The sequence below is a fragment of the Procambarus clarkii genome, chromosome 12 (assembly GCF_040958095.1).
Source record: "Procambarus clarkii isolate CNS0578487 chromosome 12, FALCON_Pclarkii_2.0, whole genome shotgun sequence".
NCBI lineage: Eukaryota > Metazoa > Arthropoda > Malacostraca > Decapoda > Cambaridae > Procambarus > Procambarus clarkii.
In genome coordinates this window covers 37,237,185-37,381,363 of record NC_091161.1, presented here as the reverse complement: position 1 = coordinate 37,381,363, position 144,179 = coordinate 37,237,185, and the positions used below count along the sequence as shown (strand labels likewise).

Sequence of the window (144,179 nt, the reverse complement as noted above, 5' to 3'; positions counted from 1 at the left end):
ATAACACATACGCCTACCTGGACGATATCGTCGTAGCCTCCAACTCCTGGAGTGAACATCTGCTCCAGCTGCGACGTCTGTTCTCCAAGCTCCTGACAGCCGGCCTCACCATCAACCTGGGCAAGTCCACTTTCGCGAAAGGTAAAGTGCGTTATCTGGGTCATGTTATTGGGAGTGGCAGCATAGCTCCGTTAGACTCACACACTCAAGCCATCCTACAGTATCCTCAGCCTACCACCAGGAAGCAGCTCCTGCGCTTCCTTGGTCTTGCCTCTTACTACCGTAGGTTTGTGAGGAATTTCAGTACAGTCGCCACACCTCTAATTCTATTAACCAGTCCCAAGCAACGGTATAATTGGACCATGCAACAAACCGTTGCTTTCGAACAACTCAAATTCCTCCTCTGTTCTAACCCCATTCTCGCCTCTCCAGATATCACCAAGCCTTTCGTCCTTCATGTCGACGCCAGTGGTACCGGCGTTGGTGGTGTCCTGATGCAACAACGAGGCGAGGAAGTTCTACCTGTCAGCTACTACAGCTACAAACTGAAACCACACCAGAGGAACTACAGCACTATTGAAAAGGAGCTACTATCCATCGTCCTGAACCTCCAACACTTCGCTCCGTACCTACAAGGCGCCAGGTCTACCACCATCTTCTCAGACCACAACCCTCTCCGCTTCCTACATCAAGCCCAATTCACCAACCAGCGTCTTCTACGATGGGCTCTGTATTTACAAGACTTCAACCTGGAGATCCGCTATATCAAGGGTTCTGACAACACCATAGCCGATGCCCTCTCCAGAGTTTATGAAGTAGAAGCGACTCCATCCATTACTCCACCACATAACGACGTACTTCTTCCAGAACCGCAGGCTTCGGGGGAGAGTTGTGACGATAATCTCCTTCAAGAGATTGAGCCTGCTCTTCCCTCCATAATTACGTCTTCACAATTATATAAAAAGACTATGGAAGAAATGTCCAACAACGACAACAACACCAGCAAGGCTTGCCAGGGTGAGCAAAAACGTATGCAGCCAGCCACCTGTTCGGACCCAAATCACCAAACTACATGTTGATCGCTGCCGGCTGCGCTGATTGGTCGCCGGTCTGGCTGCACCTGCACTCGCCCCCCATACTACCTGATGTCTGGGGTCGCCCCAACATCAGTCCTCAGAATGTTCAGTGCTTTCGTGGCCATCACACCTCCCAGCTAGACTCTAGCGTGTACTGAGAGAGGTGGTGGCTTTAAGCCAATATTCCAGCACCTCCCACTTACCTTTGTGTTGCACTTCTTGTTATTTTGCCTTAACGTAACTTTTCATTGTGTCATTTAAGTATTCTTATTATTTTGATTGATTGATTTTATTATAAGAATTTGTTTGTGCATTATTTTCATGTTTTGATTTATTTAACGTAATTAAAATTTCATTGTTAAAGTTTACTTGTGTTTTGTGTGTCTTCTCCTTACCTTACCACAGACGAAGTTCCAGTTTTTCTATTTTTTTTTATAACTATGTGACGAGGCCATACCCCTAGCCTTAAACAGCCGAACACCAACGCGTTACCGTCACAATATATATATATATATATATATATATATATATATATATATATATATGTCGTACCTAGTAGCCAGAACTCACTTCTCAGCCTACTATTCAAGGCCCGATTTGCCTAATAAGCCAAGTTTTCCTGAATTAATATATTTACTATAATTTTTTTCTTATGAAATGATAAAGCAACCCTTTTCTCTATGTATGAGGTCAATTTTTTTTATTGGAGTTAAAATTAACGTAGATATATGACCGAACCTAACCAACCCTACCTAACCTAACCTAACCTATATTTATAGGTAAGGTTAGGTTAGGTAGCCAAAAAAAGCTAGGTTAGGTTAGGTTAGGTAGGTTAGGTAGACGAAAAAACATTAATTCATGAAAACTTGGCTTATTAGGCAAATCGGGCCTTGAATAGTAGGCTGAGAAGTGCGTTCTGGCTATTAGGTACGACATATATATATATATATATATATATATATATATATATATATATATATATATATATATATATATATATATATATATATATATATATGTCGTACCTAGTAGCCAGAACTCACTTTTCAGCCTACAATGCAAGGCCCGATTTGCCTAATAAGCCAAGTTTTCATGAATTAATATATTTTCTCTAATTTTTTTCTTATGAAATGATAAAGCTACCCATTTCATTATGTATTAGGTCAATTTTTTTTATTGGAGTTAAAATTAACGTAGATATATGACCGAACCTAACCAACCCTACCTAACCTAACCTAACCTATCTTTATAGCTTAGGTTTGGTTAGGTAGCCGAAAAAGTTAGGTTAGGTTAGGTTAGGTAGTCGAAAAGCAATTAATTCATGAAAACTTGGCTTATTAGGCAAATCGGGCCTTGCATAGTAGGCTCAGAAGTGAGTTCTGGCTACTAGGTACGACATATATATATATATATATATATATATATATATATATATATATATATATATATATATATATATATATATATATATATATATATATATATATGTCGTACCTAGTAGCCAGAACGCACTTCTCAGCCTACTATGCAAGGCCCGATTTGCTTAAGAAGCCAAGTTTTCCTGAATTAATATATTTTCTCTAAATTTTTTCTTATGAAATGATAAAGCTACCCATTTCATTATGTATGAGGTCAATTTTTTCTTATTGGAGTTAAAATTAACGTAGATATATGACCGAACCTAACCAACCCTACCTAACCTAACCTAACCTATCTTTATAGGTTAGGTTAGGTTAGGTAGCTGAAAAAGTTAGGTTAGGTTAGGTTAGGTAGGTTTGGTAGTCGAAAAACAATTAATTCATGAAAACTTGGCTTATAAGGCAAATCGGGCCTTGCATAGTAGGCTGAGAAGTGCGTTCTGGCTATTAGGTACGACATATATATATATAAATATATATATATATATATATATATATATATATATATATATATATATATATATATATATATGTCGTACCTAGTAGCCAGAACTCGCTTCTCAGCCTACTATGCAAGGCCCGATTTGGCTAATAAGCCTAGTTTTCATGAATTAATGTTTTTTCGACAACCTAACCTACCTAACCTAACCTAACCTAACGTTTTCGGCTACCTAACCTAACCTAACCTATAAAGATAGGTTAGGTTAGGTTAGGTAGGGTTGGTTAGGTTCGGTCATATATCTACGTTAATTTTAACTCCAATTAAAAAAAATGACCTCATACATAATGAAATGGGTAGCTTTATCATTTCATAAGAAAAAAATTAGAGAAAATATAATAATTCAGTAAAACTTGGCTTATTAGGCAAATCGGGCCTCGCATAGTAGGCTGAGAAGTGAGTTCTGGCTACTAGGTACGACATATATATATATATATAAATATTTATATATATATATAAATATTTATATATATATATATATATATATATATATATATATATATATATATATATATATATATATATATATAAATATATATATATATAAATATATATATATATAAATATATATATATATAAATATATATATATATAAATATATATATATATATATATATATATATATATATATATATATATATATATATATATATATATATATATATATATATATATATATATATATATATATATATATATATATGTCGTACCTAGTAGCCAGAACGCACTTCTCAGCCTACTATGCAAGGCCCAATTTGCCTAATAAGCCAAGTTTTCATGAATTAATGTTTTTTCGACTACCTAACCTACCTAACCTAACCTAACCTAACTTTTTCTGCTACCTAACCTAACCTAACCTATAAAGATAGGTTAGGTTAGGTTAGGTAGGGTTGGTTAGGTTCGGTCATATATCTATGTTAATTTTAACTCCATTAAAAAAAAATTGACCTCATAGATAATGAAATTTGTAGCTTTATCATTTCATAAGAAAAAAAATTAGAGAAACTATATTAATTCTGGAAAAATTGGCTTATTAGGCAAATCGGGCCTTGCATATTAGGCTGAGAAGTGCGTTCTGGCTACTAGGTACGACATATATATATATATATATATATATTTCATTGAATATGACCGCATATTCTGTATTTATTATTTTCTGGTTTAGGGCTTCTATCCCTCTAACTATTTTCTTAGCATCAGGGCTTAATTGAAATAGGAGTTCTCCAAAACTCATTTTCGTACTTTCAAGGTGAAGAAAAGAAGTGATTTACTATAGAGTGTATTACACTTATTTGTATAATTTGCACGACGTTTCGAACCTCCATGGTTCATTCTCAAGTGAACAGATCTTACAATACTAGTTGATTTTATACCCGCATTAGGTCAGGTGATAATACAATGAAGGTGAAAACATGGGGGGATACATAAGGGATAAACATAGGGGCTGCAGAAGGCTTATTGGCCCATACGAGGCATCTCCTATCTAAACACAAAGATTAATCCAGTGTATTTGGCCTGTTATGTTGGACATTGTCTTCTGTGTTGGCATCGATGTGTTCTTGTCTTGTCCTTACTACTGCAGCCCCTATGTTTATCCCTTATGTATCCCCCCATGTTTTCACCTTCATTGTATTATCACCTGACCTAATGCGGGTATAAAATCAACTAGTATTGTAAGATCTGTTCACTTGAGAATGAACCATGGAGGTTCGAAACGTCGTGCAAATTATACAAATAAGTGTAATACACACTATAGTAAATCACTTCTTTTCTTCACCTTAAAAGTACGAAAATGAGTTTTGGAGAACTCCTATTTCAATTATGCCCTGATGCTAAGAAAATAGTTAGAGGGATAGAAGCCCTAAACCAGAAAATAATAAATACCGAATATGCGGTCATATTCAATGAAACATGCTTGAAAGAAAACCTGCTGCCAGTATACACCAATATATATATATATATATATATATATATATATATATATATATATATATATATATATATATATATATATATATATATATATATATATAAATATATTTATATATATATATATGTGGCACCTAATAGCCAGAACTCACTTCTTGGCCTACTATGCAGGGCTCTCGTCTTACTTTGCTAAGTTAGCGAGGACTCTGTCGTTTCTGGCTAAGTGTTAACATTTTGGCCTATTATGCAAAAAATTATACTGGTTTTTTGGCCAAGAATGAAAACTGGCGATTGTTTGTTTGTTTATCACATGGTCACTGTAAAGTAAGATGTTGTCCATTGAATGTAGGAAGATATTTAGATAAAAATGTCAAATGGGGAAGATGTACAGATTAATAATGGCCTTAGGAATTGTTTGTACTAGAAATCAGTAGCAAGTGGAGAGATATGGTGCTTGAACACTTATCCGGCATACACTATTATTTAAAACAATTTTGTTTTTATGAGAGAGAACGAGAGAGATAGATGAGATCTTTACCATCTTTTAATTAATAGTTCTCAACTCCTTAAAACATACATAACTGAAACATGCTCATGTCTGAACATTTTGTCCTGCCTCAAGATCACATTGAACAAATAATGTCTTATCCCAGGTTGGACTGAAACTAATAGTTGCAATAGCGTGATGCATCATATGGGTGGGTCCAGGAGGCCGTGGTGGGGACCCAAACTCGCACACGGAGTGGTCCCAGATGCACCCAATCCATAGGGGCCTAAACCCCAGGGACTCGCTCACATGACGCACAGTGTGACGTCAGAGTACCATTTGCTCATAACACTTGTGGAAAACACACTTATCACCTCAAATTTAATTCGGGACAAGTCGATATATTAACATATTATTTCTATGCCAATTGATGGGCATGATGTGCTAGAGGTCACCGACAGTGATATGTTGGAGATCCTTGGTGCTGATGTTTTAGAGGTCCCCGGCTGTGTTGTGCTAAAGGTCACCGGTGGTGATGTGCTATAGGTCCCCGATGGTGATGTGCTATAGGTCCCCGGTGGTGATCTGTTTGGCAGTGAAGTGTTAGAGGTCCCTAGCAGTGATGTGTTAGAGGTCCTCGGTGGTGATGTGCTAGAGGTCACTGGCAGTGATGTGCTATATGTCCCTTGGTAGTGATGTGCTAAAGGTTCCTGGCAGTGATGTGTTAGATGTCTCCGGTGGTGATGTGCTAGATGTCCCCAGTGGTAATGTGCTAAAGGTCCTCGGTGGTGATGTGCTATAGGTCCTAAGCAGTAATGTTCCCAGCAGTGATGTGCTAGAGGTCCTCGGTGGTGATGTGCTAAAGGTCCTAAGCAGCAATGTCCCCAGCAGTGATGTGCTAGAGGTCCTCGGTGGTGATGTGCTAAAGGTCCTAAGCAGTAATGTCCCCAGCAGTGATGTGCTAGAGGTCCTCGGTGGTGATGTGCTAAAGGTCCTAAGCAGTAATGTCCCCAGCAGTGATGTGCTAAAGGTCCCCGATGGTGATGTGCTAAAGGTCCCCGGCAGTGATGTGCTTAAGGTCCCCAGCAGTGATGTGCTTAAGGTCCCCAGCAGTGATATGTTAAAGGTCCCTGGCAGTCATGTGCTTAAGGTCCTAAGCAGTGATGTCCCCAGCAGTGATGTTCACTAGTAGTGATGTGCTAAAGGTCATCAGCAGTGATGTGCTAAAGGTCATCAGCAGTGATGTGCTAAAGGTCATCAGCAGTGATGTGCTAAAGGTCATCAGCAGTGATGTGCTAAAGGTCATCAGCAGTGATGTGCTAAAGGTCATCAGCAGTGATGTGCTAAAGGTCATCAGCAGTGATGTCCCCAGCAGTGATGGTCTCTCTCTCTCTTTCTCATTCACTCTCTCTCTCTCTTTTTCTCATTCACTCTCTCTCTCTCTTGCTCATTCACTCTCTCTCTCTCTATCTCTCTCTCTCTTTCTCATTCTCTCTCTCTCTCTCTCTCTCTCTCTCTCTCTCTCTCTCTCTCTCTCTCTCTCCCTCTCTCTCTCTTTCTCATTCTCTCTCTCTCTCTCTTTCTCATTCTCTCTCTCTCTTTTTGTCATTCACTCTCTCTCTCTCTCCCTCTCTCTCTCTTTCTCATTCTCTCCCTCTCTCTCTCTTTCTCATTCTCTCTCTCTCTCTCTCTCTTTCTCATTCTCTCTCTCTCTCTCTCTCTCTCTCTCTCTCTCTCTCTCTCTCTCTCTCTCTCTCTCTCTCTCCCTCTTTTACGAACCCGGATCCAGGGTCCGAGCACGGAGCAGTGACCACAGCACCATCTGTGGGTCAGCTCCCGAAACCCCCGCCAAACGGACGACGACACCTGGTGAGGACAAGGTGTACCAGCCACAAGGGCCAGTTTCCAGTCCTGTGCAGCTCACAACACAGCCGCTCCTGACCTCTGGTGGAGTGGTGCTCCGACGACAGCGCCATCTATGGACTGGATACGTCAGGTGTTTGTACCCGAGCCCGTAAGTGAGGTGTTTTAGTGTCCCAGTTATTGATGATGTGTCTGCTTACAGAGCCGACCTGGGACTACTGTGATGGGAGTCGAGTCAGTCTACCCGAGGCAGCCAGTCTCCATACCTTGAACCTTGCTGCAGCTGTTGTGAAGTCGTCCCCCCGGAAGAACACTGTGGTGTGTTAGCCTGCCAGTGGAGTGGCAGTAAAAGGATTTACCCGGGACCGACTGTTGGAGACGATCATCCACTGGGGTACTGAAGACAGGAGAGTGATTTGTAGTGTCACACGAGGCTCCTGTCTAGGGCGTTCCCCTTTTATCGTTCGTGGAGTGGCCGTACCAGCCTTGTTGGCTCAGAACCTGCCAGCAGACCAGCTGGACGTGTGGTTGACGGCCTCCACGGCGGTGCCCCCAGTGGACCTGTGTTTTGGCTGACCTGTGGCCAGGGTAGGCTCAACTTCTTTGGAGAATTCGTTGTGAGGCCACGAAGAAAGCACCAAGGACTCGGCACCGAGAGTTATGGCACCAGCGTCTTCAGCAGAAGACATCAATTGTGGATTAATCCCCTTGTAAAGTGTTAATACCCCTCCCCCTTGTGCACTCTTTTATTTTATATATTTAATCGGTGATGGTGTTAATTATAATATTAAGTTCTTAGCTTTCTTTCCCTACTCCCTTTAAGTTACTTGCGTCACGGATCTTATCCCTTGATAGCCACTGCTGGCTTGGGAACGGATACATATATCTTCCTCTAACAACATCAGAGTAAGGACCCCGTTGCGTCCCGAGAGGGCCGTAACATAATTGGCATCCCCAGCGGGATCCGTCCCCTTGTTAAGTATGTTTGACAGGGGTGGTGAAGTGGCGTAATCCCTGTATATAATTCCCCCTGTGTGTGACGATTGTGACGTTATACGTCCTGTGTGGTGCTCAAGAGTGACTAAGTGCGATATTGTGTAGTGCGGTGCTCGCTGTGATTAAGCGATTAAGTGCAATATTGAGTAGTGCGGTGCTCAGTGATTCAGTGCAATATTGTAGAGCGAAGTGTTCGCTGTGATTCAGTGCAGTATTGGGTAGTGCGGTGCCCGAAGTAATTACGTGCAATGTTGGCAAGTGAGGCGCCAGGTGCGATAAAGTGCAATATTGGCGTAGAACTGTGCTCGGTGCGTTAAGTGTTAAAGTGTAAGCGGTGTGTCAAGTGCTAGTTAAGTGTTCCATCGGTGACAATGGCAGAAAAAGCTACCATCGATGATCTGGACGATGTTCAGGCTTTTCTGAACAGAGTGGACTGTCTTGCCAAATTAAAATATCTGAGCAAACCAGAGCTTGTACTAGTGAGCGCCTACCTGGAGATCAAGATCCGTGCCAGTGATTCCCGTGTGGAGATCTTGTCCAAGGTTCACCGGCACCTGAAGGCAGAAGAGAAACAGGAAGGCGAGACTCCTAGTACAAGGGAAGGTGAGGAGATAGCTTCCACGGAAAAGGAAGATAAGGGCAGCGACGTTGACAGTGATGCAGGTGAGCTTAATATCAGCTTCCTAACTGTCAAGATGCGTGCCTTGGAAATTAATCGAGAAATTGAATGGAAGAAATTAGAATTGGAACGAGAGAGACAAGATAAAGAATTAGAGATGAGACGTTTAGAATTAGAAGAAAGGAAGGCAGAAAGAGAAAGAGAAGAGAAACGAGAAAGAGAGAGAGAAGAACGAGAAAGAGAAGAAAAAGAAAGACAGAGACAACATGAACTAGAAGTATTACGATTAGGCGCTGGACAGAGACAAACTGGAGTAAGCGGTTTCGATCCGGTAAGGAATATCAAAATGGTCCCCAAATTCAACGAGATAGAAGTTTCGAAGTTCTTCGCAGCCTTCGAGAAAGTCGCTGCCTCTTTGGAGTGGCCAAGGGAGAATTGGGCCATCATGATACAGTCAGTCTTGACTGGGAAGGCCCAAATCGCCTACTCTACGTTATCCCTTGACGACTCCGGCGATTACGATATGGTGAAGAAAGTGGTGCTCATGGCGTACCAATTGGTACCTGCGGCATATAGGCAAAAGTTCAGAAACCTGAAGAAGACCTCAGAGCACACTTTCACCGAATTCGCCACCATCAAGGAGCGACTTTTTCAGGAATGGTGTGCCTCTCGCAAGGTGGAGACCAAGGAAGACCTCGAGCAGCTGATTCTGCTCGAGGACTTCAAGGATTGTTTGTCTGGAGACCTCAAGACGTACTTAGAGGAACAGCAGGTAGAGACCTTGAGTGCAGCAGCCACCATGGCTGAAGAGTACATCCTGACTCATAGGCCGTCTGCTAAGTACGTCCCAAGGAATTACCAGCGCCGGTTTGACAGACCTCATGACGAAGAGGAAAGACCCGTCCCACAAAGCGCTAAGAAGACGCCCCCAAGTAGCCCTCGAAGGACTAGTCCGAGCAGTCCTAAACACCGGAGCCCGAGGAGGAATATGGTGTGCTGGACTTGTGGGCAGAAAGGGCATATAGCTGCTAGGTGCCGAGGCAGAAGAGGTGGCAGCGCACGTAGGGAGGTGATGATGATGAGTTGTGTTACACCACCAGCAGGAAGCCAGTCGACGACGACGCAGGAAGGACCACGTTTGTTTTCCCCTCACACTTCAGGCGGGTATGTATCGAGTGATCATACTGGTACATCAGTTGTAGTGCTCAGAGATAGTGGAGCAGCCCAGTCCCTGATCGTGAAGAGCTCGTTACCCGAGGGAGTAAGTGTGGTTGGGAAACCAGAGGTTGTCCTGGTTGGGTTTCCTAGGACGCAGTACATCGCCCCCTTAGTGCCAGTACATCTTGACTCGCCTTATTTCAGCGGCACATGTGAGTTGGCAGTAGTCGATACCCTCCCTGTGGCTGGGATCGACGTGGTACTAGCCAACGACTTGGTGACCGATTGGAGCACCAATCATCCCAAGATAGCGGACGAGTCAGCCAGAACAGCAAGGTCTGAGGTAACGACGGGCCATGGTAATGTCCAGGTAAAGACAGACCCGGATGTAAACATATTTAATTTGTCCTCTCACCTGCAGATCGACTGTATTCTAGCAGAGTCTCCTGATTCTCTTGGCGAGGAACATGCGGTTACGATAGCGGAGGTAACTGAGCAGGAAGAGAGGCCTTGTGTGCAGGCACCCACGGATACCAACGAGTCTGGAGCGAAGGCTGAGGTGTGCTTGCGGTATAGCAAGTTACAGCGTGTAGTGGACCAGCCAGAGATTCCCCAGACGTCAGAGGTATGTGAGATGTGTGCAAAAGGTCTAGTGCCCTCTTCTGTCCAAGCCAGGCTAGTGGATGGTGCCAGCTATGGACATGACAAGCTCAGGAAACTTATCCCTCGACTTACCAAATGTTTCCTATCGGTATTTTGTTTGATTCTCGTGAGTGTTCTCGTTTGTGCTCTCAGTGAGGACCGGTGGACGACCCGACGAATGATGGCTCCCCTGAACATCGTGAAGAGGTCCCAGGGATTGGAGATTTGTACTGCAAGTGTTGCAGTTGAAGAAGGGACCTGGAAGGTAATGGTTGATACAGGAGGTACGAGAAATGATAATATGAGTGACTGTTTCCGACAGGTTGACACCCCCGCGTGACTGCTGAGCCTCAATGCAGCGTTATGTGGAACGTTGGTCGACCTGACAGTGGCAGAGCGAATGCCATCTGCGACGTACGAACAGCCCCGTTGGGACTAGGTGTGGACCTAGTAGAGTATGCTGTAAGTATTGTTTTACCCGCTGTCGCTATCACTCTGAATTATCAGACCCCTGTATTCCCGGTGCCCGTCTCCCTGAAGGACCACCGGACCGGTACTAGAAATACCATCTGGGATCAGCCATCATCGGTGCCACGACGCAGGGAAGTGTCGAGTCGCCCCAGATCGTGTCTACACCGATCCTTCCTGGAGAGATGTGAGATGATGCCCCTGCTTGCCATCGCAGTGGAGACGTGGAAGACGTGGAAGATTACGCCAGACAGGACATCGCCTTCAATCTTCAAGTTCCCGTTGTGCCGGAATTGCCCAGTAGGACAGTTCTGTGGACGAGACAGCCTCGCCGTGCCTGTTTACAGTAATGGTGAGTCCATTCGGAGTTGTGTCGCCATACTAATTTGGTTTGTGTTTCTTTTTATAGAACCCCAAACCAAATTCTTTTGGTGGGGAGGTGTTACGAACCCGGATCCAGCGTCCGAGCACGGAGCAGTGACCACAGCGCCATCTGTGGGTCAGCTCCCGAAACCCCCGCCAAACGGACGACGACACCTGGTGAGGACAAGGTGTACCAGCCACAAGGGCCAGTTTCCAGTCCTGTGCAGCTCACAACACAGCTGCTCCTGACCTCTGGTGAAGTGGTGCTCCGACGACAGCGCCATCTATGGACTGGATACGTCAGGTGTTTGTACCCGAGCCCGTAAGTGAGGTGTTTTAGTGTCCCAGTTATTGATGATGTGTCTGCTTACAGAGCCGACCTGGGACTACTGTGATGGGAGTCGAGTCAGTCTACCCGAGGCAGCCAGTCTCCATACCTTGAACCTTGCTGCAGCTGTTGTGAAGTCGTCCCCCCGGAAGAACACTGTGGTGTGTTAGCCTGCCAGTGGAGTGGCAGTAAAAGGATTTACCCGGGACCGACTGTTGGAGACGATCATCCACTGGGGTACTGAAGACAGGAGAGTGATTTGTAGTGTCACATGAGGCTCCTGTCTAGGGCGTTCCCCTTTTATCGTTCGTGGAGTGGCCGTACCAGCCTTGTTGGCTCAGAACCTGCCAGCAGACCAGCTGGACGTGTGGTTGACGGCCTCCACGGCGGTGCCCCCAGTGGACCTGTGTTTTGGCTGACCTGTGGCCAGGGTAGGCTCAACTTCTTTGGAGAATTCGTTGTGAGGCCACGAAGAAAGCACCAAGGACTCGGCACCGAGAGTTATGGCACCAGCGTCTTCAGCAGAAGACATCAATTGTGGATTAATCCCCTTGTAAAGTGTTAATACCCCTCCCCCTTGTGCACTCTTTTATTTTATATATTTAATCGGTGATGGTGTTAATTATAATATTAAGTTCTTAGCTTTCTTTCCCTACTCCCTTTAAGTTACTTGCGTCACGGATCTCATCCCTTGATAGCCACTGCTGGCTTGGGAACGGATACATATATCTTCCTCTAACAACATCAGAGTAAGGACCCCGTTGCATCCCGAGAGGGCCGTAACACCCTCTCTCTCTCTTTCTCATTCTCTCTCTCTCTCTCTCCCTTTCTCATTCTCTCTCTCTCTCTCTCTCTTTCTCATTCTCTCTCTCTCTCTCTCTCTTTCTCATTCTCTCTCTCTCTCTCTTTCTCATTCTCTCTCTCTCTCTCTCTCTCTCTCTCTCTCTCTCTCTCCCTCTTTCTCATTCTCTCTCTCTCTCTCTTTCTCATTCTCTCTCTCTCTCTCTCTCTCTCTCTCTCTCTCTCTCTCTCTCTCTCTCTCTCTTTCTCATTCACTCTCTCTCTCTCTCTCTCTCTCTCTCTCTCTCTCTCTCTTTCTCATTCTCTCTCTCTCTCTCTCTCTCTCTCTCTCTCTCTTTCTCATTCACTCTCTCTCTCTCTCTCTCTCTTTCTCATTCACTCTCTCTCTCTCTCTCTCTCTCTCTTTCTCATTCACTCTCTCTCTTTCTCATTCACTCTCTCTCTCTCTTTCTCATTCACTCTCTCTCTCTTTCTCATTCACTCTCTCTCTCTCTCTCTTTCTCATTCACTCTCTCTCTCTCTTTCTCATTCACTCTCTCTCTCTCTTTCTCATTCACTCTCTCTCTCTCTCTCTCTCTTTCTCATTCACTCTCTCTCTCTCTCTTTCTCATTCACTCTCTCTCTTTCTCATTCACTCTCTCTCTCTCTCTCTCTCTTTCTCATTCACTCTCTCTCTCTCTCTTTCTCATTCACTCTCTCTCTTTCTCATTCACTCTCTCTCTCTCTCTCTCTCTCTCTCTTTCTCATTCACTCTCTCTCTCTCTCTTTCTCATTCACTCTCTCTCTTTCTCATTCACTCTCTCTCTCTCTCTTTCTCATTCACTCTCTCTCTCTCTTTCTCATTCACTCTCTCTCTTTCTCATTCACTCTCTCTCTCTCTCTTTCTCATTCTCTCTCTCTCTCTCTCTCTCTCTCTCTCTCTCTCTCTCTCTCTCTCTCTCTCTCTCTCTCTCTCTCTCCTTTTCTCTCTCCAAGTGTAGATGACAGATAAGTAGGTGCGGCCGGTCTGCAGCGACCGACCAGATGGAACGCTCATCACTGGTCACTAGCTCTCTACATATGTAAATTACATAGCCTTGATAATGTACTAGTGGTCGATATTTGATATAACCAATCGGGCGTATATATACTGGACAGCATAGAGGTTGTGAGCACTACGCCGCCGCCTGCATTATTGTCAAGTTTGTTGCAGAATTCACCAAGCGTTGGTTTGTTCACCCACCAATAGGGAACGTGAGCTGGGCTTAGACCGTCGTGAGACAGGTTAGTTTTACCCTACTGTTAAACTGTGTCGTTGCGACAGCAGTCCTGCTCAGTACGAGAGGAACGGCAGGTCCGGACAAATGGTTCCGTTCTTGGTCGATCGGCCAGTTGTGGTGTGGCTTGGGTTGTGGTGTGGCTGGGGTTGTGGTGTGGCTGGGGTTGTGGTGTGGCTTGGGTTGTGGTGTGTCTGGGGTTGTGGTGTGGCTTGGGTTGTGGTGTGGCTTGGGTTGTGGTGTGGCTTGGGTTGTGGTGTGGCTTGGGTTGTGGTGTGGCTTGGGTTGTGGTGTAGCTGGGGTTGTGGTGTGGCTTGGGTTGTGGTGTAGCTGGGGTTGTGGTGTGGCTTGGGTTGTGGTGTGGCTGGGGTTGTGGTGTGGCTTGGGTTGTGGTGTGGCTTGGGTTGTGGTGTGGCTTGGGTTGTGGTGTGGCTTGGGTTGTGGTGTGTCTGGGGTTGTGGTGTGTCTGGGGTTGTGGTGTGGCTTGGGTTGTGGTGTGTCTGGGGTTGTGGTGTGTCTGGGGTTGTGGTGTGGCTGGGGTTGTGGTGTGGCTGGGGTTGTGGTGTGGCTGGGGTTGTGGTGTGGCTGGGGTTGTGGTGTGGCTTGGGTTGTGGTGTGGCTTGGGTTGTGGTGTGTCTGGGGTTGTGGTGTGGCTGGGGTTGTGGTGTGGCTTGGGTTGTGATGTGGCTGGGGTTGTGATGTGGCTGGGGTTGTGGTGTGGCTTGGGTTGTGGTGTGGCTTGGGTTGTGGTGTGGCTGGGGTTGTGGTGTAGCTGGGGTTGTGGTGTGGCTGGGGTTGTGGTGTGGCTGGGGTTGTGGTGTGGCTGGGGTTGTGGTGTGGCTGGGGTTGTGGTGTGGCTTGGGTTGTGGTGTGGCTTGGGTTGTGGTGTGGCTGGGGTTGTGGTGTGGCTGGGGTTGTGGTGTGGCTGGGGTTGTGGTGTGGCTGGGGTTGTGGTGTGGCTTGGGTTGTGGTGTGGCTGGGGTTGTGGTGTGGCTGGGGTTGTGGTGTGGCTGGGGTTGTGGTGTGGCTGGGGTTGTGGGATGGTATAGCTGGAGTGGGGTGGCTGGGGGTGGTAGTGTTGCTGGGGTGGTGTGGCTGGAGTGGGGTGGTAGTGAAACTGTGATGGTGTTAGGGGGTGTGGGTGTAGTGGATGTGGTGGAGTTTTGTGGGTATAGTGGGTGTGGTGGGTGTGATGGGGTGTTGTGGGTGGTGTGGGTGTAGAGGGTGTGGTGGGTGTGGTGTGGGTGTGGTTGGCTGGTGTGGGTGTTGTGGGTTGAGGGTTTGGTGTGGGTGGGGTTGGCTGGTGTGGGTGTGGTTGGCTTGTGGTAGGTTGGTGTGGGTGTAGTGGGTATGATTGGCTGTTGTGGGTGTGGTTGGCTGGAGTGGGTGTGGTAGGTTGGTGTGGGTGTAGTGTGTGTGATTGGCTGTTGTGGATGTGGTTGGCTGGAGTGGGTGTGGTAGGTTGGTGTGGTTGTAGTGGGTGTGATGTGGATGTGGGTGGTGGGTGTGGGTGTGGTTGGCTGGTGTGGGTGTGGTTGGCTGGTGTGGGTGTTGTGGGTTGAGGGTTTGGTGTGGGTGGGGTTGGCTGGTGTGGGTGTGGTTGGCTTGTGGTAGGTTGGTGTGGGTGTAGTGGGTGTGATTGGCTGGTGTGGATGTGGTTGGCTGGAGTGGGTGTGGTAGGTTGGTGTGGGTGTAGTGTGTGTGATGTGGGTGTGATGTGGGTGTGGGTGGTGGGTGTGTGTGTGGGTGTGGAGGTTTAATGCACTGGGTCCCAGAAGGATGCAGACTGAGAATGGATGAGCCTCCACATGCCTCTGGTGGTACCTCACTGTGTTCTGAATGCTTCAAATTATTATATACTTTTGAATTTTGTTAGATTTTCTACAAAGTTTATTAGTTTTGACATTTTGTTTATTCTGTCAAATAAAAGCAACATAGAACACTTTCAAAGGCGTTGACCCCCACCGACCATTGGTGACCCTCGCCCCACTGGCCGCATGACCAGCTACACACACCAGCTAAACCCACAAGCTGCACCCACCAGCCACACATACCAGCCACACACACAAGCCACACCCAACAGCTACACACACTAGCTACACCCACTAGCTACACCCAACAGCTAGCTACATACACTCGCTAAACACAACAGCCACACCCACCAGCCACACACACAAGCCACACCCAACAGCTACACACACTAGCTACACCCACTAGCTACACCCAACAGCTAGCTACATACACTAGCTAAACACAACAGCCACACCCACCAGCCACACACACAAGCCACACCCAACAGCTACACACACTAGCTACACCCACTAGCTACACCCAACAGCTAGCTACATACACTAGCTAAACACAACAGCCACACCCACCAGCCACACCCACCGACCACACCCACCGGCCACACCCACACTACCCACAACACCCCAGCCACTCTTCATTGTCTTCAAAATTTCATATTGTTTCCCCCAGGGAATGCGCCATACAATACCGAAATCGCCCTCGTCTATATATTGTCTCTGAGACAGGAGTTCATCAAAATTTACACTGATTATAAGAGTCTGATCCTTCATGCTTTATTATGTAATTAATGAATCTGACTAACAATTAAGCTACTCACTTGACTGAGTGTATGTTTTTGACTGACTAGATGGATTGATTAGGATTAGTCCACCAATGAGATGACACGAAATAAATTTTATTTAGTATTATGAGGTCGCAGCTATCATATATGGGGAATATTTCTTGTTCAGCTGTTGGACACTTTTTTTTTTTTTTTTTTTTAACCTGGACTTTGTGACTTCAAGGTGGTTACTGCAAGATTGGGAGGAGTACTCACACGTTGGTTGCTTCAGGTAGAAGATCCATTCTCTTCCGGCGGGGTTTACCAATCCCCCATTTTAATGAATGAATCTGTAACCATATTATATAACCAAACTGATATTTTCCCTATGGATTAATTCCTTTTGGGATTGCCGAGGGCAAACCTTCTGTTACTACTATCTCTGTTGTTGAATGAAAGATTCCGATGGTGATTTATTTCTACGTTGTTTTTCGTGTAGCTTTTGAGTCTGTTGTACTTTTAGTGACAGTACCTAACCAACCCTTCAATATTGAAATTGTTTCCAGTTTCCAATGGGATAATTATTATGAAAACACATTGATTTTTATAATTTGTATTAAAACAACATTTTTCGTTGATCTTATATTTTAAGCCTGATTTAGGACTCATTGTATTTATTTTGAGTTTACAAATACTAATTTTTATACCAAAAATATTACAATTAGTGAAAACAGGTTAAGTGATGGGACATACCAATAGACTATGTCTCTTCTTTCAAATACCTTGGAGTTTCTGTCCCTTGTACCTCAACTGCAGTCAATAAGTTACATCAACAATGTAGAGACAGACTCAAGGCTCTCAGAACTGTAGTGGGGTACAGCCCGAAATATGGTGTTAATATTAGAATAGCAAGAATGATGTATTTAGCGTATAAAGGTCTCTGATAGACTATCATGCACCAGCTTTGGTCCTGCAGAATGGCAAAAGTATTGATAGACTGGAAAAAATGCAAAATGAAGCGTCCTATAACTACCAAAGTTCTCAACATGCGGAAAGAATTAAATATACTTAGCATTCGAGATAGAATATATGAAATTAATCTTATGATGGGACTAAAGCTGCTGCGTGATAACAAAAAAAACATTGTGTCAGTTGCACTGTTAGAACACATACGAAATGGAACTAGAGAGTCTAAATGGATTCAAAGAAATGATGGGACTGCACGATGTATATACAGATGAAAGAGTACAGCACTTCCTTCCACCCTGGCAGATAGTACCTTTTGACATCCTGACCCCAGCATACCCCACCAAGAAACTAATCACAAGCAACCCTCATGCTCAGCTTGATGCTAAAGTAAGCACCATAGAACACATTCACAATATACAAGCTGAAAATAACATTGCACAGACCATATACACTGACGGATCACTCAATACAGCTACAGGGAGGGCAGGAAGTGCTGTTATTGCTCATCAGCCCGATGGCAGCACAATTGAAAGAAATATAAGAATTAGTAACTGGGCGTCCACAACGCAAGCCGAGTTGGTAGCAATGCTGGTAGCACTCGAAATTATTGAAAACACTGAAGTAGACAGCTTAATTATTTCTGACTCCCTATCTTCACTACGAGCAATAAACAGTTTGCAATCAAGTAATAACGTGCTTGTCTTGGAAGCTAGACGTAGATATATAAGAATACTTAGCAAGAGGGTAAATATAAAAATGTTGTGGATTCCTTCTCACATTGGCATGCAGGAATATGACAAAGTTGACGCCCTTGCTAAGGCTGTAGTAAATAAAGACAGTATTGAACGGAATCTTGAGTTATCAAATAGGTCCCTTAAAAGTGTCATTAGACGAGAACTCCTGGATGGACTTGAAGAAAGTAGAACAGTGCAAACTGGAACTAGCAGGTCCATTGTTCATCACAATGAAATGTGTGAAGTAAAACATGTGTATGGGACAAGTAACAAAGTCAGTAGACTAACAGATGTTGTCACAGCTCGTATAAGATTTGGCTACAAGTATCTCTAGCAGTTCGGCTTGTATAGGGATCTAGATGAAGTAAAGTGTAAAGTGTGTGGACATAGGCAGGGACACACACTCGAACACTATATCTTGGATTGTTGTAAAATTGAGCCTTTTAGAGATAAATCTAAGCGCACTCTGTATGATATGGCAACCTATCTTATTACCATGGATAAATTACCTGAAATCCTTGCACTGTACCCGCATTTTGCTTCCAGTAGATGAACGACATATGAGATTCAGAAACAAGTAGTGTATTGTGAGGACTAATAATAAACAGAAGCTCCCCACTTTCTGATGAGGTCTGATAAAGACCTTTTGTGACCTCTGTAATGCTTTTGCGCTACCGCTCACAGGATGAGTATGGGGTGCACAATAAACTAGCCGCCTTCGGCGGCAACAATCAAAATCAAATCACAATTTACCCAACATTGGACAGTGTATGTGTGTATGTCTATAATGGGAACCCCTGTAAGAGAACCTCTTGAAACACTTGTCACATTCAAAAGGCTTCTCCCCTGTATGTAGTCGACGGTGTTCTGTTAAGGCTTCTTTTCGCTTAAATGCTTTGGGGCAAATATCACATGTGAATCTTCGTTCGTCTGAATAATTGTATTTGTGTTGGGCAAGGAACGATTGTGGATTTAATACCCCAAAATGGCGAATCAGTGCCAACTTACATTCCAACTCTTCAATATATACAGAGGTTAGTTTTGGCGATGCTGATGGTTTAGATTTAAGGTAGAGATCGATCGGTTTTACATCATCAACCTCATTTCCATCTGCTCTCATTGCATGACCATTGTTAAGAGGAGGGTAGTAGGCTAAACAGGGGGGTGCCAACAGGGACGGGTAAAACGACGAGTCAATGCTTACAACCTTGGGATTAGCCTGAGTGTTGGATGGAGCTGACTGACCCTTACAATAGTCACTGAAACGTGGAGAACGAACCTTCTTTCCATTACTAGTGGTCTGGGCAGAATCTGCATCTCTTTCATCATCCCTACTCCCCAAAATGTTATGTTGAGGTGGTTGCTGTAGTTTTTGTTGTTGTTGATGGGATTGTTCATCTAACCAGGCAAGAGTGTGTTGATGTGGGCATCGCCAGGAGACGAGAGCCTCCCCCCCACCCCCCCACAGTGCCACATTCACACACTTTTTGTCCCTTCGTCTTGCCCATGGCCCCATCGTCCATGCCTTCGTGGCCTCCACCAGCAACATCTTTGATGCGCCCTTGACTATGTTGGGACTGAGAAATGTTATGTTGAGATGGTTGCTGTTGTCCATTGTCACTGCCTCGGGGCACAAACCCAGCCTCTAGACAACTGCCTGAGTGACAGTTTCTTTGTGGTGGGATTTTCTGGTCTGGGTTGGAAGAGGGCTGTGTGTCAGGTCCAACATGCGCCATGTTCAGATGATTGATGAGCCGCTTAGTACTGGGGTCCTGAAATTTTTTTAGGGATAAAGGTTGTTACATCAGACCATTATTAAATTAGTTTATAAACATCCAAACTATAAAAAAGAAAAAAATGAACCCTATGATCATTGAGAAACAATATTCATTGCTTGTAAATTTTACATTGTAATTTTTACATCCCTAGGCATTCCATAAAATTCAATTTTAGACAATTATTTATCACAAAAATTACAAAAATTACACACACAAAAAAAAAAAATTAATACTATAACCCTTAAGAAGGAACGACGAGAATACGACTTCACTCACTATACTGAATGGATTTCTTCAAGGGTTTAAACACATGTTGTCACTGGGTGTGAACTACGAGGTAGACTGAGGGAGTAAGGAGCTATCACATCCATTTTATTCTTTGAGGACAATCTAGTGGCCAGCGACGAAGAGCTCAGGTCTCGAAGCTGCGGCGAGTATTATGTAATCCGATACTCGTATATAATATTTGGCCCAATGGACTTCAGGGAGCCGTTGAGTTAACACACCATAACGCCAACACCAATATTTATGGGAAATGTCATTACTTACTTGATCAATGAGAGGAGCCCCCTGGCAATATTTGAAAGGTTAAAAATACTTTTGAATATTATCTTATAGACCTGATGCTTCATATCCTTCTTCTCCCTATCCTTCTGCCAATCCTTCTTCTGCCAATTCTTATTTCTTTTCTTGGAGGGTGGGTTAAGATCATTATCATCTGATGAGGTCTTTTTGATCAATGAGAGAAGCCCTTCATCAGAGGATTCCGAGGAGAAATCTTCAGATGAGTCTTCAGATGAATCTTCGTCGTCCCGGTTCACCACTCCAAACCTACTTCTGATGGCATTTTTTATTAACATCTTCATATCCTTCTTTGGCCAATCCTTCTTCTGCCAATTCTTCTTTCTTTTCTTGAAGGGTGGGTTAAGATCATTATCATCTGATGATGTCTTTTTGATGTTGAATTGAAAAAATGTATCAGTTTTGGAACTGTGAATGGGTTTACAAGATGGAGGGAAGGTGATTTTTTTTGGGAGGAAAGGTCTGGGGTAGATTGAGTTAAGGGAAACTCATCTGAGTCAATTTTGTTCAGAGTGAACAATGACATGCTAATTTGGGGAAGGGAATTATCCATACGGATACCATTCCATATGTTTAATATGTGAAGGGGATCGGGGTCTTTGCCACATACAGTTTTGACAAGCATGCATTCACCTTGTACAATGGAGGACATTTACTCACTAAAACCTTTCGGGTTAATAGAATTAAAAAGGGGAATGGGACTGGAAATCCTCTCGTTGGCTCCGCCCACTTCACCCGTGATTGGTGCTCCATCAAGCCAATCACAGCAGACCGGCCGCACAGCTACCACGACTCATACCAAACACTTAACTTTACTGTTTTAAAACAATTAACTCTTTTTTTAATACTTATTTAAAAAAGAAAGAATAGCTCGATGACAGAATTGATGATAAAAGAAATTGACCATGGTCTTCAGCCTTTTATTCACATCACCCAAAGTTTGGTTGATGAAAATAAATATTTTTTAAATACAAATAAGTATCTGACAGATTTGACAGAAAACATTAAATTGTCAAATCTTCATCACCCAGCCAAATCTTTTATTAATTCTATCAATGAAAACCTAAATTTTAAATCCCAAAATGATTTTAATTAAATTATGAAAAACATTTTGCATGGTGATGTAGAATCCCCTATTCTAAATATTATAGAAAACAAAGCTCTTAAACAACATATGTTAAAAAAATACCCATTTAAACTCTATGAAGAACACATTAACAATGTAAATAATTTTGCCCAAGATCTTGCGTTTGAAAACGAAACTCAATTTCTTGAATATTTAGAAAGTAATCCTTCACCAACTGATTCCAAATTAACTAAAATTTTTAACACTATGACCAAATGGGCTGGTAAACATAAAAGTTTGATATTGAAATCTGCGATATTATTAGGTGTAGGTGTTGCTTTTCTTGAATATTTGAACAAATACAATCGGAAGAACAGTGGTTGTTTTAGAAACCATGTTGGAAAAGGACATTCCCTAAAAAAAGAAGTATATATGACCAGATTTTGTAAATTCCCTATCAATCGGGTTGATTATATTAACTATGACATACTAAATGATAATGCTCATCCATTGTTCAATAAAAAAGTCTGGAACTGTCAATTTGACATTCCAAATTCTGCAGAAACCCAAAACATATTAAATTTGGGCTGTAAGGGAATATGTATTCCCCATAACTACAATTATCTTTCACAATTTGTCCAGGGTTATGAACCTATTTCTAATTTAGAAAATAAAGAAATATTTTATATATATAAATGTGAACAGGGAACAATTTTAAGAAATATTGCCGAAATTTTAGGAGATGGTATTGGCGAAGTGATTCAAGGCATTGGGCAATCTGATATATGGCAGTTTATATTGAAATCAATTAAAAATATTGGCTGGGTTATACTTTTAATTTTATTATTAATAATAATGTTAGGCCCATTGATAATGGTGATCAAATAGCAACATATGAGTGCACTAATGGGTGGTGTGGTGTATGGTGCATTGATGTAATAATATACAATATTTACTCACTGAGCTTATTTGCCAAGAAAATGTTTAACTACCATTGCAACATTCATTAACATATTTCATAAATAATTCTCGAGGTAACCCACCATATTCATATGCAATGTATAAGAAGGATATACCCCATGGGACCTCTGTTATATGTCCATCAATATTTCGTAAAATTTTCCATGATTTTAAATTTTATTTTTCCATTTCTAAATAGGAAATTTCATATTGAACTTCAACACTGGAATGGGAATACTTTTCTGATGATTGTGGTAGTGGTGGTTGTTGGGGTGGTGATGGTAGTGGTGGTGGCGGTGGTGGTGGTGGTAAGTAAGTAATTATCAAAAGAAGGCACCAAACCGGGAAGGCTATGTAGCACCATCAAATACGCCAAATAATCAGAGGGCGCTAAATATCACCAAGGATGCCAATACGAGAACAAAAACGCATAAGGCGAACGATATCAAAAGTATCCGAGTCACCAAGAATTCTATCGAGGGACAGGTGACCGCGAGGGGCGGTCGGAAAGCAAGACACACGCTCGTCCTGGAAGTCAGGACATTCAAGAAGGACATGCACGACCGTAAGAGGGACAATGCAACTAGGACAATAAGGAGCAGGGCGGCGCTCCATCAAGTGACCATGGGTTAAGCGAGTATGGCCAATACGCAACCTCGCTAGAGCTGTTTCCCACCGCCGGTTACGGTGGAAGGAGGACGGCCACGAGGAAACACAACATTTAAGAGTACGTAGCTTGTTACCAGTAACAGACAACCAAGAAGCCTGCCAACGGGTAAGGACTGAGGAATGGATAACCGGGTAAAAGTCGGAATACGGAATGCCTTTACGAGAGATGGGACAAGAGCGGACAGCTTCCTTAGCGGCAGCATCCGCACGCTCATTTAAAGACACGCCAATATGGCTGGGAACCCAACAAAACTCAACCGACTTAAATTTACTGTGAACGAGAAACAGCCAATGCTGGATCTCGACAACTACCGGATGAACTGGATTAAAGCACCCGAGAGCCATGAGGGCACTACGAGAGTCAACAACAACCACAAACGAAGACTGACAACGAGAAAGCAGGAGACGAAGAGCATAGAGAATAGCATAAAGTTCCGCTGTAAAGATGCTAGTCTCCGGAGGCAAGCGACACATATAAGTGCGATCAGGAAAAACAACAGAGTAGCCAACACCGTCCGCTGACTTAGACCCATCGGTGAAGACAGAAACGGAGCGGGAGTGAGAAGAAAAGTGCTCGAGGAAAAGGCGTTTTAGAACTGTAGGAGGGGTAAAAGCTTTAGTGATACGAGTCAAGGATGTACAAAACCGCGGAAGAGGGACCCTCCACGGGGGCAAAGAAGGAACAACACGAGGAGAAACATCAGAAATACGAACGGAAAGAGAATCCTGCAGGCGAGATAACCGGACAGAAAGAGGGAGGTGGTGAAGAGGAACAGGAACCGCAGGAGGGGTAAAAGTTAAAGCACGACAGAGACGAGAGGAAGGATGTTGCAAGGACCGCGCAAGATAGCGAAGACAGTAGCGATCACGGCGGTCCTGGAGAGACAGGAAGCCAGTGTCAACATACAAGCTAAGGACGGGAGTCGAACGAAAGGCACCAGAACTGAGGCGCAACCCAGTATGGTGCAAAGCATCAAGACGGCGAAGAGTAGAAGGAGAAGCAGACGAATAAGCAGGGCAACCATAATCGAGCTTAGACAGGACGAGAGAGGAATGTAAAGCAAGGAGAGTGCGCCTATCTGCCCCCCAAGAAGTATGGGACAAGACCCGAAGGAGGGTAAGGGACTTAGAGCACTCAACACGGAGGTAAGAGATATGGGGAGACCAAGACAAACGAGTGTCAAGGAATAACCCCAAAAGCTTCGCGGAATCTTTGTATTCAAGGGGATGACCATAAAGTGACAAAGAGGGACGAAGAACAACCCGTTTCCGCGTAAAAGTCATGGCACAAGTCTTAGAAGTAGAGAACTTGAAGCCATGACCTGTGGCCCAAGACGACACGGCATCAATCGCAAGTTGAAGCCGGCGTTGAAGGAGAGGCGAATCATCACCCTGACAACAAAGGGTAAGATCATCGACATAGAGAGCGGAGAAGACACCAGAAGGAAGAGAGGAAAGAAGACCATTGAGGGCAACCAGAAAAAGAGTAGTGCTCAGAACACTACCCTGGGGCACACCTTCGTATTGCTGAAAAGGGGGAGAGAGAGCGGTACCAAGGCGCACCCGAAAGGAACGACGAGAGAGGAAGCTGCGGAGAAAGAGAGGGAGATGACCACGAAGGCCAAAAGAATGAAGTTGAGATAGGATATGATAACGCCAAGTGGTGTCGTAAGCCTTTTCTAGGTCAAAAAGGAGGTGGTGGTGGTAATTGATAAAAATATTTTGAAGGAAAATCAGAAGCGTAACATGAAGAAGGTGGAATTACATAAATTGAATGTAGCACTGAAGTCATATAATAAGGTACAATCATATATTGATTTGTTTGCAATGGTATTTGTGGAATGGTTGGTTGATAATAATAATCATTTCGATGACACCCATATTCTTCACCACCACCACCACTATTCTAACTATCAGCATCACCATTTACTCCAGCTTCCACCATGATTCCTCTCAGCATTCTGGTAAATGAATCCTCAAATTTCTTTATTATATTGATCAATATTAAAAAAATAAATAAATACTCTTAACAATTTTATAATGAAAACTGTTACAGTCTCTGATATTGCAATTGCAACTTACATAGTACATCGTATATCACAACGAAAAACAATGGAGATTCTTCAACAAAGAAATGGAAGTAAGTATTTTAAAAATATTATCATTCAGAATATACCATGGAAAAATATTCCTCCCAATTTCCCCAAAGCTTTCTTAGATGAAAATCCTAACGACTTTGAAGTTAAATTCACAACACTAGGTTGCAACATGCTAAAATGTTATTATGATGTAAAAACTGCTTGTCAGCCCGGATCTGGATCAGCTATTTTAATAAACGAACGTGAATATGCCTGTAGTGAAGCATGTTATGCTGTTTATGATGAGCTCCTTGAATTTCTTCAAGAAAGATTTGGTAATGATTTAAAATCTATTCTAAACAATACAGAAACAATCATTATTTCTCGAAACCTATTCCCGTTGAAACTTGGTCGATTAATGTCAAGGAATCTAACGAAAATTATTGTGGTGTACAGTTGTCTGCCCTTAAAACATTGGCTCTAAGACCTTCAAGTCGATGGAGTCCTTCTAATGAAAACGATTTACAATCTTATCAAAAGAACCCCATTGCCTATGCTAAGAATACAAATACATATCAACTGAGAAAAACTGTTGCTGGCTTAATCGATGCTCCACCATTGACATGGAATATTCAGCAACAGAATATAAACTTTAACTCCATCTATTGCAAATTCTTTAATAAATACTATGATAGCCAGTCAGATCAATGCCATAGTCATGTCCACCGCCAGATATTAGGTTTTATATTTGGCAATCAAGTTATCAACCAATTAACCGATGGTGAATTAGTGGACTTACTTAATCCGGCAGCAGGAATGAGTATGATTCTTATGGATAAATTGAACAAACAAAATTATATGGATGTTGACTGAGGTTATATTGAAACAGTTGTTCCACAGTCAATACTCGAAAAAGAACAATTTGTAGACGAAGCGGATATAGTAGTATCCTCCGAAAATGTATCATTTATTGAGCAGTATACTACTACTACTACTAATTTCATAGATGTTATAATAACACGTTTAGAATCTGAGTTTTCCGATTTATTATCATTAATAAAAGATGAGGCTATTACTATAACCGAAATTGAAGTTACAACTCGAGTGCCTAAGATAATTTCAAGACTGTTAAAATATTTTTCCGAAAACATTCTCCATGATGCTCTTCAAGAATTATTATCTGTAATTATGGTAGAAGCTTCATCTCAACAAATGATTATTCAACTTTTGGCGATGATCATTCGATCATCTATGGTTGAAATGAGCATTCAATTTTCAATATGGCTTTTATCCGTTTTATCTTCGTCTTTATCCCTTGTTTTATCTGTGGGATTAGTGTTGTTACCATTAGAATTATATTTATCAATAGGTAATATTGGTGGGTACAATAATGAAATAACTCATGCTGCATTAGAAAACCTTCGCCATAAAATAATTAATCAATTGTTAGAACAAGATATAAACTTTGGACAATATATTAAATTGGGGCCTCCACAGTCTATAACCACACCACAAATAACACCAGATATGATATATTTATCTGCCATAAATGAAATAATATGCATTTATCCCCAATGTACAAACATAATTGGTATGGATGGAACTACCACAAATTCTTTAGAAGAGAACAAGATGATTTTAAGCCTGCTTAGTCAGTTTGATGTAAACAGCCTTGGTCAAGCAATTACTCACAAGATTAATTCTAAAACCTATGATAGAGATTCTAAAGTGATAGATATGAGTAATTATGTAATTAATGAAGCCAAATATAAACATTATCCCATTCAAACTGCAGATTTGGAATTACAAGAAGTAGAAAATTTAATTTCAAATTCTAAAAGGGATATATTAATTTTATGTTTAGCTTCGATATTTTTAATTGTCAGTCTGTTCCTCTTTCTCTTCAAGAAGCAACTTTATTCTTTTTATACACTAGGCATAAGTAATTGTTTTTATATATATTGGTCTCTTTCTACACCTTGGTTAAATTAAAGATCCATAATAAATATTGTATGTGTGTGCTGGTGAGTGTGAGCATGTGCACTCACCTATCTGTGTTTGTGGGGGCTGAGCCACAGCTCTTTGGTCCCGCTCTGAACGGTCAACCAACCGGTACATAGACTCATGATCACCGATCATCCCACTAGACTCCATCATATTCTCCCAGCCCGAAGCCGTGCACCCTGGTATGTTGAACAAATATATTCCTCCTCTTCCTCTCCATCATCATCAATCTCTTCCACTACCTCCTCCATCTCTTGATCCACTTGATCTTCCAACGCCTGATCCGCTTCATCCTCCAAACCTCCCTCCTCCATCTCAACCAACGCCTACCTCTTTTTAATAATAATACCATTTATATTAATATAATAATTTTTGTACTGATTGTTCCATATATATTTATTTCCGCTTTGTTGTGGAAGGTAAGCTATCACTTTAGTTATTTGATAATCAGGTAAAAGTTGTAAATTAAATTTTGCAAGTCTTGGTATTGATATAATATTTTTATTTTCTTAAATAATAGTAAATTCTTGCAATAACTCACAATGCATATGCCATGCAGTGGATAATGATATATGTTTTCTTTCTGACCAATTTTTATCTTTTTCAAAATATCTAATAAGATGCTCAATGATAAGCTCATCATATTTAATTACATCATCAATACAAATGTACATATCAATAGTTTTAAGAGTTTTTTTTTATTTGCTTTTAATGCTTTTTGATAATTTATACAATTATTAATAATATACTCCCTTAATGAACTGTTTTAAACTTTGGGTAATATCTCTTACCCCATCTAAAAGAAACAACATTAAATACACAACCTCGTTGATAAAAAGTATCATTTTGTTTTTTCTAATTTAAAAGGGGAATGAGTTCTAGAATAAACTGAAAGTGAAAAATCCTGATCATCGTCTTCATATACAATATTTTGATTATGAACTTGCGTGAAAAATCTTTCATACCAGACAAATTTACTATCAGCTGTTAGTCCTGACATGTCATAAATTTTATGATATATTGTCTTCTGCTAAAATTGTTTGGATAAGTAAAAGTAATATGAGAATCATCGATATTATTATTATAATATAATTTATCAGCTATAAATAATTGTCTTGTTAGATTAAATCTCAGGGGAAAATAATATAATCCAGGTTTTTTTTTAATGTTAAACTTCTCATTATTTATATGTTCGATTTATATGTTAATTGAAAGTTTATCCTTTTTATTCATCTTTTTTTTTATACAAAAACATATACACACACAAACTCACACTCAAACACAAAAACACACACCCAAAACACACAAACACACACACAAAGACACACACACATACACAAAGACACACACATACACAAAGACACACACACACAGACACACACACAAAGACACACACACACAAAGACACACACACTTACACACAAAGACACACACACACACACAAAGACACACACACACACACAAAGACACACACACACACACACACAGACACACACACACACACACACACACAAATACACATACACACAAAGACACACACACACAAAGATACACTTAAACACACACTTACACACACACCCAAAGACACTTACACACAAAGACACACACACAGAAGAGAAGCAGAGAAAAATTTTGAAAATGATATAGCAAACAAAGCCAAGACCGAACCAAAGCTACTCCACAGTCACATCAGAAGGAAAACAACAGTGAAAGAACAGGTATTGAAACTTAGAACAGGCGAGGACAGGTATACAGAGAATGACAGAGAGGTGTGTGAGGAACTCAACAAGAGGTTCCAGGAGGTCTTCACAATAGAACAGGGTGAGGTCACTGTGTTAGGAGAAAGGGAGGTAAACCAGGCGGCCTTGGAGGAGTTCGAAATTACGAAAGAGGAGGTCAAGAGACACCTGCTGGATCTGGATGTTAGAAAGGCTGTTGGTCCAGATGGGATCTCACCATGGGTACTGAAAGAGTGTGCAGAGGCACTTTGCCTGCCACTCTCCATAGTGTATAGTAAGTCACTAGAGACGGGAGACCTACCAGAAATATGGAAGACGGCGAATGTGGTCCCAATATACAAAAAGGGCGACAGACAAGAGGCACTGAACTACAGGCCAGTGTCCTTGACTTGTATACCATGCAAGGTGATGGAGAAGATCGTGAGAAAAAACCTGGTAACACATCTGGAGAGAAGGGACTTCGTGACAAATCGCCAACATGGATTCAGGGAGGGTAAATCTTGCCTTACAGGCTTGATAGAATTCTACGATCAGGTGACACAGATTAAGCAAGAAAGAGAGGGCTGGGCGGACTGCATTTTCTTGGATTGTCGGAAAGCCTTTGACACAGTACCGCATAAGAGGCTGGTACATAAGCTGGAGAGACAGGCAGGTGTAGCTGGTAAGGTGCTCCAGTGGATAAGGGAGTATCTAAGCAATAGGAAGCAGAGAGTTACGGTGAGGGGTGAGACCTCCGATTGGCGTGAAGTCACCAGTGGAGTCCCACAGGGCTCTGTACTCGGTCCTATCTTGTTTCTGATATATGTAAATGATCTCCCGGAGGGTATCGATTCATTTCTCTCAATGTTTGCGGACGATGCTAAAATTATGAGAAGGATTAAAACAGAAGAGGACTGTTTGAGGCTTCAAGAAGACCTAGACAAGCTGAAGGAATGGTCGAACAAATGGTTGTTAGAGTTTAACCCAACCAAATGTAATGTAATGAAGATAGGTGTAGGGAGCAGGAGGCCAGATACAAGGTATCATCTGGGAGAGGAAATTCTTCAGGAGTCAGAGAAGGAAAAAGACTTGGGGGTTGATATCACGCCAGACCTGTCTCCTGCAGCACATATCAAGCGGATAACATCAGCGGCATATGCCAGGCTGGCCAACATACGAACGGCATTCAGAAACTTGTGTAAAGAATCATTCAGAACTTTGTATACCACATATGTCAGGCCAATCCTGGAGTATGCAGCCCCAGCATGGAGTCCATATCTAGTCAACGATAAGACTAAACTGGAAAAGGTTCAAAGGTTTGCCACCAGACTAGTACCCGAGCTGAGAGGTATGAGCTACGAGGAGAGACTACGGGAATTAAACCTCACTTCGCTGGAAGACAGAAGAGTTAGGGGGGACATGATCACCACATTCAAGATTCTGAAGGGGATTGATAGGGTAGATAAAGACAGTCTATTTAACACAAGGGGCACACGTACTAGGGGACACAGGTGGAAACTGAGTGCCCAAATGAGCCACAGAGATATTAGAAAGAACTTTTTTAGTGTCAGAGTGGTTGACAAATGGAATGCATTAGGAAGTGATGTGGTGGAGGCTGACTCCATACACAGTTTCAAGTATAGATATGACAGAGCCCGATAGGCTCAGGAATCTGTACACCTGTTGATTGACGGTTGAGAGGCGGGACCAAAGAGCCAGAGCTCAACCCCCGCAAACACAACTAGGTGAGTACAACTAGGTGAGTACACACAGACACACACACAAAGACACACACACACAAAGACACACACACTTACACACAAAGACACACACACACACACACACAAAGACACACACACACACACAAAGACACACACACACACACACAAACACACACACACACACAAATACACATACACACAAAGACACACACACACAAAGACACACACACAAAGACACACACACACAAAGACACACACACTTACACACAAAGACACACACACACACACAAAGACACACACACTTACACACAAAGACACACACACACACACAAAGACACACACACACACACAAAGACACACACACACAAAGACACACACACACAAAGACACACACACACACACAGACACACACACACACAAAGACACACACATACACACAAAGACACACACACACAAAGACACACACACACAAAGACACACACACACAGACACACACACAAAGACACACACACACAAAGACACACACACTTACACACAAAGACACACACACACACACAAAGACACACACACTTACACACAAAGACACACACACACACACAAAGACACACACACACACAAAGACACACACACACACACAAAGACACACACACACACACACAGACACACACACACACACACACAAAGACACACACACACACACAAAGACACACACACACACACAAAGACACACACACACACAGACACACACACACACACACACAAATACACATACACACAAAGACACACACACACAAAGATACACTTAAACACACACACACACACACACAAAGAAACACACACAAAGACACACACACACAAAGACACGCACACAAGGACACACACACACACAAAGACACACACACAAAGACACACATACACACACATTCTGACACACAAAACGCATTCTCACACAGGAATCATACAGACATTGTCACAAACACACATACACAAAGACACACACACACATTCTGACACACAAAGACACACTTACACACAAAGACACACACACACAAAGACACACACACAAAGACACACTTACACACACACACAGACACACACACAAAGACACACTTACACACACACAAAGACACACTTACACACACACACACACACACACACACACACACACACAAAGACACACACACACACATTCTGACACACAAAATGCATTCTCACACAGGAATCACACACACACACACATATTCTGACACACAAAACGCATTCTCACACAGGAATCACACACACACTCACAAACACACATACAAAACACACACCAAAACACACAAACACACACACACACATTCTTACACACACACACACACACAAAGACACACACACACACACACACAGACACACACACACACACAGACACAGGAATCCCAAAAGTTCACCAAAACTATTATTATACTCTACATTTTTTCTTAAACTGGTTGGGAGAGGTACAGTTTTTGATATGATTGGGAAGGGCATTCAACATTAAGACCCTTGATTTGAAGAGCAGCATTTCTGGTTTAAGTCGAACTCTTGGGAACCGAATGATGTCTAGGGGCAGCGTTACTTATTGTTATAACAGCACATCATTCGTTTTTTTTTTTTTTATTAGAGATGGTATCTCATCCATAAAAAATATTTTGTGGAAAAAAATGGGGTTGACCACCAGCCCGTGGTCAGTGGGGACCCTGTGGTGGACCATCAGCCGGTGGTGGACCATTCATTTGCTTATTAGGCAAATCGGATCTTGAATAGTTTGCCAAATAAGACATCAAATTTTATTTATAACTCCAAATTTTGTATTGGTTATTTTTTAATTAAGGCAAAAAAAAATGAAGAGAATCAATTAATTCTTTATGGATTTATATATTTTACCAAATTTTATTAAAAAATAAAACTTATAAACATTCCTATATAATATAAAATTTTTGATGTTTAAGTTTTGTTAATTTTATAAACATAATTTTATTTATCACACATATTAAATATATAATATTGTTAATTTTATGTATAATTTTTTATTTATATTTAAAATAAAAAAAACAAAATACACATTTTGATTAAAATATTCATAGTTACTTTATAATTTGAGATAAAATTAAAGAAAACAGAAATAACATTTTCCCTTTTATAGTTAAATTCGATATTTTATATAAAAATAAAACAAACAAAAAGTCACTCAAAGCCATTTTATATATTATTTATTTATTTTATAAACATTTTAAATAAAATTAAAAAAACTGAAAAAAATATATATATTTTCTTTTTATTAAACAAATATTTCATCACTACTTTCATAATCACTACTTCCATATTCTTTGTAGTCGTTACTCGCCTCTGTATCATAATTATAATCTATATTATCACTATTTTCATCATTAATCCATTTGAAGAACGAACAATACATGCCAACTTCAAAATCCCTAAATACAAAATAATAATAATGACTTACAAATGCTAATAACATTATGGGCGTAATAACTTTGCGAATACCAATTTGGATATAATAATATTCATCGAATAATTTAAACCAAGAAGTTGGTAAAATGTTTCCATAAACATCTAAAAATTGTACTAGCATACAACATTTTTCCTGATCATAAAGAATATTCATTAAACCTCGTTCTTTGAAACATCGAAATTTTAAATTTGATATAACAATATGATATTGATTATTTTCCTTATTTGTTATGTTTAAAAAGTATGGTTTATCTCCATATATAAAATGAACTGCATCTTCAATTTTTTATTGTAACATCTCCTTAGGTTTGAAGCTTTTCTTCAGAACAGATAAAATATAATTCCATCGGTAATTTTCATTACAAAAACATTTCCCATATAAATTACATAAGGGATACTCATCATCACTTAATGCACAATAGAGATAGTAGGCAGCCGTTGCTACAAAATTATTACTTTTGCTTATACTCTGAAACAACTCACGTCCTGTATTATCAAAATATTGAACTGAGGGAGGATTGTTTGAAACTATTTTTAGCGATCCAGTATGGTAAGACGAAGGTATACCATCTCCTATTATTTCTTTCTTACATCTATTACAAAATTTCACATTTAAGATTCTCAAAACCATAACGGACTCTTCCAGTGTTGTTGTGTGTACTGACAGAGACCATATCGGGTGTTTTAAATTCTCTCTCCCATATATTCTTTCAAGAAAAGTGGTTACATTTCCTACTGTAAAAAAGGAAAATTTGAATTTTTGTTTAGTCATTTGTTCAAAATAATCCATTCGAAAATTTGCATTACAGAGACATTTAATGCCATAATTTTCAAAAGAAGTTGTAATGTTATCATATAACATTATTTTTTCTGTGAGGATTTGTATTTTGAAGACATAAATTCTTCCACTAGCTGAGTAATTTTATGAGTGTTGGATACAACTCGTAATATCCGTTTATGTAATGGCTCATCTTTTTTAATATCAGGGAAAAAGGAAAATTGGAATATTAATAAATAAAATGTTAATTTTACCACTCCCACTCCCATTTTCTAAGAACTGTGCAACATTATTTATATTGGGAGAGTAATCACAGACTGAATGGGAATCCAATTTCCTAATAAATTTCCTTTTCAATTTTATGAGTAAGTATTGTACGAATAATTGTAAATCTTCTACACTATTATTTTCAAAGGTAACATCATCATTCTTATCAACATTATTAATATTATGATGATGATAGTTGGTTAGCACAATTGTTCCTAAAGGTAAAGCAGGAGGATAAAAGTGTAATTTTTTGAAATAAGATAATGGGATTTCTATACTACCATCTGAGTTACATGCAAACATTATTTACTTTTGTTTTTAATATTGAGTGAATTCATAAATCGATTAAAAATTTTTTCGATATTTTCGTAATCAATCAAATCAGTCTTGGATACAAATTTTGCCTTTAAAATTACCTTTGCACATCCACGTTCAATATCTTCAAAATTTGAACATGGATATGTTCCTTTATGTATTTCAATATTATTTTTATCAATCTTACACTTCATCCAAATAGATAATTCTTGTTTTTCCTCATCAAAATGGGGATCCGGACACGCTGTACACGGAAAATGTTTATTGTCATGTAAGTTAGTATACATAGGACCGCAGTCACATAGACCATTAGAATAACCTGGAGCTGTAATTACACCAGAAGGTAAATGTACCAGACAAGGATTGCGGAAACAGGCTGAACGTGAGATATCTGGATTAGAAATATATCCAGGGGAACATCGACATATATATTTCTCTTGTTCTTTTAATGGTATAAAAAAGTCTTGGGGTGTCATTTGAGTAAGGTCCACTACTTCACCCTGCCCATTGGTAATTTTAACCAAAGTTCCTCCTGGTTCACATGCAGTTAATCTATTTGTAGTTGCGTTATAAAGACCTGGTAGGTAGGATTTACACTTCCATCGATCTTCTTCAAATGAATACTGTAAAAAACCCATACTGGGTCACAAAATTTTTCTTCTGGTTGTTTCCAAAGACAGTATGTGCATCCTGGTTTGAGGATTCCACCTCCATAATAATATTTTATATTGTTAGTAGATGATATAGGTATTACGACCTATTCTAAATAACGTCCACATTTACGGCCCCCAAGTTTTTGACAAATTTGATTGTCATGAGACTGAGAACTAGGTACTTTTAAAATCATTCCCTTACATTTATTGATTTTAATGTCATTGTTATTATCATATTCATTATAATTTAGCCAACCTTGTAGATCAATAAATTCGTGTCTTTCTTCAAATGCAATTTCTTCAGCTTCAAGTCCCTCTTTAATACTTTGACGTAAAAAACTATGAATGTAAAAACGATCAGTAATATAAAGAAAATTAAAAAATATAAAAAAAAGTACGAATATGATAACAGGAATTTGAAGAAAATACTGGTGTGTCGAAGAAATCATTTTTGGTTTTTATTTAAGAGAAAATTTAGGAGTTTCTTAGTTAAAACTTTTTTATTACAGTTTGTGGAATAACAGTGAAAACGATGACGATGAATATAAAGTCTACCTGAAGGTGTACGAGATTTACCACGAACTTCATGAAAAGGACAAAAAATATTACATTGCCATTTTTGGTTCATTGCTGAGAGTTCGTTATATGGCTCCTTACATAATAATTCAGCACATTGTGTAATTATCTCTTGGTTTTTTTTTTATATTTTTCAATTTTTGGTTGATGCAGCGATCGTTTTAAAACCAACCTAGGATGACTAATTACATTTCCTCCTCCTCCTCCTAAATTATTATTATTATTATTATTATTATTAATAATTATTTCAAAAATATTATTTCTAGTGGATAAGTGTCCCTGTTTAATTTCATTGATACTAGTAAATTCTATTGAAGTCTCAATACATCGATATATGAATGAAACACTCGCCATATTGGTACATGATCCTCATTACTAAACAATAGAGTGAGAGAAAAGCTTACAAGATAATATAAAGGATATTGTAGAATCAGAGAACCTAAGATACATATAGCTGTACTGTCAGAAGTAAAATATTTTTTTTAAGAAAAGTAATTAATTTTCTCACGGGACACACATATTCAAAGTAAGGGTTAGCAGGTGCTTGTTATCATGCAAATATGATCGGCGCACGACACTGAATTCTGCCAGGCCAACTACAACAGTATTTTCTTCAAATTCTTGTTACCAATTTTCATATTTTTTTTTAATATTCTATAATTTTCTTTATATTGCTGATCCTTTGTACATACATAAGTCTTGAAGAGGGACTGGAAGCTGAATCCTCCTATTATTATTATTATTGAAACTTGACATAATGGATGACGAGCCTTATTACCAAAAGAGAGTAAGACAAAAGTTTACAGATATTATAAAGTATATTGAAGAATCATTGAACTTAATTATAGCTGTACCATCAGAAGTAAAACAATTTGAAAAGCTGTTAAATTCTTGGGTATTATATTTACCTAATCTCCAAAATGTTGTGGTAAAGAGAGGAAATTGTAATAAGTGTTGGTACCAAAGTGAGAATAAAAAACACTCACTATTTTTAGGTCACCTTTCGAAATAATTATTAAGCAAAATGATATAAAAGTTAGCTCTTCGTTTCTTATGAAAGATGTAATATTATTATTAGTAGAAGCTATTCAAAAATAAAAGAGAAATATCAATGTATATTGGGATTAATTAATAACAAATATGAGAAATTTATATACATTTTTTATAAACATGAAATTTAATTTAAATTTCAAATAACATTAAGTATTATATCAAATTTTGGAATATAAAAACCATTAACTAATTTCAAATATATTTCATTGGAAAATATTTCACATTCATTATTATAGAATAAATTTAGAATATTGTTATATGTTACATTTGAATTTTTATGTTTATTTATAATATCCCAAACTTTTAAAATATGAAATTCCATCTTATCAATATATAACAGATCTATTTGTAGATAAAAATCAATTTCTTCAGTATTTTTGAGTAATTCACTCATTTTTTTAATATTTATTAAAAAAGACATGATCATTCAGTGCTATTCCAAGAAGTACAACTTCAACCAAATTAATGTGAAACATCAACCTCTTCAGGCTTGTGGACCTCATAACTGACTGAAACCACTCTCCTGACTGATCATCATTAGTTATAATATAAAAAAAAAACACTGCCTAAAATAATAGAAGTAGCACAAACAAACAAGAGATATTTAAATCAAATAAGGGGAACAAACTTAACTAAAATTTCAAATGATGTGAAGTGACTTACTTATATATATATTTATATATTAACATTCAGTGATTATTTAAGACACCAGCTAGCTCTAGTAGCCAATGTGATGAACCTATTGGCTTATAATGTCAGGTGTGAATAATTTCCTATAAAAATTTGTAAAAATACACTTATAAATGTCGATTGAAAAATTTGCTTTAAGGTTGCTAGAGAGGTTCAAAACCTCTTTATCCTCATAGGATGGGATAATCTTAAATATTTTGGCTAAGTTAACATTAGGGATAATATATAAAATTCTTTTGAAAATTTCAAAAAAATCATATGATGATCCCAAATATATCCTTACATTAGCAAAAGTAATAGTACTTTGCTTGGCTTGAAACTCAAAGTGCATATCTTTCTTTTCAAAAGGGTCAAAAGTTAAAAAAAAAGGTACATTTATTTTGACATGGCTTACTCCTTAAAATCCTTTCTTCAGGAGTCCTGTGAACGGTTGGTAGAGTGATACACAGCCTATCAGGTGGTTCCAGTTCCTTAATTGCTTCGCCATATCTCTGGGCATCTTCTTTTCTTATTTTTTTGTGTAGAAAGATAGGTCGACATAAATAACAACGGCGAGGGCGGCGTTGAGGAACTTTTGTCATCTACAAACGAAATGAAACAAATAACTAAGTTGTGTGTTTGTTAGTCATTATTTGTTTGAGGATTGAAGGGGCTAGGCCGGGTGAAGTCTTAGAGTTGTTGAGCCACAAAAAAATAGTTCCAATTGAAGCATATATCAGTTTTAAGTTATATTCACTCCTTCAAGCATATCATTATTTGTATTCACTCGTTGAAGCCTACTGTAAATTTGGAGTGGCGTAGTAATTGTAGAGGAAGATTGATGAGAACTAATTGGAGGTGGAATGTAAGTAGGAGATGGAATTTAGGAAGAGTAGGAAGAGGAAGAGGAGGAGGAGGAAGTGATTTGGAACTTTTTGAAAGAGTTATAGAAGAGGAGGAAGAGGAGAAGGAGGAGGAGAAGGAGAAGGATAAGGAGGAGGAGGAGGACGAGAAGGAGGAGGAGAAGGAGAAGGCGGAGGAGGAGAAGGACGAGAGGGAGGGAGAGAAGGAGGAGGAGGAGGAGGAGGAGGAGAAGGAGGGGATTGGGAACTTTTAAGTCATAGAAATTGTATTGGAAGATTTATCTAGAGAACTAATTGGAGGAGGAGGAGGAGAATGAGATGGTGGGTGTGTTGAGGCAAGGAAGGAAGATACACTAACTGAAGGGAAATCATAAGAGTAAGATTGATCTAGAGAAATTAGAGGAGGAGAGTAAGTAGGAGTCCAATTAAAATCTTCATCCCGCATTTTTTTTTCCATATTTTCCGCTTCCAGTAACTCGGAAAAGGACATGCTTCTTTTCCTTGTATCCTGAATTTCAGGATCTGGATCTATAAAAAAAAATAAAAAATAAATAAATAACAAGCTAGGGCTAGGAAAATCCTTTTGCTATGATTTTTCATTTTATAGTCACCACAGTAGTACATAAGAGTATTCTGTCCTGAGTTCCGGACAAGGAACTCGGCAGTTATACACTTGAATTGATCCTATGAAGTATGTATGATCATCACCATTCTGCATCGCAAAGACTACAAAGACTAAAGACTACGGCTAATAATATCCTTTATCTCTGGGAATGGCTTCCAGGGTCACGGCACCTTAAAAACAGAAAAGACTTGCAACTCACCTTTTACTTTACTGGAAAAATCTCTTGCTAAACCCTTAGAGAGGTGATCTATAGTAGGAACCCCATGGTCCATACTGTTGGGTGTAGCAGGGACACACTGATGTGTGTGGAAAACACTCAATACCTGAGTCCTTTAATATTTATACCCTGACAGGATGGGACTCTCCCGGATGGAGGCAGGGGGTGGGGGAACTCCGTTGAGATCACTCGAACGCACAGCACCACCCTGACACATCGAAATAATACTCTTACCTTTTAAAAAAATTAATACAATTTCACGAAAGATATTTCTTCTTGTTTTGTTATCAGTACGAGTAATAGTTAGTCACAATCCCCATTTATATACTAAATGTGCAGTCAACGAAAATGGAAAAAGATTAACAATATTTGAAGATTCAATTAAATTTTGGTTTGTAAGAAATAACCTCAATTTTATAATATCTATTTATTACGATAGAAAGTTTAATGAATTATTAGGATATTATAATACGGAACAACATAAATGGTTAAATGCAGAGTTAAAATTTGGGAATGTTTCACAACTATTTATATTAAATAAATTTCAATTACCAGCGAAAAGACGACTGAATCAAAACACAACAAGTAAATTAATAGGAAGAGTTGTAATATTTAGCCATATCAATATTCTTCTAGGTTGCCCTCAAGGCTGGCCATACAGAAAATTATCATCATCAATGAAATATGATTTACAAATTGCTGCCTCAGGTAACGAAGAAGAATATCTTATTCTGACGCACTTAGCAGATACCTATGTCAAGTTTTTAATAGATGGTCAAAGAAAGACACTATGTTTGGATCACAGTCATTCACAAATAAAGATTGTGAATAATGTTAATAAATTATCAGAAAGGTGTGATACCTTAAATAGGATGTCGTCTGTTGTTATCAAATTTGTGTACGATGAGAATAATATTAAAATATTAGATGAACAAGATAGCATTCTTGACAATATAACAACATATAATAATAAGACTCGTCCTATACTTAAAGTTCTTTGAGAAGATTTAAATGGGACACTCTATATAGCACAGTGTATTGGTAATTGTAAAAAAAGTATTGATTTGCATGCTATTACCTATATGGATCAATATTTATTTGTTTTGAGTATAATAATAATTATAATTTCAGTAAGTTTATTAATTATTTAATTATATTATACTACATGTGTTAAAAGTAAAAAAAAAAAAAAAAAGGACAGGAAAAAATAGGAGAGTATATTTCATACGAACTTCCCGAACCACTTTAAAATAAATTTGTGTTAATAAACATCAACAGCCCATCAAAAACTTACACTATTTCTTTATCAAAGTCTAATGTATCAAAAATGCCCCAAACCCAAAACCAAAAACAACCATTGGAATTTAAAACACAATTCTTGAGATAAATATCCAACATGATTTGATTGATGTGTATAGTTAATCTGGTATACTAATAACTGTGTTTCCTCTTGGAAAAGAAACGATCTAGTACTACTTACTATTGGATATATATAGCAAATATCTTCATTTTTGCTAAAAGTTCGGCTTGAAATGAAAGAATTCAACAATGTTAAGTTAATAGGAAGTGCACACTTGTTGTTTTCTACTTTACGTATTTGTACTCTACTTATTCCTTTAAAGAGTAGAATTTCTTTAGTATGTTGGATACCACGATTCAAATGACAAATTATTCTTCCCTCTAATGTTTCCAAAGGGTTATTTAATTTAATCTTAACTGTGGTCATTTTACATTCATATATTTTACATCCTATATAGTATTTATTAGGATCTGGAAAAGTTTCGTATAACAAGCGTCCCTTTGTTTCTTCATTTATATCTACATTGATGGTTAATTTTGGATATAAGAAATAAGAGTACGTATAACATGCACCACATGTTATAGAAAGTGAAATATTATAAACAGTTGGGATCATTACTATTTCTTTAAAGAATTTTGTTTTTGATTGTTGATGTCTTGTTTGCCATGTAGGATGGAATGGGTCATTTATAAATGTCATGTATGGACTTTTAATAGATAATGGAGCCCATGGAATTATAGAATGAGCAAAACAAACAGTAGTAATTTTTCTTACGGTCAATATTAATAATAATAATAATAATTGATTCCAATCCATTACCTTAATTTATAGGATTAATGACTTTGATTTTCTTGGTCGCACACTTCTTTATATATTTTGGTAGTATATTGCTCCTGTTCATGGAAGAAGCTACAAATTCCCGGAACTGTGGAAATTTTGGCTTGTTATGCAAATCGAACCTTGAAAAGTTGGCTTTATTAATGTGTGTTATTAAACCAAACCAACCGTATACCCCCAAAACGGAAAACAGCAAGTAATTATTATTATTATATAAAACAAGTAATTATTAAATATTATTATATACGTTTATGTTTTGGGGGCTTTGATGTTCTGCCGGCTCGATTTTAATGTTTTTAAAAGTATAACAAGGCTTGATTAAGTCCAGGTGGGGCATTCAGGGTTAAATAAACTTTTTCCCATTTGTTCAATCTCGTGTGGTCCTTTGCCTGGTTGGCACTGATGATAACATAGCTGTTAACAGTAGTGGATTTTTTTTTTATTTATTCATTATAAAAGGATATAGATATTTTTTATTAGGTAAGATTACAATTATGATTTCAATCCATACCTCTAAAATGAAACTTGCCAGCTACATAATTGGTCAAGCAAGAGGATGAGCTGCCATTTGTGGAGAAAATGCCTCTGCCACATTAGGCGTGTGTTACGGCCCTCTCGGGTCGCAACCGGGTTCTTTCTCTGATGTAAGTAGAGTTTGGGTATCCGGCCCCAAGCTAGTAGTGGCTTTCAAGAGATGTGATCCGTAACGCAAGTAAATAAAAGGGGAAGGGAAATAAAGGCAAAAACTTAATAATATAATTAATACCATCACCATAAATACTATATAAACGATTACACCAGGGGGGGGGGGTATAAACACTAGAATGCACAATGTAGTCTTCTTCTGAAGACCCTGGACGTTCATGGTGCTCACGATGCTAAGCTCTTGGTGCTCTTGTGGCCTTATGATGAATCCTTCGATCCTGACGAGTCTACCCTGGACACAGGCCAGCCAAATCACACTTCCACTGGGGGCACCGTTGTGGAGGCCATCAACCACAAGTCCAGCCGGTAGCTGGCAGGTTCCAATCAGCGACGCTGGTAAGGCCACTCCACGATCGATACTAAGGTCGCGGACCTTAGTCAGGAGCCTCGTGTGATCCCACAGACCACTCTCCTCGCCACAACACCCCAGTGATTAAGCGTCTGCACCAGTCAGTCCCGGGTATGACAATCCCTCAACTGCCACTTCACAGGCAGGGTAACACCACAGTGTTCATCTAGGGGGCGACTCACAGCTGCTGCAGCAAACACTTGGAGACAAGTCGGCTGCCTTGGGTAGACTGATCCACTGTCCGATTCAGCAGTCCCAGGTCGACTCTGTAATCAGACACGTCATCAGTAAGAGGGACACTTTAGGGCATGTCTCTTACCGGCTCAGACCCAAACGCCCACCTATCCACTCCATAGATGGCGTTGCTGTCTGAGCGCCACCTCACCAGAGGTCAGCAGCGGCTGTGTTATGAGCTGACTAGGACGGGAAACTAGCCCTTGTGGCTGGTATTTCTCGTCCTCACTAGCTGGCGTCGTCCATTTGGAGGGGGTTTCGGGAGCTGACCCACAGATGGCGCGGTCGTCACTGCTCCGTGCTCGGACGTCGGGCTCGGGTCCGTAACACCTCCCCACCAAAATGAATTTGGTTTGGGGTTCTATAAAGAGAAACACAAACGAAATTAGTACAAGGACACAACTCCAAATGGACTCACGTACACTATGAACTGGAATGGCGAGGATGTCCCATCCACAGAACTGTCCGAACGGGAAACTCTGGCACAGATGAAACTTGAAGATATTAGGCAATGACCTGCCTGTTGCAACTTCCCACACCTCCACCGAGATGTTAATCCGGAGCATAATCTCAGGTGTCTCGAGTAAGGATCGACATCGGCGCGATTTGGGGTGAATCGACACTTCCCTGTGTCGTGACACCGAGGATGGCTGGTTACAAACGGCATTTCTAGTATCGTTCCGGTAGTCCTTCAGGGAGACGGGAACCTGGAATACAGGGGTCTGATAATTTAGAGTGACAGCGGGTAAAACAGTACTTACAGCATACCCCTCTACTAAGTCCACACCTAGTCCCAACAGGGCTGTTCGTACATCGAAGATGGCATTCGCTCTGCCACCGTCAGGTCGACCAACGTTCCGTATAACGCTGCATCTAGGCTCAGCTATCACGCGGGGGGTGTCGACCTGTCGGAAACAGTCGCTCATATTATCATCTCTCGTACCTCCTGTATCTACCATCACCTTCCAGGTCCCTCCTTTGACTGCCAGTCTTGCAGTGCAAATCTCCAATCCCTGGGATCTCTTCGCGATGTTCATGGGAGCCATCATCTGTCGGGTCGCCAACTGGTCCTTACCGAGGACACACATAAGAACAAAAAATACCGCTAGGAAACATTTGGTTAACTTAGGGACAAGTTTCCTGAGCTTGAAATGTCCATAGCCGGCTACATCCATTAGCCTGGTCTGGACCAAAGAGGAAACTACAACCTTCGCACATACCTCACATACCTCCGACGTCTGGGGAATCTCTGGCCGGTTCAATGAACGCTGTACCTTGCCATACCGCAAGTACTCATCCGCCTTCGCTCCAGACTCTGGGGTATCCGTGGGTGCTTGCACACGAGACCTCTCTTCTTGCTCAGTCGCTTCTGCTACCTTAACCGCATGTTCCTCGTCGGGAGAAGAATCAGGAGACTTTGCTATAATGCTGTCGATCTGTGGGTGAGAGGACAAATTAAATATGTTACCTGATTCCGGGTCTGACTGCACCTGGACATTACCACTGCCCGTTGTTACCTCAGACCTTGCTGTTCCGGCCGACTCGTCCACAATCTTGGGATGATTGGTGTTCCAATCTGTCACCAAGTCGTTGGCTAGTATCACGTCAATCCCAGCTATAGGGAGGGTATCGACTACTGCCAACACACATGTGCCGCTGAAGTAAGGCGAGTCGAGATGTATCGGCACTAAGGGGGCGATGTACTGCGTCCTAGGAAACCCAACCAGGACAACCTTTTGTCTCCCATCTACACTCACTCCCTCGGGTAAGGAGTTTTTCACGATCAGGGACTGGGCTGCTCCACTATCTCTGAGCACTACAACTGATCTACCAGTATGATCACTCGTTACATACCCGCTTGAAGTGTGAGGGGAAAACAATCTTGGTTCTTCCTGCGTAGTCGTAGACTGGCTTCCTGCTGGTAGTGTTACACAGCTCATCAACATCACCTCCCTACGTGGGCCGCTACCTCTTCTGCCTCGGCACATAGCAGCTACATGCCCTTTCTGCCCACAAGTCCAACACACCATATTCCTCCTCGGACTCCGGTGTTTAGGACTGTTAGGACTAGTCCTTCGAGGGCTACTTAGGGGCGTCTTCTCAGCACTTCGTGGGACGGGTCTCTCCTCTTCCTGATGAGGTTTGTCAAACCGGCGTGGGTAATTCCTCGGGACATACTTAGCAGACGGTCTATGAGTCAGGATGTATTCTTCAGCCATGGTGGCTGCCACACTCAAGGTCTCCACCTGCTGCTCCTCTAAATACGTCTTCAGGTCTCCAGACAAACAATCCTTGAAGTCCTCTAACAGTATGAGCTGCTCTAGGTCTTCTTTGGTCTCCACCTTCCGAGAGGCACACCATTCCTGGAAAAGTCGCTCCTTGATAGTGGCGAATTCGGTGAAAGTGTGCTCTGAGGTCTTCTTCAGGTTTCTAAACTTTTGCCTGTACGCTTCAGGTACCAATTGGTACGCCATGAGCACCACCTTCTTCACCTTGTCGTAATCGCCAGAGTCATCAAGGGACAACGTGGAGTAGGCGACTTGGGCCTTCCCAGTCAAGACGGACTGTATCATGATGGCCCAATTCTCCTTTGGCCACTCCAAAGAGGCTGCGAAGAACTTCGAAACTTCCTTCTCGTTGAACTTCAGGACCATTTTGATGTTCCTCACCGGATCGAAAAGACTTGTGTCCGTTGTTTGCCACCGACCACCACCTAACCGCAGTACTTCTAGCTCATGTTGTCTCTCTTTTTCTTTTTCTTCTCTCTCTCGCTCTTCTCTTTCTCGTTTCTCTGCTCTTTCTCGCTCTTCTCTTCTTTCTTCTCTTTCTAATTCTAAACGCCTCATCGCCAATTCTTTATCTTTCATCTCCATTTCTTTATTTTTCATCTCCATTTCTTTATCTTTTAATTCTCGTTCTAATTCTAACTTCTTCCATTCTATCTCGCGATTTATCTCTAAGGCACGCATTTTGACTGTAAGAAAGCTAATATTCAGCTCACCTGCATCACTGTCAATGTCACTGCCTTTATCTTCCTTTTCAGTGGAAGTTACTTCCTCACTTTCTTTTGTACTTGGTACCACACCTTCCTGTTTTTCTCCGGCCTTCAAATGCCGGTGAACCTTTGACAAGATCTCCACACGGGAATCACCGGCACGTATCTTGATTTCCAGGTAGGCACTCACCAGTACGAGTTCCTGTTTGCCCAGATACTTTAATCTGGCAAGACAGTCCTCCCTGTTCAGAAAGGCCTGAACATCGTCCAGATCGTCGATGGTCGCTTTTTCTGCCATTGTCACAGATGGAACACTTAGCACTTAACACACCGCTTCACTTTAGTACTTAACGCACCGAGCACTGTTCTACGTCAATATTGCACTTTATCGCGCCAAACACCGCACTTGCCAATATTGCACGTATTTACTCCGGACACCGCACTACACAATATTGCACTTAATCAAGCGAGCACCTCGCTCTACAATATTGCACTGAATCACTCTGAGCACCGCACTACACAATATTGCACTTAATCACAGCGAGCACCGCACTGCACAATATTGCACTTAGTCACTCCGAGCACCGCACAGGACGTATAACGTCCTAATAGTCACACACAGGGGGAATTATTTACAGGGATTACGCCACTTCACCACCCCTGTCAAACATACTTGACAAGGGGTCGGATCCCGCTGGGGATGCCAATTATGTTATGGCCCTCTCGGGTCGCAACCGGGTTCTTACTCTGATGTTGTTAGAGGAAGGGTATCCGGCCCCAAGCCAGTAGTGGCTTTCAAGGGATGTGATCCGTAACGCAAGTAAATAAAAGGGGAAGGGAAATAAAGGCAAAAACTTAATAATATAATTAATACCATCACCATAAATACTATATAAACGATTACACGTTTATAAACACTAGAATGCACAACGTAGTCTTCTTCTGAAGACCCTGGACGTTCATGGTGCTCACGATGCTAAGCTCTTGGTGCTCTTGTGGCCTTATGATGAATCCTTCGATCCTGACGAGTCTACCCTGGCCACAGGCCAGCCAAATCACAGTTCCACTGGGGGCACCGTCGTGGAGGCAATCAACCACAAGTCCAGCCGGTAGCTGGCAGGTTCCAATCAGCGACGCTGGTAAGGCCACTCCACGATCGATACTAAGGTCGCGGACCTTAGTCAGGAGCCTCGTTTGATCCCACAGACCACTCTCCTCGCCACAACACCCCAGTGATTAAGCGTCTGCACCAGTCAGTCCCGGGTATGACAATCCCTCAACTGCCACTTCACAGGCAGGGTAACACCACAGTGTTCATCTAGGGGGCGACTCACAGCTGCTGCAGCAAACACTTGGAGACAAGTCGGCTGCCTTGGGTAGACTGATCCACCGTCCGATTCAGCAGTCCCAGGTCGACTCTGTAATCAGACACGTCATCAGTAAGAGGGACACTTTAGGGCATGTCTCTTACCGGCTCAGACCCAAACGCCCACCTATCCACTCCATAGATGGCGTTGCTGTCTGAGCGCCACCTCACCAGAGGTCAGCAGCGGCTGTGTTATGAGCTGACTAGGACAGGAAACTAGCCCTTGTGGCTGATATTTCTCGTCCTCACTAGCTGGCGTCGTCCATTTGGAGGGGGTTTCGGGAGCTGACCCACAGATGGCGCGGTCGTCACTGCTCCGTGCTCGGACGTCGGGCTCGGGTCCGTAACAGCGTGTTGAACAATTATAAAGATATTAAAATATATTGCCTCATTGGGAAGGACTGGTTTGTTGATAAACTTTAAAACTTCATTCCCATCGAATATTCAGGTTATACACTTGCAAAGAATGAAAAAAAACAAAAAAAGGAGGGCTCATAGCAATCGCTGAATTAATACATCCGGAAGATGTACCAGTATTGATATACTTCATTGAGTCTCCATCAATACGAGTATTGCTACCTAAAAACTACATTACCTGGAAAGAACAAATTACATCAAAGTTCACAGTTGCAAATGGTACCCTCGACAATGGAGAACCTCCCAACTTTTCCGATATTGTTGGGAGATTTTATGAAGAAGTAATAAAAACTATGGATACTGATGCCGAAAGATGTGGAATTTTTCTATCATTTAAAACAGATAAAAAAATTTGTAAATTGTATCCAGTAGATCTAGGGTTGATATTTATTCATCCCCGTTTTGAAATTAAAAGGAAACGAAAAATCTGTGAGTGGTTTAATGAAGATGAGTATAATATTCCATTTCTTTCAATATTCGAGAGGTTAAAAATACCTGACCTTTGTAATGCTTCTTCAACGACATTACATGAAAGGGAAGGTACTGGAAAGAGGACTATAAAATGTAAATTACAAGGCAAGAAAATTCCCATTGGTCTCTGTGTACCTTCGCTGATATTATACAAATTTGGTTATAAAAGGGCTGAAATATTGAAAGAGCCTATAACCTTAGGCGTAATGGCTTTAGGAACCAGTAATCAGAATTTGGACGAAAAAACTTATGTCATGGGAGTCTGATGTAATCTGGTGTGTTCTCGGAAATTGCAAAGTGGCTCCTCCAAATACTATAGTCAATTGTATGAATGACCTCTAATTTTTTATAGGCTTTAGGGGACGTCGCACTTGGCCTACAACTTTCATATTTGTTTAAGTTAATTTGTTTATATTTGAGTTAAAACTAATTAACTTAAATAAACTAACACAACAAGAAAATCACTCGGGCTTATTAGGCAAATGGGGTCTTTTTTGCATAGTGGCTGAGAAGTACGTTCTATGCCAGAGAACGTACGTCTCGGCCTACTGTACAAGAAAGACCCCATTTATCTAATAAGGCTGAGCTCATTAGATTATTTTTAGTCTCCTCACCTGTGTTCCCTTGCTTAATTATACTCTGTCAGAATCAATCAAAATAACAGTTTGTGAGCTGGTAATAAATAAGCCCAAATACAAAATATAATTCTTTATTGATGTGCGTTTAAACCAAACCAACCATATATATATTGAGAAACGAGCGAAACGGCATTTTATTTTTTGGTGCTACGAGTTTTTACATAAATTTTCATTATGCCGGCATTTTTTGGTACATTTCTGATTATTTCTTTTGCAAATACATCGATGATTTAGACAGGATATAAGTTTACAGTGGCATACTAATTGTTTCAGGTATCTATTATCACTGAGAAAGTAAGTTGATTGTCTACGAACAATCTCACGAAGCCCAAGTTGTTGATTCTTATTAATTTCGTTTGGCATTATTCTTTCGATTGTTTTATCAAAATCGTTTCTTGACAGATATTTGTTAATCGTTCCAAATTTTGTAGCTACACGATATAAATCTCTTTCATTGTCTATTTCGATGATAATTCAACTGATTGTTCGCATTCCTGTTTTGTTTTCCCTATCTTCTTTAGGTATTATTACATTAACAGCATCATATAGGCTAACAGGTGTTACATTTGCCGATGACAATTGTAACATTTTGGAGGCATTAGTTATCTGATGCTCATAAACTTTGCTTCTAATAGTTCCTAAATTTTCAATATGTAAATTATATGAATCGTTGTTTGTTTCAGAATTATCATTATCATTAGGTTTACCATCTTCTAAATTACATAATCTTCTATTTATTATTATTTCAGGCAACAGCACAATAGCAGGTGATGATGGTGTTGGTGGTGATAATATAGGGGGTAATGAAGGTGGCGGTATTTGTGGCGGGGATAATATGGAAATAGAGGCAGTTGTAGCAACAGCAGAAACAGTAACAGTAACCTCCTCAACCTCATCAAAAATTATTTCTTCCACGTCTGGTAACAGTGAAGAAATCTGACGCAGCAGTGGACTTGATGATGACAGGGAATACTGCAATTATAAGAAAAAAATTTTTAGTATACCGAAATTAATTGAGGACTCTTGTTTTCCAAGGTTGAACTGAAAACAAAACCAATAAATATTAAGGAATTTTACCTGAGGATCATTTGCTTCTTTGCCTCTTTTTTTCTTCCTCCTCTTTGTCTTCTTCTTCTTCTTCTTCTTCATCTTCTTCTTCTTCTTCTTCATCTTCTTCTTCTTCATCTTCTTCTTCTTCTTCTTCTTCATTGTCATCATAGTGACAGTTATTGAACAATTGGCTATATATTGAGGGCGAAAGACGAATCTTCATAACTATTGGCGGTTCTATACCAAAAACTGCCTTGTAAGGCGATAGGCCAATTCCACGTGAATATGCAGTGTTTTTGGTGAATTGCACAAAGGGAAGTCCAGCTGACCAATCTCGCGTTTGATTTTCACACATCCAACTGCCAAGCATTTTAATTACATCCCCATTCACACGTTCAATGCTCCCTTGGCTCTGTGGATGACGAGGTTTGCTATTAATGAGGTCCATGTTGGGCTACATTTCGTTTTTTAGCTCTTGAATGACCTCGGCCACAAATTCACGGCCGTTATCGCTCTGCAAAATTCGTGGGGCTCCCAAGAGAGCAAATATATCGAGCAAGTGGCGTGCCACTTCGATCGCCCGTTTACTGCGAAGAGCTCGTAAAACCGAAAACTTTGTTAAATGATCCTGATAATGCAAAATATATTTATACACACATCCTCCTTCTTTTTGCATATTTATTAAGTCCATTTGTCCTCGCTCGGCAAAACTGGCCGATACAATAGGCCGTATTACCCCTTTTTTTCGTCAAGGAAGTCGTTTCAAATTGCATATGTGGCAGAGTGAAATAAAGAGTTTCACCGATTGTTGAGTGACGTTAGCGATAGTTTTACTTACTTCAAAATAAGTTCTCTTTTTTCCTCCGTGACAAACTGCTCTGTGTGCATCATAAATCGTATCATACAATTGCCCATGATGTATGAAACGACGACACATCTGGCCAGGATCAGCTGTTGTTCCTGTTGTTGTTGTTACAGCCGTAGTAGAATGATGATGATGATGATTGTCACTGGTCAGTTTACGCTTGGTCCCCCGCTTCATTCTTCGTTCTGTTTCGTCGATGGTTACTAGGACGTCATCCCCAAATAGATTTTTGACATCATATCGAGACAATAGATCATATTCATGAGATATCTTTGTAGTCAGTTTCAATTTAGCATTTTTGACTTCCTCAATGTATTGTGCTAATTTTTCTCGAGTGAAAGTTTTTACGGCTTCCAGGCTCATCTGTTTCTAACATTTGGCTAATTTTTAATTCAAATTCCTTTTTTTTGCCTAACCTCTTCTTCTCTCTCACGCCCTTCATTAACTTTTTGTTCCAAAGGTAAAGACGTGGATGATGAAGGTAATGGTTCTTCATCAACACTAGTATTGTTATTATCACTTCTTACTTGTTGTTTCTCTCCACATGTTAATGGAGAGGAAATTGTAGGTGTGTCCTCCATGCTGGAGCAAAATCGACTGACGCTGATATTAACCCTCACGCTGAATATTTTATATTGACCAATCACTGGGAGGCTTTCTTGGTTAAGCTGGCAGTTTACAGTTTGTGCTTATTTAACTAAATTATTCCAGTAAGATAACACAAACACTGTTGTTACATTCTAGGTCAATTATTTCAAGTTTCAGTTAAAATGTCAGTGTCATCAATACCTAGCAAAATTATTATAATACTTTGCCTAATGGGCAGAGTGCACTGATTGTATGTGGAAAACAAAAAAAAACAAAGAACTAGACTAAAATTTAATTTATTGAATATCATCAATTCAATGTGTGTGTTGCGGGTTACGAACAAAAAATCAGTGTAGCATCATACCCTCCCTGAGAGAGTGAAATATCATCAGTTCAATGTGTGTTGCTGGTTACGAACAAAAAAATTCAGTGTTGCATCATACCCTCCCTGAAAGGGTGAAGGGAGGTGTTAAAAGCAAAGCAACGATAGGGTTAATTACCAATAATTGAATGTTGTTTGGGGAAGTTGGTTCATGGTTAGCCAATTTCCTTAACTCTCAAAACTTAGCTGATGTTCTTCTTTATGTTAAAGACCACTTGTATATCTTCCTTAAGTATGTTAACTATAGCCTGAAGTACATCCTGCTGCCATTTTAGGTATTGTGATATATCCTGCACTTTGTCAACAACCAGTCCATACCGTTGGGCTCGCGGAAAACTACCAGACTTTATAGACTGAGCCATTAGTTCATTCAAACATCCCTTGAGGTCCTGCAGCTGCATATACAAGTTTTCTAATCGCAGTCGAATCTGATCCTCTGTTTCTTCTAGTGGTAGAGTTTTTTTCCTTTCAACCTCTTGTGCTGACACCAATTTTAGAACTCGGCGCATTATATTTGTCTGTTTCAACCTAAAATTCTGAATGGCAGCTTTAATTGTCGTCTGCATACAACTTAATTGTCTTGTATCATCCATGATATTCTTCATACTATTATGAAGTTTATTGCCATATTCTTCTTGATACTTGAACTGTTTCTGTAATTCCTGAAATCCCACTTTTACAACAGGTATCAATTTCTTTGGGTCAGGATTTTTTCGCTTGCCCAGTTCCCACAATGCTGGATCAATTCCTATAAACAATAAATAATTCATTTTAATTTTTAATTCCACAAATGCAGGTACAATAAAAAATACCCCGTAATATCTTCACTTTTGTCATTATGTCACGATAAGTAGATGGATTGGTCATATCAAAATCATTTACCTCTTTGCGGTGTATCAAGATATTTCTTCATTTGTTGTTCAGTTAAAGTCAACATTGGAATAATCTGTTCAATAAACAAATTCTGAAACAGAAAAAGTAGGCATTTTTGTCTCTGTCTGGCTATCTACCTGCTTGTCTGTCAAAAACGTTCCATTAACAATGTCCCTTTTAAGCTAATTTGATTTTTAAGCAAACCTGATATCAAATCCCATGAAATAGATTGGTACAAGCTATAATAAGGCTTACTTAGGCTTACCTTAAAAATTGGATTGTATGATGCTCTTAAGATATGACTAAAGGTGTCAGTGGTAGATGCACGTTGAATTTCCCCTAGAAGGTATATATATATATGAGCAGTTTGCATAATACCATACTTGAAATCATCTTTTATGATATTAATTATTATTAGGGAAAACATTATAAAATCTTTAAATTCTTTTACCATTAGGAAAAACTTGCTGAATGTAAAATCTAAAGTTCGTTTTGTTTGGTACTTCAGCAGCAAAAATTTTATTAACAACAACTTCATTACCTCCGAATAATAGACTCAATGCTGAAATAACTTCCTGTTTGTAGGCCCTGCAAGAATAAAAAAAAAAAAACATTTTTTAATGTTCCCGGATCCTAGTCATATTTAACAATGAAAAATTATTAGAACATTATACAAGTATATGATTATTAATTACTTACTCCACTTCTGAAAGGCCCCTTCAAATTATAATATGCACAATACCATCTTCATTATGATAATTGGGAATTTTTGCATAGCAAACTACTTTGAAACGACAATATGGATTTTCAGATGTGAACTCTACAGGTGACATATTGGACGAATAATAACCTGGAATAAAATTCATAAAATTATACTTTATTTTAATTATATACATTTTACAATATTATAAACAACTAGTCAAATCTACTAAGTTTCCATAATGGTTTACTCACTACCTCATCGAAAAAAGCTCCACATATTTACCTTTACCAAACCCCCAAAAAGCTTGAAGTTGATTCCACTTTCGCAAGACCTCATCATTTTCATTATTGAAGTAGGAAGGAGTACAGATTGCAATATGTAATGCCATTGATGATGAGCCCGGTTGTCGGTGAAGCATCTGAAACTGATGATTGCCCCTATTTGATTCGACCAGTGAAATAAAAACAATGTTGAACGAATCCTCACACATTATGGTGAAACCATTTAACACACCATCTCACCAAATGACCTACAACAGATCACAATTGCCTTATATTCTAATACACTTACCGACCAGTGAAATAAAATAGAGTTTGTAAATGTATATTAATTTAACTAGTCAGTGGTATGGTGAAAACATTCAATACAACATATCACTAACTAGTACAAATCAATAAATATCCAGCGGCAGGCCTCCGTTGCAGAAATAGGAAAGTGTCTTTTCTTCACAGAGGTTCGTTTGTCAAATATTAGGAGACAAAAAAAAAAAAAACACACTTAACACGTGCAAATCAATATCATCATGCGCTTTCTATGATGGTGAACACTAAACATTGACTTATAGTTGAGTCATTAAATGTTGATAGGTCGAATTAAAATTTTAACTATAATATATATCCAGCAGACAACATCAATTATTGAGTTAGCAACCACACTTCTTTTTGGCAAGACGAAACTTTATAGTTGATCTGGTGGTTCTCAGTCTATGACAAGCAGGCAACCCACAATCATCATTAACACATGAAGACACATGTGTATGCAAGAGGGTTGAATATAAGATTAACACCGAACAATGTGGATGTCTAGAAACTACTACATGATGACGAACCCGGCGAAACATTAGACAAATTGGGGTACAAGTTTTTTTTTGACATGATGCACTGTGGGCAAATTCATACAGCAACACATCGGTTCCATCGTGGTTAGCAAACCATTCTAATATTTGTAATAAACTTTGAGAATTAATTTCACAATAACGTTGTTTTTTTTATATAGTCTCAGGCGATACAGATTCTTTCTTAACCAACTTTCTCAAAGCCACATTTTCATCATTGGAATGGATATGGTTTTCTTCTATTTTAACAATAATAGACTTGCTAGTTGAAGTAGTATCTTTTTTCTTTTTTATCTTCTTCTCTTCGGCTCCCTCACTGATATCATTCTGGAAAGATTAGATTTCATCACAAATGCACCTGAGACATTATTTATTTATTTATTATAATACAGTGTCCAAAGCTTCATATAATATCTGATAAATATTATGCTAATGAAAACTTTAATGCTTATCATAAAATAACTTTTAGGCGTACTTACACCACAAGATTCCTTGGATAGCTCCATTACACAGTAGCCCGTATTACTACTGAACAGGATTCTGGCATACTGGTTGACTGGACTGGATACGGAGGCTCTTATATATTGTATCACCGGCATATTGCAGGGAACTAAATGTAATGATTCATTTCTCTCTTTGAATCATATTCATTGGTGAATATAAAATAGAAAAGTTGATTCAATGGCGATAACCAAACTTGGTGTTTACATCGGAGGATAATAGCACTGCTTGGTAATACTGTGATATGTTGATATTTTACAAAGAAGATTATGGTTTGGTTATTATGTCCATAATCACATACCTCATATTTTGTAGTCTTGTAATTAATGGAAAGAGAGAATGTGAGGTATTTAATTCATTATTCATCAAGTCAAAATATAAATATGATAAGTAAAATAGTAAAAGATAATAGATATATATTTTTATTTTTATATTAAATTATTTATATTCTATATAAAAAAAACATGTTCTAATCCATCCATCAACTAATTAACTAAAAGTCTGAATGTAATGTAAAAAAACTGTATTGATCTGAATTCATTACACCATATTTTTTATATTCACTTACTTTTTTTTCAAAAAAATTAATTTTCCCTTCTAATGAGATATTTTCCATAAAGTCAAATGGATTTTCTACATTATAAAGTTTCTTATAACCGAGTTCAAAGAGAAGTCGGTCAGCCACAAATTCTATATACTTCCCCATTAGATCACAGTTCATACCAATAAGTTTGATTGGCAAGGCATCTGTTAAAAATTCTTGTTCAATCTTCACAGGATTATCAATGATAGAATATACATATTTCTGATCAGGCTTATTAATCAAGTATTTAAATATCAAGCAAGCAAAATCTGTGTGTAACCCTTCATCTCTAGAAATCAGTTCATTACTGAAGGTTAGACCTGGCATTAACCCTTAAACTGCGCATGGCGTATATATACGCCATGAGTAACATGTCCCACCGTGCGCATGGCGTATATATACGCCAAAGCGTGCCAGGCACGATTCAAACATCCCGCGGTGTAAAGGGGTCACCCATACCGTAGCCAGGGGCGATTGTAAACAGACGCCATTTTGAAAAAAAAATCCAGAGCAGGCCTGCTTTGTTTCACAGGCCTTAGTTAGTGGCCAGACACCATGGCGAGCGCATCACGACCCAGCGTGCGACCTCGCCCAGCGCTCCGCGCCGCGCAGTCCTTGACCGAAGACGAAATTGCAGATGAATTGTTCAAGGACGTTGATGAGTCTGATATTGACGACTCAGATATAGATGAAGATTATACCCAGCGAGAAGAAATCGAAACAACGGATAGTGAGGGGGAACATGTGGGTGCCACGAGGGTGAGGATGCCTCTCGAGGCTGCTACTCAACACCACCCTGTGCCCAAGCACATCGTTCATTTATACCACTGCACGTTTATGATACGATTGACGAGTCTGAAACAAGTGAATCTTTCTCAGGCTTTAGTGATGAAGAGTTGGAGAATAGTGTTACCCCCAGTGCCAGTACAAGTTTCGCCGCATCAGCTGCCCGCCCAGCCAAGCGCCGCCGCATGGGACAATATGGCGACAATGAGGAACAAATTCCCTCATGTTCCACATCTTTTTCCTCATCTTCCGTTCCTGCCCCTACTGCTACAAGGCGTGCTTCAGCTCCTGGTCCCCGGATTCCTCGCCGTGGTGCAGCTAATGGCTCTCGGAAGGTAGCAGGTTCGCGTGTGTGGAGTGATGGGGAAGATTTTGTTCCACAAATTCCCGACTTTGATAACAGAGATGTGGGAATTACTGATCTTTTCCCTGATACTGGTGACGAAATGTGTGAAATGGACTTCTTTACTGCATATTTCGATGAGCCGCTAATGAAACACATTGTTCACGAAACGAACAGACTTGCGGATGATCTCATCGAAGGTGAGGAAGTTTCAGAATTTTCGCGACTACAGCGTTGGAAAGAGACAACTGTTGATGAGATGTATGTGTTTTTTGCAATTTGCATGTTGATGAAACATTGTGTGAAACACGTAATTTCAGATTATTGGAGCAAAGACAACTCTGTTCCAACACCATTGTTCGGGAAATATATGTCCCGAGACAGATTTCTGTTGATCCTACGGTGCATTCATTTTGCAAATAATGCTGACGAGACACAGGATGATAGGCTTTGGAGGGTGAGGCACGTGCTAAATGACCTGATTGGAAAGTTCCGAGATTACTACGTACCAGCTCAGAAGCTGGTTATTGATGAATCCCTGGTGCTTTTCAAAGGACGTGCTGCCTTCAAGCAGTATATTCCCTCAAAACGTCACCGATTTGGACTGAAATTCTTTGTGCTCTGTGACTGTGAATCAGGAATGGTATTACACATGATACTTTATTCAGCCACAAATATAGATATTCCTGCTAATGACGAACATGGCTTCTCAGGTAGTGTGGTGAAGTCACTGCTTGCACCATATCTGAACAAGGGCCACATATTGTACACAGATAACTATTATACCAGTCCCTTGCTAACGAAATTCTTGCTGGATAATAAGACTGGAGTGTGTGGAACAGTAAAGCCAAAACGAAAGGAAATGCCTGTGTTTGATACTGCTATGCAAGTAGGTGACTGCGAGGTAAGGAAAAGTGGTGCAATGCTTTCAGTGCGGTGGAAAGACAGACGTGAAGTGAACATGTTGACCACCATTCACCCTGGTACAATGGTAGACAGTGGCAAGGTGAACAGAACAACAAAGCAAATAATATACAAGCCAGATTGTGTGATGGACTACAACATCAACATGCGTTTAGTTGATAAATGTGACATGATGGTGGGTGCTGTAGAGTGTGTATGTAAAACAGTGAAGTGGACAAAGAAAATGATTTTTCACCTTATTGATGTAACAATGCTGAACAGTTACAATATGTTTCTTGTGAGACAGGTAGAAAACCATATTTCCGTTCGTTCAGTTTCCAAGTTGTGAAACAGTTGCTAGGTAAATTTGGCAAGGACACACCTGGTATACAAAGACCCATTCGAGACCCAATACTGAACCATGCTCCTGCACCCAGGCTCGCTTACAGGGAGGCCTTTCTGATACATCAAATCAAGAAATTACCACCAACTGGAGCTCGTGCAGCAGGCCAGCGTCGGTGTGTTGTGTGTTCCAGTACCAAATTGAGGCCACAGAAACGCAAATTGGTGTTGACATGGTGCGAAGCGTGTGCCGTCCCTCTGTGCCATATCGACTGTTTCGCACAGTATCACAGTCTCCTGGAGTACTAAATGTGTAATTTTTTGGTAAATAAATGTACATATCAAGTTTATTTTTGTGTTTATATTGAAAAAAACCCAAATACATTGAATATTTCCTGTAAATTATACCATTTTGGTGGGAATACTTGTGACACTAATATGTGAGCGCTTAGTGAGTTTATACCATTTTTATTATAATACAACGTCTATTGCTAATAATTGGAACAATACTAGCAAAAAAAATTGGAGTAAAATGACCCAAGAATACTGTAAAGAATTCCGCGAAAATAAATTCGCGGCAACTCGGGCTGCGCGAGCGGCCGTGAGTGACAGCTGGCTGACGCAGCACCCTTGAGCGCTCACAATCTGTGACGTCATCGGCCAACTTCTCGGCTCAATTGTGTCATTGTTATGTATAATAGAATTTTTTTATTATTTTTCCCGTGCTCAGGAGACTCAAATTAACATGTTTACAAGACGAAAAAATTTTTTTGATTTTTTTTTTTCTTGCGCACAAGGGTGTAAATGTCCATATGACCCCTGAGCAGTGTAAGGGTTAAACCACGTTTTTTTAACCAAAATATTGCAGCAAATGAACCACTAAAGAAAATACCCTCTACTGCAGCAAAGGCAACAATGCGTTCGGCATATGTTGCCGTTCTATTGGTAATCCACCTTAGAGCCCAATCAGCTTTTTTCTTAACAGCTGGCAGCGTTTCAATAGCATTAAATAATCTGTTCTGCTCCTGTAAATCTTTTATGTATGTATTAATAAGTAAACTGTACATTTCATTGTGAATATTTTCCATGGCAATCTGAAAACCATAAAAACACCTCACTTCTGGTATTTTTACTTCTTGGAAGAAACGTTCAACAAGATTTTCATTGACGATACCATCTGATGCGGCAAAAAATGTTAGAACATGTGAAATGAAGTGACGTTCCTCTTCATTAAGTTTCTGTTCCCAATCTACAATATCCTTTGACAAGTCTACTTCTTCAACTGTTCAAAATGATGCTAGTGCCTTCTTATACATTTTAAAGATATCATGATTTTTAATTGGGAACAGTGTAAAACGTCCTGGATTTTTAATCAAAAAGGGTTCAATCATCTGAAAAAATATATAAATAAATAAATAAAATATTTATTTTAACATTGTGTTCACTATCATAGCATAATAAACGAATGAAATTATTGAATTTTGAGTAAAAAAGAGATTAATTTACTACGTACATGTTCTTCATCCTATATTTTATGTAAACTAAAATAGGTACACACACACACACACACACACACACACACATATATATATATATATATATATATATATATATATATATATATATATATATATATATATATATATATATATATATATATATATATATATATATATATATATATATATGGTTAGGTAGCCGAAAAAGTTAGGTTAGGTTAGGTTAGGTTGGTTAGGTAGTCGAAAAGCAATTAATTCATGAAAACTTGGCTTATTAGGCAAATCAGGCCTTGCATAGTAGGCTGAGTGCTTTTCTTTATTTTCGATAAATTGTTTCCAATTTGTTTATTTGAATTATTACTATTATATTACATTATAATCATGATTTATTGACTTAATTGTGTTAGTTTAGGTTAATGTTATGACAGGATAGGGTAGAAAATTTCTGGAAAAATATAGGAATTTTGTTAAAATTTGGCTTATGACCTAGTAACATGAAGAGAGCAGGCAAAATTACCTTGCTCTTTTCGTTGACAGGGCTGGAGCTTATTGCTCTGGCGGTGTCTTGTGATGCTTTTCTTTGACACGCTTCCCAATGAGCAGTATCTTCTTCCCCTTCCATTATAACACCAGGCAGTAATACTTAGTAATACTTCCTATGTTTTAAAGGCATACCAATTGAACCTGATTGTGACTCACGGCTGCGTTTGTTGCTATTTACTTCAGTAACAGTATATTCACTCTCTGGGAGAACTTCAGAAGGGTATATAGGGGGTATTTCATTGTTCCAAGTATCAAGTAGATTTGCTCTCAATTTTTCTGAATTGATACTCCCTATATCATCTGTTAAAATATTTAAAGATTTTAAATGGTGTTTAATACTAATGTCTGCAAATTCAAATGAAAGGTACTTATTTACCAATACATAATTTCGTTCACAGTCATTCATTTTTAAAATAAACTTAACATCTTCAAAATGTTTTAAATTAAAGTTTTCCACTTTATTTATTGAGGGCCAAGTAATAGAAGCACATTTTATAATAATTATTTCACTGTTTTGAAGATCAATTAATACGTCGGCAAATGTTTTTCTTACATTTATCGATGAAACATTATCTAATATAAGTAAAAATGAATTTTCCACTAAATGATACAAGTTGATTGTTGGATTAAAGTTTTGTAAAAATTCCACTTTTATTTTTAAATTATTTCTCCATATGACAATTTTATCCCACACTTGAAATATATTTTTTGGGGCTGCTAGTATTATAACAGAATATTTTCTGGGGTAGATTTCATATTGCTTTTTCATGGTTTACAAAAAAAAAAAACTATGCCACCCTTGTTGACAGTTGGGATCTTGAAGAACAAATAGAACCAATATCACCATCATTTTATAATTATCTGAAAATGATAAAAAAAATAGTTCTTTGTATATTATAAGCTCAGAAATATATAAAGATGTGTTGATACAAGAGTAAAATGAATAATTTGTTCCACAAGAAAAATCTACATACCTTATTTTTTATATAATTATCTTTTTAGTAATAATATTTAAGCAGGTTAGTATATCATGCTTTACAGTATTATAAATCCTACATTTTAACCGTGATCCTAAATTTAACCACAGCAAATGGATCACTCATTATATTAATATTTTTTGCCCACTTTATACATTTTATAATATTTTCACCTGGGCAAGGTTTCAATTGAATAGGAAGAAGTGGGGCATAATATCCATCTATATGTTCCTTGGTTGGAAAATAATAAACAGGAAAACCTTGCGGAGTATATTTGTTTGGACTATTAACCCAAATATGTGAACAAGATACCCATACACATTTTGGTAACTTATTACCATTAGCAATTGAGCTTTTCTTCATATTTTCACGCAGGCTTGTAATCTCATGATCTGCAGAGGGTGGAAGATCTTCAATTCTCTCATATACAATAGGTGAAAAATTTGGAAGATTACGAATAGATAATAAAATTATCGGTGTTAAGGTATTAAAATACCAATTCTCTTATCTAAATTGATCAAATATGGATGTATCAAATTTACAAAATACATTATTATTATTATTATCATTAGGATTAATCGTTGTATCATCATTACAATTAACTGTATTTACATGAGAAATCATACCGTAACCACGATTTTGGTCCATATAATATTTACTTTCAAAGACAACATACAGACCAGGTTTATTATCAGTTTTTGTAATGAAATTCATTGACAGTTGAGGATGCTGAGTTGAAATTGTTGACCTATTTCTTTAATAATATAAATATTTAATTAAAAAGATCACAATTAAAAATTTCATAAATATTATAATATATAAGGAATTTGATAGTGACATTATTATTTTATTTTATATAAAAAAATGTCTCTCACATCTAATCTAATAATGTATACTAATGATTAAATTATATATTAAACGAAACAACATTCTTGTTGACTTAGTTGTGTTTTGATACGACGGTCCTCTAGTCAATATGTGGGGTTACCTGCAGGGGTCACGACTGTCCTCAGTTCGAATCTACACATGAATAATCTTCCATTTAGACCACCGCACAGCTGAGTGGACACTATATATATATTAAATTATTGTTGACTCGAACTCCTTTTTTATCTGTGATATAAATGCTAAAATTATATTGATCTCATTTTCAATTACATGAGTTAGAATATTATCTCGATGTGATGTTAATGTTTCACTAAAGGCTTCCTCAAGAACTGTTGGAGTATAATTCAACAAATGAAGGCAACCATAATTATGAACATGTTGAGCCACATTACATTTGATTTCATCTGTATGGAATGAGCTGTAAATAATCTGTGCATGACATAAACCATATGGATTCTGGCAATTCAGTTGTTGATTAACATTATTAGATAATGGTGATGGTGGAGATGATGTTAGCTCAAGTTGAGATGGTGGTTGGGAAGAAGAAGGTAGTCTAGGATTATGAATTGGTTTTCGTGATGTAACTTTATATGGATTTTTGGGGTGGGTGGGTTTTAGGGTAATATTCCCTTGTAAGGTCAAATAATTGCGTACCAATGTATGTTGTTTATGTATAACTCCTCCACCATTAGCAATCCATATAATAGTTACAAATAGAGAGTGTAACATATCGAGAAGTAGACGACAGTTACTTTGAGCTAAATAATTATGATATATTTTAAAGTCTTTGCTAGCTATTATTAAATTTTCTTTGCATTTAACTTTGATTCTATTTAGATTATTACTTTCAATATTTTCAATATTTTCAGTACGTTGTATTAAAGATTGCGGATGAGAAAAGACAATATCTTTAATTTTTTTGGTTTCAGCATGAGGTGAAAATAAATAATGAAGGAGACTAAATGACATAATATAAAATTTCCTTGTTTCAGAAACCAGCAAACGATATGGATGTATTAGATAGGGAAAATATTTAATTATATTAAATACTTGGTGAATTTTATTGATCAAATCGCTCAATTGGGTTAAATATATTAAACGCTTAGAAATAGAAAATAAATCACACAAGCCCAAAATGGGACGAATTCCCAATTAATCATTATTATGATCTTTACTATCAATTGCACAATCATTAGTTCCTAGCTTCCACATATTATCAAGCATTTCTACCGATCGACCATCTATAAGTCTAAATCTGTGAGAGGGATTTGCAACAAGGAAATTTAGTTCATGTTCATTTAAGAGATAAAGTGGCGTAATATTATTCTTGAAACCACCTAAGAGTAAATCAGCTGTAATTTGGCCATTGGTTTCATGAGAAAAAATATGTTGAGGGCTAATGTATATTATCTGAATTTCTTTATGTATAATTTTCTTTGAAAGATAAAGTGAATCTAATGACTGGCCCAGTTAACCTAGTGGCTTCATTTCACATAATACAGGATGTATATGGAGTATATTATCTCTTCCATAATATTGGAATGAAGAAAAATTTGAAAGATTTAAACATAAATTTTCATTCATAATTAGAGTTAGGCCTAGTAAAAATTTGTCATTGAACTTATTATTATCAATTAGAAGATTTTTATTCATTTTTTTAACCCCTATACCAATTTCGTTCTATGATTAAATAGTTGTCTTCTTTGTTAGTTTGTGTATTTGCGATTTACCATAATTTTTCTGAAATAAATTCTAAATAGCCCCAAAATCATCTCAAAGAAGATAACCTTCCCTCCCTCCCCCCCCCTGTGACTAGGATTCGAGCATGTATGTTTTGTCATTGCACCGGTGTGTCTTGGTAACTGGTACAAAACACTAGTGTGCCTGGCGACTGGTACAACACACTAGTGTGTCTGGTGACTGGTACAACACACTAGTGTGTCTGGTGACTGGATCACTTATCAGTGATCTGTCTGGCTCCCCTGGTATAAATATACAAAAACAGAGCTGTGGTAAACACATACAGTAACAGACCATGGTAAATTTATAGAAGAAAATAATCAAAAACAAAAAAAGATGAGGTTGAAAATATATTTTCAAAAATTATGGTAAATAAATAAATATATGCTTGTATTAGAATTTTTTCATTATATATGAAGTTATTCTTATTATAACAAAACAGGGTTCACATGAAAACCACATAGATATAGCAGACTGGATGATTCCATTTATTAAAAAATACTTTACAGATTGTCTGTCATATAAACCATAAAGGTATTTTTATGGTTAGGTATTTAGTAGTGTCAATATCGCAGCCTTACCTAAATATCTATATGACCAAACCTAAAATCAACCCTACCTAAATATGAACTGACTTTAAAAAAAAAAAAAAAAAAAAAAAACATTAGTTCAATTTAAAATGAACATATCATAGAATTTTTTAGCCTTTAAATATTCAAGAAAGGTACACCTAACACTTGTAAATGTAATTTTTCCTTTATTTAAGAAACCATTGACCAGTCCTTGTTCAGTAGTCACTGTCCCGATAATTACTTCCGAACATGAGTATTGAATTTCAAGCTGACTTCCTGTTCGGTGGTTATTATTGACTATAACAGGATGTCCAAACATGTAATCCCCACATTCATTACGTGCTAAAACATTAAATTTCCTAAGAGTATCATGTGAACATGCTGGATCTCTTAACAATGATAAACATAAATTTATATAAGTGTCTCGCTTTAGTGGAATAGTTGATCGATAATTCATATTCCAGCAATCTTCCAACTTGGAGATGATATAAATTTTCCTTTTACCACAAATACCATGGACACTGATAAGCATGTCCACCACTTTTTTCACTCGTTCATTAATTAAAAGTTCAAAAAATTTATCATCAAAAGTGGGATTTTTCTTGATAATTTTAGGGGTTTTGTTGATTTTGGTGAATTTGGAGGACGATACCATGATGATTATTGCTAGAATATCCTCCTGAAAAAAACATGAAAATAACGTGTTTAAAAAATAGATCTAAATGGGGCCAAACCATACTATTCATGTCATATATACACCAATTCCATTCCGTTTTAGTTTGACTGAAATAACTACTTGCCTTTTAGTGCCACTAGTTATCCTTGTGATGAGTCTAGGAACCTTAACCCTTAAATGGCGCATAGCTATATACCATTTGACACCCACAGGCGCATACCAAAAAAAAAAAAAAAATTATTTTTTCTTCCTAACCTGTTAATTTGTGTTCACTGATCACTGGAAAAATAATAAAAAAATCGTAAGTGGCATATATTGCCCACTATAGGGCGGGGAAGTGTGTCAAAAATCAGGCGCTGACTGAGTGTGCGTCCCAGGGGGTCTGTTGATCGACAGCTGTCAAGCCAGAGTTTCCACAAAGAGATAATTACCTAATTATTTCAATGTCACTGATTGATTTTTCGTAGTTTTTTTGCTGTAATATTATTCAATAGTGTGTAGTGTGATATATTTATATAATAAAATGAGTGAATCATCGCTGTACTCAAAAATATGGTGTGCATATTGTTGATTCAATTATGTTCATCAAACAGTGAATAAATACTTTGTCGGTTATTACACTATATACACAGGTTATATATAAGTATCTGCATGTTTTGTTCACCATGACAAACCACTAAGTTGGTATGGTGAGTGGCAGTGGCAGGCAGTGACTGGCTGCCACTGGCTGCCACTCCCTCTCTCACCTCACCTCACCTAACTTGCCACCATTCTCCACCCACCATACTGTTTTTGCTTTTATATACAGACGTTATATATAAGTATTTACATGTTTTGTTCACCATAACTGTACATCTAAGCTTGTATGGTGAGTAATGGCAGAGAGACGTAGCTACTCACACAATCAGCTGGTGGCGACCGCCCTCAAGGCCAGACGCACTAATATTTCTCCTACAACAATACTGTTTGTGGTGTTATTACGCTATATACACACATTATATATAAATATCTACCTGTTTTATTCACCATACTTGTACAAGTAAACTGGTATGGTGCCCAAAGACCATCATGTTCATCAGTAAACAACATGAAAAGTCCTGCAGACGATGCTCCTCCCTCACCAAAATGGCGGCTCCCAACCTCCTACTCTTGCTGTTATCTCACACTATACACACGTTATATATAAGTATCTACATTTGTGTTTACCATAGCGAACCACTAAGCTGGTATGGTGAGTGCAGTCAATAAAAGATGGCCACACACACTCAAAAGACAACGCCATTATCCTCCCTCCCACAGCATTACTCCTCCCTCCATGGCGCACAGCGCCAAATATCACCACAATCCTGCTATTATCAGAACCCTGGTCAGTTTTATCACAGTCAGGGGTCTTCTGTAATAATATCATCGCTACATAATATCATGAACAAGTATATTATGGCATTTTTAGGCGATGCTGTGGTCACAAGCTGAACAGCAGTGCTGTGAGCTCATGCTGCGTGCGTCAGGCTTGGTAGCTCACTCAATACTGAGGCCCCTAACACCCTGGAGTTTGGCCCACGATTTTTTTTTTAAATGGTGTCTGTTTACAAGAGCCCTGATGAAGGTGTGGTGAACCGTGTGTATCCGCGGGCCGTTTAAATCTTGCGTAGTACTCCAAAGCATCACATGATGCGATGCGCAATTTACTGCAAGTCGGTCAAAGCATCATATGATGCGATGCGCAATTGAAGGGTTAATGGTTATATCTTGTATTGTGAACAGATCTTACAATCACTTACATTCTCACTTGAGAATGAACCATGGAGGTTCGAAACGTCGTGCAAATTATACAAATAAGTGTAATACACTCTATAGTAAATCACTTCTTTTCTTCACCTTAAAAGTACGAAAATGAGTTTTGGAGAACTCCTATTTCAATTAAGCCCTGATGCTAAGAAAATAGTTAGAGGGATAGAAGCCCTAAACCAGAAAATAATAAATACAGAATATGCGGTCATATTCAATGAAACATGTTTGAAAGAAAACCTGCTGCCAGTATACACCAATATATATATATATATATATATATATATATATATATATATATATATATATATATATATATATATATATATATATATATATATATATATATATATATATATATATATATATATATATATATATATATATTATTCAAAAGTACATAATGTTATTACACAATCTTTATCTTGTGATTACATCAATTAAAATAGTATATTTATAAATCAAAAAGAATATCCTGACAGAATACGTCTACATCCCGGAGAAGTAAAGTCTATAGATACCAACCACCAGATTTCACTTATTCTGTTATTTATTCGTTGTTAATCAAAAAACCCATTTCAAATTTTAATTTCAAACACGTGACATGAAGGTAGACTTGGAGGTTTATGTGTACTAGCATGTTTTAAATTTATCTTTATATACATTATCTTCCATACATGATCATTTGGACTGCATACCATACCCGTTTCTTGTTCAAAAATTCCCACACATGAGTTTTGGATATGTATGGTGCCACAACAACTGATTTTGACCATACCAAAATTGGATTGATAAGCTTGTATTCCATTTTCTAAATTAGGACTGAACTAAATCTTATACTCCTGAAATGTTTGTTTTAAAAGTTGGAAAGTATTTCCTCCTCCAAAAGCATGTCTCTCACTATTTGACTGGCCAATTAAGTAAATATCCGTGTAACTGTTGTCATAAAAAATATCACCTCGAAAAGTATCTCTGGGTAGGTGGAAACACTCTGGCTGCAAACGATTAATCATTCTAAAATACCACTTACAAAATTTTTGTATAAACTCGTCACTTCTTATAACTTCCATTTTATGTTCTACCGGGGAAAGAACACCACATAAAAATTTGTTTTTTTCATTAACAGTTCGAATAGAAGTTTTAGGAACATCATCACATAAGACAGGTTGGTTTTTTTCATTATCTGTTTGAGTAAAAGTTTTAATTTCACTCTCTTCTGTCTGATGCTGTAATAGTGTACTTATATATGAATCACATTGACATTGTACTGTTCCTAAATTTGTACGTTCTGCAGTACTCATAAAACTGCATTGTTTAGGATTTTTAATTATATTCTTGGTTTCACCAGTTGTATATTGAATAAAACTTGGATTGGAACATAAAGTGATGTTCGTATTTCCGGGTATTGAGAGTTGGATAGCACTTGTAATTTCGGTTTTGGGGTTTGAATGTGCTCTTCCTTGTTCAGTTGAATATCTGATACCTATTTTACCATGCTGCTTTGTCCAAAACTCTTTTACAGCTATTACCAATTCCATTTTCTTAGCAAAAGGCATTGATGGTACTTGATTTTTATAGAGGTAGTTAAAAAGATTTTGTGCAGTAAGACGTCGAGAAGAAAACAAGCGTTTCAAGTCTGAGGTATAAATTAATATTATTTCCATGGCATCGTGAGAACTTTTAGGTGAAAGGCGATTACCTGTGGATGTCTGAGCCAGACACCTAATATCTTCATGGCTCAGTGTTTTTAACAAATCACGTACATTGGCTTCATAAGGGGAATTTATGAGGTTCATAACATATAGGAAGGAATACAACATTAAGAATGGAGATAAATAATATAAAAGTTTATTTATTTGCTTACTTATTTATTTATTATATAAATATATAGAAAGTACATTGTGAATGTACATAATAAAACTGAATGTAGCCTCCAAAAAATATCATTGAGTCAATGTCGCTATATAGAGCGACACACACAGGACACTGTCTCTGACCACACCCTTGTCGAGTCCACTTCCTCCACACCTATCGCACTGTAATAATCCATTCCGTGTCCAATCATTGTAAGAGTCACTCACCACTGACACCAATAATTGTACTTTTGACCAGAAGAGGGCGCCTTCTTTTCCCGTAATTTGGGTGACGGCCCATAGATGGCAGCGCTGCCATCGCTTCTCCATTCTCTGTGGAGGCGTCGGGTCCATAACACAATTACAATGAGAGCCATATTTATAAATCGTGAAATAGAAATACTCGCTCATTGTTAACAAAATTTATTTAGAGTTGGGGTTTGAATAGGGTAGTATCGTATCATTATATCTTTGTCTCAAATTTCAAAAATAATAGGTATTTGGGATTAACATAGTAGTATATCAAAGGCCCTTCTCACAATAATGTCAGTCCACATTAAAACTCTTTATTGAGGATTAAGTTACTATATCTTAGCCAATAGCCAAGGCTACCTACCATGCTACCACCAAAGTACAGCTCACCACCCATATATTTTCCTTCAATGTTGGAATCATTGGAATTACCAATTTAAAATTTCAAGTCATATATACGATATATATGGGAATTTAGGGGATATTACAAAAAAAAAAACATACCAATTTAAAACCACCATGTAAAATAATGATAATATTTAAAATTGTGAAAACAACTGTTAATATAATGAAAAATATCTTAACAAATAATGATATCGTTGGTGTGTGTAATACCTATATAAATGGTCCCATTTATAACATTTTACTGTTATTTATATTTAAACTATTATCAAGGATTTTAATGTTATATTTTTCATATAACCAACACATTATGACATTCAAATTATCTTTAAATTATTACACACCTGAGTTTCGTTATTGATACCTCCTACTATTATAGACAAGTGATTCCAACATAGTAGTATATTATTATAATCCCACAATACAGAAAATTTCATATATTTAACAGGAGACCTAATCATATATGCATCTTTAATAAAAGATAAATTTTTTACATTTTCATGATAACTTTGTACATTTTCATTATTATAATAACGGCATTCTATTAAAATTTGCGCTAATAAGTTAGTTATGTTTATTTGGTTTGGAAGTATAATAGATGAATTTCGTCCTATTAGTATATATAACTGTAGTGTGTCTTTAAAGTGTAACTGGAACTCGAACCATTCTTGTTGCGATAGTAAATCATATATATTGAAAAATTCTTCATGTTTATATTTAATTTGCTCATCACCTCTATCAAACCAGTATTTAATTGAATCTTTCAATACTATAACTTCATTACAATCATACTCTTGATACATTGGAATAATTAATAATAATAATAATATTAATAATAATAATAAAAGGGTGGGAATCATTTTCAAGCCACAAAATAGACTAAAAATAATATAACATTAAATCTTGTTTTTATATTTAAATCTTTCAACATTTAGTAAAAAATATATGGTTATGGATGTCATTAATAACAATCAAGGAAATCAGCAACCAAAAGCAGATCTAGAGCAATATTATTTTCAATTGGAAATTCAGGATCAGTAGTAATCTCATTTTTCTTGAATTGAGTATTGTAGGTGAAATATGTACACGCTTTTTGAAGAAGATATGATCGGAAGAAATAAAATAAAAAAATAAAAATATTATAATTATTTATTTATTATATATAATAATAATTAATTATTATTACAGTTTATATGTTTCTCTCTAAATATAACAGTTTATATAATAACACTTTGTTCTAACAGCTTTATACTTACGGAATTATTTTAAATTTGATTTCATTTTTTTCATTTTCAATACACTTTGTTGAACCTGACCTCATAGCTTGAATTAAATTTGAGGCGAAGGCATCTTTCCTTTTAATGATGAATTCATGGTCATCACAAGATATTAACTTGATGTGTGTGGAATTAGGACCTTCACATCCACCATAGAAAATCTGGTAATATTGTGTCGTGTTTTTTATCTTCAAAAAAACATTGAATCCTATTTTACATTTCATCATGATAAAACTCAATATTTATATTGTGGAGGTTTCTCTACATTGAACACTTTCAGCCTCCCGGCGAATGTAAAAGAAACAACCGTATGTGCTCCCAGCGTTTTGCCGCGTAAGCGTAAAAACAAAAATGTGTATACTCTTTTTACTCTCCTGACCTTAGTTCTCGAGCTACGTATTTCATTTTGGTACCAACGTGTTCGCAATAAAAGTCTCTAGAAGAACATCAGTAAAAAAAGTCACGAAACGAATAGGGATACCAGCACCAAATAAATAACTACGAGGATGACTCGCCGTGAGCGCCCAACAGCAACAAAATGTTTTTACTCTTGGGATTGTTATCACCTCCACGCTTGTCCTACAGCGTTAATTTTGGTATCAATGGACTCGCAATGAAATTCCCAACACGGCGATATGAATATAAGCGTAGAATAATGATTTCGGCCCGCCCGGAAGAGTGTGGGAAGTGGTGAAATTGTTACCCGGTGTCTGTGACGGGACGACGCACGGTGCTTTGAAAGTTTATACTTATTTCATTCTCATGACATTATTATTCTATGTATGTCATTCATATTTGTGTCAATGTGTTCGCAATAGAATGTTCTATGAGCCCGTAGGTAAAAAGATCAACAAAGCGTAAGATAGAATAGCGCCAAATATAAAACAACGCTGGAACATATCAGTGAGAGTCAAACACACACGAAATGTTTTTACTTTTGTTATGTTTGTGAAGTTTTCATGAACTTATTGTACCATGCAGCCTATTGGTGAGAAAGAGAGCCTCATGGCGCACAGTTTGAAACAAACCCAAAGTAAATCGGATAAAAATTGAATTTTATACAAATATTTTAAAAGAGGACATAAGTTTATGTCCACCTAGCGGGAGAGCGGGTAGGCGAAACAGGACGCCGAGAGGAGTCCTCATCCGCAGAAAGTGTTTAAGTTATCATTTTTCATAGCTATCCAAATTAATTCGGAATGGTGTTTACTTGGATGAAAAACTTCATTTACAAGAAATCTAAGAAATGTTTGAGGATCCTCAGTAACCCACATATTACAACATTTGTTTGCGTAAACATAATACATGTGAACATATACCGAACAATTATTATACTTCATTCTTGCTGTTATAGAGGAATACCAACCATAATAAATGAAATAATTATATATCCAGTCCATATGGTCATATTTAATAAAATTTTGAAATCCGGATTCGGATAATTCTTCTTTAGTCAATGTAGAGTTTTCTAAGCATTTAACTTTACATTCAGTTTCAAGAAATATCCTAGCTAGCTCACTTTTCAATTGTTTAAATTTTTGAAAATTATAGTCATGTTTAAATGGACCTTCAAATTTATTTATAAAAAATTTGATTTTTTCATATTCCTCTTCATTTACCTTTTTATCTTCATCTTCTTCTTCAGTTACTTTTATATCTTCATCTTCCTCTTCAGTTACCTTTATATCTTCATCTTCCTCTTCAGTTACCTTTTTATCTTCATCTTCCTCTTCAGTTACCTTTATATCTTCATCTTCCTCTTCAGTTACCTTTTTATCTTCATCTTCTCCCCCTTCTTCATCTCCCTTTTCATCTTCAACTTCTTCATTTACTTTCATCTCTTCATTATTACCCAATTTCTCAATGCCAATTGCTTCCCCATTACCAATATCCATTTGGTTCATTTTTCCCCACCTGAAAAATATACATATTGGTAAAATATATATTATAATTGAAATAGTCTGGTGTATTGAAATAGACTAAGATGATCATCAATCCATTCAAGGAGAAACAGAAACAATCTCAATCAAAAATTGAAAGGTAGTTATCTACTGCTTCAAAACAAAAAAAAAAAAAACTGAAATATTCACGCCTTAGCAAGTGTTAATATACTGTTGGTTGTAGGTATAACTTTTGGAAGTTCACTGCAGTAATATCCAAAGAAAGGCAGGATGGGAATTGAGATACTGCCCGGATCCCACCTCCTTTTATACAACACACACACACACACACACACACACACACAGCTCCTCCCCTCTGTCACTCTGTGACATCCGGCACCCACAAGCATACATACACACTTGGTTATATAAATCTAGATAAGGCAACACTATTTTAAATCACATAGACATCTAATGTATAAAAAAATACATATGAAATTAACTGGAAAGTTGGAAGTTTATGAAGAATGGTATATAAACCAGTAAAAGATTAAAAATGAATACACCCAACAGGAATAATTTTTTGTGACATTAACGGAATCATGTGACGAAGGGAATTACTTTCGTATTTTTAGTGATATTGATGACCAATGATAATATTGTTTAAGAACCCGAAAACCCCATCTCTTAATTGACATCATTCAAACCGGGAAAAAGGATGAAATTGTAACGTTTATCAATCAAGATGAAGGTTTATTACTAAAAGCAGCAACACCACCACCCCTACCTAAAAACATTGGTTCACCATCTTAGTATAATGTTTCTTTCTATAATAAAAATCCAGCCTCTTTTTTTATATATATAAAATGTATAATCCCAAAATCAATCCTTAAAATGGATTCTGACCTATCACACCTACCATCACCATCACCACCACAATCACCACCTACACCGACTCCGCCACAATCACCACTGCCACTGCCACCGCCACAATCACCACTGCCACCGACACCACCACAATCACCACTGCCACAATCGCCACAATCACCACTGCCACCGTTCAAAGAAGATAATATTGAAAATTTAATGATTGTGGAGGATCAAACAAACATATTTATTAATAATCAAAATGATGAAGAAGAAAAACAAAAATATGTTCAATTTATACAAGAAAAAGTTTCAAATTATAAAAACAACTTTTATGATTCCAATTCACTTTTCAAATTAGCTTTTATGATCATTAATAATATGGTTATCCCGTATTATAATTCTTCAAAATGTCCAAATAAAATTTCAGATGCAATTTACAAACAACTTATTTTAATGCCAAATGAGCAAATTTTTCATGATGCATTGATTAATTATTATAAAGAAAATCCTATTCATCTATCACCAAATTGGAAAATTGACACCACAAATTTAAATAATTTACAGTTGTATTATTTGTATCACATGTTAATACAATCTGGTTATGATATTGAATATAGCAATTCACATTTATTCTCCATATAATTAAATTGACAAATAAGTATTTTAATAATAAGTAGTATTGAAATGATGTATTTTTTTTGTTTTTAAATACCTTTATTCTTCATTTAAATATTATTTAAAAAAAGCATCACTACAAGAGAGTATATCAATTCGAGTTGGATATATATATATATATATATATATATATATATATATATATATATATATATATATATATATATATATATATATATTATATATATATATATATATATATATATATATATATATATATATATATATATATATATATATATATATATATATATATATATATATATATATATATATATATATATATATATATATATATATATATTAGCATTCAAAGAGGAGTAGAAATGAGTGATGGCGCCTGCCTCCACCAACCCAGAAAATTATTGAAAAAATCTATTTATTATCAAATTGACACTTTAAAGAATTATTTATTAACTGTTATATGTCACTGCTGCTGCTGCTGCTGGTTTATATATCGTGATGAGGATGAAAATAATGATGACATTAATGTTGGGAATGAGACTGATGAGGGATATGAAACATGTGAAGATTTCTGGGTCTAACATAATATAATATATATATATATATATATATATAATTTTTTTTATAAAAATACCAATTTTTTATCAGAATTGAAAAAAGTCTATATAAAATGGCAATTGTATTTTAATTATCTGATGGATGTTATGTAATGGCCTATTGAATGAATCACAATCATCAACTCCCCACTGTATGATATATATCACGAGCATGAAGTTTATGACTCACGCCGTTTACCCGCGCTTCTTTGAATTTCTTCACTTTGACATTCAGAGCACTGGGCAGAAATCACATTACATCAACATCTATCTCTGACCGTCGCATTGCTTTGTTTTAATTAGACAGTCGGATTCCCCTGGTCCATGTCAGTTTTGAGTTGATTACTGTATATGATGCTTCTTTGGTCAATGTTGGACACTAGTTCAACAAACAATTTAGTTATCATCGAACCTATATCCAATATTTGCATTATGAATTTCAATTGTGATGCTGCTGGGTACCCATCTTCAGTAGAACCTATCCAGATATTTACACTTTATAGAGTAATAATTTCTATATGTTTCCAATTATTTATTAATGGTGGTGGTTTATTTATACATTTTTATATCTATACTTCTAGAAGAATAATATTTTGATATTAGGTCTTGTAATTGAGATCTGAATGGTGGTAGTAATGGAGGAACCATTTTGGGTTTATGAAGTATGTTTTTCATATCTTTTTTTTGGGGGGGGGACACTAGTACTAGTTTCATTTGGTCTTTTTCATTCCCAACAGCTTTCAGTTCAGTCAAACTTCTCGTATCCTAAAACAAAAACAAAAACAAAAATAAATTAATAATGAACCTTGATATTTAGCACGTGCATTTTAACTAACATAAATAAATTTGAAGAAATAATGTACTATTAACTCATCACCTCTATTTTTCTCTTAATTTCAATTGTATCATCTTTATTATTGAAGGTGCATTATTATTCATATTTATTGGCGGTTCTATACCAAAAACTGCCTTGTAAGGTGATACGCCAATTCCATGTGAATATGCAGTGTTTTTGGTGAATTGCACAAAGGGAAGTCCAGCTGACCAATCTCGTGTTAGATTTTCACACATCCAACTGCCAAGCATTTTAATTACATCCCCATTCGCACGTTCAATGCTCCCTTGGCTCTGTGGATGACGAGGTTTGCTATTAATGAGGACCATGTTGGGCCACATTTCGTTTTTTAGCTCTTGAATGACCTCGGCCACAAATTCACGGCCGTTATCGCTCTGCAAAATTTGTGGGGCTCCCAAGAGAGCAAATATATCGAGCAAGTGGCGTGCCACTTCAATCGCCCGTTTACTGCAAAGAACTCGTAAAACTGAAAACTTTGTTAAATGATCCTGATAATGCAAAATATATTTAAACACACATCCTCCTTCTTTTTTGCATATTTATTAAGTCCATTTGTCCTCGCTCGGCAAAACTGACTGATACAATGGGCCGTATTACCCCTTTTTTTCGTCGAGGAAGTCGTTTCAAATTGCATATGTGACAGAGTGAAATAAAGAGTTTCACCGATTGTTGAGTGACGTTAGCGATAGTTTTACTTACTTCAAAATAAGTTCTCTTTTCTCCTCCGTGACAAACTGCTCTGTGTGTGTCATAAATCGTATCATACAATTGCCCTTGATGTATGAAACGACGACACATCCGGCCAGGATCAGCTGTTGTTCGTGTTGTTGTTGTTGCTGTTGTTGTTGTTACAGCCGTAGTAGAATGATGATGATGATGATTGTCACTGGTCAGTTTATGCTTGGTCCCCCGCTTCATTCTTCGTTCAGTTTCGTCGATGGTTATTAGGACGTCATCCCCAAATAGATTTTTGACATCATATCGAGACAATAGATCATATTCATGGGATGTCTTTGTAGTCAGTTTCAATTTAGCATTTTTGACTTCCTCAATGTATTGTGCTAATTTTTCTCGAGTGAAAATTTTCAGGCTTCCAGGCCCATCTGTTTCTAACATTTGGCTAATTTTTAATTCAAATTCCTTTTTTTGTCTAACCTTTTCTTCTCTCTCACGCCCTTCATTAACTTTTTGTCCCAAAGGTAAAGACGTGGATGATGAAGGTAATGGTTCTTCATCAACACTAGTATTGTTATTATCACTTCTTACTTGTTGTTTTTGTCCACATGTTAATGGAGAGGAAATTGTAGGTGTGTCCTCCATGCTGGAGCAAAATCGACTGACGCTGATATTAACCCTCACGCTGAATATTTTATATTGACCAATCACTGGCAAGCTTTCGCATTTGATTTTCACACATCCAACTGCCAAGCATTTTAATTACATTTTCTTTGGTACATTCAATGCTCCCTTGGCTCTGTGGATGACGAGGTTTGCTATTAATGAGGACCATGTTAGGCCACATTTCTTTTCTTAGCTCTTGAATGAACTCGGCCACAAATTCACGGCCGTTATCGCTCTGTAAAATTCGTGGGGCTCCCAAGAGAGCAAATATATCGAGCAAGTGGCGTGCCACTTCAATCGCCCGTTTACTGCGAAGAGCTCGTAAAACCGAAAACTTTGTTAAATGATCCTGATAATACAAAATATATTTATACACACATCCTCCTTCTTTTTGCATATTTATTAAGTCCATTTGTCCTCGCTCGGCAAAACTGGCCGATACAATGGGCCGTATTACCACTTTTTTTCGTCGAGGAAGTCGTTTCAAATATCATATGTGGCAGAGTGAAATAAAGAGTTTCACCGATTGTTGAGTGACGTTAGCGATAGTTTTACTTACTTCAAAATAAGTTCTCTTTTCCCCTCCGTGACAAACTGCTCTGTGTGCATCATAAATCGTATCATACAATTGCCCTTGATGTATGAAACGACGACACATCCGGCCAGGATCAGCTGTTGTTCCTGTTGTTATAGCCGTAGTAGAATGATGATGATGATGATTGTCACTGGTTAGTTTACGCTTGGTCCCCCGCTTCATTCTTCGTACAGTTTCGTCGATGGTTACTAGGACGTCATCCCCAAATAGATTTTTGACATCATATCGAGACAATAGATCATATTCATGAGAAGATTTCCAATTCAGTTTCAATTTAGCATTTTTGACTTCCTCAATGTATTGTGCTAATTTTTCTCGAGTGAAAATTTTCCGACTCCCAGGCCCACTTTTTTTCCAACATTTGGCTTATCTTTAGCTCAAATTCATGTTTGCTGCAAAATTCTTCGTTTTTCTTTTGCTTTGATATCATCCTATCACTATTTTAATTTTAGTTCAATTTGTTTATTATATAACTGCCAAGTTTTTTTTTTATACCATAGAACAGTGACGCACAAATCGCATAGAACACTAGTGATGATAATGGAATTTGAATTGAAAAGAAGAGTTTGAAGCCTTTACTGTAAACCTGAAGAATGTCGACATATAAATAAAAAAAAAAAAAATATATATATATATATATATATATATATATATATATATATATATATATATATATATATATATATATATATATATATATATATATATATATATATATAATGCTATGCCTAGTAAATATATATTGTGGTCAGATGGATTTAATAAATTTACCATTCATTAATTACATGCCAAAATGAGTGGACAACATAGCATCAAAACATTAGAAGGTTTAAATTTCAAGATAAATTTAAACATTTTAAAACGAAATGGGTTTTATTATAACGAACAAGAAAATCTATGGAAATGTATAAAGTGTCGTTTGTCACTTACATTCAATATAAATAGTAATGCAATTGTATATCCAGAACATAATTGTACATTTATTTCACAAATTAAAACACCTATCAGAATGTTTAACAACATTTTTTTTTTGAAGTTTGAAAGTGCACGTCTAGACACATTTAACAATTGGAAATTTCCATGGATTTCCCCTCTAAATTTAGCTAGGGATGGATTTTTTTATCTTAAAAGAAACGATGCATGTGCATGTATTTTCTGTAATACAGTTATCAAGAACTGGCAAATAAATGATATTCCACATAATAAACATAGACAAAGAGTTCCTTATTGTCCATTTATCATGGGAAAACCCGTTGGTAATGTCCCTTTAGAGTTTTGTGAAGTTATTCTGCAATCCAATTTAGTCCTCTCATTGTCACCTCATTGTCCCAGTGTCGATCGAACATATGAAGATTGTAAAAATCGCCTGGAAAGTTTTAGCACATGGCCACTTACATTACCAAACTCAGAAGATCTAAGTTCAGCTGGATTCTTTTATACAGGTCTTAGTGATCATGTGAAATGTGCTTTTTGTAATCTTGGGCTATGGAATTTTGACATTTCTGACAAGCCTCTACTTCTTCATATTCAATGGAATCCGGAATGTAGCTTTCTGAAAAGTTTCATGGATTTATCCTCGAACAAGATTGAGATTACAATACGAAAATTTCGAGAGGTATCTGTAAATGATAAAAAAAATCTCATTCAATCTTTAATTGAAGGAATGAATACCATATGCCAAACCATTTTCCATGATAATATACCTCGAGATATTATACATAGTATTGTAAAAGAAACTATAGAAAAAAAAGAATTTGTAGTATTGTTTTCATATATTTTATTTCGGTATAAATGTCAGGAAAAACAATTTGGGAAAAAATTTTCCTCAAATATTAAAAGATATGGAAACTATGATTAGCTCATCACATGAAGAAATTATAAATTCAAGGTTTATTTCTGAAATAATAATGCCCATTACCACCAACAATAGCATCACCACCACAACATCCAACATTAAAAACCCACACGCATCCAATACAACCAGCACCTCACAAACAATAACCACCACAACCCAAACACCACCACCACCACCACCCTCCCCAAACCCCACCAACACAACAACCCCCACCACAACCCAAACAATAACCACCACCACCACCCTCCCAAAACCCAACCAACACAACAACCCAAACACCGCCACCACCACCCTCCCCAAACCCCACCACAACCTTTATAATCACCCACACCCACAATATACACCCTAATCTCACCACCACCCCAACAACCTTACCACACCACCACCACTCCCCTACTTCATTACTGAATATAACCCATGTTTCGTTAGAGTAAGTTTTTGTAAAGGGTTAAAAAAAAATATATAAATTATTATATAAACAGCATTCATTTTTAGATACAAAGTAGTCAGTATGTCATCTCAATATTGTAAAGAAACTGATTTTTATTACAAAAATGCACATCTTCCTCCCACTATAAATATGCCATTAATACAATTAAAAACAAACCAATTAAATTATGATAATAATGGTATTAATAATTTAACTAATTTAACTAATTTAACTAATAATTTAAAAACTAAAAAATCTTTAGGGCTTTTATATGTAGATGCCAGTCAATGTTATAGCACAAAAGAAAAAATTATATTAAAAAATGTAAAATATTAATGTTACATTCTCCATCATACTTTTATATTTCGTATCTTAATAATAAAAGTTATCGACATAAATGGAATGATAAAACGAAAATTTTTATTATTTTTGACAATTTGTCCCCCATGAGTCAAGCCGAATATGTTAATTTATATCAACATATGTTTGGTAATGGAAATACAATAGAGGGAGAGTATACACTTCCTCGTGGTCAACCCGAAAAAATTGATCAAAAGATTCCGATAATTACCCAAATTAGAGAGTTTATGGAAGAAACACATTGTTTTCATTTAGATTTTATACCAATTATTAAAAGATTTAAATTGGGGATAATTCATAATAACCAATATAATTTACCAATGATATCAGAGAAATGGATAGCACTGAATGGTAAAACCTATCAGTGTGATTATAGTATTTTAATTGAAACTGAAAATGCAAATAATTTAATTCAATTTACACACTCTCGGTCGTGATGTTTAAATTGGATACTTGGAACTTTAGGATGTATTTTCAACCTAAATGATAAGAAGACCAACAACCGTGCAATTAAGAATTATATGCATCATTTTCCTTTCAGTCATCACTGAGATGAAGAAAAAATTGCCTGTTATTTCCCACTTGAAGAAGCCCTAATACATATAAATAGCCATTGACTCAAAACACTAATACCCTTCAATAGTGAAACATTAATTAAAACTATAATTAAAAAAATAAAAGAAAATCGTTTTAAATACAATGGCACATTCTTATCTTTCAACAACAACAACGGCTTCAGGAGAGAATCATCAACAACTTCCTCAGTTACTACCTCAACCTTATGTTATGGATTTGAGAATAGCTAACAGAGTACATGAAGAATCTTATTGGAATCCAATACCAACCACATCAACAACTCCCGCAATTAATGAGAGACATGATAATAAGGAAATATCACAGGAAAAAATGAATGTCGTTAAGAAAAAAACAAATTGGCCCCTTTCTATTATGTATCTGTCTTTTTTGGTTGGTTTATTAGCCACCTTTTATCTTTTGGGAACAAATATCTCCAAATCATTAATGTCATTAGTAATTGCTATTATGGCTCTTTTATTAATTACATTTATCTTAACTTACCATCAATATCAATATAAATCAATTGTTTCTTATGCCCAAAAAATCGTTCCTCCAGCTAAACAGCTTATACATCTATTAAATTATTAAATTATAATTAAATTTCATAGTCATTTTATTATTTTTCTCCTATATAAAAAATAACAAAAAAGATATGTTCGGTAATAAAATATTCACATATTTTATACTTATTATAATTGTTATCTTATGTTTGTTTATTACAATAACATCTGTTATGAATGTATATGATAAAATACCATTTATGGATTCAGTTAAATCTGATGATCACATGAAATATGTTATGGGGTCACATCATGCCATAGCTGGGCTAATTGCAGTAATTCTCGTGATTTTTACAACGATTAATACATATAAAATTATAAACCATGAAGAAAGAGACCAAATTAATTTTGAAGCACAGTAAAATTAATAAAGTATTCGAAAAAAATTGTTGTAATGTATGACATTTACCAAGTCATAGAAACAGGTGCTTGCTTTATTTTTTTTAATACAAGTGTAATCAATAATGATCATAAAATTACATAAATTTTTTTTATTATAATCATAAAAACCTACAGTGTGTAAGTGTGTATGTGTGTGTGTGTGTGTGTGTGTTGTAAAAAGAAATATATTAAATTTGATATATACAAAATTCATATTCTATAATGTTAACAATTTCTAAGATCTAACTGTACATTTATTAATTGAAGGTGGTGGTATGCCTAATATAATAATAATAATAATAATAATAATTAAAAAAACTCTGGGAGAATGGTAATTCGAATGTAAGTTACAGTTATATATGTCGTGCCTGGTTGCCGGAACGTCGTATTTGGCCTGCTGTGCAAGGCCCGATTTGCCTGATGGGCCGAGTTTTCATGAATTTATATTTTTTTCAAATTTTTTTTCTTGTGAAGTGATGAATCTGTCCATTTCATTGTGTTTGGGTTGATTATTGGAAATTTGAGTTAAAACTAACATAGATATATGACCGAACCTAACCTAGCCCCTAACCTATCTTAACCTAACCTAATTAACTTGTGCATGGTGAAATGGACAGATTTATCACTTCATAGAGGAAAATTGGAAAAATATATAGATTCAGGGGAACTTGCCTCGTTGGGCAGGTCGGGCCTAGCATAGTGGTCCAGGTGTGGCTTTCTGACTGCTAGATGTAACATATGTCTATTATTTTTTTTTATAATATGCTAAACGAAACCTCTCAATGTTCAATAATTCTTAGCCATTTATTAAAAAAATTGTGGGAATATCAATTATGCGTTAGCAGCTGGAGTGCTGGTGGAGGTGGAGGTGGTGACAGTGTCACTGCTGGGTATGGGGTTTCCAGAGGAGGTGGCGTCCCTGGAATCACCACTTGTGGTCTCGTCGTTAGCAGCTGGAGTGCTGGTGGAGGTGGTGTAGGTGACAGTGGCACGTGCTGTTGGGAGGGTGGCACTGACATCTTCTGATTGTGGAGAGATGGTGTCGCTGTTTGTGGATTGGATTCTCATCCACATTAAAAATAAAATAATTAGTAAACATATACCAACAACAAATATATAAATGTTCATTTTTTTTTATAATAACCAAAACAAAAAAAATATTAGAGGGTAATTCATAAAAAAACAACAACTAAGTATTTTGGGTAATTGCCATATAGACCGTTTATTGGCCAACATTACATTACATTATTAATATAATTGAAAAGTTCTAATTATAATATAAATTACCATATACATCCTTGTGTTTTAGGTGGGGTATACAAATTTACATACTGATTAAATGACATTGAATCGCACAAATCTTGTGGTATATGATGTACATCATTAGGAGGTTCTATTTGGAAGTTGGGGATGGATGTATCTGCTTTTATAGTTTTATCAACAACTTGAAGATATTCAGAAGGATCTCGTATTTGTACTAAATAATTAGGTTGAAGAGTTATAATGTTGTTTCCCGGTGTTACTTCAAATTTCCTAAATACCCCAACACTGCGATTCATAATATTTTGCAAATGGGCAATGGTATTTTTTAATACTAACATCTCATTAGAACATAGGCTCTTGAGAGTAACAAAACCGATTTGATCTGAATATACTACATTAGGCGATGCTATTTCAAGAATATTTGTGCCATTTTCAGGATAGAATGAAAATATATCTATACCATTGGGTTTTTCACCTGCAAGATTATGATTGATATCGAGTATTTTTGAGGGAGACATTCCAATAGCAATATAAAAAATCGAATAATTAACATTATTCATATCAACAGGTTTATTCAGGTCATCATTAAACTCTGAAAAGTAATTTTTCAAATTGTCTATATTTGCTTTTAAATTCTTACGAAACATTTCCGAATCGTTAATATGTTTCTCCATAGCAATATCAGCGAGATCAGGAGAGGTGGTAATATTTAAGTCAGGAAAACTGTCTGGTTTAATAGGATCTTCAGGTTTGAGATTTGTATTAGGTGTCATGGTATGTGCTGTATTTACAAATCGTTTATGAGGTGAATATTTAGTACCATCTTTAAGTCCTCGTTTCAATTTTTCACAGGCTGTAGTTGATTTAGGTTCAGTACTGTCAGTAAACACTGCCTTCCCTTTATTATTAATGATGAGAATATTATGTGGAGTAGTGATACACTCATTATTGAGTGGAGGGTATTTTTTAAGATCTTCCGGATTATTCGAGAGGGCAATCGCTATGGCTAGAAAATCATGTATTCGATGTGTGGACAAGGGTTCATAACAAGCAAAATTGGTTCGATTCAAATATAATCTACTTCCATCATTATCTGTTATAGTTTTCACTTGTAAACGTCGCTGTGATTGAATTAGTTGAGAATAATATATGTTTAAAACTGAATTTACATCAAAGATTTTTAGTAAAACTAAATTTTCTTCACCTTTAGCTGCTTTAGCAAATTTAGGAGGTGGAGAAGTTATTAATTTATTCTTGTCAGCTGGTGTATGCTCACCTTTGTAATAACCATTATCAAGAGAAGCAGGGAGAGCCTTCATAAACTTTTCATAAAATTGTTATTGGTCTTTAATGTTATTATTATCGCAAGGAACAGTTTCCTCTGTATCAACCCAAATTACTTTAACCCCCTGGATCTATGAGATTAGATAACATAGCTAACATCTGTAAAAAGATTTTTGAATCAGGGATTAGAATATTACCTGGATGAAAAGATATATTCATAGCATTTTGCATGTTAGGATAGACTTTTTGATTAACATTATAACTTGTTAAGACATGAGCCATTGGTCCTAAATTATAAGTTTTGTGAGGCCCAGTTTTGTTGGAACAAGATGAGTCTTTAAAATCTTTCACCACGTCTGTTGATAACAAACCCATTTTTAGATATAAACAGGGTGGACATATAGCAGACAAACTTTTATAAATATTATGTACTGGTTTTTCCCGTGCTTTTCTATACAAATCTTCAATTTGTTGTAAATGATAATCTTTTTCTTCATATTTTAGGTCAGGAAATAGAGCGTGAATACAAACACATTTAGAAGAATTACCTATCATATTTAACTGTTGACCCAAAGCTTTTATGAAAGAAGCACGTTGGTTAGGGTCACTGATATATCTAGTCATATCTTGAATTTTGGAAAGAACTTCAGATATTTCTGGATTAACTTTTGGATTGGCCATTATTGATGTTATAGATGAATTCGGAGTTAGACCAACTACTGATTGTTGTGTTATGGTGTTTGTTTGTTGGTTTTGTGTTGGTGGTGGGTTTGATTGTGGGTTTGATGGTGGGTTTGGTGATTGAACAGGATTGGTTCTATTTGGAATCCCTACAGGACTACTCATATTTTCATTTATTTTTTATTATAAACTAAAATAAAAAGGTAAATAAATGTCTTCATCTTTACCTCAATCACCGACATCATCACTTTCAATAAAAAATCCCATAGTTAATTCCGATGTCATTAATATCATTTCTAAAATTAATGATGATTCAACCCAACATAATTTAATTAGAACGATGATTAGAGAACAAATAAATATGATAGGTTCTCAATGTATTTGTAAACATGCAATTTTACCTAATGTAAAAACAGTAGATAAAGATTATTATTTACTTCAACTTGAACAACTCTATCTGAAAGCCCAAGAAAAATTGTCCAAATCCAATACTTATATAAGTTTATCTGCCATATGCCAACCATGTTTGTATGTGAAAATGGGTTTAATCTTTCGGGAAACTTTAAATGATTTTCATTATAATGAAATGTGTCATAATAACATTGGAATACACACCTATAATTTAGGATATTTCTGGCATGCCCTATCTAGTTTTGGTATTAATTACAAAATTTATCCCCAAATTAAACAAACACAGAACATATCTTTCTTCCCTGGTAATGTTATCTTACCCAATCCAAACATTTTGTTACAAATTTTAGCTATGCCATCAAATCTCATAGATCAAAATATTGAAATTGTTTGGGTTAACACTAAAGAAATAATAGGCGAAATAAATGAAATAAATGTTGACGATTCAACTGAAATTGATACAAAATTTGTAGAAAGTCTCCCATATCCTTTGGAAAACGGTTACTATAAACGTCCATTAAAAAACGAACGATGGAATGACAATGAAAAGGGAATAAGCGCTCCTCCTTCTTCACGATTTATTAAAGTTAAAAAAAATGATGATTTTAATTCATTGGATTTAAAAATCTTTGATATTAACAATATCATGAGTATTTATTATGCTCAGTTAATTAAATCTCAGCAACGGCTCTTACAAATAAGAAATAATCGATTGTCATACTGTGAACCATTATCGACACATAGGACTCATGATTATATAGCTATAGCAATTGCTCTTTCTGACTCCCTCGATGATCTTAAAGAATTACCGCCTCTATATGGTCGATGTATCTTCACGATGCATAACATTCTTATTGTTAACAGACAAGGAAGAGCTATTTTTACTACAACTACTGCCAGAAATCAAACCACTGAATGAATACAGTTAAAACGAGCTCTTAAACCTAAAATATCCACCCAAACCAGTTCACCCAATGTATTACAACAGCTCAAAAATCCTGTTAGACCTATAGATATTCATCCTCCTTCTTTCATACATGAGACCAAATTTTCTTATCTGTCTCATATTGTAACTGAGAAACCTATGGTTAAAACGTATCAAAGTCATTTAACTTCAAATACTGATAATTTAAAACAGTATTTCAATACATTTATTGATGATCTAAATGTGGATGTGGTAAATAACATTAATGATATTTCCATTCTCGATATTGCAATGGGAATGTACCCTAGTAAAATATTAGATATTAACTTGAAAACGGAAAAAAATTCAAATATTGATATTTCCACTGACGAATCCAATGGAGAATGTATGATGAGGATATTAGAAACCACCCCTCCTAATACTGCTTATTCATCTCATATAGGATTCATTTCCCTTACAAATATGTGCAGTAATGAAAAATTAGTTTTAAAGAATATGGCAACATTTTTACCAAATATATTAGCTCGAGATACTGGCACAAACTTCATTTCTAAAAATTCTCTAGGGAATATTACCCATAATGTAAATTTTTTGCCTGAAATGAAAGATTACAACGAGTTTATTGAGTCCATAAAACAACCAAATTAACAAAGTAAAATAAAATAAAAAAAATGACTTGAAAATCAATCTTTGATATTATTAATCTTAATGATGCCCTTAAAAAAAAATATTTAAAAAAGCTTTTCAAATTTATTTAGACTTTGAAAAATCTATTCTAAAAACACTCTTTGTAAATGAAATTAAAATTATACCCGAAAATGAAAATAGTCCAGAGAGACTAAACCCATTTCCTTTGATAATATTTTCAACGCTGTTCAAATTAGCATTACAAGAAGATGGGAAAAATTATATAAAAGAATTTAAACCGAAAGAAAATCTTCAAAAATTAAATGAATTCTTTAAAAATACCAATAATATTGACCAAATAGTAGGTTCATCCCTCATTAACGATCTACTAACCAACCTTATACATTGTGCAATCAATGAACTTGAAAACTAAAATATGGATGGACCCAATCTCATGGACAGCATTTTTGGTGTATATAAATTATTTGAACAGTTTCTATTTGCCCTTGAACGTAGTCATCTTTATACACCATTTTCAATCCACACTCAATTGATTTACCTTTGTTTTCTGTTATGCAAACGCATGAATGAACTCATAAAAAGTTGTGTAAATATGAATACAATCTCTAATTCAAAAATAAATGAAATTCAAAACACATTTCAAAATAATTTAAACCAATTGGAAAACAATAATAAATTTTGTATACAACAGTTACATGAACATTATCAATGGCAACTAAAAAACTCTCAAGAAATTTATAAAAACAACATTGAAGAAATTTACAGAAAAACAGAGGAAAGTAAAAATGAATTATGGAAAAGGGTTAACCTTTCAACTATTGACACTATACATGAACAAGAATTAATGTTAAATAACCAACTTGAATTAATAGAAAAAATCATATCCGAAATAAAAACGTATGGAATGGATGATGATGATGAATTAACACAAGATGACCAACGATCATTGAGTCCTAGGGATACAAACCAATCGCTCTTTGACCATTCCAATGTCAGCTGAACACGATATTGTTGCTTCTCCAGCCTGGATTTTGCCTTAGAAGCTTTCAGGCATAATCCCACGAGTACCTACTTAATCAAACTTATAGAAATATAAAATAAATATTAATAGTACCACCATCATTAAGTTGAAGTTTGTATCCATATAAGGGGATGGCATTGTCTACTTCATATCATATTACTATTTTCTACCTTGTTTCTATTTATCAATGATAACTGATCGTTTTCAAGCATAATATAGTAGTCACTGTTTATACTTCTTTTGTTTTGTATAGTCGGAGTTGCTACTATCCCAAAGATTTCTCTTTCACAGAAACATATTAAGGATAAGAGAGCTGTGTCCCCATATGATGGGTACTGGTCTAATTTTCCTGGTGTGGATGAATCTGTTCCATTATTATTATTATTATTATTATGAATATGAATAAATTATTATATGTTTTGCCGTTTAAGCCTTTAGAACGAATGAACATATCAATATAATTTATTTGATGAGGGGGTATAGTGAAGCCCCAAATTCTTTCACCACGTCATATATGGTATAAGGTTTGATAGATATCAGTCGACTGTATTGCTGTTTGACTATTCCATCATCATAATTTGTCCTATAACTCTTTCTTTTCCTTCCCAAAGCATTATAAACAGCCCAATTATCTATCAGTATGGCTCTCATATCTGAATATTTAGGGCATTTATTGACAATATATTTATATGTCTTACTAACACCATATTTATTTTTAGATAAAACACAGTCATAATACGTTAAAATATGTGTAAAATATTGACACATGTTCAATAAAGTTAAAACATTTTGAATATATGATCGTTTTCCTGCTGTCCATAAAATAAGAATATTGTGTTTGTTGGTGGCTTTCATATAATCTAACATCTCATATAAAAATGGCCGTGTATATACTGACAGAAAACTATCTGACAAATTCAGTTGTAAATGTTGTTGTTCATCATATATGGCTAATGTATTATCGAAATCAAAAACAAGAAGAGCCGGTGCTCTTTTTTCCTCGTTAAGATATCGTACATATTTATAAAAAAAACATATCTTGAGTAAAATCTTCAGTATCTAACATTTGTTTACTGTTAAAATAATTATTAATATTGACATCATTATTATTATTATTGTCATCATTGTTTATTGGCGACAATATATCAGTAGTAATTGTAGATGTTGTAGTGGATGTAGTTGTTGATGTTGTTGTTGTTGTTGTTGACGTAGTGTCACTAGTTGTAATAATTGCATTAGTATCATTAGTTATATCAGAAGGAAAATATGATAAAAGTGGCTTTGTAGTCATATTCCACGACATTGCTTTCTTATTTTTTAAAAATTAATTAAATTGTTTTTTATTGATCTTTGAACGTAACAATTGGTAACATGGGATGCCCGAATAATGTGGAAGGAACATGTTTTATTACTTCTTCAATGAAATGTTTGTTAGAGTGTCGCATTTTCTCAGTGGGAAGTATATTTTTATCAAGTAAACATTTTAAATGAATCATTTTTTTTTTTTTGAGATATATACAAGAGTTGTTACATTCTTGTACAGCCACTAGTACGCGTAGCGTTTCGGGAAGGTCCCTGGAATACAATCCCCTGCCGTGGAGAATCGTTTTTTCATCCAAGTACACATTTTACTGTTGCGTTAAACAGAGGCTACAGTTAAGGATTTACGCCCAGTAAATCCTCCCCGGCCAGGATACGAACCCATGACATTAAACTCGCGGAACGCCAGGCGAGTGTCTTACCACTACACCACGGAGACTGTTAAAATCATGGCATGAACGATAATAACACAGACGTTAAGAGCTGACATTCCCATTCCATTTAGACTAGTGTTGAACATTTCTCCATTAGACATATTTACAAATGTATTATATAAAATACGATGGGAACCTAACACCTTATATCGTTTATCAGCTCCAGGCATAACCAAACTATAAGCATCTAGGCCACTTACAAGAGACCGATCATTATCCTTGTTTATATAATTTTTATCATCATCTGTTTTTTTTATATATGTTTATTAATTCAATTATTGAATAAAAAATATACACATTATTAGTAGTATTGTCCAAATAAAGATTAATATACTCACAATCTTGAGGATAGAGGAGTATACCATTTTGATCTCTATCACCTTCTAACGCCAAATTCAAAATTTCCTTATTTACTTCTAATACATTTTCCTTATAGTCGATAAAAAGATAATTTAGTGGGGGTGATCTTAAATTTTTTTGAATTTCAAACCAACCCTCAAACAAATATTGATCAGCAGCTCCAAACAAATTTTCATTTGTTCTAGACATAAGTTGCTGAGCCACATGTCCCATAAATCTAATCCAGTTATGATAAACTTTATTTATAATAAATTGAGAACTTTCATGTGTATAAAATTAAAGCTGTTATTGGTTCAGCTTTAATGATGTTACTCTTACCTAAACACTCCTCAATATACTGTAAACGTCTTTCAACTCTAGCTATTCGCGTTCTTTCCTCTAAATCATAATCATCAATATAAACATCCCTATTAAAGTGATTTTTCTCGTTTTTAATGTGACCATCTCGGTTTACACGATATGCGTCACTAGAGGGTAAGAGTCCACCTGCTGTTTTGACAAATGGTATGCAGTGTCGTCGTTGTTGTTGTTGAGATTTTCTTCTATTTTGTTCACTTTTTCTTTCATTAGTTGTTCTTGGTGTTGGTGTTGGTTTAGATTCTGTTGCTGTTGTTGCAGCTGTTTGTTTTTTTCTAATTTTATTATTAGATTCTTCATTTTCACTGGGGCTGTAAATTCCTCCTTTTGATGGGAAATAGGCCATTGAGACAAAATTTTCAATTTTTTCTTTTTCCTCTTTCTCTTTTTTTTTTAAAGAGGTTATTATTATTATTATTATTCATTTTTTACTATAAAGAAAACCTTAAGAGTGAAAATAATATCTAGGAATAAATTAAAATTCAAAAGGAGTGGTATCACGTGATATTTTGCACATACATCAGGAGACAGCAATGTACAGTATTATGACAATGAGATACTAAACCCATTTAGTTAAAAGTGATGAGGGTTTTATATCAGGTCTTTTGGTTATATATTTTTTTATTAGTGATAAAATATTTTACAAGTTTATATGAGCCTGTTTCCAACACAAGATATAAATATTATTTTTAAAATTATTTCAGAACTACAACAGAAGGTGTTCACCTGCTGAAACCTCATGCGTGTACTGAGGTAAGTACAATTCAACCCTTCCTCCTCCTCCTCCTTCTGCTAGCATCAGGTCAGCACAGGTGGTGTAAGAGCAGCATGATTGAAGGTGTTGGTCTATGGAGCGCCGCTGCTCTGTGATAACTCAAGGAGGTGACAGTCTTTACTGAGCCTCCATTCTCTGCCTCGAGAGTGCTGGTCTTTGCTGAGCCTCCATTCTTTGCCTCGGGAGTGCTGGTCTTTACTGCGCCTCCATTCTCTGCCTCGGGAGTGCTGGTCTTTACTGCGCCTCCATTCTCTGCCTCGGGAGTGCTGGTCTTTACTGCACCTCCATTCTCTGCCTCGGGAGTGCTGGTCTTTGCTGCGTCTGCTGCGCTGTCGCTCTGTACCTCGGGAGTGTTGGTCTTTGCTGCGCCTGCTGTGCTGTCGCTCTGTGCCTCGGGAGTGTTGGTCTTTGCATAACCGATGCTCTGTGCCTCGGGAGTGTTGGTCTTTGCTGCACCGATGCTCTGTGCCTCGGGAGTGCTGCTCTTTGCTGCGCCTGCTGCACCTGCACCGGTGCTCTGTGCCTCGGGAGTGCTGGTCTTTGCTGCGCCTGCTGCACCTGCACCGGTGCTCTGTTGCCCTGGGAGCAGCAGTTCTTGGGTCGCTACTCAGTTTTTGTTTGGGGATAAATTTCTGCGCAGCTGTTCTGTGCCTTGTGGTGTTCGTCTGGAGCCGCGACTCTGTACCTTGGGGCGCTGTTCCTGCTGCACTGTTCTGTGCCTCGGTGTGCTGTTCCCCCTCGAATTGTAATCTCATATCAAATCGTACCACATTTACCTTATAAGATAAACCAAAAAAAAAGGAACATCATTTATTATATTGTATTCACAACATAGTTTTACATAACATATTGGATAAAATATGATAAACTTGAATAGTCATCCTTTGACTGAAGAAGACAAATCACAATCTTATGAAAATTTGTAATGAGGAGTCTCAGATGATGATATAGAGTTAAAATAACGTATGTGGTAGATATAACAGTATTATCTTATCACTCAAATCGCCATCTATTTGTGGGACTATTTTTTTTTTTTTTACCTCATCCATGACTAGAAGTTCCCGTTCCCCCCATTTGTAGAAAAGTTTCTGTTCCAGCACTGAAACTCTGAGTGTCCATAAAGATTAATGATATCTGTTGAAATGAAAAACTATATGTTTTAATAATACTTTTTACACTTTTATATATATATAGTATATATATACAAGCTCCAAGCGAGGCCTCTTCCCTACACAGTGGAGAACTAATATAAAGAATATAAGGTTGTGGGTTGTCTTATACATCATACATGGCCATGTAGCCAATAATTTTCAATTTTATAATTTTATTCTATTTGACTTTTGGGAAATTCAAGTTATTGTGGATGAGGAAAAAGAGAGAGAGAGAGAGAGAGAGAGAGAGAGAGAGAGAGAGAGAGAGAGAGAGAGAGAGAGAGAGAGAGAGAGAGAGAGAGAGAGAGAGAGAGAGAGAGAGAGAGAGAGAGAGAGAGAGCGAGAGAGCGAGAGAGAGAGAGAGGGAGAGAGAGAGAGAGAGAGAGAGAGAGAGAGAGAGAGAGAGAGAGAGAGAGAGAGAGAGAGAGAGAGAGAGAGAGAGAGAGAGAGAGAGAGAGAGAGAGAGAGAGAGAGAGAGGCTTTATACAACTGCAGGTACAATGATATATTTTTATCTATCCACCAGCTCTCCTGACAAATGGTGCAACTACTTCACTGGCATATTTACTCATAAATGTTGTTATTTTGTCGCTCAAGTCCTCCATATTTTTGTCTTTGCAATACAAAGCCATCTGTCCACCAAAAGCATATAGTGCAATTATCCTGCCCCAAGTAATACCCATCTTTTCACCTTCAAATAGTTCATTGACAACTCCAACAAATGTCACATATCCAGTGTCGTGAGTAATGTCCAATTTTTTAAATATTCCCTTAAATTGTTTTTCGTGACTGTGCACCATCGTCTTGATACATCTGAGGAGTGTTTCTTCAACTTTATCATTAGTTGTCGCCTTTGTCTTCTCCATCAGTGAAAACACAATATACTTGGCTAAACTCTCCGCCTTATTCTCCACGCTCTCTCCTTTCAGTGAAACTTCACCAATATTAGCTTCATTCTGGTTACATCTTTCTACATTAGGCTCCTGTGTGTGATTACCTCTAATCATGGACAATGATTAGAGGTAATCACACTCTCTCTCTCTCTCTCTCTCTCTATATATATATATATATATATATATATATATATATATATATATATATATATATATATATATATATATATATATATATATATATATATATATTCAGAGATACATTTACCAAAAAAAAAAAAAAAAAAAAATTTGTCAAATTTTTTCCATAAATTACAACATAAACAAATAATGATTACCCGAAAAATAGTGTACCTGTCTGTGGGAGGTAGTAACGTAGTAACAGCAAAAAATAGAAGAACCATTGACATGCGTAGAAGTGACTGGCACTATATTATTAACTTCCATCCAGTCAGCTGCTTCCAGCTGCAGTGATGTCAACAGATGGGAGCAGACAGTAGAGAATCCACCATTTGTATCAGGAGAAGGATTATGGGGAAATGTATTTTCTCTGTTTATTACTTCAGCCAACAACATATCCTTCAACATCGATCTTAACAGACGTCTGGAATACACCATCATACAGAGTCTCTCGACACCAACCAAAAATTGGGGTATCAGGAAAATAAACATGACACACGGTGGACACAAAATTAAATTCCCAGCTGTGTTGTTTCACAGTCGGTGTTTGGGCGTGGAGGACTGTTACAATGTCCAAACTATCAAAATGGTGTTTATCATATTCCCCATTTTGATAACATCACTACTATCTGGAGACTGGTGGTGAGGTATTGGAGGAAAGACCAATACCATAGTCTCAAAGTATTGTTAGAGACCCAAACAATTTTATAAACTACAGTCGAACACTATGGTAGTAACTCCCCAGCTTCTACATTCGAAGGACTATATAGCTCTATTTTTGCTGCATATGGTAAAAATATTTCATACTATTATAGTTGCACTTGAGCTTTAGCAGATTCCAATTCTTTAGTAGATATATTACTATAAATTTATTAATTTGTACTAAAAAATATATACAGTACATGGTTTAACTGCACAATGCATCCTGTAATTCAAATTATTCTTTTATTTATTTATAAAACCTACTGACAATGAAGAAAATTTTACTTTCCATGTCTACAAATTTAACAATCAAAACCAACTAAATTTTAACAACTATTTTTTTTTTTTTTTGAGGATGATGATGATGATGATGATGATAATGATGATGATGATGATGATGATGATGATAATGATAATGATGAGGAGGAGACTGACAAAGTCAATGGGGTTTGAGGTTCTTCAGATAATATTGGGAATGATTGTTTTATAGTTTGTATAACCAAATATTTTATTCGCTCTGCAGAAAGTTCTTCCTCCTTTTTCTTTTTCTTTTTCTCTTCCTTCTTCTTCTTTTCTTCCTTCTTTTTTTTCTTTTCTTCCTTCTTTTTCTTTTTCCTTTCTTCCTTTTTCCGCTTCCTTGTTATTTTCTCAGCTTTGTTTGAAAGAGATAATAAACCCAAAGTGGATGATGGATTTCCAGATGTGGATCCTGCTCCTGAGATAGATGGTGACACTGTTGGTGGCAATGAATGTACATGCTTTAAATTTACATCAGCTTGTACCGGAGGTACATTGTAGCATGTATTTGTATTTGAAAGCTGTTGATCTTTAGATACCAATAATTGTTGTTGTTGTTGTTGATTAACATATACATCTTCATTCAAACATGAACTTGATATTGTATTTAGAGATAAACCCAAAGTGGGTAATGGATTTCCTGCTCCTGAGGTAGATGGTGACACTGTTGGATCAAGAAATGTCAATGAATGTTCATGATATAAATTTACATCATCTACCGGAGGTGCATTGTAACAGGTATTTGAAAGCTGTTGATCTTCGTGTACCAATAATTGATGTTGTTGATTAACATATGCATCTTCATTCAAACCTGAACTTGATATTGTATTTTCAGGAAACGACACCATTAGTTGTTGATAATCATTATTAATTGATTCACCTGTTTTACAATATGTTTCAATTATATAAGTCAGATCTGTTTCTTTTTCTTCTTCAATTTGCATGTTAGGTTGATGATAATTACACTTCAAATTGGCTGCTGGTAAATTGGTGGTTTCTGATATTAGTTGATAATTTGAGCTTGAAGTAGATGGCAAATAAATGTTGTTGTTTTTTACTCCTCCTCTTGTGGGGTTAGTTTCTGAGGAAAAGAGGACATCCATCAAATCAGGAAATTGATCAAAAAGATATTCTTCTCTACGTTGTTGCTGTTGTTGTTGTTGTTGTTGTTGTTGAACATGATGAACTCCATTTTCCTGAGTTTTGTTTGCAATTTTTTTAAATGTTGTTGTATTCTTCTTCACCTTAATTTCCAAAACTGATTCTTCATCATCAGATTCCAAAGCAGCAGGAGCAGCAACAGCAGTGGCAACGATGGTGGTCAGGGTAGTACTAGTAGTAGTGGTGGTGGTGGTGTTAGTAGTAGTAGTAGTAGATTTATCTAAATCTTTGTCAATGACCCTAATTCTTCCTTATTGCCTGTATCATGCTCATTATTATCTTCTTTACTGTAAACACTACTACCATCATCATCATTATTATTACTACTACTACTACTACTACTACTACTACTACTACCACCACCACCACCACCACCACTACTACTGTTACTGTTACTGCTGCTGCCTCTTCTGCTGCTGTCTCTTCTGCTGCTGCTGCTGCCTCTTCTGATGCTGATGCCTCTTCTGTTGCCACTTCTACTTCTGCTATTATTACTACTGCTGCTGCTGCTGTTGCTGCTGTTACTGCTGTTACTGTTTCTTCTTTTTCTATCATCTTCATTATCCTTATCATCATTATCATTATTTGTCTCCAGGAATAATAATGATGTAGTTGCTGATTCAGTAATGTTAGTAGTAGTTTTAGCCTCGTGTTTTTTTTTTTATTTCCTCTCCTGATACAACTTGATATGATGATGATGGGCTTGTTGGATTTTTTTTTCTAATCTTTATGACTGAGGGAACAAGAATATTTTCTTGTTCTTCTTTTTTGAATAAATTCCTGATTTGCATACCTAAAAAGTAGTCTTCTAAAACTTCCCGTTTATCTTGATGTATAAAACCAGATGAAATTTTTTTTTGTAGGATAATTCTAGATAATCTATTCTTATCTATATCACAATTCTTATACTGAAATTGTCTCTCAATTATGTAATTTAAACTTTCCAGTATTATTTTAAAAGATTCTGTCAAATTCATATTCTTTGGAGAACATTTGGGTTTCACTTCATTCTTATGTAACTCGATTATCTTCAGTATATCATCTCTATACTTTGGAAGTGGGAATTTTACTTCACAGCAGTTACATTCCATAATTGGAATGATTTCATTCTTCAATCTAAACCCTTCATATATGAAAATTTGTTTATTTCTTGATATTTGAGTCTTTAAATTTTCATACTTGTTTTTAAATAAAAAGACTGACTCTTCAAAAGATTTATCATCATCATCATTATCATTATCATCATCATCATCATTATGCTTATGCTTTTTTTTCATTGCCTTTATTATATATCATATTTCATTAATTTTATTTAATGTAGTTGGATATACTACAAATGGTGCTCTCTTACACTCATGATCTATTATTTTCTGGAATGATATAAATATGGCATTACATTTTATACAAATGTAACAACCATTGTTATTATCCATGTAAGAAAATGTGGATAATTTTTCCAACTGATCATTAATTATCCATATTTTATATTTTTGTTTATCTTCCAATTCTGAATAGGATGGGTAGATAAATTTTTTTATTCTCCTATGGTATTCTTGAACATAAGTCAGTGTTCTTATACCAGAGTACAGATGAGTCCCCTTTAATATAAAATATTTAGGGAGACCATCATAGAGTTGTTGTTCTGATGTAAAAGTAGTGGGTGCCTCCTTAGGGAGAGGATCTCGACGATTCACGTTGTTCTTAATTGGAGCCATTGAAAACAATAAAGCAGAAGAATCCCACATCTGGAGAATCATGCGTGTGTATACAGCTGGCATTGATTGGAATGGTGGTTAAGGGGGCATATCGGTGTAAAATTAAAAGTGGTTCAATTTGCTTATAATTTTTTTTTTAAATGCTTATAGAAGGGCTGCAGCTGGTCCAAGTTTCATCATCACACCCTAAACAGAAAAGGAGAAAAAAAATAAACAACGAATTATGTAACGAATTTTCAAATAGTTTCAGGGAACACATGTGTCAACTAAAATCATTTCTTTAACACTCAGATATTAAATTAAGCACATAATAAAGGATTCTAGTGATCAGTTTTATCAAAAAAGTGTTTAGTGCAATAATATAATTTTTCAAAGTTACCCTACTAAAAAAATATGCAATATATGATATTTATAAATTTTTATAAAATCAGCAAATAGACTTTGGACTAAAATGTCTACTAGAGTCTGTAGAAGCACAAACGCTACATATAAGGTGTAATTTGCATGTAAATTGATTAATAAATGAAAGCTCTGAAGTAATTTGAAGGTGTAAATTACTTTCCAGAGTAAAATAAAGATCCAAGTTCGGCCACCTGTAGCTGAGCTTGACTTCGACAGATTTCGTTCATAATTGGCACCCTTGCAGATAGGCATCCATTGAGCAAGGTGTGCAAGTTTCATGCAAATCCCTTGATAACAAACGAGAAAAAAAATTGGCCAAAAAAAAAAAAAATAAAAAAAAATAAAAAGAAAAAAAAAATTAAATATAAATATATTGAACATACATATTACAATTATTACAAGAGTTTGTGCTTCTACAGCACATAGTAGACATTTTATTTGACACATGTGTTCCCTGAGATTATTTGAGAATGTTGAACATTCGTTGCATAATACGTTGTGTATTTTTTTCTCCTTTTCTGTTTAGGGTGTGATGGTGAAACTTGGACCAGTTGCAGCCCTTTCTATAACCATTTCATAAAAAAATTTATAAGCAAATTGAACAATTTTAATTTATAACGATATTTTTCGATATGCCCCCTTAAAGACCAGACAGAGTCTAAAAAGGAGAGAGCGAGAGACACCAGTGCCGATCCGGAGGGTTAACTCACCCACTGAGGTGATGATTTTATAATTATTTATTTCTTATATTTCCTCATTTGAAACTGTGTTGTAAACAAATCAAGTAGTTAGTTGGTTGAAGCTGTAGCTGGTTAGATACATCTTCCAAATCGGCATTTACAGTAGTTTTTAGGTTGTGCAGTGTGCTCGCAGAGTAAATCCAAATCCTAAAACAAAGAAAAAAGTGTCACTTTTTATTTTATTCATTTAACATAAATATAAAATAGTAGTATATTTTGTTTAACTTTTTTAAAAAATATATAAACGATGTTTTTTTCATATGAATTAAGCCTAAACTTAAAAAATAAAGTATCTGAAATTAATAAATTTAAACAAATATATTTAGGTCTAGATAATAATAAAAAAATTTCAAGGGTTAGTTGTAAAAACCATGGAATATGGTTTTTTTAACTAATTTAATGAAACATGAAAATATTGGGATTTGGCCACACAACCAGAAGAAAACTTTAATCACTAATCGGAAAGTTAGAGAGGTTAGAAACTTACTAAGAGCAATAGAATATTTAAATTTCATTAGAGGTCATAAAAAGATTAAGGAAGAGATAGTAGGAGATAAGGATATGTACACTTTATTAGGTTTAATTGATCTTGAAACTTGTGTTTTAAATTTACACAAAATATTAATTAATGATAGGATTGTTATCACCTGAAAAATGTGGTTTTGTAAGTACCAATATACGCTGTACAAAGATTAGTAATAACACAAGTGTCAAAGGTTTGTATGTATATCCACATATCCATTCAATTCAAGATGGAGAAAATCGTATTTTGGCTATTTTGGACAATTACAACTCTACATTGACCCAAAAAATATTCAAATTTTTAGGGCCAGAGGAAGAATTTGAATGGATTTTTAAATTAATTTCATGGTTTATCCGAGAAATGCTTACTCTCCATCCTTTTTCAGATGTAAATGGTCGTTTGACACGCCTTTTAGTCAATTATATATTGTCAACATTAATGCCATTTCCAACATCTATCATGGGGAATTTAGAACGGGCTATTATCCATGATCGAAAACTAAGTACAAAAAAACAACGCCCACCTATTAACATACTCAAATTAGTAATTGAAAGTGTCTTGTTCAATTGGCAAATGTATTTTTATCTGTTATCTGTGGTCAGAAAAAAATAATGAAACTTTATATTATATTTATATGTTTAATTCTTTATTCAATAATATTAAATTACATTTATAAGAAAAATATGAGTAATAATCAAAAGAAAGACTCTAATTTAATATTAATGTCACACCCTCCATATGAAAAGATTACAAGAGAGATGGATTGTACTATTAACAATATAGCATGACAGAAAAATGAAGACTGTCAAACATTATGCTCTTCTTCTTTAGGAGTTACTTGCATTAATAGTGTTTGTAATTATGACACTTATCACAAATGTTTAAATGGAGGATTTCCTATTAATTATGTTGGGGAAACTAATTTAATAGCCACCATATGTGCCTGTATGGATAATGGACACTATATCGGTGAGCAATGTCAATACCAAAATTCCTTTCGACCAACGTCTCACAGAAGCTTCCCTATTAGCTAAAGACTTAAAGTAAAAAAATTATTATTATTATTAAAAAAAAAAAAAAAAAGATTTCCCCGTCTATAAGTATACTACAATTTCACTATGTTGCTCTTTAAAATGAATTATCGATATTATACTTATCCACTTATTCAAAATTATGATCCGTTAAAACGAACTTATCAAGACTCACATCTCAATCCCAATACTGGGACTTTTAATAAAATAACTCGTGATCTTCAAACTATAAGTTGTACTTCATCAAGAAAAAATAAGACGAGTTTATATGGTTTTGGATCACTAACAGATATGTGTGGGAAAAGAGAAATTGATTTGATTTTATTAACAAATTGAACAGTTCATCATTTATATCGTAGATTTTGGGAGATAAACACTATAAGTGGTTCCCATGTCATACGTCTACCTAGTTTAGATTATATTCATTTTATCTTGGATGTTGATTTAAAAAAATGTGTACTCTTGAATCATTTCGTTTATCGACAGCTGAGTACCTAGAATATCTAACACTTAAACAATCAGGGCCATCCTTACATTTAACAACATCCATTGTTGATGGACAGATCTATTATAATACAAATTATGTCATATATGAACTTGTTTCTCATATTGTTTATTATTTAGGTCTAGACTGGCTACCAATTTATATTTTTGGTAAATCACAAACGTTTACTCAAGAGTTTCATCTTGAAATACCCCACCTAACTCTTTCTATTATGATTTTGCCCTAATGTCCAATTCATGCAAAGAACTCTTACCTACCCTCATAGATATTACTACCAATTATAGTATTTTTGAATCTCAAAAAATTCAACTGCAAACACCTTTAAACGAAATGGACTGCACTTACTTACCATATGCGGTTTTCCACAAAAATAATATTTATGATATGTCTAACTCACCAACGTCATATATTTTATCAAGTATGGGTGAAGTTTTTGACTTATTTAATATCTGTAAATATCATGAACCTTCATCCATTAGAGGATTCCCAACTATTATCGGGTTGGATGATGATACATATGCTTTGGATGTTTTTCAGAAAAATGTTCAAACATTTATGCAAAGCAAAGAAAATATTGATGACGCCGAAAATTATTTTACTATATATGAAAATTATGATAATTCTAGGGAGAGTGATGAAGAAAAAATACCAGATATAACAGAAAAAGATTTTTTGATGTTTTCCAATGTTAACAATATTATCAATAAAGTTATAGTGGGTTTATTTTTTGTTACACTTAGTAAGGAATATAAACTTTCTATATACAAATCTCTTCATTTTCAAGAGGAACAACAAGAAGAGAATAACCAACTCTTAATTATACTTGAAAAATATCCAAATAGTTTTATAAAAATTTATGAAATCCCCCATTACCTGATTCTTCTTACAAATGAAAATGACGATGACGCTGAGGCAAACTTTAAATACGATAAAATACAAATGACAGCAAATCGTATTGAAAAAGTGTTTACAGTTCAACCTTTAAGGCAAACATCTATTCGCGGAACAGTTGCCAGTAGCAATACTAGTCGAGATACCAATTCTTTCTTGAAACGAATTCAGCCATTTACCATTGAACATATAACCCGTTTATGTTTGCAGAGTAAACAACATCTTCACACTGTCTTGTATCTTTTAGCATTGTTATATGTTAAAAAGACCCGTCAAAAGTCCCTGGGAATGACATTTCCTCACTACAATTATTTTATAGCCCAAATAATTAGAGATTTAAATTTTAATCACTTAGATACCGGACCACTTTATGAAATCATCTATCTTCTTAACCGATATCAGGAACACCAGCAAGTAAAAGAAGAATTAGAAGATTGGATAATTTTGTGTCTTCTAAATCTTCTAATTGTTAGTGATGTGGTATCAATGAAAGAAGCTTTTGATCTAGTAGAAAAAATTGATTCTCAAAGATTGGATTTTGTCATGAATATAAATGTGGAAGAGTTTGACAGTGACACTTATCGGGTAGTACCATCAGCTAATAGTAATTCACGTCCTACTAAAATTCCTCGGATTATAATAGCTTTTTCTTTCCTACAGAATTTTGGTATAACGGAATATAAATTTTTTTTAGCTATATATAAACCTATTATATGTGATAAGAATTCGCGCCAGATTAATGTTTGGGAGAATACTACTAAGAAGTGGTCAGTAGCTAATAATCACATTAATTCTTCTTTACTAGCACCAGACCTAGCTTACATTGCACGTCAAATTATTTTAATTGATAGCATACTACAACAACAACAACCACAATTACTGGAAAATGAAATGTTTCTTTCACTTACCTTACCACCAACACCACTACAATCCAACAGCAACTTATTACCACCTCCTCCTCCGTTGTCGCCTTCTCCATCAATAACCTCATCCTCTACTTCATCAAATTCAAACTCAAACCTTCCTTCTACTTCAGCCAAAGGTAGAGCCAAAAAAAAACTACTGATACTACAAATAATAATAATAATAATAATATATAATTACAAGAAGCGAAGTCTTATTCAGAATAGTCTTATAAATTCTATAAAGAGTTTTTATGCCAACATGAAAATCTTGGATATACCTCGATATTTTATTGCTTCTTCTCAATGTTATATCATCAGCAGCAGTAGTAGTAGTGAGATGAACAAAATTTTTTATATCCTACCACTTCCCCTGTACAAATCATCAAATAATACAAATTCTGATACAAGCCCGACTATTTATGATTGGAGTGAAGTATTGAGACTATTAGATCACATACCAAAATGTACCTTTTTTATGCAGCAATGTAATCCAATATTAAAAGATATTCTACATTACGAAAGCGAAAAAAAGAAATATTATAAGAAGTTGACAGTTGAAGAGAAACATAAAATTCTCTTACTTAGTCGTGAACAATATCACATAAACTTTACAGATCGATTTTGGAATGATGGTATGAATAGATTAGCTCAACTTGTCAAATATTATGTGCTAAAACATATGGTTACTTCTTTCGAATCACTAAACAGAGTTTCAGAAAATATTAATATAGAAAATAAATATCAAGATCTTCTTAATAGACTCATTGAAGAATGCCGTCATGGGATAAAAAATCGTAAAATTCCAATCAAAGAAAGTATTTACCATCTAGATGCTATTTTAAAAGAAAATATAAAGATAAATGGACGGTTTATACGAAAAGATGTTGTTGGTGAACCAGTGAAACCTAATTGTAATTGTCAATTAGTTGATATTTTGTTAACACTAGCACAGATCTTTTGCTATGATGCAACTACTATGATTTATTTTTTTTCACTAATAGTAAAAGCATACCATCGACAAAATGACAAGAAGATAACTTTGGGTATTGTAGATTCAAATTCAGGAAAAACTGCTTTATTAAATACTCTTACTCTAACTCTTGGTTATTTAACAGGTATTCTCTCTGTACATACAGCTCATAAGGGTCTCCAAGAACGGACCCATGATTTAGGAAGAGGTGGAAAAATGTCTAGAATGTGGTACATGGATGAACTGAGTACGACTAAAACCCTTAATTCTCTGTTTTTAAGCAATTGAGCGGTCATGCCCCAATGTGGATTCGTCAAAACTATATGGATGGGTATACAGATAATTTAGCAACACCTATTTTTTTGTTTGGCAACAATTGCCCGACTTTCAGCGCATATGACTCAGCCTTGATGCAACGACTTCGTTTCATTTCATTCCGTGCGTGGTTTGATTCTGAAGTGCCTACGTCATTTCAATATTCAATTTTTCCCCAATTTCCTCTCATGACTGATGATCGAAAGAAAAAGCGTCTAACTGAAGGAATGATGGCACTCTTTATTCATGCTAGGGTCGAGTCGTGTCGAGGGAGGGGGAAGACGTACCGTGCGCGCTCCGTTAAAATCGTGTCATAAACCGGGATTCTTAGGACTACTGCCATGGATTACTGATTACAGACATAACAAAGTGCATAGTGACCCGCTGGAAAATTGAAAATAGTCATTAACAATAGAACTTTGTGCTAAATAGACAATAAACGGGAGTCACGTGTGAGCCAGTGAACGAGGCTTTGTGTACATGCATGTATTAGGAAAAAATAATAGTGAACGGTGATTCGTGGAAGAGTGATGTGGAACGGGTATCACAACAACATATAAGTTGGAAGTGAAGGAAAATCGTGCATAGAATATTATAAATATAGAATACTTGAAATATAGAATAGTGGCAAGAGGCGGCATCAGTGGTTATAAATCGGATATCTGGAAACTGGTGACATCAACCTGGGACACAAGAGGTCACCTGTATTCACCGGGGACCAGCTTCGCTACCCTACGCTAAGTACCTGCCATAAAGTTTGAACAAAATAACATACATCATGCATATTATTAACATAAACTTGCATATTATGTGAATAGATTCAATGAAGCAAAAGGCAACATGAAGAGCACTTGGAAAACTATCTCTAGTATCCTAGGAACTAAACAACACTCACATAACCAAATAAAACTCTACAAGGATGGGGATATACCGTCAACTGATTTAGAAATGGCAAATGAATTTAATAGTTTCTTTTCATCGGTTGGTGCTAATCTTGCCAGTAAAATCCCACAGACTCAGACACATATCTCTCAGGCAGCTATCCAAACTCTCTTCTCCTTTCACCAATCAGCCCGGCAGATGTTGTGTCCATCATACACTCTCTAAAAACCAAGGCAGGGAACACCAGTGAAATTCCGTCCATTGTGTACAAGAGAGCCTCCCATGCCCTTGCCCCACCCATAGCACTACTGTTCAACAAATCTATAGAGCGTCACACCTTCCCTGATATCCTCAAAAAAGCAAGAGTAACGCCAGTCCATAAAGGAGGCAATCCGGCGGACATAAACAATTATAGACCAATATCAAATCTACCCATTCTATCAAAAATATTTGAAAAAATTATTTACAAACCGCTCTATTCCTACCTCGTAAAATTCGACATACTCAGCCCCTGCCAGTTTGGCTTCCGGTCCCAAAAGAGCACCAACGATGCAATCATTAGTCTCCTTGAAGTTATCTACTCAGCCCTTGACAAAAATGAGTTTCCGATTGGACTCTTCATTGACCTAAGAAAAGCCTTTGATACTGTTAATCACAACTACCTCTTACTTAAACTCCAGCATTATGGAATCCGAGGCCTTGCCCTTGACTACATCCGATCCTATCTTAGTGACAGACACCAATATGTAACCATCAATGATACAACTTCTTCCACTCTACCAATTACCGTTGGAGTGCCACAGGGCAGCATCTTAGGACCTCTTCTATTTCTTATATATATAAACGATCTGCCTAATGTCTCTAATATTCTCAAACCTATATTGTTTGCTGACGATACTACCCTTATCTATTCAAACCTTAACCCACATACACTAAATAATGTTGTGAATAATGAATTAAAAAATGTCCACTTATGGATGTCAACGAACAAACAAACATTAAACATCGAAAAGACTTACTACATCTTATTTGGAAGCAAATCATCAAATGCAACTCAGCTACAGATAGACAACATTAACATCAGTAATAAAAATGATGGCAAGTTTCTTGGCATATTCCTAGACAAGAGACTCAACTTCAGCACCCACATTCGACACATAACTAAGAAAGTCTCTAAGACAGTTGGTATACTCTCCAAAATCAGATATTATGTTCCTAACTCTGCTCTCCTCTCACTATATTATGCACTAATCTACCCCTATCTTAATTATGGTAACTGTGCATGGGGGTCTACCATTGCAAACCACCTTAAGCCCATCATCACACAGCAAAAATCTGCTATCAGAATAATAACTAACTCTGCTTTCAGACAACACTCAGCTCCCTTGTTTAAATCCCTAAACTTGCTAAATATTAACTCCCTCCACACATTCTCTTGTGTCAACTACATTTACAAAACCCTGTTCTTAAATGCAAACCATGCTCTGAAACTCTCCCTGGACAGATGTAATAGGACCCATTATCACCACACCAGAAATAAATATCTCTTTGATATCCCCAGGGTCAAACTTAATCTGTGTAAACACTCTATGCAAATTAAGGGACCTAGTCTATGGAACTCACTCCCTAGTGAATTGAAAAACTGTAAAACTTTTGCCTTATTTAAAAGCAAAACCAAAAAGTACCTAACTTCATCTTCTTAGTTTCCTACACCGAGCTTTAAATTTGCTCTGTACCTAGTGTTACCCAATCTCCTAATTTTTATGTAATATCAAACAACCTTATCATTGTGTTCATTGCTGTCTTCTTTTATGTGCTAGCCATATGCTGTATTGTGACTACCAATTTTTGTCAACTACCATTCAAGCTGTCATTGCAATCAATCTTATATTGTTTCTGCTGTATTGTGCCTACCTATTTTTTGTCAACTACCATTCAAGCTGTCATTGCAATCAATCTTAGCTACCTATGTGTTTTAATATACTGTACCTACAATTTTCTCTCATCTTCTTTTTTTTTCATTTCATGTAATCTGTTATCATTTTTTTGTCTATAAATTTTGCAAGTATTTACCTCCTTAAAATTTTCTTAGATTAAGGACCTGCCCGAAACGCTGCGCGTGCTAGTGGCTTTACAAGACTGTAATTACCATATTTGTATCCTCACATTCCTTATGTACATTCTTGTATATGCATAAATAAATAAATAAATAAATAAACATAATATTACTAATATACGGTATACAAATAATATTATAAATATTAAACATATAAATATATATACATATAATTTTATAAAGAGTTAAAAGGACTGACATCAACAAGTGATCCATACAGTGACTCTCAAATACAACACAATACACCAGACAATGGAGTGGTGTGGCGAGTGTTCGGGAGTACTGGGAAAACGAAATGCAGGCGTAACGTGCTGCATCTGTAACATAAGATTTCACCTGGGCTGTACAGAATTAGCTCCAGGATGCATAAAAAGGCAAGGAATTTACTGGGTTTGCAAAGATGACAGATTAATGTTAGAGAACATAACTAAACTGATGAAAAACATTCCCGAGTCACAGAGATTATCATTCACAGACAGGCTACCAGTGATATATGCGGACTGGGAAAAGTCAACATTGGATAACGACCAAAACTCAGGAACAGATAGTTTGGAGAACCGCAGCAGTAGTGTGGAGGAGGAGACTATTGTGGTACATAATAACAGCAATATTGCAGAGCCAGATAATATAAACGATGAGAGCAACAGTGAGACAGAGTGCATAGATGAAGGAATTGGGACGAAAAACGGAGATGGCTCCAATAAAGAGGTAGACAAGACAGTCACAGATATAAATACCTTGAAAAACGCAAAACCGGAACACATTTGCAAATTCTACGCTAAAGGAATATGCAAATATGGAAAATTAGGAGCAAAATGCCGTTTTCTGCTTCCTCGAAAATGCAGGAACATGTTGGAGAGGGGTACATGCCGTTTTGGAACAGGGTGTAGATACTTCCACCCTAAATTATGTCAATTTTCAATTAGGGACAAAAAATGCTACAATCTTCAGTGTCCGGAATTCCATGTGAGAGGTACAGAGCGTTATAGACGGGAAGATCAATATGAAACTACTGGAAATTTTGTAGAGGAAGGCAGAAACAGAGTAGTAAATATAAGAGAGAGGAACAGTCACATGGAACCACTACAGGATTACAGAGGGGAACGGAGATACCCACAAGACTGGAATTCAAATTACCAACAAGCACACAGGTACTACACCAGACAACACCCATCCTACTACCAAAACTGGACGAATCACTTCCAAAACGACACACCCTGGACACACAACACAGTGGCCTCCTTACCAGAGCCTCAGATATTAACACCAAGTAAGGCTTCCAGCACTTCCACTAACACGATAACATCATTTATATTTGCCAACATCCAGGGTATAAAAACACGCAAAACCAACAAAGTTCAATTTATAGATGGTCTCCTTCATGAGGCAAATGCAGTGTTTGCAGCCCTAACAGAAACCCACACAAAGGACTACCATGATGGTGAAATATGGATCTCAGAGTACAATCTTTTCAGATGTGATAGGAAACACCGGCTTCAGGGTGGGGTCAGCCTCTACATTAAAGACACACTCATCTGTACTGAGCTGCTAAACACCTCAAATGATATGGTGGAAGTGCTGATAATCAAAATAGAGATTTTAAATGTAGTTATTGTCCTTGTATATAAGTCACCGGAGGCAAACCCTCAGCAGTTTAAAGACCAACTAATGAAAATAGAACACTGCTTGGAAAACCTCACAAATTCAGCTCCGAACATCATCCTGCTTGGGGACTTCAACCTACGGCACCTGAAATGGAAGCACCTGGCAAATACAGTAATATCAGAAAGAATACCAGGAAGTAGCCTAAATGAACAGGCACATGCAAATGACCTGCTACGGATGTGCGACAGGTTTGCCTTAAACCAGCAAATAGTAGAACCAGCTAGGAAGGAGAACACGCTGGACCTCATTTTCACTAATAATGATGAATTGGTCAGGAACATAATGATTACAAATACCTGTTACTCAGATCACAACTTAATTGAAGTTATGACAACCATGGGGAGTAGACCTTCAAAACCAGTCCAGATTCCCGGTGGAGGAGATTTCAGCAAATTCAACTTCAATAATAAACAGATAAACTGGGAGCAAATAAACCAGGACTTCACAGAAATAAACTGGGAAGAACAGCTAGAAAATGCAAACCTGAACCAGTGCCTGGAAAAAATAAGCTCAGTAGCACTAGAAATATGTTCAAACCGCATACCTCTAAGAAAAAAAGAGGAAGAGATGCAGATTGGAACGGGAACGTCGTTCCCTATATAGGCGAAGAAAACGAATCGCGGAACAACTTGAGAGTCACACCCTATCTCAAGAACGGCGAAGAAGGTTAGGTAGAGAAATAGAAACAATTGAACGGAAGCTACAAGAATCATACAAAACCCAGGAGAGGCAAAGAGAGCAAAAGGCCATCAGTGAAATAGAAAGAAATCCGAAATATTTTTTCTCCTATGCAAAATCAAGATCAAAAACCACATCTAGTATCGGGCCCCTGCGAAAGGGAGATGGAACTTTCACCGATGACAACAAAGAAATGAGCGAGCTACTGAGGACGCAGTACGACTCTGTTTTCAGCGAGCCATTAAACACACTAAAGATTGATAACCCAAATGAATTTTTCATGGATACGATACCAACATCAAATCATATATCAGACGTCACCCTATCCCCACTGGATTTTGAAGAAGCCATAAACAGTATGCCTATGCACTCTGCACCAGGCCCGGATTCTTGGAACTCCATATTCATAAAGAACTGTAAAAAACCACTATCGCAGGCCCTCCACATTCTGTGGAGACAAATCCTAGATACTGGCGTTATTCCTGATATACTAAAAACAGCAGAGATAGCACCACTTCATAAAGGAGGAAATAAGGCAGAGGCAAAAAATTACAGACCGATAGCGCTAACATCGCACATCATAAAAAATTTTGAGAGAGTGCTAAGAAGCAAAATCACAAAATACATGGAATCACAGCAACTCCATAACCCCGGACAACATGGTTTCAGAACAGGGCGCTCTTGCCTGTCACAGTTGCTGGACCACTATGATATGGCATTAGATGCTATGGAATACAAACATAACGTGGATGTAATTTACACAGATTTCGCAAAAGCTTTTGATAAATGTGACCATGGTGTTATTGCACATAAAATGCGTTCAAAAGGAATTAGCGGAAAAATAGGCAGATGGATCTACAATTTCCTGACCAACAGAACCCAATGTGTAATAGTCAACAAAATAAAATCCAGCCCATCAACCGTGAAGAGCTCAGTCCCCCAGGGTACTGTGCTTGCTCCAGTACTTTTTCTCATCCTCATTTCGGACATAGACAAGAACACAACCTATAGCACTGTATCATCCTTTGCAGATGACACTAGGATCATCATGAGAGTAGGCAACATAGAGGACACGGCGAACCTCCAGTCAGATGTAGATCAGGTCTTTCTATGGGCTACAGAAAATAATATGGTGTATAACGAAGATAAGGTCCAGCTCATGCGCTATACCTTACCTTGAGGTGCTTCCGGGGCTTAGCGTCCCCGCGGCCCGGTCGTCGACCAGGCCTCCTGGTTGCCGGACTGATCAACCAGTCTGTTGGACGCGGCTGCTAGCAGCCTGACGTACGAGTCACAGCCTGGTTGATCAGGTATCCTTTGGAGGTGCTTATCCAGTTCTCTCTTGAACACTGTGAGGGGTCGGCCAGTTATGCCGACATGTACTCACTGGGTGTACTCATGTCGGAAGACCTTACCTTTAAAGAACACAATAAAGTAGCTGTCACAACTGCAAGAAAAATGACAGGTTGGATAACAAGAACTTTTCACACTAGAGATGCTATACCGATGATGATACTTTTCAAAACGCTTGTGCTCTCTAGAGTAGAGTACTGCTGCACAATGACAGCACTTTTCAAAGCTGGATAAATTGCTGACCTGGAGAGCGTGCAGAGATCCTTTACTGCTAGAATCCACTCAGTAAAACATCTAAACAATTGGGACCGACTAAAGAGCCTAAAACTGTACTCCCTTGAGCGCAGGCGGGAGAGGTACATAATAATTTACACGTGGAAAATATTAGCGGGGCTGGTCTCAAACCTGCACACAGAAATAACATCACATGAGACCAGAAGACATGGCAGGATGTGCACAATACCCCCGTTGAAAAACAGAGGTGCAACTGGTACTCTGAGAGAGAACTCTATCAACATCAGAGGTCCGAGACTGTTCAACACGCTTCCACTACACATAGGGGCATAACTGGCTGACCCCTCGCAGTGTTCAAGAGAGAACTGGATAAGCACCTCCAAAGGATACCTGATCAACCAGGCTGTGACTCATACGTCAGGCTGCGAGCAGCCGCGTCCAACAGCCTGGTTGATCAGTCCGGCAACCAGGAGGCCTGGTCGACAACCGGGCCGCGGGGACGCTAAGCCCCAAAAGCACCTCAAGGTAACCTCAAGGTAGGTATGCTAACTGTCATGATAAACTCGATTCGCCCTGGTTTGTATCAATGAACCAGACTGTTAACTTTCTCACACTCCCAATTAACATTACAGAGGCAACTGAGTTATATTCACCAGAACGTGGAATTGTAGCCCAAATAATGGAAGAGAGCCATCTGGTAGAGAAACCATATAGTGGGATTTTACCCTACATCGTCTGTCAGTTCTTTTGCGTAGTTTCCCCAAGGCCCTTAAAAATATTTCATTGGCAGATGCTCATCTTTTTTTTTGAAAACGTTTACCAGGTTTCATGGCTACCAATAAACAGCAATCGTTTGGCAAATATTCCACAATCCCATTTACCAGTGAATGAACCAACTATTAGTATCATAGAGGGAATTTGTGAACAAAATTGTGAAATAAATGATAGATATCTTGCCAGATTAACTCAAAATTAAATTAACAGCTACTAAAAAAAAAAAAGTATATATACTCTCTATTTATATGTGTGTGTGTGTGAAATGAAAATATACTGAAAACCATATAATGTTTTCTTCACCTGGAAATAATAAATCGTCCCCTAAACAAGAAATTGAAACAGAATCTCCCAAAAATGGAGAAAACAATAATAACAAACATAACAAATAAGAAAACCTTTTCAATGATATTAAAAAACAAATAAAAACAGACGATTTAATTTTTTTTAATTTGGATGATTCGACTTTATTAAATTTAGAAAGTGTATGTAAAATTATTAAAAAATATTTTTTTTTATATAATATGTAAAAATAAATAGTATAAAATAAATGTCAAGTTCAACTAAGAGTCAATTTATTGTTTTTAATTTCCAAAATCGTGATGGAAAAGAAAAAAATTTCAAATAAGAATTTCAAAAACATATTCAACTGGTAATTTTAATAAAAAGTTTTTCCCACTGTTAACAGTAAAACAAGAAATACCACTAAGATTGTTAATTCATTACTATATTTCACTTAATATATTTACAAGAGAGGGATTAGGCTCAGTAAAAAAAGGGGGAATGAATTATGGATTAATTAGGAGATTCAAAAGAGCCAAATTAAGAGAAGATAGAAACAGTCCAACAGAAGATGATGAAATTCTTAGAAATGTCATACAAGATAATATTGAAGATGAAGTAGACGAAATCAGTGGTCCTGGTCCATCTAATGGAAATAAATCTTTTTATGGTCTACTCCAGAAGGGAGGAATAAATGCCCCCTCTCATAGAATTCCCAATTCTCCTTCTCGTCCAAGGGGTATTCAAAACAATGGTGCTTATATTTTCCCTCAATCGGAATCCAATACAAATAACTTTATAGTTAGAAAAATATATCAAATCGCTGGATTGGGCTTTCCAAGATTCAAACTGAAATTTAATACTCGTTTCTTTGACATGAAAACTTTAAAACAATATTTGTCTAAATACATTGAACAAATACCTAAAAATGAAGGTTTTTCGTTAGAATAAAAATACATAATATTATATATTAGAATGTTAACAAATTTATGGACATTTTTAATGGTAAAACAAGACCGGAAGGATCAAAAGTTAATTTATAAATATCTTATTAATGAAATTGGTAAGTTAAGAAAACATATTCAATTTAACAATAAAAAGTATATAGATAATAATAGTTTATATATGGTAATATTTATTGAAAAAGCAAACATGTATAGTAGTGAATTATTTTACAAATTTGTTAGAAAATTGAAGGACACTGTAATTTGTGATCATGATATCAAAGAGATCAATTCTAGAGATGCCACTAAATTACACTTCAAATTACTTACTGTGTTTGATTCACTAACTGCTGCTACACAATTGCGGCGGATTTTTATAGCTGAGACTCCTACTATAGCCATTGATTGGGTTCAAATTAAAAAAAATACTACTATATTAAGAGATGAGTTCATTATTCATCGTCTAGGTCTAATTCCAATACCTTCAGATGAATTCATTAATAAATTAAAGATTCCATGGAAATGTCAATGTATTAACTATTGTACGAAATGTGCAGTAGAATTTATTTTGGATGTTAAATGTTATTTATTTATTTATTTATTTATTTATTTATGCATATACAAGAATGTACATAAGGAATGTGAGGATACAAATATGGTAATTACAGTCTTGTAAAGCCACTAGCACGCGCAGCTTTTCGGGCAGGTCCTTAATCTAAGAAAATTTTAAGGAGGTAAATACTTGCAAAATTTATAGACAAAAAAATGATAACAGATTACATGAAATGAAAAAAAAAGAAGATGAGAGAAAATTGTAGGTACAGTATATTAAAGCACATAGGTAGCTAAGATTGATTGCAATGACAGCTTAAAATGGTAGTTGACAACAAATTGGTAGGCACAATACAGCAGAAACAATATAAGATTGATTGCAATGACAGCTTGAATGGTAGTTGACAAAAATTGGTAGTCACAATACAGCATATGGCTAGCACATAAAAGAAGACAGCAATGAACACAATGATAAGGTTGTTTGATATTACATAAAAATTAGGAGATTGGGTAACACTAGGTACAGAGCAAATTTAAAGCTCAGTGTAGGAAACTAAGAAGATGAAGTTAGGTACTTTTTGGTTTTGCTTTTAATTAAATAAGGCAAAAGTTTTACAGTTTTTCAATTCACTAGGGAGTGAGTTCCATAGACTAGGTCCCTTAATTTGCATAGAGTGTTTACACAGATTAAGTTTGACCCTGGGGATATCAAAGAGATATTTATTTCTGGTGTGGTGATAATGGGTCCTATTACATCTGTCCAGGGAGAGTTTCAGAGCATGGTTTGCATTTAAGAACAGGGTTTTGTAAATGTAGTTGACACAAGAGAATGTGTGGAGGGAGTTAATATTTAGCAAGTTTAGGGATTTAAACAAGGGAGCTGAGTGTTGTCTGAAAGCAGAGTTAGTTATTATTCTGATAGCATATTTTGTGAAGTTGAATTTTTGTGAATTTTTGTGATTTTGTGAAGACAAACAATACCTCATAACAACATCTGATATAATACCATCTTTTCCTAAAGAAATCCCAATTCCTTTGGTTAAACTTAATAATGGACAAGAATTATGCTTAAAAGCATATGCTATCAAGGGGATTGGCAAAAACCAAGCCAAATGGAATCCGACAATTAATATAGATTTTGATTGCTGTAACACTTTTTCTTATTTTCTGGAAGATTGTAATAAACGGAAACAATTTTATTTCAATATTGAAAGTTCAGGTGCATTAAAGCCTGAAAATATTATGCTAATAGGCCTCGAAACTTTAAAAAACCAATTAACCTTCTTATTGGATAAATTTAAATGTTAATATTGTAAACATAACTAGAATACCAGACCGGGGTGTGTGTGTGTGTGCACACAAAAAAAAAACTGGAATAATAAATGATCAAATATTTATTTTGCTTTTAATCATTCAATAAATGCATTAAGACAGAATTTATTGAGCAAGAAATTGATTAGAAAAATTTTGTTTTTATTACATCATATTTCGTTTTAACCTGATTAGAGTGGTTTAATTCTATATTTTCATTTAATGTATAAGACGAGAAGTTATTATAAATCCAAATGAAAAGTACTACTAAACTTATCAAAAAAATAGGAATTATAATAATAATAATAAGAACAGTCGAATTGATATTGATTGTTTCTTGTGTCATTTGTTGTTGAGTCAGTGGTTTCTTCTTTAGGAGTTTCTTCTGTTGTTTCTAAAGTTGACTGGCTTTCTTCGGTTGTTAATGGGGTAGTTGCGTTAATAATTACTGTTTCTTCTGTTGAGACAACTGTAGATGTTTTCGTCACTGTATCATTTTCCCATGGTGGTGGTGTTGTGGCCGTGGCCAGTCTTTCTGATGATGTTGTTGCCTGGCTTTCTTCTGTTGTCGCTAAATTTTCAGGGGTAAAAATAGTAGAAACTGATGATGATGATGAAATTGACGGGCTTTCTTGAGGGGTAGATGCTGTCTCCTCATCAGTATCATTGGTTGTTGTTGTTGTTGTTGTTGAGGGAGGAGTAGTTTCTGTCTCCTCATCTGTATAAAAATTTTCGGATGATGTTGTTGCCTGGCTTTCTTCGGTTGTTGCTGAATTTTCAGGGATAAAAAAAAAAATGTAGAAACTGATGATGATGAAATTGATGGGCTTTCTTGAGGGGTAGATGCTGTCTCTTCATCAGTATCATTGGTTGTTGTTGTTGTTGTTGTTGTTGATGTTAAGGGAGGAGTAGTTTCTGTCTCCTCATCTGCCTTTTTAGTTGTGATAGTATCATGAGGAGGAGGAACAGAAGGAGGAGGAGTAGTTTTTGTCTCCTCATCTGCCTTTTTAGTTGTGATAGTATCATGAGGAAGAAGAAGAGAAGGAGGAGGAGTAGTTTCTGTCTCCTCATCTCTATAATATATTTCTGATGATGTTGTTGCCTGGCTTTCTTCAGAATCAGTATCATTGGTTGTTGTTGTTGTTGTTGAGGAATGTGAGTTGCTAATAACATTAGTAATATTTGCCTTTTTAGTTGTGACAGTATCAGAATCAGTTTCATTTGTTGTTGTTGTTGTTGTTGAGGAATGTGAGTTGCTAATAAGATTAGTAATATTTGCCTTTTTAGTTGTGATAGTATCATGAGTAGGAGGAACAGAAGGAGGAGGAGTAGTTTCTGTCTCCTCCTCTGTATAATAATTTTCTGATGATGTTGTTGCCTGGCTTTCTTCAGAATCAGTATCATTGGTTGTTGTTATTGTTGATGTTGTTGAGGGAGGAGTAGTTTCTGTCTCCTCATCTCTATAATAATTTTCTGATGATGTTGTTGCCTGGCTTTCTTCAGAATCAGTATCATTGGTTGTTGTTGTTGTTGATGTTGTTGAGGAAGGAGTAGTTTCTGTCTCCTCATCTGTATAATCATTTTCTGATGATGTTGTTGCCTGGCTTTCTTGAGGGGTAGATGCTGTCTCCTCATCAGTATCATTGGTTGTTGTTGTTGTTGTTGTTGAGGGAGGAGTAGTTTCTGTCTCCTCATCTGATGATGTTGTTGCCTGGCTTTCTTCGGTTGTTGCTGAATTTTCAGGGATAAAAAAAATGTAGAAACTGATGATGATGATGATGTTGACAGGCTTTCTTGAGGGGTAGATGCTGTCTCCTCATCAGTATCATTTTCTGTTGATATTACTACCAGTCTTTGTTTGGCTGTTGTTGTTGTTGTTGTTGTTGATGAAGAATATGAGTTGCTAATAAGAGGTTTAGTTATCTTTTCCTTTTAAGTTGTTGATGTGTTGTAAGCTGCTCTCTCATTTTCTGAAGTTATCATTAGTGAAACAAATGTAGATGTTTCCGTCACTGTATCATTTTCCCATGATGTTAGAGGGGCTGCTGATGTTTTCTCATTTTCATCCGTTACAATTTAGTGGGAAGATGTAATTGGTGTAGTTGTCTTTTTCTTTTGGGACCACATACAACTTTTGGTAAATCTAACTATTAATATGAGTATTAGCACATTCATTTTCCTTTAGTGTCAGGAAAAGGTTGATATGTGAATCGATCAAGATTCACAGAAGAAATGAAATAAATTTGCTGTGATTTACTATATTTATATGGCCCACTGGGAAAATCGAGCACAAGACACTGCCAGAGTAGCAGGCGCAAACCCCGTTAACAGCAATAGCCTGTGTGAGAGAGAGAGAGACACACACACGTCCGCTCTCTCCGGGAGGCAGCGCACCACTGTAAAGAAAAGGAGCCGGAGAATCTTTTTTTATCTCCTCTCTCCATGGTGTAGGTGCCGGAAGCACTCAACTATCTTTTAATACAAAATCGTGTTTGCTCCCAGTATGTGATTTACCTACAAATTTCAGAAGAATTTCGCAAAATTTTTAGGTAAATTTCCTTGCAAATGGTGTTTTACTAAAAAAAAAAAAAAAAAATAGAATTTAATTTTGTTAAAAAAAAAGATAGCATATTGGAATAATAAAAAAAATCTATTAATTTCTTTTAATAATTTTTAGTTTTACATTATCATTTTTAATGTATAATTTCTTATTAGAGGATATTAAGGAAATTTAATGCTTCTTCCTCTTGATTTTCATAATTAATACAATTCTCCCCTTCATTTAATCCTCCGACTAAAGGAGCTACTATTTTACTATTTTCCACATCCAAATTACACTTCTCTGCCTCTTTAAAAACGTCCTCATTAACTTTTTTCTCAATTTTTATTCGTTTGAATGCTGGTTCTCCTGCTGTGACATTTCCATTACATATAGGTTCTTCTGCATGAACTTCATCTATTACTTTAGAAATAATATCTTTATATTTGGGCATTAGTTTCTTCCTAATGCTATTATTAGTTAAAAGTATTTGTTTAATTGCATCAGAGGCTCGATTTCGGATATTGTTAGCTGGGACATCTAAATAAAAAACAGAATCTAAATTACGTAGATACAGAATTATTTTGTTGTTAAAAACTCCAATTTCAGATAAACCAAATGAAATTAAAGCATTAACAGGACACGGGGATTCTCTAATTTCAACAAAGGTTTCACTTGAGTAAGGGATTCGGTTACGACCAATCCCATATATTTTAGAATTTTTGATGTAAACATTTCCTAGTGGCGAACCCATGTAAACTTCATCTTCTTTAGGGTTGGCCACAAAAGGACAAAATTGAACACCTAAATTTATACGCTGACGCAAACACTCGTTCTGAAATTGTGGCTGTTTTTGTATAAGTATTTCATTACATTTTAAAGAACATTGTTTATCTTTATGACCATCTATATACATTGACGCGCTGCAGATTTTACCCTGGGAAGGTTTATCAATTTTTAATGCCTCAGCTATTGGTTGGATTAGATTTTCTTCAAATATTTTCTGAATATCATCACCGAATTCAATATTTCCAATCTTATTAGGTACTAAGGCAAATTTTGTTCCTCCCGAAACTATAAAACATTTGACCTCCAACAACTTAACGGTTAAGCTAGTTAAATAATCATTGTTAATTCTATAATATTTCATGTTGTTTTGGTTGTTTGCCTTGATTTTTTCTTCAAATACAGAACTACCGATTTTTTCATATTGTTCTTTAAATTTAGTTAATTTATCTAAAATATTGTTTTTATTCAACCCTCTTAAATTTTCGATGGTTATCAATTTTTAGTGAATATTGGGCGGCTCATTGGGAAGTATATAATAATTCGAACTTGAAGCTTTGTTCAGCATTTCTGCAATAATTTCCATAATTTGAATAATGGAAATCAACGAATAATTTCTTCGTTGATGAAGTTGAGGGTGCTATAATACTTTTCTTCAGTTTGAAGTTGAGGGGGAGGGGGGTGAGATTGATAAATTCCATCTGTAGTCGTTGGTTGGTGATATATTGAGGTTGCATTTTTTGCCTGAATTATTGTTTGTTGTTGCTGTAGTTGTGTTGTTGCTGCTGGCGGATAGGTAGTAGAAGGTAAATATTGACCATAATATGCTGAGGTATTCATTGTATGAAAGAGTCCAAATGATATAATGAGTTATGGGCTTTTGATATCCTAATTATATACTGAGTGACTTTAAAAAAATAAATATATATATATATATATATATATATATATATATATATATATATATATATATATATATATATACATATATATATATATATATATATATATATATATATATATATATATATATATATATATATATATATATATATATATATATATATATATATAACTTTTAATAAAATGTATAATATGAATTTTCTGCCAATATGTCTCGCCTTATGGCGACAAATGGTAATATAATTAACCACCGATCATCATCATTATCTCTTTTATTTTGTTTATTTTCCACAATTATATCATACATATCACACTCCAAACTATAAACAAAAATAAAAAAGGCTAACATCTCTTCGAAACAGTTAGAATTTAATGAGAATAAAATGTCTGTATTATTAATATTGCTACTATTCACCATTGAGATCGTTGGTACCAAATGTGTCAGTTTGCTTACATTACAAGAAAGAAAATGTGATATATTTTTTAAATTGCTAAATTTTCGACATTGAGAATCAGAATCTAGAGTCACCCACATTTTTCTTTTGGTCTTATCATAATGAAAAGTTATACGTAAAATAAAATTACATTCAGAATTTTTTTTCTTATTCTTATTCTTATTCTTATTCTTATTATTATTATTATTATTATTAGTAGTAGTAGTAGTATACCACCATTTATGTTTTCTAGTCAAAGACGACATATAAAATGTTGAATTTTCTAAACACTCGTAATGAAATGAGGGCCATATTAAAGTTATTTCAATGCAAGGAATATTTAACAAAAGCTCACAGGCACTCAGATTACAAACTCTATAACCATGTGCAACATGTTTTTCACAGAGCTGATATCTTTCATTTTTTTGATAATCCAAGCTTAACTTTTCTATACTATATTGAGACGCATTTTCTGAATCAGCAGTCTGAATAAGGGCATTAACAGTTTGGCCTATATCAGAAATTAATCCCGTTAAACGATTAATTATTTGTATTTGGGGTCTATATGTAATAGCTGGACATAGACACACACTCATGGGGAAAGTTAAAGCCCTTGGTGCTAATGGTACCATTGTATAGTATGAAATATGAGTACCACCTTCTGCTGTTATTGTACCTGGATGAAGTTGCTCAATTTTAGTTCCCAAGCAATAATGAATGCAACTAGTTGATTTATACATATGAAGAGGTCGAATTTTAATGGTACTCAAAAAGCGCTGGTGGTTGATCTCATCATCATTTTGATTTATTATTTGATTAAACCATTGTGTTACTTCATTTCTAATATTCTTAAAAATGTGAGCTGGGTCATTGTCCCGTAAAATCATAAGAACATGTTGCAATAAATTTGTTAAGTCAGGATGATTACTAAGGTTGATACGTTTTTTATAACCACTGATTTTACATTTATTGCCAACTTGTCTTTCTTGTATAGCCATATAATGTTTTTTTTTTATTAGCACTAGAACACCAAATGCATTTTCGGAAGCTAGTTTGAGATAACATGTAGAAGGTATATCTTGTCTGAGATTAGTATTATAACGATTAGCCAATTCATCTCCAGTTCCTGCTGAACGAGATACCTTCAGAAATAATGAATCAGTGTCGCCATATAAAACTGTCGCTCCAATTCCATTTTCATCTTTAGTATAAAAATGTTGAGCCCGATTAAGATGATACCGACCATAACCAGTAACCATGCATGGGACCAGTTCATCTGCGAGTAGTTTAATGGCCGCCATTGCCCCATAAATAGAATTTACCATAATCTTAAGAGCATTAGCTTGAGTCGTCATTCCTGATTTTTTCATAATACCTCGTTCATTTACTAATTTTTCACATATCTGACGTAATGGTGATTGAGTGTATGGTTTTCCTTCTTGGACTTTAACACTCACATAAGCAAAATAAGGATCTTCATCCATAATAAGTGTATGAAATAAATTTTCATCAACTTCTGGGAGTTGACAACGTGAAATTCGAGTCACGAACCCTCGATTTAAATTATAGTCAATAATTAAACAAGGATATAATGAACAAAAATCAAAAACAAATATTGAATGAGTATTAGAAGCTAAATGTACTCCAATTTTCGGTTCAAGAACTTCAGCGCCTTTGTAAGTGTTTTTTCTACCTGTATCCAAATGATCCTTTTGTTCGATGGAATGTCTAGCGTATTGATTTTGTGGAAGAATACTACCTATTTCCCATTGAGATTGTGAATAACAGTTTACCTTATTAATGAGATGTTCGTCAATAGGAGCCGTATAAATTGAATTAAGTAAATTTATAAGGTAACGTCTCACAATAGCTGTAGAACTGGCACCAAGACAATGGTATGGGTCAAGGTCGCCCATATGACATAAACCCACTGTAATTCTAATAGTATTAAGGTGCCCATTCAATTGAGTGACCAGATCCACATCTACAGTACAATAATCTAGAAAATTAAAAAAAAAAAACTATCCGGTTATTTATTTATTTATTTATTTATTTATGCATATACAAGAATGTACATAAGGAATGTGAGGATACAAATATGGTAATTACAGTCTTGTAAAGCCACTAGCACGCACAGCGTTTCGGGCAGGTCCTTAATCTAAGAAAATTTTAAGGAGGTAAATACTTGCAAAATTTATAGAGAAAAAATGATAACAGATTACATGGAATGAAAAAAAAGATGAGAGAAAATTATAGGTACAGTATATTAAAGCACATAGGTAGCTATGATTGATTGCAATGACAGCTTAAAATGGTAGTTGACAACAAATTGGTAGGCACAATACAGCAGAAACAATATAAGATTGATTGCAATGACAGCTTGAATGGTAGTTGACAAAAAATTGGTAGTCACAATACAGCATATGGCTAGCACATAAAAGAAGACAGCAATGAACACAATGATAAGGTTGTTTGATATTACATAAAAATTAGGAGATTGGGTAACACTAGGTACAGAGCAAATTTAAAGCTCAGTGTAGGAAACTAAATAGATGAAGTTAGGTACTTTTTGGTTTTGCTTTTAAATAAGGCAAAAGTTTTACAGTTTTTCAATTCACTAGGGAGTGAGTTCCATAGACTAGGTCCCTTAATTTGCATAGAGTGTTTACACAGATTAAGTTTGACCCTGGGGATATCAAAGAGATATTTATTTCTGGTGTGGTGATAATGGGTCCTATTACATCTGTCCAGGGAGAGTTTCAGAGCATGGTTTGCATTTAAGAACAGGGTTTTGTAAATGTAGTTGACACAAGAGAATGTGTGGAGGGAGTTAATATTTAGCAAGTTTAGAGATTTAAACAAGGGAGCTGAGTGTTGTCTGAAAGCAGAGTTAGTTATTATTCTGATAGCAGATTTTTGCTGTGTGATGATGGGCTTAAGGTGGTTTGCAGTGGTAGACCCCCATGCACAGATACCATAATTAAGATAGGGGTAGATTAGTGCATAATATAGTGAGAGGAGAGCAGAGTTAGGAACATAATATCTGATTTTGGAGAGTATACCAACTGTCTTAGAGACTTTCTTAGTTATGTGTTGAATGTGGGTGCTGAAGTTGAGTCTCTTGTCTAGGAATAGGAATAGGTTCCTCTCCATTGTCTTCTAAATTTTTATACATTTTATTTATAGCTACAATATTAAAATCTACTTTATTGCGGCCCATTATAGCTTCTGCACAAGCATCTAAACTATCAGAAGGTGGTTCAAGAAACTTACCAACTGGATTTTTTTTTTACGGCAAATCATAACATCTACATCTAAAATCCAAGGTGGAGTCATATGGGGTACGGTTCTCATATCACAATATGACCTTAAAGTGTAAGTGTGCAAAAATAAATGTCCAGGTAAAAGACCATGAAATAGTGCTCGTTTGAAGAGGAATGGATGGTCGTATCCATCAGTGTTATAACCAGTAGCGAAAATATGTTGAGGTTTGCTTAGTAACTCCAAAGATCGAGAAAGAGTCTGTTTTTCTGAAGAATATAATTCAACATGGATCGAAATTCCTTGTTTAGTTATCATGGAAAATTCTCTATTTTTGTTTTGAGAATTTGGATAATATACAACCAAAAGGGTATTTATGTCACTTAATTCAGTTGGATATTGGGCATTCATTACAGTTGCTGTCTGAAAAGAAGTAGCAACTAACCTATCATATGAACTATCCCCTAGAGGAATGGCATCAGTTAAATCATGCCGACTAGTTTCTATATCAAATGAGAGGATCCGATATGGTGGAAAAAAGTTGTCGATATCCCCACTCACAAAAACAAGTTGATTGTCATGTACTTTAAATAAACCCCTAGATTGAAATTTTGGATTGTGTCGTCGTTCACAGTCAAAATAACATTGGTATGAATTAAAATATTTACCCATAGCATTAATTTCAAATGGATGTTAGTTATATTTTAGAAAGTTAAAGAGATCCATACACCTACGATAACCTTTACAAAAAACGCGAGCGGCATAACCTCGATATTTTTCCAATTGCAAATCTTCCAATGAGGCTTCGCCCATAATCAAATGACCATTCTGACTATGTTCAGCTTCAAGGGTATAATAATCTACCAGCCCACAATTATACAAAAATATCATAGAACGATCAAATAGTTCACGTTGCTGTGTAACTAAAACTAAGTGATCAAAATTTGATGTATCAAAAATTACTCATATAGGGTCTTGTGGTACTATATTTTCACGATTTAAACCACTATCTTGAATTTGACTTTGAGGCACTGGAATCCCATAAAATTCTTGTTCTTCAACATTCCATGAATATATCCACACATAATCTAGCATGGATAATTCAACTAGTTTGGGTTTCATATTTAAGTTTACAAGAAGAGAAAGGTAGAAGAAGGATAAATACACTGTCATATATTTTTTTTTTGTATTATAATACTACATATATTCTTCTGCCATATAAATATAACCCAATTAGTTTTTTTATATAGTGAAACATTTTACATTTGTTTAATCAATTTCATCATTACTTGACTTAATGATAACACTTTCAAATAGTACAGTCAACATTTTTAGTTTGTCACTAATGAATTTGCATGCTTACGAAGTATATCTGTTATTCTAATGAATGATATTGATTTATTGTCATTCATTAAATAATCCTTAACCTATTTATTGTTATCTGGAGAGAGATTTGGAAAAATAACATGAATATAAAACGTATTTGAACAGTGTTATTTGGTACAAAACATCTAATTCTTTATAATCTAATTCTTTATCATTTTCTATAAACAAAATTTCTAGATCAATATCAGTTGTTTTCTGTATATCATGATCTTTCTTTTTCAACTTTTTTTTTTCTTCTTCTTCTGCAAATCCATTATAAACGCCAAATGGGACAGTCAAGAGTTATTTAATCTCAGCATAATGAACAACACACCATCTTTAACTGTAAAAAAAAAAGGAAAATTACAATAATTTATTAGAAAAATTGCCTATTTCATAATGAAAGTATATCATTTCAGAGAAAAATGAGGCAAAAAAAAAAAAGTACAGTTCAATAATTTTAAAATTAAATTTAATTAATTAACACTTTTCTGAGAACTTCACTTGGATTTACGGGAAGGTTTATTTAAGTGCTTGTCGGATCACGACGTACATTTACGGTCTGTGTTATAGTGGGTATATACTACTCGATCGACTTGGGGTTTGTATGAATATGTTTGCCATTAAATTTCTTGTTTTCTCTAATAGGCACAATGCCTATTTGAGAAAACGGCAATGTATTGTAACTTGTAGGAGAGACTATTGAGTTGCTGACACAACGAGGATAATCGCCCACTCCACACACTCTTGTGTTGGCCGCTATCATGATTCTACATTTATATGCATATGTCTGTGTAGAGAATTTTATTCCGAACACTATACAAACAAAAAACGGTGTGAAACAAGTATAAACTTGAAAAACATGAGCAAAGTAAAAACTTTTTACGCTCATGGGTACAAACACCCTTAAGATTTTATTCGCCACAAATTTATTTGACGCTCTGTTGGCTAATTCTACCCATGTTCTTATAGAACTTTCTATTCCGAACACATTGCTATAAAAATGAAATACGTAGCTCGAGAAATAATGTCAGGACAGTGAAATATATAAACTTTCAAAGCTCTGCATCACAACAGTGTCGTCGCTGCTGAAATCACGGCTAACGCTTCGCCCAGTTCCCACACTCGTGCGGGTCACCCCCTAACATAATTATACATTGATAGGCATATGTCTGGGTGGGGAATTTTATTGCGAGTTCAGTGATATCAAAATAAGCGCTGTAGGATGACTATGAGGCTGGCAACAAACGAAAGAGTATGAACATTTACTTTCTGTTTGGGTGTCACAGCGAGTCATCTTCGTGTTTATTTACTTCGTGGTGGGAAAGCAAATGCTTTGGTGACATTCACTTTTTTGTGCACTAAAGTGTTTTAAACCTTTAATAATCAAATGGATTATATATATATATATATGACAAAAGGATAATGATAATAATAATAATAATAATAATAATAATACAACTTTAATCTTACTGTGAATCGTCCAGAAGTAGGACGACCAGTATGTTGCTTATTGAGTGGTCAAAAGATAGATGGATACTGAATGTGTTGTGGAGCGGTGGGTGTGTGTGGCTGGGAGCAGGTTGAGCACGATGTGGATGAGGCACACTGGAGCCACAAACTGAAGATCTGACGGAGGGCTCTGGGTGCTACTCTCCCGGTGGAGAGAAGTGGTGGGGGTGGGGGGGTGGTAAGGTGGGTGAGGTCTTAATTTATATGACATTATGTCTCGTTGTTCGTTGTTGCCAGTGAGAAAGCAAATGTTTTTCATTATTTTGAGAGTTGACTCCTTTCCCTTTACCCATTTAATCAACCAATATAGATTTCTGAGCCTACTGGGTTTTATTTGTCATATCTGCATTTAAACTGTGTATGGAGTCAATTTATAAACTACCACCACATCCCAAATAATATAAAATCTTAAAGTTTTTAATAAAATAGAGTGGTTAGTAACTGCTCAAGACTTGTGTCATCTTCACCCCTATGAATATTTATTTGTCTCCCCATAGTGCATGGCTGTATATGTCTGTGATTGTAGTGGAGAGCTCACCATTGAAGAGATTGAGAATTTGGTGGGCAGTGAACTGTATGAACTTCACTAAAATTTAGAAAAAACAAAAAAAATGTAGGTTCATACGAGGTCTTGTGAATAGAAACAAATCCCTGATATCATTTGTATTGCAAACATATATATGCAATATTAGACATAAATGGGTACCACCTTGAGTGAACTGCAAAAGGCTGACCCTAGTCTTGTAGAATGTCATATGTCATATGATTTTGCTCTCTCTAAAGAGGAAATTGAGGATGCAGCCACTGGTTATTACTACAATGATCAGATTTTGAGCTTCAGGACGGCAATAATGAGGTGGAATGTAAGCTGTTAGCTAAAAATATTAATGACCTAGTTCCATTTGATAGAATTAAATTTAATATCAATGTGGAAAGTATTAGTAAGAAGAAGGAAAAGAGGATGAGGATAAGGAGGGAAAGGATGAGAAGTCAGGATTGTGTTGGGACCTTCAGTGAGTGGCCAACACTTGATTAGTGTAAAACAGCTAATAATAATGTAATGATATAAATTGTCGTTTCCCCAAATCTCAAAGTGCTGAATGTGTATTTTTTATATATATATATATAAATATAATAAGAAACCAAGACTATTTTTTTTCTAAATATGAGCTTCAAAAAGGGAGGAATATATGATGTATTTTTTCTAGTTAATAATTTAATAAAGTCTCAAGCAATTACAGCCCCTTCTATTCTACAATTTGCTGCTGCCAATTATGGTTTAGATGATTGTCTAGGTACTCGACAGCTTTTAGAAAAAAGACAAGGATTTGGTGGAAACAAATGTGTAGAAAAATTTAATCTAGGAAAATATATATACCAGTCTTATCAAGAGGTCAATGAATTGGTAATTAAATTCGGCATTGGTTTAAACTATTAATTTAACTTTAAAAATAAAAATAATAATAATAATGATAATAGGGTAATGAGTGTTTGCAGCCCTAACGGAAACTCACACAAAGGACTACCTTGATGGTGAAATATGGATCTCAGAATACAATCTCTTCAGATGTGATAGGAAACACCGGCTTCAGGGTGGGGTCAGCCTCTACATCAAAGACACACTCATCTGTACTGAGCTGCTAAACACCTCAAATGATGTGGTGGAAGTGCTGATAGTCAAAATAGAGATCCTAAATGTAGTTATTGTCCTTGTATATAAGTCACCGGAGGCAAACCCTCAGCAGTTTAAAGACCAACTAATGAAAATAGAGCACTGCTTGGAAAACCTCACAAATCCTGCTCCGAACATCATCCTGCTTGGGGACTTCAACCTACGGCACCTGAAATGGAAGCACCTGGCTAATACAGTAATATCAGAAAGAATACCAGGAAGTAGCCTAAATGAGCAGGCACATGCAAATGACCTGCTACGGATGTGCGATAGGTTTGCCTTAAACCAGCAAATAGTAGAACCAACTAGGAAGGAGAACACCCTGGACCTCATTTTCACTAATAATGATGAGTTGATCGGGAACATAATGATTACAAATACCTGTTACTCAGATCACAACTTAATTGAAGTTCTGACAACCATGGGGAATGGACCTTCAAAACCAGTCCAGATTCCCGGTGGAGGAGATTTCAGCAAATTCAACTTCAATAATAAACGGATAAACTGGGAGCAAATAAACCAGGACTTCACAGAAATAAACTGGGAAGAACAGCTAGGAAATGCAAACCTGAACCAGTGCCTGGAAAAAATAAGCTCAGTAGCACTAGAGATATGTTCAAACCGCATACCCCTAAGAAAAAAGAGAAAGACATGCAGATTGGAACGGGAACGTCGTTCCCTATATAGGCGAAGAAAACGAATCGCGGAACAACTTGAGAGTCGCACCCTATCTCAAGAACGGCGAAGAAGGTTAGGTAGAGAAATAGAAACAATTGAACTCAAGCTACAAGAATCATACAAAACCCAGGAGAGGCAAAGAGAGCAAAAGGCCATCAGTGAAATAGAGAGAAATCCGAAATATTTTTTCTCCTATGCAAAATCAAGATCAAAAACCACATCTAGTATCGGGCCCCTGCGAAAGGGAGATGGAACTTTCACAGATGACAACAAAGAAATGAGCGAGTTACTGAGGAAGCAGTACGACTCTGTTTTCAGTGAGCCATTAAATGCACTAAAGATTGATAACCCAAATGAATTTTTCATGGATATGATACCAACATCAAATCATATATCAGACGTCGCCCTATCCCCACTAGATTTTGAAGAAGCCATAAACAGTATGCCTATGCACTCTGCACCAGGCCCGGATTCTTGGAACTCCATATTCATCAAGAACTGTAAAAAACCACTATCGCAGGCCCTTCACATTCTGTGGAGACAAAGCCTAGATACTGGCGTTATCCCTGACATGCTAAAAACTGCAGAGATAGCACCACTCCATAAAGAAGGAAATAAGGCAGAGGCAAAAAATTACAGACCGATAGCACTAACATCGCACATCATAAAAATTTTTGAGAGAGTGCTAAGAAGTAAGATCACAAAATACATGGAATCACAGCATCTCCATAACCCCGGACAACATGGTTTCAGAACAGGGCGCTCTTGCCTGTCGCAGTTGCTGGACCACTATGATATGGCATTAGATGCTATGGAAGACAAACAAAACGCTGATGTAATTTACACAGATTTCGCAAAAGCTTTTGATAAATGTGACCATGGTGTTATTGCACATAAAATGCGTTCAAAAGGAATTACCGGGAAAATAGGCAGATGGATCTACAATTTCCTGACTGACAGAACCCAATGTGTAATAGTCAACAAAATAAAATCCAGCCCATCAACCGTGAAGAGCTCAGTCCCCCAGGGTACTGTGCTTGCTCCAGTACTTTTTCTCATCCTCATATCGGACATAGACCAGAACACAACCTATAGCACTGTATCATCCTTTGCAGATGACACTAGGATTTTCATGAGAGTTGGCAACATAGAGGACACGGCAAACCTCCAATCAGATGTAGATCAGGTCTTTCTATAGGCTACAGAAAATAATATGGTATTCAACGAGGATAAGTTTCAGCTCATGCGCTATGGAAAAATTGAAAATATAAAAACAGAAACCACGTACAAAACGCAGGCAAATCATAACATAGAACGAAAAGGCAATGTAAAGGACCTGGGTGTACTCATGTCGGAAGACCTTACCTTTAAAGAACACAATAAAGTAGCCGTCACAACTGCAAGAAAAATGACAGGTTGGATAACAAGAACTTTTCACACTGGAGATGCTATACCGATGATGATACTTTTCAAAACACTTGTGCTCTCTAGAGTGGAGTACTGCTGCACAATGACAGCCCCTTTCAAAGCTGGAGAAATTGCTGACCTAGAGAGCGTGCAGAGATCCTTTACTGCTAGAATCCACTCAGTAAAACATCTAAATTACTGGGACCGACTAAAGAGCCTAAATCTGTACTCCCTTGAGCGCAGGCGGGAGAGATACATAATAATTTACACGTGGAAAATAATTGAGGGGCTGGTCCCAAACCTGCACACAGAAATAACACCACATGAGACCAGAAGACATGGCAGGATGTGCAGAATACCCCCGTTGAAAAGCAGAGGTGCAACAGGTACTCTGAGAGAGAACTCTATCAACATCAGAGGCCCGAGACTGTTCAACACGCTTCCACTACACATAAGGGGCATAACTGGCAAACCCCTCACAGTGTTCAAGAGAGAACTGGATAAGCACCTCCAAAGAATACCTGATCAACCAGGCTGTGACTCATACGTCAGGCTGCGAGCAGCCGCGTCTAACAGCCTGGTTGATCAGTCCAGCAACCAGGAGGCCTGGTCGACGACCGGGCCGCGGGGACACTAAGCCCCGGAAGCACCTCAAGGTAGCCTCAAGGTAGGGTGAATCAACAACAATCGATTGCCATATATGCTGAAACCCAGAAAGAATGGCTTATTGCAGCTCTTGGATGCCTTAGACAATGGGCAATTGTCGTCAGTCTTCCAACAAACTTGCCCCCCAAAACAATTATTAATTCTCTTTTGGAAACAGAAATTCGAATTATTATTACCTCTTGTGGATCATTATTAGCTAAACTCCAAAAGGAAATTTTACCTACTTGTCCTCAAATAGATTATGTCATTATCTTAGATGATCATATCAATAAAATAGGATCAACAGTTTTACCATATAAAACGAGTGACAATTTTAACACAATTTCATATTATAGTTTAATATTTGCCGGCAAAGAAAATGAGGATATATGTAAGGATAACATTAAATATATTGATGAGAGTGATGTGGCATTTATCATGTATACCTGTGGTACTATTGACGAACCTAAAGGAGTGAAGTTAACTCATGGTAATATTTTCTCTGCGGTATCAGCATTTTGTATTCGTGCTGATTATCGACAATTGGGGAACTTATACTTAGCATATCTTCCATTGGCTTATGTCACAGAATTAATAATTGAATTATCTTGTACTGCTATGAATATTACAATTGCCCATTCCTCACCCTCTACGTTAACTAACAAAAGTCCGCAGATCTTGGAAGGATGTCATGGGGATTTTATTGAAGCTCAACCTACTTGTGTTTTTTTTGTATCTTCTATGTTAAAATACATAATGAATGGAATTACAAAAAATAATTATTCAATTTGGGATCATATAGCCTTGGAAAAAAAAATTAAACTGAAATGGATTGCTCATGTTTGGGATAAATATATTTTACGGAAAATATGTGAGCAGTTTTTTGGTAATCGATTGATGACAGTTATCATTGGAGGTGATTTAATTTCAAAAGAGTCATACCAAAAGCTTCGAACGCTATTCAATTGTTCAGTAATAATAGGGTATGGTACCACAGAAACTACGGCTTGTATTACTTGCAGCAACAAAAGTGATGATGTATTACATTGTGGTGATCCTAATTATAGAGCAAAACTATCATTAATTGATTGGATTGAAGGAGATTTTAAAACGACAGATAAGCCGCATCCTAGAGGGGAAGTTGTAGTAAGTGGTCCTATGGTGGCCCGAGAATATTCAAGGATTACTGGAAAAGGAGATGATGGTGGAGACTTTTTCTTATCCAAAAGAGGTATTTGGAGTTTTAAAACTGGTGATATTGGGGTGATCAATTGTGAATCCAGAATGTTACGCATAATTGATCGTAAAATAAATTTCCAGAGATTAAAGAATGGCAAATATGTAAGTTTAGGAGAGATCGAATCTCACCTAAAGACTCACCCTCTAATTGATAATGTATGTGTGTATGTTTGTCCAAATTCTAATATAATCTTAGCTTTAATTGTGCCATCGCCTCCTATGATTATAAAGATGAGTACCCATTTAAATATTCATTCGTCAGATGTAAGGGTACTTTGTCGACATTCCTGTATAATTAAAACCATTTTAAACGAGATTAGGGCTTATGGTAGGAAATATGGAATTTGTCATCTACCTTCAGCAGTATATCTCTGTCAATTTCCGTGGACTCCAGAATCTGGTTTGGTTTCCTTAACTTACAAAATTAGGCGGCATGTCATTTTCAAATATTATGAGGAAAAATTGAAAGCCATGTATGTGGCCCTTTTAAAATAAAAAACATAAGAAGGAATTTTAATGATTGATTATCCTCCTCCTCCTAATCTTAATACCAAGTGGAGGGTTGAATCCTTTTGATTATTATAATCACTTACAGTGTGTTGATCATCTAACTGTTTCCCGGAAAATATCAACCTCTGTTGATCTGGTAGTATACCTTCTTCATCTTAAATTTTGTTTTTTTACACTTTGAATAGATTCATTAGACTCCACATCTACTGTTATTGATTTTCCAGATAAAGTTTTTACAAATATTTGCATTTTGGTAATTTGTTTATTTATTTATATATATATATATATATATATATATATATATATATATATATATATATATATATATATATATATATATATAAATATATATATATATATATATATATATATATATATATATATATATATATATATATATATATATATATATATATATTTTAAATAATAATATATAATTTTATAATAATAAAAAATATGAATGTTGAACATAACTCTTATGATTATAAAGGATATCTCAATAAATTATAAGAGTTAAAAATGTACCAATTAAAGTTAACTTATTACTTATTTGATCAAACTAGAATATTATGTTATAATATTACTATTGAACTGGAAAACATGATTGAATATACAAAAAAAATACAAATTATAACTAGTAATATTTATGAACATAATCAATTTAGATTTCTTGTGTATCTAATTAAACATAATAGGATTCCTGTTCAACTTGCATCGAGTGATGAAGAAGTATTTTCACATATTCAAAATAAAAATAAACATGATAATGAAACTTCTATAATTATGACTGAAAAATCTTATCATCATCTTATAGTTATGAAACATATTATTTTAAAATTATTTAAATTTGAGAAAGATTTTTATTATTATATATATGTTTTGTATTCCAAATTATTATTTATTATAAGTGGTATGGAAAATTATACGAAAATATTTAATTTTTGTATTACAAATAATTAATGTTGTTATCCCATCTTCTACTTTTTAATATACTTTTCAATCCTTTTTTAGTATTTTTTTACTTGGGGTATAAAATAAATAGTTTTTAGAGGGCTTCCGCTTTGGTTTTTTTTACTCACTCTATTATTTAAAATTTGATCTTTTTTGTTCTTTTTAGGTTGATTTGACCTTGAACTCGAATTTGTTGGACTATTATTCCTACTACTACTACCACTACTACTACTACTACTACTACTATTTTGACGTATTTTTTTCATATTTATATTTCCACGATTTTTATTGCCTGTTATACTACTTTTTTTGCTTCTACTTCTATTTATATTTATATTTTTACTACTTTTAGTTCTACTTTTACTTTTACTACTTTTACTTCTAATTCTACTCCTACTTCTACTTTTACTACTTTTACTTTTACTACTTTTACTTCTACTTTTACTTCTACTTTTACTCCTACTTCTACTTCTACTTTTTTTGTTCAAAATTTTATTGTTTTTCGTCAACATTATTTTTCTATTTTTTGTATAGAAATATTTATAATTAGTTAAAATATTCTTTAATATATGTGAAGGATTATCTTTGATTAATTTATAGGGAAAAGATCTTATTAGATTATGATTATTTTTATATTTATTAGGTAAGTAAGCTACCATTGCCGTTATTTAATTAGATACAATATCTGTTTTTTTATGTAAAGATATCACAAGTTCATAATGTAAATGAGTAAGATCTTTAGTTTCTATAATATGTATACTATTTGCATTTTTATGGTAAGGTTCAATGATTGTTAATTAATTTACTGATATGCATAGGACTGTAAAAAGGTGTGTATATGTCAAGTATTCCAGATTCAATTATTGGTTGGTCCTCATTATAAAAACAATTATTTATAAGATGATGTATAATACTGTTCTTTATTATATTAATGTCTTGTGTTTTTTGCATGAGAAGAGTATGCCATAAATTTGTAAGAAGAGAAAAGTAAATTAATTTCGAATCAAAACATTGTAGTAATTTGTAAGATTGAGGCGCCTTTTGTATTAATATTTTAATAAACATTTCTGGATCATATTTAATTGTATGATAACTAATTAAATTTGAGGCTGGTTTAGTAGTTAAACCAGCGATATAATATATTTGTTGGATGAAAATTTCAGAATTCTGCTCACTCCAAAATTGAACTTGATGATTACTAATACTAACTTCATCTATATTTTTTGTTATTGAGTACATTATATAAATTAATCGATTGAGAGCTAACCTACAATATGATTCCGATAAACCTGGATATAAATCATCAATATAAGTATTATTTTGGTTGAATGTCAAAGTTAACAAATTATTTTCTGAAGAATTATTATTAATTTGGTATATATATATCAGTGATGTAGTCATTATGCTTATTATTTTTTATTACAATAAAAAAAAGCACCCTACAATCAAAATAATATGTAAACTAATTTTCCAATATCTACTACCTCTACTTATATCCCAACAATTATAGGTGGATGTGATGAAATTGATTAAATGAAAACGGGATTTACATAATAGATATTTTGCATGTATATGGATTAAAGGTTAACTTGTTTAAATTGTTATAAAAAACTTGTTCTCCCTTAACTTCATTACTTTCATTTTGAGACTCCTTCCAATGATTTGGTGGAATATATGCCAGATAATATTGAATTTCATACATATGAGTATCAGTTTTTATAATATCATTAAATTTTTGTAATAGGGTAAAATGAAGTTCTATCGCTTCTTCCTTAGACATTTTACTAACATTACAATTTAAGTGTTTCATATTTCTTACTTCATCTAAATATTTGGAAAAATTTTCTGGTGTATATATTGGAGATTTTTCAACACAAAAACCTACTTTATAAATATTTTTACATGTTGCTTTCATTATTTTACTTAATTTTCCAATTTCATCAATAAGATTATTTCTAAGAGCATTTTGCCACTCATTATCTTTTTGTACAGTTAAAAAGTCCATAAATTAGTTAGTAATTTTATATAAATAAATATATTTTTATTTTCAATGTTTCTAGAAGCTGATTTATTAATTTTTTCAATATATTGTGCACAATAATTTGAAAGAATACCATTATCTGAAACATGAGCTGGATTTATCTTCCATTTAAGATTTCTACCGATTCCTCCCAGGCCAACAATGTCAAATATTTTTCAGATAATGAGCAAATCTCCACAAAACGTCGTGGGAAAAATATAGGAGCCATCAACTTGATAACAAGAACCACGGGATCTGGGTTCATAATTGGTATTTATAATACTATACATTGATAATGTAATATATTGGTGAATTAACAATCTTAATGGTAAAGTTTTACAATTTACAAATGTGAAGAATTTCTTGTTAAATGTAATGTGATTAATATTTTCAGATACTATTACCTTATATTTACACTCTTTTACCACATCATTCATCGTCATAGAATATTTAAATGGAAATAATATACGTTTGTTATATCCAATATCGGAAGATGATCTCCTTCTGGTGTCTGGGCCTGGTGAGGTTCCCCGTGTTCGTTGACGGGTGTTGGTTCGGTTTGGCTTTGATTTTTGGGGAGTTGAAGTTGTAAAATCTTCCAGTGAATCATCATCATCCTGTATCGTGCTGGTTCGATTTATCTTTGAGCTTGACCTCGGCCTTGATTTTTTTGTCTTTGGAGTTGAAGTTGAAGTTGAGGGGTAATTCATTTCTTTCAGTTCCAGTGAAGTATCCAAATCATCTTCCTCCATCTCTTCTGTATCACTTAAAACTGGATTTTGATTTGGTATAATTGTATCTATTTTGTTATAATATACTAAAATTTTATTTGATAATGTACTTGGTTCCAGCCAAAAAAACAAAAAATCGCCTATGTTATACTTGATACATTTTTGGGAGGAAGAAAGGGAATGGGGTGGGGTACTTCAAATAGTATTTTGGGGTTACCAGGGGTAGGGGGAGAGGTTCAACAATCTCATCTCATCCTGACATTTGGCATAAGTACATGACTGCTTTCCTTCATTTTGTTCTATTATTTGTAGTGCTTCAATATGATTCATTAATTTAGTATCACCTACCTCGTTTATATTTTTATAAGTGTCCGGTATGAAATTATTAATATTCCACAGAAATATTAATATAATTAGATTTTTTTGTATCATACCCTTTATAGAAATTTGAATTTGATTCAAGTTTATTAAAAAATAATATGATAATTTACCATCATTAAAAAGAGAGGAGGATAATTGATATTTTTGAAGGAAGGAAAGAAGAGAACGAACTGTAGTAGTATATAATGGTCTATTGGGATTATATGAAAATGGTGGTTCCTTCTCCAGTTTCTCCTTTTTTTTCCTCCACCTCTTCTACCATATCCATATCTTCAGACCCCTCTACCTTAATGTTCAATTTAATATTTTTAAATATAATGTTCCTAGTCTCAATTTTAAATTCCACTTCATTGTTACCTTCTTGAAGTTCAAATTTCATTACCACAAATGGCGGTAATGAATCTTCTTCCATTGGGAAATCATATTTTGAAAATCCCTGTATAAATAAATTTTGACTGGCTGCATGGGTACATGATATCCAGAGTCTATTCATGTAAATTGGTTTGGATTCATTTTGTGATCTTACTCGTATTGATTCTATATGATTATTTAACTGCACATCTCGTATTTCACTCAAATCAGTAACTTCAACACTATCTGAAATATTCCATGGAAATATTAAAACAATTGGGGTTTTGGAATAATATCCTTTATCATATACACAATTTTGCAATATTTTATTTATGTGAAAAGATTCACTATTATGCCAATATTTGTAGGCATTATTATAATTAATAAGAAAGGTATTAAAAAGTTTTACTGTGGTATTTTCAATTTCTAATTTATTCTTAAGATTATATGATAATGGTAATGTAGGAACAATGAAAAAACCTGATTTTGTTCTTATATCTTCCTCAATAAAAGGGAAGAATAGTGATTCTAAAATTGATTTCCTGATGTTGTATTGTTTCCCTGTTTGAGTCATAGAGAATTGTACCAGTTCCTGAGGCACAGAATTTTCTATTTGACTAATTGAAGAACATTGTAATAGGCCTTGAGGAATTTCTTTGCCTCCTCCTTCACTTCCTCTACCACCTCCATCTATTCCTTTGCCTCCTCCTCCTCCTCCTTCACTTCCTCTTCCACCTGCATCTGTTCCTTTGCTGCCGCCTCCTCCTCCTTCACTTCCTCTTCCACCTGCATCTGTTCCTTCGCCGCCGCCTCCTCCTCCTCCTTCACTTCCTCTTCCATCTGCATCTGTTCCACCTCCTCCTTCACTTCCTCTACCACCTGCATCTGTTCCTTCACCTCCTCCTCCTCCTCCTCCTTCACTGTCACTTACACTTCCACCTGCTGCATCTATTCTTTCGTCTCCTCCTCTTTCTCCTCTTTTACATAAATAAATAATTAATATAACTGTTATAAAGAATAATATTATTATTAAAAATACAGTCATTGCTTATTGTTTATTATTTAGGATAATTCATAAAAAAAACTGTTTTCAAAATACTCCACCTCATATCTAAATTAAAGAAATAAAATTATTCCGCGCAGCTGAGTTGACAGCACACTGGATCGAAATCCCGGGCGCCCGCGAGAAACATTAGGCAGAGTTTCTTTCACCCTGATGCCCCTGTTTCCTAGTAGTAATTAGGTACCTAGTAGTTAGTCAGCTGTCACTGGCGGCATGGTCTAGCTAGGATCGGGCCACGGGGACACTAAATAGCCCGAAATAATCTCAATATAACCTCAAGATATTCCCTTTACCAGGGTCCTGTACAAATTATCTAAACATTAATACTGTTTTTAGAGAAATACAAAAAATGGAAGAGCAGCAGCAACAGCAGTGTCTTTTCAATTATAAACTGTTTTTTGATAATAAAAGGAACGTAAAATTTCCAGCCATTTTATGTTTACCAACATTTATATTATATACGTTTTCAATAATCTTAGATTATTACATTCAAGCTCTAAACCCTTCTTATCAAACCAACTCAACTATTCAGTCCGCCAATAATATCTTAATTTCATCCTTTTTATATACACTTCAAACAGTCGTCAATATGGTGGTTTATGTAGATGATGAAGATGTTGATGATGACAGAGATAATAATGGTATTAAATTAAAAAGTCCCAAGGAACTTCATAATATTTTCTTATTCGAGGCCCAGTCTATTATTACCAGTAACATTAAGAATAATAATAAATATAAAATTAAGCCTTCATTCTTTGCTTTAGAAACCTATATAACAAATGATATCAGTCGCTTAAAATATTTACAACAACTTTTTCAGACAAACTTTCGCATTAATGGAGTTTCAAATTTGGTAGATCTTCTGAATAAACTAGAAGCTGATGGGGCAGTACCTCTTGTTGAAGGCGAATTATCTTTCATTTCAACAGCCACATCTAAATTTCCACCCGGTTCATTGCATTATACGTCAGCTACCACAAAAACATATCCTTTGCCTCAGCGTATGGGTACAAAATTTTGGGGCCCATTTTATTGGCGAATATTCCACACACTGGCCAAATATAGCCAGAAAGATGATCGGTTTAGAAAAGATTCCAACATAGCATATGTTATAAATAGCTATCCTAGCCTGTTGCCCATTATTGTTCCATGTCCACAATGTCGACAACATTATTACATTAATATTCGTCCCAGTAAGCTGTCTGATAATTTATGCCAGTTGGAAAATTCAACTCCCAACGATATATATTCTCATATTCATAACAGTGTTACAGAGAATTTAATTCCCCTAAAATAATTGATACAATAGATCTTAGGTCAGCATTCATTAGGAGTATTTTGTCTAAACAAGATGTGGTTGATGTCTCTGTTCTAACATACATTACATTAGTGTTAGCTTTTGTATAAAAAGATACAAAGGAAGAGGATTCTGAAGAGTCTTTTTTGCTGCTACTGTTGTCAGTAACCACAATAAATATATATGTTTTTTGAAGACTGGGCCGGTTAATTTCTTTCATTTTCAAATTGTTCGACTAGCCGCCTGATATTTAGAGGTGAACTATTATAATGAGGTACATTTAGTAACTCTTCGTCTTCATTGTATCCATTTGCATTACCATGCGTCACATAAATAACAAGAAAGGAATTGGTATATATTGGTAGTTTGGGTGGAAGTATCTCTAACATCTCTAATAAATCATCATAAGTGCCATTATTCTCATTACTTTTTGATGGTAAATAGAGAAGCTGATAATTAAGACTTTTTAAAATAGTTTCAATATTCTTCATTATTGCCAGTTTTCTATGTTTAAATATACTATCAACAACAACACCAGCATAACAACCATCTGGAGGAGGTTGATATAGTGATGTAATCTGTCCTATGTCTATTTTGTTCTTCAACATGTTGAACTAAATTATGGTGAATGAAATGGTAAGCTATATATATATATATACATTAGGAAAAAAAAATAAGTTATATTTTTTTTTTATTATATTATGGTGGGTATAGTTATAATTTTATAATTCATATACTTTATACAATTTTTTTAATATTCTATTTTAAGTTTCTAAGGGAATTATGATGGTGATCAAAATGGAACAATGATATGAGATATATAGTGCTTGAAATTTTTCTTCTTCTTCTTTTTCTTCTTTTCCATCATCATCTGTTCTATTACCACATTTTTTTGGGGGGGGAGGGGGGGGGGGGGATGGATAAAGTTGGAGTTGGTGGTGGTGGCAGTAATTTAAGTACCTAAGGAAATGATGGTGATGGTGAAGATGGAGGGGTGTTAAAAACAACTTTTTCTGATAAACATAATGGATCTTGGATAAGGTCAGCGTCTGTTTTTGCTGTGGATGTTGATGGAGATATAAATAGTGCTTGCGATGATTCTTCTTCTACTGATAACTCTGAAGCCGAAATTTCTTTTCCTTTTCCTTCATCCGGTTCCATTACCACAACTTCGGGAATGGGTATATTTGGAATTGATACTTGTAGTGGTGGCAATGTTTTTTTTATAAAACTTAATCAAAATACTTTCGCATTTGTCCATTTTTTTATCTTCATGCCCTGCAATGATGTGGTATTTACTTTCTTCTCTTTGACTTTCTTTAAATACATGAAAAGTTTCATCCACTTTTTGGATAATTTCTTCCTTGGTTTTCAGTTTCCTATTACCTGAATTGTATGTAATTAAATATTTTTCGTCTTCCTGTTCTTCATTAATAATCATTAAATTACGATATAGAGCCTTAGGAGATTGTGATTTCCTTTTGCGTGATTGTTTCTTATTAGTTAATTCAACCACTTTAGGTTGATTAGCAATTGCTGCTATGTCCATAACTGATGCTGAAGCTTTAGTTTGAGTGGGATTCTTCCTAACCATTGTAAGGTTTGGGAGTCAGAGAATAAATAATATCAGAAGGAAGGGTACTGTACTTTATATAGGAACGCGATGTAATATTTTTTCATAAATACTTACACTCTTTCACTATAATGACCTCTTACAAATGGTTAATGCCTATTAGGGGATATAAAAATACATCATTAAATATCGAAAAAGCTTTCATGGGTAAAAAAGTTTCCCAATTGGGACAAAAACAACAATCATATTATACAATAAAACCCTTAACAATTTCATTAGAAACTTATGATGACATTGTATTAAATATTTGCAACATCAAATCCAAATCTACTAATTTTGAAAGCAACATAAAAGGAAAACAAAATATTGGAAATGAAAATATGTCGTATAAGTATATACGAATATCTAAATTAACAAACCAACTGGTTAAGACAGATCTAAAATATTTCATTGCATTTAGTGAGTCAATCTGTCCTAGTTGTTACTTTGTAAATTGTGTAATTTGTATTGATCGAAATAAATTTAAACGTTACATGAGTAATTATAAAGTTTTAACTAGAAACTTAATTTTTTTTTTTTTTTTTTTTTTTTAGATATATACAAGAGTTGTTACATTCTTGTACAGCCACTAGTATGCGTAGCGTTTCGGGCAGGTCCCTGGAATACGATCCCCTGCCGCGAAGAATCGTTTTTTCATCCAAGTACACATTTTACTGTTGCGTTAAACAGAGGCTACAGTTAAGGAATTGCGCCCAGTAAATCCTCCCCGGCCAGGATACAAACCCATGACATAGCACTCGCGGAACGCCAGGCGAGTGTCTTACCACTACACCACGGAGACTGTGTAACTGTGAAATGATAGTTATCCTCGTTTTATAAAGTGCTCTCAATGTCATTTAATTTTCAAACCCCATGAAGAATTATTATCAAGTGTATTCCCAAATGCAAATTCAGTCCAGGGTCTTTCTAATGCTATTTTTTGTTATCTTAAAGTGAGAAACCGTATTTTTCGTCCAACAACAGGTGGATGGCAATGTAAAGCATGCCAAACAAAATATGAACATTCATATGCTGAATTTAGAATTTACCTTAATCATATTTGGCAAGGAAATAGCTCATCAAAAGCAGATAATAATAACACTCATGATAAATTCCTCTTTAGAAACCCAAGAATATTATTTGAGCGACTTACAACCCAATCACAAATTGAATTAAGAAATGATCCTAATGAACTCAATTATAGTGTGCATATAAAGTTATCGAATGGAATTCACCGGTTAATTCCACCTTTAGCCTTCCTTATGAATCATCAACGATCATTACCGTTTTACAAAAAACTTATTTCAGATCCTAGTGTAAATATGAATAAAGTTAAAACGAGTTATGGATCAGTGTTGAGTCGAATGAAAAGTGGTAAATTTTCTTCTATACGTCAACATGGACACAATAAACGATACATTGGTTCAGCCCGCGTCATTATTACCCCCTGTAATGAACTTGAACCAGATGAATGTATTCTTCCTATTAGTGTATGGAGACGACTAGATTGTCCACGTTATGTTCTTGCCCACCGTTATCCTACACTTGATGATAGAAATTTTACCTTGCATCGGGTGAAAGCTTTTTGGATCTATCCAGTCATGGCTATCCCCACTAGCATTGTGCATGGTAATCATGCCGACTTCGATGGTGATGCCATGCAAGTTATTCTAGTAAGTCATAATGTGGCTTCTGAAGCTGAAGCCGTTATTCTTTTCCATCCTCGTACAAATTTTGTCTTACCAGGTAGTCTACGTTTAGCTTTTGATCATGATGAAATTTTAATGTTATATTACCTATATGGTCTTAATAGAAATGAAATTCATGGAGCTCTGTATCGTTTAGCTATAACTGAATCTTCCTCGAGAGCATATGATATATTCATTCATCTTAGAAAGATTTGTCATAAAATAACTAAAACTCAAAAAGTTTTTTCGATATCTTATAATGATTTGCTACAGTTTATTCGTCAACCTACACCATCCTATGTTGATTTTGTTGAAAAAATATTTCCTAGTGTAAGTAATAATAATACTATAAAATGTATGATTCAGTCTGAATCATCTCGTTTTTCAATCGATCATTTATGGCAGATTGTCGGCAATCTGCCATAAAATGAACGAGCTCATCAAAGTTTTCTTGAAGGAATGAACCATCAAAGCTTTATTAAAATGGCCCAACTGTCACGTGATGCATCTAATAAAGACATAGCTCTATATGGATATGCTTATATAAAACTATTGTATTGTACTTGTTTACTTATTTGTGGTTATGACGGTAAATTTTATACACCACATGGAATTCTCGCTGCTGACTGTCTGGAAGATATTTTATAATTTAGTTTAATTTTAGTGGAAGAAAAGAAAAGAAAAGAAAAGAAGAACGAGAGAGAGAGAGAGAGAGAGTGAATGAGAAAGAGAGAGAGAGAGAGAGAGAGAGAGAGAGAGAGAGAGAGAGAGTGAATGAGAAAGAGAGAGAGAGAGAGAGAGAGAGAGAGAGAGAGTGAGAGAGAGAGAGAGAGAGAGAGAGAGAGAGAGAGAGAGAGAGAGAGAGAGAGAGAGAGAGAGAGAGAGAGAGAGAGAGAGAGAGAGAGAGAGAAAGAGAGAGAGAGTGAGAGAGAGAGAGGAGGACTCAAATAGAAAACGGGATTCAATGAGATGATGACAGTTTCCTGTCAGGCTATATACAAGACAGAGCCCCTCCACACATTCTTCACAGTTGCTCTCCATCCACGCGACCAGGTCAGTGTTATCATTTCCTTACCATAACAGATTTTTTTTTATATATATTATAACAGACTGTGATATATGTCAATGTGTTTTTTTTTTTTTTACAGTGAAACTGTGGGTATGGGTTGTTAATGTCATCCCAATATTTTTGTGCTTGTGAATTATTTTTTAAATTTGTGTTTTAATCTTTTAATAGTGACGAAAATGTATCTTCGTTTCCCTTAAAAAAGTCGCTTAATGCTGTAATGATAATGTGACGGTACTGTGGTAATTCTCCAAATTCGGAACTATTTAATATATCCACCGTAATGAGATGAGGTGGAATATTTTGTATATAATCATAAAAACATACAAATATACAGAAAAAAGGAGATACTAGATTTTTACAGTTTAGTGTTTTATTTTCTTTGCTCATGGTATTGCCTAACTTTATATTTCTGAGGGATAAGCTATTTTTGTATACAATTAGGAGGAAAATTATATAATAGTCTAAAGCTTGTCCTCGTATGTCATAAACTGCCCAATATAAAGCATCCATAAACTTTTCATCATTCAGATATTTCTCGCTCTGTGAGGCAATGAGACAGAGCCGATCCACACTTGATTCACAGTTGATCTCCATCCACGCGATCAGGTCAGTGTTCTCATTTCCTTGCCATAAAGGATTTTTATTTTGATATTCTAATAGACTGTGATATATATCACTATGGTTCTCAGATAAATATGCAAGTGATGGTTTTATGAATGGTGAATTAATTTTATAGCAAGAATATATTAGGCGGTATAAAATAGGAATATATAAATATTTTTTAAAAGTATCCAATAGTTTTAAATCATGGAGATAAACCATGTGATATAGTGCGCCATGAATTGCTGATTCCATTGACTCGTTTGGCAATATATCTGTAAAGAGAGAATGAAATATTTCACCAATGGCATGAATCATAATGCGGAAAGTAATATTTTCATTAAAATAGATTGGGATGGTTTTAGATTTTTGAGCAACATTTATAAACTCTTTAACTGCCCATATATTTGTATCATTTACATCGCCCAGTTTATTTAGAAAAAATACAGAATATTCACGAAGTTTGTCAGATATAAATTTAAGATAATTTTCTGACCACTTTTCAATTTTATTTAATAAATTATTTTCATGAAGTATTTTTTGGAATTCAGGAGACATTTTGAATTTTCCACTTTTTATCTTACCAGAAATATTTTTTTTTCTGTGTGAAGAAATAAATATACTTTGTAATTTGGGAATCAAGAGTTTGCCCGAAACGCATTGCGTAATAGTGGCTTTAGGCATTGCATGTACTAGCTCTATCTATATATCAATCCATTAATGTAACATCACTTGTATGTATATACCTTACCTGAATAAACATCTGAATCTAAACATCTGAATCTAAATATATATGATATTGATAGCAATTCATGGCTTAATTTTTCTCCATTATCGCCTAATTCCCATATATTTTCAGTTTCCAGTGTATTGAGAGCGGAAAATATAAGATCTGGAATGTTAGTCATCACACCATGTCTAGGAAGAAAAATGTTAGTATCACGTATATAAAACGTCATGTTAACTTCCCTGACTAATTCTGGTGGAAGGATAGTTTCAATGGGGATCACTCGACTTATGATTTGAATAAACCAATTAGTTAATCTACGGGGATCTAGAATAAGATTATTTTCTGTTGTAGATATATCTAGAAGAACCACTGGAAAACATCCCACAATACGTGTATCTTCTTCCTTTTGTTGGTGCTCTGTAAAAGTTGATTCCAAAGAAGTTAATGATTTTAATTTTAGCTTGAATAGGTCACTGATGTATTTACGAATGGCCCAAGTTATAATTACATCCCCTCCAGGAGTGTTGAGTGTTTCTTTAATTGAAAGTGTACATGTTTTATGGACATCATCTTCGTCTTTATACTGAAATACAATTTGTGAACTCGGTGGAGAGGCTACAAAAACATTTGATGTTTTTTTATGCCAGTTAAAATTCATATCCATTTTTTTATGTAAAAAAAAAATTAAAATTATGTTTAAAAAAATGTTAGCATTCATAATAATTTTAATAGCATCAGGGAGTGTGGATAGCAATGAACTCTAGGTTATTATCAAACCTGGTGTTGTTTTTGTCCGCCAGTATAAAACACTGTTAGTAGATTCACAGGAAAGATTGTTCTATAGCTTCAACTTTACAAATTATGAAAACATTTTCAATTAATTTTTAACTCTTTTCAATAGTTGTAAGCAAAAATGTCCTTTTGATACATTTAATGGAATTCATAAACTTATTCGAATTATTAATCGACAACACGAACTTATAAAAAAATATAAATTTTTAAAAAATTCTGATACAATAATATCCAATGATCATTTTGTATGGAAATATCCACATAAAGAAATTATTTCTGAACAA

The 144,179-nt window shown here is 35.9% G+C and overlaps 2 protein-coding genes and 1 pseudogene across 2 annotated transcripts; all 3 read right to left on the bottom strand.

The window, feature by feature from the left end:
- Positions 1 to 27,461: 27,461 nt before the first annotated feature.
- On the bottom strand, positions 27,462 to 54,743 carry LOC123749821 (probable nucleoporin Nup54). The gene is made up of 9 exons (XM_069323455.1): positions 54,624 to 54,743; positions 54,338 to 54,471; positions 53,552 to 53,559; positions 53,113 to 53,177; positions 52,337 to 52,418; positions 51,667 to 52,202; positions 44,110 to 44,118; positions 43,345 to 43,587; positions 27,462 to 27,638 (listed from the first exon to the last, which is right to left on the bottom strand). The coding sequence occupies exons 1-9, from the start codon at positions 54,741 to 54,743 to the stop codon at positions 27,462 to 27,464; spliced, it is 1,374 nt and encodes a 457-aa protein (XP_069179556.1).
- Positions 54,744 to 55,138: 395 nt separating this feature from the next.
- On the bottom strand, positions 55,139 to 76,230 carry LOC123749820 (ribonucleoside-diphosphate reductase subunit M2 B-like; annotated as a pseudogene).
- Positions 76,231 to 81,839: 5,609 nt separating this feature from the next.
- LOC138364012 (serine-rich adhesin for platelets-like) lies at positions 81,840 to 95,432 on the bottom strand. Its single transcript, XM_069323454.1, has 7 exons — positions 95,262 to 95,432; positions 94,184 to 94,906; positions 91,173 to 91,263; positions 90,831 to 91,066; positions 83,476 to 83,593; positions 82,732 to 82,863; positions 81,840 to 82,003 (listed from the first exon to the last, which is right to left on the bottom strand). Exons 1-7 carry the CDS (start codon positions 95,430 to 95,432, stop codon positions 81,840 to 81,842), a joined length of 1,635 nt encoding a protein of 544 aa, XP_069179555.1.
- Between the last annotated feature and the right edge of the window lie 48,747 nt (positions 95,433 to 144,179).

Bases quoted from the DNA above. Each gene is read 5' to 3' on its own strand.
- LOC123749821 (XM_069323455.1), bottom strand. From the start codon at position 54,743: ATGCCGGTGATACAATATATAAGAGCCTCCGTATCCAGTCCAGTCAAC. The intron at 54,472-54,623 runs GTAAGTACGCCT...TAATCTTTCCAG, and splicing joins TATCCAAGGAATCTTGTGGT to AATGATATCAGTGAGGGAGC. The intron at 52,419-53,112 runs GTAGTTTGCTAT...TTTCTGTTTCAG, and splicing joins ATCCATATTGTCGTTTCAAA to AATTTGTTTATTGAACAGAT.
- LOC138364012 (XM_069323454.1), bottom strand. From the start codon at position 95,432: ATGAAGATGATAGAAAAAGAAGAAACAGTAACAGCAGTAACAGCAGCA. The intron at 94,907-95,261 runs GTAACAGTAGTA...AACAAAACTCAG, and splicing joins AAGAGGCAGCAGCAGTAACA to GAAAATGGAGTTCATCATGT. The intron at 83,594-90,830 runs GTACAGAGCGAC...TTTTATGAAAAG, and splicing joins CAAAGACCAACACTCCCGAG to TTTATGAAGGCTCTCCCTGC.